We start from the raw sequence: 121,896 nt of genomic DNA, 5'->3' as shown, positions 1-121,896 counted from the left end.
AGACGACCCACATGCTGATGCTTCGACGCAGATGGCGTAATTCTTCATTCCACACATGACCATTCCTGCGTTATAGGGAATTAGAAAGAGAATAGAGAAATAATTCATAGATATAATAAAGAATGACTTATGAGGTCAGGAAATTCCGTTTTCATGCGCAAATGTTCTTAGAATCTCGCTTCCGTGGTAGGTGATTACCCTCTTCCACCCTCAGCGCCCCGACATCTGTTTTACTCCTTGCCTACTATTAAAAACCATGGTTACGCCAGTAATTTTAATATGATAACAAAAGTATCCATCAGCTAAAACAAAAAAAATTATGGGCAAGTTTACTTCATCATTAGTTCCCGGCCTATAAAATGTCATGCATTGTAACTATAATTGAAATCTCGCTATAATGAGCTGTACTGGCTTGAATAATTTGTATATAGAGAATTAAGAAATAATAGAATTGCAGTGTTATTTTTTTTAGTATAATCATACAACCTCTAATGTCAAGCCCTCGTATTCATTAAAAACCTTTTAACAGGTACCTGCCATGTGATATTCCAAAATACAAACCTAAAAATACAAGATTTGATATCTTTATGATTTTGGCGAAGCTTTACTTCAAGTGATTTAAAATAATGATAATACTACTGATGATAGAATGTTGACCTTTTGGGCAGAAACAACCTGAACTGGAGGCTCGGTTGCACGACATCTCGTGTGGAATGAAACATGATGGAGAACCACATCCTGGGCCGTCATCTAAATATTCCAAGTTACCGGGGCAAATTAAAGCTTCGGACCTCCCATCACGATCTATAATAGTGAAACAACAAAACATAATGACCAACGATGATAAAACAACAGTATTCTACGGTTTAGGCTTGAGACATGAAATGGCGCAGCCCCTTGGTGACCCGGCCGATCCAACCCATATTATTGATATGGCGCCTTTTCTTTTCGGTTACAAAGCGCTACACACACTACTTTTTTGTGATGAGCGTTAGAAGACAGGGACAAGATCGATGCGTACTTCGTATAATAGACAGTGATGGGTGCAGTCTCAGACCGGTAAGAGACCAAGACAGAGACACGTGTGTCCAGAGACGGAGGCATGTCTTAACAATGACAGATAGAAGTAAATGGGAGAGATATACTCTCGTCAAAATCACTTTCCACATTATGTCGCCGATATCTATGTCTCCGATACACGAGACATTTCAGGGAGATCTCATCATCAGGCATGTCAGGAATGAGTTGAGGGACTCGTCATCTCATCTGCAGGATTGGGCTCTGGGACTCGTTATCTCATCTTCAGGAATGAATTCAGGGACTCGTCACCTCATCTTCAGGAATGAGTCAGGGACTCGTCATCTCATTCTTCAGGAATGTGTTCGGGGACTCGTCACCTCATCGTCAGGAATCAGTTCAGGGACTCGTCATCTCATCTGCAGGAATTAGTTCAGAAACTCGTCATCTCATCTGCAGGAATGAGTTCAGGGACTCGTCATCTCATCTGCAGGAATGTGTTCGGGGACTCGTCATCTCATTTGCAAGAATGAGATCAGGGACTCGTCATCTCATTATTAGGATAGGGTTCAGGGACTCGTCATCTCATCTTCAGGAATGTGTTCTGGGACTCGTCATCTCATCTTCAGAAATCAGTTCAGGGACTCGTCACCTCATCTGCAGTAATGAGTTTAGGGACTCGTCATCTCATCTTCAAGAATGAGTTCAGGGACTCGTCATCTCATCTTCAAGAATGAGTTCAGGGACTCGTCATCTCATCTTTGGGAATGATTTCAGGAACTCGTCATCTCATCTTCAAGAATAAGTTCTGGGACTCGTCATCTCATCTTCAGGAATCAGTTCAGGGACTCGTCAACTCTTCTTCAGGAATGATTTCGGGGACTCGTCATCTCATCTTCGGGAATGAGTTCAGGGACTCATCACCTCATCTTCAGAATGGGTTCAGGGACACGTCATCTCATCTTCAGGAATGAGTTCAGGGACTCGTCATCTAATCTTCAGGAACAAGTTCAGGGACTCGTCATCTCTTTTTCAGGAATGGGTTCAGGGACTTGTCACCTCATCCTCAGGAATTGTTCCAGGATCTCGTCTCATCATCGTCATCATCATCATCATCATCATCATCATCATCGTCATCATCATCATCATCATCATCATCATCATCATCACCATCATCATCATCACCATCATCATCATCATTATCACCTCTATCATCACCATTTCCATCTTTAATCACCATTGTCGGGTTCTATACACATCAGGAGCACATGCCATCGTTACACCTCTACTACAACTGCTAAACTATCCACCACACAGTCATCCAATTATTCACTTAACCATTCAGATAAAACGTAATATTCATAAAACATAATATTTACACTGAAATACATAAACAAGTTTAAAGTGATGAATCATATAACCGGAGAAAGTATGATTTTGATAATTGAAATAAAGGACATTAAGAAAGTACGATTTGTTGTTACACAAAGACAGCAAACACGCTAGTATTTTGAATTAAATGGAATAAAAAAAATCCATTGTCATAGATACCATCAACCCGTATCACTTTGGCCTCTATCGAAAAATACCAGAATGTTATTCATTACCCCGGGAAGCTCCACCGGAACGAATGTGCAGAAGCGAAAAGAAAACCACTCCGGTGAGCAGGAGGAACAAACTTAATTTCATCTTCAGATCAAGTCCTCTCAAACGATGATTTGGAGAAGTCAGTAACATTAATACAAACACATAAGAAAAATTAACGATTTTTATAACAACCGTCCGAGGAACTCGCCACCGATGCACCAATTTTGTTTTGATTTATGAATTTTTATATCTCATTGTTATCCGTTTGGGCAATAGCATGAGTGCATGTGCATATTAGAATGGACACGTTTCGTACAGGTGACATTTATAATGTTTGTCTAAACACTTATGGCAGTCCGTCTATATGGCTCATAATATTATCGTTAAAATACAAATATACAAAGAGAGAGAGAGAGAGAGAGAGGGAGAGAGAATGGAATACCGACGAATGTATAACAAGATGATTGATTCCCCATTGATATTGAAAATAAAAGAAAAAAAATAATATGCTTCAATATTACATTTTACTTTAAACCGTATATGGGTGCGCCGTTGTTGTTGGGTTTTTTTTAGCAAGAACTTTGATAACTTGCAGTTGAAGTTATCCAAGTTATCGTTGCAAAAAACATTGGCCGGACATATAATATTGGTACACTGCAAAAACTCTGGTGTTAATTTAACACCAGCCCGGAATCTATACATGTCCACACCAGAGAAGTGTTAAACAACACCAGTTTCGTTTTGGTCTAACACCAGATAAGTGTTTATACAACACCAATTAGTATTAAAATTCCAAACTGGTGTTGTTTCAATACTTCTCTGGTGTGGACATATATAGATTCCGGGCTGGTGTTAAATCAACACCGGAGTTTTTGCAGTGTAGGAATAAATGCCTACTTAATTATTTTAACGGACTAAATGCACGAGTGTATACAAGAATGATGAGATGCTTGGCAGATTGGACCAGCATGACATGAGATTTTTATTCAGAGGAGAGCTATCTGTGGCTTATATCCGGGGGGGGGGGAGGTCGGCCCCCAATCTGAAACCATACACTGCAAAAACACCGGTGCTGATTTAACACCAGTCTGTTATCTATATCGTTCACACCAGAAAGGTGTTAAAACAACACCAGTTAAGAATCTAACCGATATTGGTTTAACACTATCTGGTGTTGCTGAAATGCCAACTTGGTGTTAGCCTAACGCCAAACCGGTGTTGTTTCAACACCTCTTTGGTGTGGACCGATATAGATACTGGTGTTAAATTAACACCGGCGTTTTGCAGTGTACCCCTAAGAATTAACTTAAGTTCCTATTGAGGGGCTATAAGTATACTAGATGGCCCACTGCAAATGAGGGTGTTCGGAACTAAAAAGTTGTCTGAGGAGCTTAGGAACGGGGTAGAACGGGATTGTCAATAAAAGGGGTGAAATTTTTATTCTTGGTTACTGCTGAGAAGGCGTGAAAAGGGGGCGGTAAAGGGATACTACGTGCTAAAAATGATTATATTTAGCATGTTCAAATAAATAGAGTTAAATTTCATCAAAATCTGATATCAAATAACGAATTTATTGAATTGTAATGCTTACCAAAAATTTTGTAAAAACAATGCACGTTTTCATGAATTTTCATTAGGTGGGCCGATGATGTCTTGTCCCCGCTTACCCTTTTCTTATGTTATTACATGAATTCATAATTAATTCATGTTTTTCGTTGTTATGTATGGTTATGTCTCCCTAATAATAGAGAAGTTGCAGCAATCATTAAAATATCCAACAATCCAATCTTTTTTTGTTATTGAAATCCTGGGGTCAGAATAATATTGCATCATAAATTTGCTCAATGAATATTCATAAAGACCAGCATACATAACTATTTGTAAATTATGCAAATATTCAAAATGTCATAAATTTGCTATTCCTTGTCCGGTTTTGATCAAATTTTCAGTGTTTGTTTGATTTTTCTTTATCTTTTTAAATCTTATTATTTTCAGCCTGGAGTATACCCCTTTAAGCAGGGGTAATGACCCCCCCCCCATTAAAAAACCGTTTACATGAATGTAAAAATTATATAATCTCATTAAGATTTTTGCACGGTCAGCCCCCCCCCCCCCTTGAAACGATTCCGCGGCCCCATTACTGATTGTGAGTACCCCGCCGGGTGGGGGGGGGGGGGTGGCAATGAGGCCAACTTCCATCGAACTGTCATGCAGGGCCCTGGGAATATTTTTGGGGTGCATGGGGGTGCTAAAATTTGACGAGCAAAAAAAGAAGGTTTTGACTTCAAATTAAAGGCCGTTTTAGTCCCAAGAAATTTCATATCAACAAAAAAAAAAAGGCTTGTTGGTTATTTTCTATACATTTCTCCAAATTACCTTTATCCCAGGGGGTCCTGCCTATGGAAAATATGACACGCAGCACCCCCTGGGAAAATTTTGGGGGTGCACCCCGCTTCCCATTGCCATGCCGTCATGGACCTTATTTTAAAACAAACAAAAAATGACCCCACTATCTTCTTCAAGAGAGCATTGGGCCCCCATACATGGAATATGATCGAGTCAGGCATGTATGTGCTTGCATTAATAATGTGACATTTTGCCAAATAATAATTTTTATTAGCTACCTGGCAAGTATATTTCTGTTTTATATAAACACGAAAATTGTGTGTATCTCCGGGGTGTATCTATCTGCAGCCAGACCCAACGCCATGCCAAATGCTTTCTTTTGCATCGAGAAACTTGGTTGTTGATGACACCTTAATTCTTGATTATTGCAATATGAAATGTAGTTTGGTATAGTTGTAAGAGTTTTGTATATGAAGAGCTCAGTTGCAAAAGGGGTTAGGTCCTTTTTTCATCAAATTTGATTTTTGTTTTTGTTTCAATGTATAGATTTTTAGTATAGCTTTATAAGATGATACCAAAGAAAAGTTGAAATTCCCCGGCATTAAAAGTGAACAAAAATGGCAAAGAAAAATTACATTTTTTTCAAAAGGGGTTATTAGGTCCATTTCAGTTTGGTTGCAAAAGGGGTTAGGTCCACAAAGAATTGTTTTTGGAAAAGAATATTTAAAGAAATATGAAGACAGGTAAATTTCTTTTATACCCAATTTTATGTTCACATGATAGCTATGTGTATCATGAAAATTTAGTTTCGCATGAGAATATTGCAATATGGGAGAATAAAAAAGAATGATTTTTTTGGAGTGGACCTAATCCCTTATGCAACAAAACTCTTCTGAAGAGCGTCGTGGTCTAGTGGTTCTGACTCTCGCCTTTCAAACAGAGGGTCGTGGGTTCGAATCCTATAGCCATGGCGTGTTTTCCTTCAGCAAGAAATTTATCCACACTGTGCTGCACTCGACCCAGGTGAGGTATACCCGGCAGGATTAATTCCTTGCATGCACTGAGGGCCGGTGATGGTAGCTCGAGCTAAAGCCGGGGTAATAATAGCAGCGCTTTGTATCCTCTGGCAAAAAGCGCTTTATAAATCCAGCTATTATTATTATTATTATCATTTGTCAAAAGGGGTTAGGTCCATTTTTCCTAAATTTTATTGTTTTCTGTCTAAAAACCTACAGCTTTGTAGTCGCGATCTGATGATACCAAATAAAATTTGAAATTTACATTAACACGTGAATAAAAGTGGCAAAGAAAATCACATTTTTAATCAAAAGAGATTGGATTCATTTCAGTTTGCCTTGCAAAAGGATTAGGTCCACAATTATTTTAAAAAAATATATATAGAAAAAATTGAAGACAGGTAAATCAGGTAGAATTGGCAATTTTATGTTTATATGGCAGAGTAGTGCATCATGACAATCTAGTTTCTCATAAGAATATTGCAATATGGGAGAATAAAAAAGAACATGATTTTTCTCGGAATGGTCCAAAGTAACCCCTTTTGCAACCAAACTCTTCATAATTATGATCAATAAGTTTTTGTAAAAATTTGTTTTTGAAAACAGCGCCACCTGTCGTCTTGGGGGTTATTCAGGCGCGCTAGAATCAAAATTTGGCGCGCTCATATCTGTGTAGCAAAATAATGTATGCAGTCATCGCGACGGCTGCAGCAGCATAGCACGTCACACGAGCAACACATCGCCTTGTGCGCCAGGTCGGCAGGCGGCGCGGTGGCTGCTAGAGCGCTAGCTACATCGGCCCTGTACGTTCGTACGCTGATCGATCGGACGAAGTGTTGATGAATGGTATTTAATGACAATCTTTTGTGAGGTATTCTGTGGACAAATTAATAACATTCTCCGTCCTGCTTCCACACCAATATGGGACGAAGAGCCTAGCTCATTTTGAACTGTTTAGTGGGCCTACGGGTCGACTGCATTAATTTAATACAGATATCTCATTATCTGCAGCTGCGGCACGTGAATCGGGACGGCAGTCCGAGTGGAGTAGTGCCCCCGAGTACGCCGCCACGACTTTCGTGTGGGCTTCTGGCTGCCGGAGAAAGCAGTGCAAGTGGTCGAGTAGCTGATCTGGAGGCACCGGCACTGGAGCAGCAGAATTGACTATTTCAGCAGTAAGTTCACCAAGACAATAAACAACTAGTTAAAAAAAAAAAAAACAAGTTTACACATATATATCTGATATTCCGAGTGACAAAAGGTGGGATTTTATGGGGGGAAAATATAAAATTCATGCAACATCACGATCTTTAAAAACAATTATTTTCCTAAAACTAATAATATTCTTTAGTGGCAAGTTTCACTTTTCCATGCTTCTATCACTCAGTCTCAGTCTCAAAATTGGTGATTTAGAGCCAACAAACATGAAGTTCCTCACACGTATGAATAATTCGCTGCCGAGCTCGGACCGGACCCGGTACCTCCAGGCCCAGGGGTGTGAGAGTTCAGAATTTTATCTGATTTCATTTTTTTTTTTTTTTCCAGCTTAATTTCAGCTTATTTTTGGCCTTCCTCTGTACAAAAAGTATGGCCTGGGAGCTCTTTCTATTTCAGACTTTTTCAACACTCTTCAGCGTTTTTCAGATCTTTTTATTTGTGACCACTCACACCCATGTACCTCGCGCATAACGCATCCGCATGCGATGTTTTGAAATCGGCAGCGAATTATTTATTAATTATTAAATACACGCAGCTGCCTCCCTTATGGTAGCTACACATTATCTATTGCAGTGGGCGTACACGGACAATATTAATTGCAGTGTCAGTGCAAATTATACCAGCTGAAATGATTGAGGAATACATTGAGCATACCTCAAAAGAAAGAAAATGACTCGAAAATAAGTTTTTAAATTGGATCATCGCAGCTTCGCAAAGTCAGCCATTGTAATGACTGTAGGCTTAAATATGATAGATGGCGCTGTCTGTATCGAGGCCTATAGCGCTAGCTAGTGAGACGTGTTGTTTTTCCCGGGAAAAAAAAAGAATGTGATAAAAAGGTTGCGCTGTGCCCCGATTTACTGGAAAATTATCTTGTCTAAGTTCTTTCTGTGATTTGGGTGAGATATTTCATAAAAAATAATGTGATTGTAGGTAGACTATATTGGAATATGTATGTAATCAAAGTGAGTTCGCGTAGGGAATGAAATCTCATTTCCCCATATGCGAGATGAAAAAAAAAAAAAAAATCTCGGCAAGTGTGCGTCCGTATAATAGAGAGATCCTGAAAAGGGGAGGCCGGATAAGAGAAGCCGGACTGTATTGACCTAACCATTGTCATGTAACTTGTAAGGCATTTTCTCATAGAATTTCTGAAATTTAATATTCAAAGATCTTACTTCACCATTTATATCCACAACAAATCTATTTTTGTTTCCTTTCCTCCTCCATTGTATGTAGAATTTACAGATCTAGATCAAGATGGTATTGTCAGCTCCAGTAATGCGTTTCGGCCACAGTGAAGGGCAAACTGACGTGTGCTATGACGATACAGGCAAGAATATCCTAACGTGTGGGAGTGACGGAGATGTCCGTGTCTGGAAGGGATTAGATGACGACGATCCACAGAGCATCGATGTCGGAGAATCTGCTTCTACTTTGGCCCTTAATGTAAGTGTATGATGTGTATTTTTAGCTGGTCATAGTGTTCACGATCTTGTATTTGAACTACTCACAGTATGTGGGAACACATAATTTAAAGAATGCAGAGGGATGCGCCACTTAAAAATGTACAATTGGAATATGAAATGGTATTGCACATTGATGTTGAATGATTATCAGGCCTCAGATTTTGATGTTTGATAGCAAGGTCACTTACCAAAGGGCACATAATACAGCACAATTGGAAACAGGGCACAATAACTTTCCTCGGTCAATGTGAGGGACATCAAGTCTCCTAGGTCAATGTGAGGGACATCAAGTCTCCTAGGTCAATGTGAGGGACAACAAGTCTCCTAGGTCAATGTGAGGGACAGCAAGTCTCCTAGGTCAATGTCAGGGACATCAAGTCTCCTAGGCCAATGTAAGGGACATCAAGTCTCCTGGGTCAATGTGAGGGACAACAGGTCTCCTAGGTCAATGTGAGGGACATCAAGTCTCCTGGGTCAATGTGAGGGACTTCAAGTCTCCAGTAGGTCAATGTGAGGGACATCAAGTCTCCTAGGTCAATGTGAGGGACAACAAGTCTCCTAGATCAATGTGAGGGACAACAAGTCTCCTAGGTCAATGTGAGGGACATCAAGTCTCCTAGGTCAATGTGAGGGACATCAAGTCTCCTAGGTCAATGTGAGGGACTTCAAGTCTCCTGTAGGTCAATGTGAGGGACATCAAGTCTCCTAGGTCAATGTGAGGGACAACAAGTCTCCTAGATCAATGTGAGGGACAACAAGTCTCCTAGGTCAATGTGAGGGACATCAAGTCTCCTAGGCCAATGTGAGGGACATCAAGTCTCCTGGGTCAATGTGAGGGACATCAGGTCTCCTGTAGGTCAATGTGAGGGACATCAAGTCTCCTAGGTCAATGTGAGGGACATCAAATCTCCTAGGTCAATGTGAGGGACATCAAATCTCCTAGGTCAATGTGAGGGACATCAAGTCTCCTAGGTCAATATGAGGGACATCAAGTCTCCTGGGTCATTGTGAGGGACATCAAGTCTCCTAGGTCAATGTGAGGGACATCAAGTCTCCTAGGTCAATGTGAGGGACATCAAGTCTCCTAGGTCAATGTGAGGGACATCAAGTCCAGTCAATAGGGCATCCAAGGCCATACTTGTTGATGGACTGACTAATTTAAGCCCTTGATTTAATAATCATTTTCAGATCAATATTACTATTACTGTAGGCAATGGATGTGAGCTATAATTTATATGAAAAAAGGGTAAATATCTACAAGTCATAGAACCAGGGAAAGACTACACAGGGACTCGGGGCAATTTTGACCCCAAAATGTTTAAGAGCTCTGGGAAAAAAAAAAAAAAAAAAAAACCTAGGAAAATCCCCATTCATTGCACATGTTAAAGCCTATCCAATGTTTCAGATTTAGTAGCCCTCAAAATTAAATTGTTATTTTTTCCCCTGTAATGGAGGCATGTCAGAGACGAATTTGAAAGTATTTTGTTGTTTTTGTTTTGTATTTACTAGAAAGGAGTACTTTACAGTGCATCTGATTCAAACACAGTTCAAGCCTACACCTTTCCAGAGGGGCAATCAGACGGTATTATTGCACGGTTTACGGCTCCAGTCTCTCACATCTCCCTTTCTCAAGATGGACGCTTCCTTGTTGCTGGTGCTTGGTGAGTAATCTTTTGATTGTTTACTGCTCATGTGTTAAAGGAGAATGAAACCCTTGAAACCAGCTGAATCCATATCAAAGAGAAAAATAAAAGAAACATATTATTGAAAGTTTGAGGAAGATTGAATGAATAATAAGAAAGTTATGAGCATTTGAATATTGAGATCACTAATGCCCTGTAGATCTTCCTATTGGCAATGCGACCAAGATCTGTGATGTCACACACGTACAACTCCCTCATTACTTTAGTACTTATTTCACTTATATTCTCACTTTTATAGAGTCTATCACAAGGTGAGGTGTTCTCTTTATATGAGAGGACAAGTACAGAGGTTTCACAACATTATATCATTGATGAATCGTTTGTCATATGATTAGAATGAGCAAAAAGAGATGTTTTGGGGTATATTTTCAGTGTCCAAAAGGGGAGAGTTGTTCATCTGTGACATCATAGATCTTGGTCGCACTGCCAATGGGAGGATCTCCATAGCATTAGTGATCTCGACATTCAAATGCTCATAACTCTTCTATTGCTAGTCCTATTTTACTCAAACTTTTGTTGATCTTATTCTTTGATTTTTCTGCTTTCACAAAAGCTAACTTGCTCCAAGAGTTTCATTCTCCTTTAAAGACAAAGAAATTACAGAATACAAACAGGGCTTAACCCATTTGGTCTATTATTGTTTTCCTTCAGCATGAAAATATCCCACATTGTGCTGCACTCAACCCAGGTAATGTAAATAGGTACCCGGTAGGAAGAAATTCCTCAAATGCTTGAGCATCCAGGTAGCCGAGCTAAAGCCGGGGTAATAAATAATAGCAGGGCCAGCTGGGGGAAAAGTTTTCGGAACTGAAGTGGATACCCTGGGAAAATATACCATTATTATTATCAATTTGGTCTAATTACCATTTGGTCTACACTACCTTCTGTGTAGTACCCATTTAGGCTGATTTTCATTTGGTCTAATGCCCAGTTGGTGTAAGTTTCCAATTTGTCTACTAATTATTTTGCATTTTGTCATATGAATATATGATTCATGAACAGTTCATGTATCCATGTGGACTAACGGGTGTTAGACCGAGTGGATGTAATGCATTAAGTCCGAGTGGAAATTAGACTACATGTAAATGGTTAGTAGACATAGGATTAGATTATGATGGATGATACGAAACGGAAGGCAGACAAAGTGGTTTTAGATCAGTCAGCAATTTACCCAAACTGTGAACATTTTGAGAGTCACATGGATTCCACGTTAAGAAAAGGACTACAGAACCAAATAATAGTGCTGAGTCATGTCTGGCTTCCAATGGCGTCTTGCAGGAACGAAGGCGGTATTGTGATAGATGGATCATGGATGATGGACATTTGAATGCAATTAAAAAAAAAGTGAGCATTTGTGGATTTTCATGTTCCTGATATTTAAATAATGAAAAGATTTATTTCTGACCCAAAATCAAGACCTCACCCTCCTGTTAAAAATCGCTGATGTCGACGGTGTCTCTCGAAAAGAGAGCTGCCATCTTACTATTTGTCCCCACGGAAGGCGCTTTGCCCTCAACGTTGTAAGTCGCATCACAAACTCTCGCTGTGTCGAAAAAGCGTGCGTCAACTAATGGTAGCCACTGCTCATTGGCACTGAGGCCTACTAATCTTGAAAAGAGAAATGCAGAAATACCAATCTCACTTCCAAATTTTTTTTCATTGTAATGTTTGTCTTTGAATGTCAACATTGTGAGAAAGCAAAGCAATGCAAAAAAAAAATTGTTAGAAAGCAAAAAACACAATAGAATCCTGAACATGTATAGATAAAAATTATCTGGAAATGGTTTTGGAAATGTGAAATTGCTGAGAAATAATGAGCCGAATAAGCATGGAATTCCATCAAATGTTGGGTCTTAGTACACTGCCCCACACATGCTATTCTGGGTTGGGCATCTGAAGAGTTTTTGGTTTTCAGACATTAAGATGCATGTGATTTCACAAAGTTAAATTAATGTTAATATGCAAATCTAAATCTATGATAATATGGTGACAATTAAGCTTGATTTTAAAGATTTTCTCATGGAATAAATGTTTGCTGCAACTACATTTTTTTTTAATCTTTAGAATATTTTCTATTTTGTTGTTGTAGTGATTTCAATATCAAGGTGGTTGATCTCGGAGATTCAAGTCAGAAGGTATTAGAGGGACATACAGCTCCTATACTAAGTGTCGCTGCTGATCCACAACATCAATATGTGGTAAGTTATCATTTGATAGTTGGATATTGACCCTACATTGTTCAATTAATTATTGACTATATATTTCATTTAAATTCAATTGGGAACTACAACTATTCACAAAATGTTTATAAACTTTTCTGTTTTTTTTTTCTTTAATGTATATTATTTGTTATTCCTGTACATATTGCATATCTTTAAAATTTGCTATATGTATGAAATATGATATATTCAATATATAATATATGTTGCATATAACATATCATTTTAATGCTGAGATAAAAAATAAATTGTACTGAACTGAACTAAACCTATTTTAGTCCAGGCCTTTTCAAACCAAGGTTTCACTAGAGGGGGGAGGGGGGGGGGGGAGTTGAAGATCTCAGCTGTGAAATACCTGATCGCTGCAAAACTTTGCACTGTCGTCAAGTCATCTGTAAATGGTGCAGCTATGTAGTTTGTTTTATTTGAATTAAATGCAAGTGAGATAAATGTATTTCTTTTTATATTATTTCCCTAAAATTAGCTGTTTTGATGGCAAATTCATTTGACCACCCACCCCCCTTGCAGTAAACTAAGGGTCAAGAACCACTCGCAGCTTTGTTTGTGCACATCGGAAAGTATTGCACAGGGGCTGGGGGGCAGTTTCGGCACAAAAATTTTCAAAACAGCCCTGCATGGAAACTAAAAAAAGGAGCCCTGGAACTTCCCCATTCATTATATATTGAATTATTGCATTGCAAATATTTCAGTTTCATTATAGGGTGATAACTATGCACTTTTTTCCCTGATTTTGGCAGTTTTGATAGCCATTTCACTTCAAACTTGTATATTGCTCAGCCGTGCTCATGTTATAATGGCAGTGCCTCCACTGCCAATCAGATGGCAGTTTTTTGTTGTTGAATTTCTTGATATATAGACTTGCTTTTTATTGTCCACTTTTTACATAAAGCTTGTGAAATAATTACTTTTATGCCACTCATTGTCATATAACAATTTTTTTTTTCTTTGTTACAGGCCTCATCAAGTTGTGATGGAACTTTGAAAATATGGAATATAGAATCACAGGTAAGATTCTCTTAACCCTAAAAAGACTGGGGGGGGGGGGCTGATTCAGCCCCCCCCTCGACATGTTTCGTGATAAATCCGCCGCTTGAAATTTTTTGACCGCGTCACTCGCTGACTTTTTACTTTCAAGTCTCGCGCAACTTCTGAGAACAAAATTGTGACCCCCGAGTACGCGGTTCCGAAATTACGCAACATTTCGTAAGTGCATGCAGACCCAAAATTACTCAAAAACGTGAATTTGTGTACAAATCCAATGCAAATAGTGTTTTTAGCCAAAATTCATAAATGTATCATTATATTTCCTTTTACTGCTTAAAATCAATCAATTTTATCTTTTTAATGGTCAAAATAAAGTCCCCGACAATTTCCATTGAAAAAACAATAAAAAACAAAAAGTTGAAAAACAAAGAAATACATAAGAAATTTAGAAAACAATAGAATACATAAGAAAATAAATGTGATGTTGAAATTTTTTTTAAATAAATTTGATCAGATGCCTATCTAGAGTATGTGAAACAAAAATTAGCATTTTAGGGGCATTATTTTATTAATTAGAGCAAACTTATGATTTTACGCATAAATTAGCATAATTAATGAGCAATGAGATTTTTTGCAGAATTTGATATTGTTGTTTTGTAGATAATGCCATGGGTAAGGCGCGTGCCAATTTTCGTTGCGATCGCGCGGTCGACGGCCGAGATCAGTCTTCTTAGGCGTCGAAATAGCCCAGTCTATTTAGGGTTAAGCAAAATATTTATTTGCGTTAGAAAATTATTCCTCTCCTCAAACTTTATAGGGCTAGCTAAATGTATTTTAAGCTACAATATTTAATATGAAAACTTGTGAATGTGCACTGAGCAAAGTGAATTTTTCATGTGGATAGATAAGTCTAGATGGAGAAATAAAGATAGATAATAACTATTTTGAAATGTTAATTGAAATTCCTTATTTATATGTCCTTTAAGGCTATTTAGGGAAATCATTATTTGAAGATAAAATGACCCATCATCCGCCTCTTCCTTTATTGCTGCTAACTTGTTGGAAAACCATGTTTTTTGCCAAGTTTTTGGAAATGAAAAATGTTGTTTAGCCAGTCAAATTTGTTTGAACAAAAAGTACAAAAAAATTATTAAGATTAGTACCTCCCCTATCTCCTGAATTCTTCATGATCCTCTTAAAAATTTGAATATTCAATATTTTATTTTGTTATTTCTTAACCTGTAGAGTTGGGAGAAGTCCTCCGTTCTCATTCCAAAGTGCAGTGATGTCAGGTATGTTGTATATCCCAAGAAGGGCTTAAATTAATCCTTGGTCACTAAAGCCTATTAACTGACCTCAATGCCCCTTATATTGGCCTTGTATATATTTGTGCCCTTGTAAATGTTCCCTGTTAGTGCAAGTTATTGAGTTTTCATTACTAGATCGGTCTAGTTGTTTCAGCTTTTGTTTTGAGTGAAAATGAGTCTTCTCGTGTTCGCACCGATAACAAGAAGACAAGACAATGGGAAGAGAGATGGTGTGATGCCGTGATGTTCATTTTATTAAAGTTTGACAATGTTTCACTTTTAAATTTTATTCGTTTCTAAAACATTTTAGTTTTCTAACAATTTTTAAATATATTATAAAAAAGACAAATATCAGTAAGATTTTTGTTAGATGATTACATTTGTTTTGTTTGCTTGAAGCTTGAATTTTTTTCCTCTTTAATTCTTTCTTCATTTCTTTATTGCTTTCTTTCGTTCATTTTCTTTCTTTTCTACCTTTTTTTCTTCATCCTTTCTTCTATCCTTCCTGCTTGCTTTTTTTGTTCTATCTTATTTCAAATCTTTCCTAGCTTTCTTTCCTGATCCTTTCTGTTCATTTTTTGTTCTTCCCTTCTTTCCTTTTCTTACTTTCCTTTTATTTCCTTTCTTCTTTCTTTCCTTATTTTTTTTGTTCACTTCCTCTCCCCTTCTCTTTTCATTCTTTCTGTCATTCCCTCTTTCTTCTTTTCTTTCATTCTTTTCTTGCTTTCACTGTCTTTCGCTTCATTCTTTCCTTCCTTTTCTTTTCCTTTCCCTTATTCTTTCGTATCTTCCTTCCTGATTTTTTCTTTTTCCATTCCTTCTTTCTCCATCCTATCTTTTCTAAATTCCCTTTTCCATTCCTTCTATATTTATTTCTTATTATTTCCTAGCTTTCCTTCCTTTTTTCTGTGTTCATTTATTTTCTTAATTCTTTCCTTCTTTACATGTCCCTCATTGTTTTTTTTTTTTCTTTCTTTCTTTCTCTTACTTTCCTTCTTTTTTTTATTTTTTTATTTTTTCTTTCATTCTTTCATTTCTTAAAATTGTCTTTGCATCCTTTTCCCTTCCTCTCCCTTTTCCTTTTCTTTCTTTCTCTCCTATTATTCTCTTTCTTTTTTATTCTTTCCTTCCTCTCTTTCATCCTTTATTTCATTCTTTTTGCTATTCCCTTCCTTCCTTTCTCCCTCCCTTCCTGTTTTCTTCTTTCCTTTTCTCAAGGAATGAAAAAAATTATTTCCTTCATTCCTTCATTCATCCTTCATGTTTTTTCTTTTCCTTTTTTTCGTTCAAACATTCATTCATCATCCCTTCCTTTCTTTTTCTTTCCTTTTTTCTGTTTTATTTATTTCAAAGAATGAAGGAAACCTTTCTTCTTTCCTTTATTATTTCTTTCATCCTTCTTTTATTCTAACTTTCTTTCTTTTTTCCTTCATTTTCTTTAATTAATTTTTTCTTTCTTTCTTCTTTTATAATTATTTTCAGTGATTCCCTTTTTTTTTTGTGCCACGGTTCGGTCGTTTCGCTTCGTTATATTTTACAAAATACTTTTTTTAAAAATCAAAATACTGTTTTTTTCCTCTCAGAATACTGTTTTTGCTTTTTGGAGGTTGGCATCTCTGGGTTTCAAGCAATTCCACTGTGGGTGAAATGCTCTATCGTTATCAAGAACGGAACTCTAAACGGAATAATTTTCCTGGTATTGCATCACAATTTGCTCCACATTTTTGAAAGACTGCTGTGTGCATTAAGTCTTTTGTATAGCATTTTTTTACAGAGGACTGTACATTACTTGGTTGAGAGCTTTTCTCTTATGACCAAAAATGCTATTCTAATTTGTAAAGCAAAATTATTCCCTGCTAAAAACATTAAAGCATCCTGATTATTAATGGATCAAACTGAAATGAATCTCTGTCATATTTTGTGGTATGATGTGGCTTACCAGCTGTGGAACTGTTACCTGTCATCTTGCTTTCTTTTAATACTCATTGAAGCCAGGGTCCTGTCTTACAAAGAGTTACGATTGATCCGATCAATCTCAACTTTATGGAAATCCATCCATACCATAACTTTTTTCTGCAGGAAATTTGCAAAATGTCCTTTGCAAACAAAGAGAGGCACACAGAATTCTGAAGAAAACTGAATTTCTGAATACACCTATCTAGAAAATAGTTGGAACAGATGTTGACGTTGCTGGCTTTTCATAAATCTGGTTGATAGGATCAATTCCTCCTGCACAGTCATTGTCATACAGACGAATTAAATCTGCTCCGTATGCTCGTTGTTCCAATGTTAGAAATTAAAATGTTACCTTGTTGTTGTGCCATGTCATAGTTTTCATCATCGCTGATATCTCAGTTACAGTACTCATGAGTTTCGCTGGTGACAGAAACCAAGTTTGTGATTTCTAATTAAAGCATATAAAAGCATTTTGGGGTTTGCAATATATTTCTATTGTTTTCATTCTACATGTATTTCATTGATATTTGTGATTCCAAATTTCTTTTCAGTTTGTCCAAAACACTTTGTCGTATGGATTGGGAGCCTACTAGTGGAAAGGTATGTTTGATTGTTTATCGATTATCATGTGACATCTGAAATGTTATCAAAATTGAAGGTATATGCAAGAGATTATATTCTTTATTTCAGATTCCCTTACTTTAATTGTATTTCCCCCCTCCAGCACTCACATTCTTAACATTGTAAATTTGAATTTTGTGTGGAATGATCATAATATGATCTTGCATGCTATGATGTCATGTAATACCCATATTTAGAGCAAAAAAGAGGAAAGCTTAATTGAAGAAGTATTTGTTTGGAAGTGCATTTATGGCAAAGTCCAACCAAGCAGCAAGTTAAATTGAATGATTACAGAAAATCAAACAAGTTGGAAAGTTATTACATTTGAAAGTTGATGTAATTGCAGAAAAAAATAACTTGTACACAACACAAAAGTCAATGACACCATACTACACTCACTGGTGACTGAAACATAAGTTAGAATAATGGCGATTTCTCAAGGAGCAGTCAAGCCTGGAGAGAAAATTACATTTTTTCTTTATATATTTTTTAATAAATTACAATAAAACTACTGAATCATCAGCTCCTTCATTTGCAAACTACCTGTGCTCTCAATGTTTGCATGCAGCAGTTTTATTAAAAACTTGAAAATGTCATAACTTTCTAATGTCACATTCAGTTTCAATTATTTTTATTTGCAGTTATATTTTTAACTTTACTTTGATGATGCAAGAATTTGTCCTGTGACATTCTGCCCATTTCTCTGAAAGTATAGATTTAGTTTTAAGGTTGTGATAGAGTTTTTGTTTCAGAATTTTACGAGGATTAGGGTTAGGATATGTTTTATGTTTGGCTTGTTGTATAGATTTTCCACTCGTCATCATTTTCATGTAAATAAAATTAAGTAATCAGATCATACCATTTAGCATAACTTTACAGATTAATATATTGAGACACTTGAAACATTGTGTTCTTAGTGTCATTAAACCTCAATCAATCGGTCCATTGTTGCAGAAACTCTGTCCAAAAGAGATAATTGTCTTCTTTTTTTTTCTTTTTGCAGTATTTAGCTGTCCCTTTGGAGAAGAAGATTGAGGTTTATGAAAGGTCTTCATGGGATGTCGCATTTACTTTGGAACCTGAAGATGCAGGTGGATATGTGTCGGTTGTGTCATGGTCCACCTGTGGACAGTACCTTGCCTCAGCTAACACTGATGGTACGATGTGTTTCTGGGACATCAAGACAAAGAAATGTGTTGAAAGGTGAGTGATATATACATAAGTTGTTTGCAAATTCACGATATGAAGCATCTTTCAAGTGATCATTATTCAATTACTTAGACCTGATTAGGCCAAGCTATCTTAAGTATATGACGGGGGAAGTAGTGGGATGGTCCACTTGAGATATTGTGTATCAACACAGCTCGGCCGTCAGATGGTAAAAAGGTCTATCTCGAAAATCGCTGTTCTGAGAGAAATGACTTTAAAGTTTAGAGGTTTGAGCTTTTTTATGAGGCAGATATAATGCATTTTTAGCAATGGGAAAAGAAGAAGCACAATAAACACTAATAACTGAAGAATTTTAAGCTTATTTGGGGTTTTAATTATGAAATAAATGAGATTTTTGTGTAGATAGACAGTTAACCACAACACATGTATACACTCATACTACACATCATAAGATAGTAGAATGGTCTATCTTCTATATAGACCATTTTACCATCTTACCCCAATGCACAACATACTTCAGCGATATTCGAGATAGACCGTTTTGCCATCTGATGGCCGTCTGACGTGGCGGTAAATTGGTCTAACTCGAAGATAGACCATTTTACCATCTGACAGCGATGATTCAAAAATCTCAATTAAGAAAGTTAAAAGGTTTATGTAAAAGGTAGCTCGTTTTACCTCCAAACGATATTACCGACAATGGGCTAACTCAGAGATAGACCATTTTACCATCTCGATAGCACCATTGGAAAGAGCGCCCTCACATTACAAGGAAAGTGAATTTACCTCAAAAAGGTCAAATTTTCGAGTTAGACCGTTTTATCATCTGACAGCCGAGCTCCCTATCAAAACACAAAACTGCCTCCTAAAGTAATGAAAAAGAAACGATATCCTAAATTTCGTCATTCATGCCAATCTTGGCGGGATGTCATGTGGATGTCATGTGACTTATCCAGCCAATCAGAGACATGTACCCTGCAAGGTACTGTGCATACAGCAATTCGACAGAGTATATATATAAGGCCTGCTTTTACAAACTTTGCTCATTCTCCTGAAAGATGACAAGAACACACTTGTTGAAACGTCAAGTTTGGGAGGTCCTTTTCAGGACCAACTCTTGCCCAAGAAAGATGCATGGTGCACTGTGAAACCTACTACACTTTTTTTCTTCGCCATGGAAACCTTTAGACGTTACATCCTAACTTTCATTATTATCACTTTGCATTTATTTTAAACATTGTTTATTCATTCTTTTATTAAATAGAAACTACATTATATTTTGGGGACATTTCTGAGTAGCATACCTGCCAGGAATAACTCAATTGAAATTTAATTCAAGCACTTCCGAACAGTACTTTGCTATTGAATTGGCAACAGAATGTTTGTCGCTGAATGCGTATTTAGCTCACGGATCTGTTCTGAGTTTGGCGAAAAGGTGCAAGTCCACCTGTCAACAGAATACAAATTACCTGCTTTATTCATAGTTTACTCATCCTAAAATTTAAACAAATTTACCCCAGTTTGATGCAGTTTTAAAGATAATTTTAATATCTTTATTTTGTATCTTCACTGCTTTTTTAACACAATTGCAAGAAAAAGAGGTTCGTCTCACAGCCTAATTTGTTTTCTTTTGAGCATCCTCTCCATGTAATGTAAGCACTTTGAAAGCAGAACTATTCTTTGTTATTTTATATTGTGAAACGCATTGGGCATATTAATATGGAAAGTCCTATATAAATGCTAAAATGTGTGTACGTAATATGTATTTATGATTTTTTTCTTTTTGAAAATGCAATCTATGTTAATTTCACGACATTTTTGCTGAAAACTGCAATAGTCTCATCTTATTATGATCGAAATTGAAATCTCGGTTGTTGTTTTTTTGTTGTGTGTGATAGGTCAAGACACAAGAAGGGGCTTGCAGTATGCGGTCTGGCTTGGAACCCAAAGGTCAAATATGAATTGGCTTTCACTGATGTTATGGGAATGGTTGGAGTCTTTGAAGACATAAACTTTTCACAAGGCAGACCAAGCAATAAGGTAATGCTTTTAATGGTAATATTCAATTCAATTCAAAGTCTTCTTTATTCGCATAAAAATGCACATACAAATATTAAAAAATATATTTTCCAATTTACAAAACAAACATATTCAATATATAAAAATATAACTTTAAAACATTCAATCAACAACAAAAAAAGCCAATCAGTTCCTTCAATTCACTTTCAGTTAAACAAGATACATTCCTTTCATCCCTCATTGTAATGAGTTCCCTATTTTGCTCAACCTTGCGATCCACATTAGCTAAGTTGATATTGATAATAATCATACCATTTTTAAGGTGCTCTATACTGGTGTTTCAAAGTGCGCAGATGGACTGGCTTACTAGTGATTTATAACATCAAAGAGAGAATAAAGAGGCGGAAAAGGGGCATGCGGCAAAATACTGATGGCTAAAAAAGCAAGTTGAAACCTGTGATTTGATTTTAGAAATGGAAAATTTAATCTGAAAGGTAAACTACCGGTAAATGTATTCATGTACATGATTTTTTAAATATAAAATTATGGAATTCACCAAATGCAATAAAACAGAATCTTTTAGACAAGTGTTTTTAGATGTTGAATATTTCATCAGAATTTCAGAGTATGTTCATTTCATGTCACGATAGAGGTGCAACTCACACACAAGGACTGTGAAATGTGCAAATTGTGAGCTATAATATTACTATTGGTGAGAGAGAATGATGTTATATTATTACAGGAATCAGAGATGGATGACTTAGTAGCTGATCTCTTTGATGATGCGGCTGATGAAGATCTGTTGGAGGCTGTCGACCAGGCACAAGCAGCCAATGGCGACATTTCTAAAGATGAACTAGATGCCTTGGTTGACGAGGATGATGAGGATGATAAGGTCCATGAAGAGATTAGACGAGCAAAGCAAAGGTTGGCTATGCTCACGGGTGATGCACCATCTTTAGGTAAGTTTAAATTCAATTTTTTATTCATTCAATTTGGATTTGATAGGCCCAAGTCGAAATGGGCGGTCCACCCGTGCCCGCCCGAGGCCTTCGGTCACCTGTGCAATTTCTTTTAGCTGGACTGTAAAATAAAGTAAAGCAGAAGAAATTCATTGTCACCAAAGACTGAGAATATCAACCAGTTTAAGGCCTTTATTTCCTTACCTAGATGTATATATCAAAACTTTCACATGATACTACACTTGATACTACATTTTCAAACCTTATATCAACATTGAGTAGAGCTATGAAGATAATAGTACTGAGCAGGATTTCTCAAATATATTGCTTGAATTTATAGGCCAGGAACTTTATATCATCCCAGTTGCATGGGCGCATCCATTTTGTTCTGTTTGTATTGTTTGCGACTTTATGTTAATCCACAGCAATTCTGGACAGAAAAGAGATCGAAATGATACCCCCATACGTAATGCGTTATATAAAAAAATCAGTGGTATCCATGAACAGGTTGAGAAGAAGAAGGAAGACAAGAAGAACAAGATGATGAAGAGGAAGAGGAAAGAGAGAATTTGTGATCAGAAAAGAGTTGAGTGATGTTGTTAATCTCTCCTTGACATTGTCATTGACAGATGGTGCTTCGACGGTCGGAGATGCAGAGAGTGTCTCGGGTATGACTGACATAGCACCACCACCAGTTCTCAGCGCCCCCGTCCCTGCTCAAATCACTCCGATGCAGAAACCATTCATTCCAGCATCCACACCTGTCCACCTTTCAAGTCGATTCATGGTGAGATTTTCAACCAGTCGAAGCGATTGATTTGGATGCTGATTTCTATGATTTACTGCATTGATTATTGTGTATATGATCAATCTTAAACACCGGCACAACTATCAATCGCTAAGCTTTGTCTAATGGGACCCTGCTACTTGTTTGTTTTCTTGAAAATTGAAGGGATGCAAATTTTATTTATTTTGTTGTTGTTCAAACTTACAGAAATAAAATTTTTGTTGAATTATTATTTTGTGTTGTTCACACTTATAGAAATGGAATTCTGTTGGATTTTTTTATTTTTCAAAATTACAGAGATAGAATTCTTAAGGACTTTTTTCTAAACTTATAGAAATTGAAAATTTTCACAATTATATTTTTGTCATGGTTCAAATTACAGAATTTAATCTGTTGGCATTGTTTATTCATTTTTTGTTTAAACTTACAGAATTTAATTCTGTTGGAATGATTTTGTTGTTGTGCGAACTCACAGAAATGGAATTGCTTATTTTTATTTTTTTGTTCAAACTAACAAAAATGGATGATTTCTTATAGAACTTTAAATTTATTGTTGTTCAAACTTACAGAAATGGAATTCTGTTGGAATCGTCCGTTGCTATGACACCGATGATGAAAGCTCTATTGACGTAGAGTTCCATGATACGGCTGTCCATCACTCTCTCCACTTCGACAACCAAAATAACTACACCATGGCTGATCTTTCCACTGAAGCTGTCCTGCTTGCTTCTGAGAGCAATTTAGAAAATCCAAGGTAGCCTTTCCTTTATGCCTATGCCAGGAATGTCACTTTTCAGATTTAAGTCTGAATTTAGACTTATTCGTCATATTTTTGACCATATAAAATACATTTTTCATGTATGAAACGGGCCGAGGAGGGGGGGGGGGGCAAAAAATGCGTACAAAAACCCCAAAATGACCATCTGATTGTGATTTTTTTGCATGGTCAGCCCCCCACCACACTTTCAAAACCGTTCCGCAGCCCCTTCGGAAAGGGATCATAGTACACAAAATTCCATTAAAAAATGTCAATCAAAACACCCCTCACACTCCCTCTCCTGCTTGCCTCCCCCCCTGAGAGTTTGAGGGACATGCCCTTTATATACAGACTAATATGCACTGTTGTAATTATTTTTTTTTACTGAAAATTATATATAATGCATCTCGTCACATTAACATAGGCTTTGATTAAGTATTTAGAAAATGTTTTCAATATTAAAGTTCTTGATTGATTTGTATTTTTCAATTATCATGATTCAGTCTGTTGATGTGTCACCACTTTGTTTCATGGGATAACCAGAAAGAATGGTCAACATCATTGCCAAAAGGAGAAAATGTCAAGGTGGGTGTATCATTTCTTTGAGCTGACATTGTAATGGGTTGATATAAGAGGCTACCACGGCATTTGCTCTTACGGCAATTGCTCTTATGACAATTGCTCATACGGCATTTGCTCTTATGACCATTGCTCTTACGACAATCGCTTTCATGATGAATGCTCTTACGACATTTGCTCTTACGACAATTGCCCTTATGCCTTTGCTCTTAAGACATTTGCCCTTACGCCTTTGATCTTACGACATTTGCCCTTACGCCTTTGCTCTTACGACAATTGCTCACCCGCTGATTTCTATGAAGATATACGATGATGGTTAGACTTTTGTGCTTTATTCATAATTAATTATAATTAATTAATTCATAATTAATTATAATACTACTACTAATAATAATGATTATAAATGTATAACCCAGGGTAGCCACTTCAGTTCCGAAAGCTGTTCTCCCAGCGGGCCCTGCTATTATTATTACCCCGGCTAAGCTAGGCTACCGATTCAGGTGCACACAGCTAGGCCTATATGTAAATACATATAAAAAATATATAGGCCTATATATGAATTATAAACAAAGTTCCAATATTTTTCATCTTCTTGCTTGATATAACTTGTATTTTTGTTGTTATTAGGTTTTAGGACTTGGAGAAGGATGGGTGGGTGTCGGAACCGATAAGCGTCTGGTGAGGTTGTATAGTACCAGTGGTAATCAACATGGCGTCTTCTCTGTACCGGGACCTATTATCTCTATGGCTGGATATGGAAAGAAGTTATTGGTTGCTTATCATGCAGGAGTCGGTAAGTGAATAAAATACTATCTTACATCACACAGGAGAAAACATGAAATATCATGGTGTAACTAACATAGGAAAATATGGAATGTTATGTTATAACCAGAAAGAGAAGACGTGGAATATCATGTTATTATCCACAAGAGAAGATATGGAATATCATGTTATAATCCAAAATGGAAGACATGGAATATCATGTTATAACCAACAATGGAAAATATGGATTATCTTATTATAACTAGAAAGAGAGGACATGGAATATCTAATATTATTACCCACAAGAGAAGATATGAAACATATTATAATCCAAAATGGAAGACGTGGAATATCATGTTATAACTAACAAAGGAAAATATGGATTATCTTATAACTAGAAAGAGAGGACATGGAATATCTAAGAGTATTACCCACAAGAGAAGATATGGAACATCATATGATACTCCAAAATGGAAGACATGGAGTATCATGTTATAACTAACAAAGGAAAATATGGATTATCTTATAACCAGAAAGAGAAGACATGGAATATCTAATATTATGACCCACAAGAGAAGATATGGAACATATTATAATCCAAAATGGAAGACGTGGAATATCATGTTATAACCAACAAAAGAAAATACGGATTATCTTATAACCAGAAAGAGAAGACATGGAATATCTAATATTATGACCCACAAGAGAAGATATGGAACATCATATGATAATCCAAAATGGAAGACATGGAATATCATGTTATAACTAACAAAGGAAAATATGGATTATCTTATAACCAGAAAGAGAAGACATGGAATATCTAATATTATGACCCACAAGAGAAGATATGAAACATCATATGATAATCCAAAATGGAAGACATGGAGTATCATGTTATAACTAACAGGAAAATATGGAATGTCATGTTGCAACCAGAAAGAGAAGATGTGGAATATCATGTTATAACCAACTAATGAAAATATGGATTATCTTATAACCAGAAAGAGAAGACATGGAATATCATGTTATAACCAACAAAAGAAAATATGGATTATCTTATTATAACTAGAAAGAGAAGACATGGAATATCTAATATTATTACCCACAAGAGAAGATATGGAACATCATATTATGATCCAAAATGGAAGACATGGAATATCATGTTATAACCAACAATGGAAAAAAAGGGATTATCTTATTATAACTAGAAAGAGAAGACATGGAATATCTAATATTATTACCCACAAGAGAAGATATGGAACATCATATGATAATCCAAAATGGAAGACATGGAGTATCATGTTATAACTAACAGGAAAATATGGAATGTCATGTTGCAACCAGAAAGAGAAGATGTGGAATATCATGTTATAACCAACTAATGAAAATATGGATTATCTTATAACCAGAAAGAGAAGACATGGAATATCATGTTATAACCAACAAAAGAAAATATGGATTATCTTATTATAACTAGAAAGAGAAGACATGGAATATCTAATATTATTACCCACAAGAGAAGATATGGAACATCATATTATGATCCAAAATGGAAGACATGGAATATCATGTTATAACCAACAATGGAAAAAAAGGGATTATCTTATTATAACTAGAAAGAGAAGACATGGAATATCTAATATTATTACCCACAAGAGAAGATATGGAACATCATATGATAATCCAAAATGGAAGACATGGAGTATCATGTTATAACCAACAAAAGAAAATATGGATTATCTTATTATAACCAGAAAGAGAAGACATGGAATATCTAATATTATGACCCACAAGAGAAGATATGGAACATATTATAATCCAAAATGGAAGACGTGGAATATCATGCTATAACCAACAAAGGAAAATATGGAATATCTTACTTTAACCAGAAAGAGAGGACATGGAATATCTTATTATAACCCACAAGAGAAGATATGAAACATATTATAATCCAAAATGGAAGACGTGGTTATAACCAACAAAGGAAAATATGGAATATCTTATTATAACCTGAAAGAGAAGACATGGAATATCTAATATTATGACCCACAAGAGAAGATATGAAACATATTATAATCCAAAATGGAAGATGTGGAATATCATATTATAACCAACAAAAGAAAATATGGATGATCTTATTATAACCAGAAAGAGAAGACATGGAATATCTAATATTATAACCCACAAGAGAAGATATGAAACATATTATAATCCAAAATGGAAGACGTGGTTATAACCAACAAAGGAAAATATGGAATATCTTATTATAACCAGAAAGAGAGGACATGGAATATCTTATTATAACCCACAAGAGTAGATATGGAATATCATGTAATAACCAACAAAGAAAGACATGGAATATTATGTAACCCACTGATGACTTTCAATATCATCTTACAACCCACAGGGTTAGTTAAATAAGAACACTGTTTTTCTCAAGATCACAAAAGATCTTTTCACCCATCTACCTCAAACTTGGCAACTTACTCAGGTCCGGGGAGGGCAAAAACTTTGATTTTGTTTGTGTGACGTCCAGGGTGTACTTCATGGTAATCTTCTGCTAATGTGTTTTTGACGTTTCTGTAATATGCTTCTTTTTTTTTTCTTGATATCAAGGTGTTCCTGGTGATCAGTGCATCGGAGTAAAGCTGTTGACTGTGTTTAAAAAGACTCCTGATCTAGAGTTTGATGGGCGGTTACCGATGAGTCCCAAGACTATTTTATCATGGATTGGGTAAGGAACTGTACATTGGTTTATTTCCAATTCGTCTAATGCGAATTCGTCCAATTGCCAACTCGTCTACTATCATTTGGTCTACCATCAGTTCGTCCACTATCCACATGGTCTAATCGCCAATTCGTCCACTCACCATTTTGTCTAATAACCAGTTGGCCAAATAGCCATTTAGTCCATATACCATTTGGTCTAATAGAACTGAAGTGTTAATTGTGCAAAATGAATGAAAATAAAATGGATATTAGACCAACTGGTTATGAGATGAAATGGTGATTAGACGAAGTGATGATTAGACCAAATGGTTGTTAGACGAAATGTTGATGGACGGAATGGCATCAGACTAAATGAAAGTAGACCAAGTGGTGAGTGGACGAGTTGGCAGTAGACGAATTGGCAATTTACCCTTTACATTGTGTCTGCCCCTGCTGGAGGTGTCTACCAGAGGCATTGCTGGTATTCCTAAAGCCATAGTTTAGCTAAACCTGGGTTAACTTAAACCACACTTTCACGGAATGCTAGTTGTCAACTTATTCATCAATTTAAAATCATTCTTATCCTACTGCAAAAAAATGTCAAAGAATTAATTGAGTCGTGAAATGGGAAGAAGAGGAAAATACAAACATTATTATGAATTTTAGTCATTAACTGGATACATTATAAGTGCCACGAATATGGAAGACATATCAGGAAGCCCGGCATTCAAGGGGAGAGTAGTTTAAAAAAAGCCTGTTCGTAGTTCCACTCGGCGCATGATCAGAGAAAGGTTCTTGGTACTAAAGTGACATGGTGGTTTTAACATTTAATGAGATAAGCACCAACATTGATGTCTTGATTATTCATATATTCTTTTGAATCGTGTTTTTCATTTACATCCACAAAAAACAACAATGCGTCCACAAAGGACTGATATTTCACAGTTTGCCAAGTACATGGTACGACTTCTCTAATGTGCATTCAAAGTAGAAATGCAACAATTACCTACATAGAGTGTTCATTGATTTGCTATTCTAGTCACCTGGTCTATTCAATTTGTTCATCCTGCGATGTAAAGCATGCTTATGTTATATCTTGCTATGAAAGCTGCCTATCACAATGAAAGAAATGAAAGGTCGTTTGACCAAAATTGTCCATGAAGTAACTCCGAACTGGTCTATTCTAGTTTAAACTAGGGTTAACCCTAAAAAGACTGGGGGGGGGCTGATTCAGCCCCCCCCCTCGACATTTTTCGCGATAAATCTGTAACGCAAAAAGCTGGCACCGCGCCGTTCCATGACTTTTTTCTTTCAAGTCTTGCGCAACTTTTGAGACCAAATTTGCGACGCCCGGGTACGTGGTTCGGAAATTACGCAACATTTTGTAAGTGCATGTCGACCTGAAATTGCTCAAAAACATGAATTTGTGTACAAATCCAATGCAAATTGTGTTTTTAGCCAAAATTCATAAATGTATCATTATTTTCAATTTTACTAATCAAACTCAATTAATTTCATCTTGTTTATGGTCAGAATAAAGTAGCGGACACTTTCCAATGAAAAAACAATAAAAAACAAAAAGTCGAAAAACAAAGAAATACATAAGAAATTTTAAAAACAATAAAATACATAAGAAAAGAATTGTGATATTGAATTTTTTTTTAAGTACATGTGATCAGAATCCTTCAAAGAGTCTGTGAATGAAAAATTAGCAGTTTAGAGGCCTTATTTAGTTAATTAGAGCAAATCTTTGATTTTACGCATGAATTAGCATAATTAATGAATTACGAGATTTTTCGGAAAATTTGATCCTACAGTCTTGGAGATTGTGCCATGGGTAATGCACGTGCCAATTTTCGTCGCGATCGCGCAGTCGACGGTCGAGATCATAGGGGGGGGCTGAATCAGCCCCCCCCCAGTCTTCTTAGGCATCAAAATAGCCCAGTCTATTTAGGGTTAAACCTAGGTTTATTTATCAGAACACCACCCATTGGCCCGTATTCTGAAGTCAGGTTTAACTTAGACCACTGTCTAACTCTGCTAAAATTATGGAAAGCCAAAGGTGTCAAAATTTTTATTAAGTAGTATGTTTCTTATGTTTACTGTGCTCTTTCCTGATTCATTGATGGTGAAGACAATCATTTATTTATACTTCCTACACAATTATGAATGATTTAAGAGCCAAACAAGCTGAAATATTATATCTCTACTGTTAGTGACTTATGTAACAATTGGCTATCCATACTTCAACCACAACTTTAAACCTAAGTTTAAGTTAAACCCGACTTCAGAATACGGGCCTGGGTCAAATGTCTACACTGTTTTTGTTTTTCCTTCAAACTTGGCTCTTGTATGCATGTGAGAGTCGCAATAAAATGACTGATTAGATTTGAGGCTAATAAGGTCAAAGGTCAGTTAGGTCATTACTTAGCGTGCAGGGTCATTGCATACACAATAATGACCTGTTCTTTCAATAACTGAAGAGCTGTACAGAATATAATCCACGTCCAGGACGATTTTTATTGATTGGGCAAACCCTTTTGCATCTATCTAGGCCCACGCGTGCACATAACCAACACACATGACACACTCAACTGATTCACTTACCCCCAGTGATTCACCTAACCCGCTGATTCACTTTCCCCGAAAAAAAATGTTTTGTGTGACTATTTATTGCGTATGTGTTAGTGTATTATGTGTTTGGTAGTTGTATACGTACAAAATAAAAACAGATTACTGCATTAAATGCATATATGGGAATGATGATGTGGTTAGATTTTTGTGACACCAGGTCAAAGGTCACCGAGGTCATCATATGCAAGAAACTGGCTTGTTCTAGCAATGACCATAAAATGTGCATGGATTTCTAATAATTCCGTGACTGCTTTTCATGAGACATTTACCAGAATCTGTCTGTATTCCTTCCGTTTCTCATGAAAGGTTTCAATTCAAGCCATATAATTATTGGCAGGCTTTTTTTTTACCGTCTTTTGATACTGTACTGAATTATAAATAAACTGAAATTTAGATATGACAAGTTGACTGTTCGTTTTTTTTTGTGCAATGAAAATGTAATCTTAGGATTCATTCAATATAATTTGGGCTTTTTGTTTCTCAAGGTTTAAGGCATTGTAGAATAAACTGCGATATTGATTAGGTTGATGAATTTATATGCTTCGATTCCTAGTTTCACCGCTGAAGGGACTGCAGCCACGGCTGATTCAGGAGGGGTTGTTCAACTCTTTAATCGTAAGCTGATCTCGTGGACCCCGGTAGCACACACCAAAAATCATGTAAGCTTCCTGATACATTCCTTAATCAGATTAGATGTTTATTCTTTCAAAGTGTTAGTGTTGTTCTTAAACCTAACAAATGTCAGGTTATATTGACCCATCTGAAAGATGAAGAATTTTTATGCCTCTTTTACTCTGAATATCCCTAGATAGATATAACACAAAAGTACCGTAAGTTCTCATAAATCAACAGGAGATTTTTACAGTTTGAAGCAAGATAATATGATAGAAATATTCCTACACTTATTGACTAAGTTTTTAGTCAAATTGATCTATCAAGTCAATCATTAAGGAGCTCATATTAGGTTTTAAAATAGTCACTTTTCAAAGATATGTTTTATTCCATAAAAAAGCATATTTGAGCATTTCTTGCCATGCTCCTCCATGATTCTTAGATTACCTCTTGTTTTTCAACGGAATTTGACCACAGTTTTCGGTAAGTAAAACCTAAGGTTTTTGTTTAAATTAATCTAGATGGATTTCGCATTTCAAAACTTTGGAGAGCTGCATGAGCATCCAGATATTTCTCTAAGGGTGTGTTATTAACTCACACAAAAAACACAAGATTCAGGATTAAGGCAACTCTGTCTTAACACTTGAGAATTCATCAAATTTAACAAAAGGAATTTCTAGCAATGACCATTATGATTTTCAAAGTCAACAAAGTTGCATTTAATGTACTGCATGCATGATGCAATGTATCAATAACTTTCTTGTTTTCTTGTCATTGATTTGGCAGACGAAGGGTCATTCTGACAGCTATTGGATTGTGGGAGTTCATGAGAAACAGCAGCAGATCCGATGTATTTCATGTAAAGGAACTCCGTTTCCTCCAACTCTACCTCGTCCAACGGTGTCTATCCTCCCGCTTCAGCTTCCACTCTGTGAGCTGAATACAGAGAAAGGTCAAATGGAGGTCAGTTCATATTCTTCCTCACCTAATTGAATTTAAATGCCAGTTGTAGAAACGATCAATTAAAATAACAGTGAGTGTGAACAGAATCCAATAAAATGACCACCCAAGTGCATTGTATGTGTAAATGGAAAATATTTGCCAAATGATTGAGGTAGAAACTCTGTAATTATTATTATCATTGTTTTTTTTTTTTTGGCGTCACCTGTGCCTGGGAGGCAAAAAGCGAACTGAATCACTATGACTGCAAGTCTGATTGGGGAGTGCTGGTGGACCACTACATCGGGGTTCCCCTACTCTTATACGAATAGTGCAGTGGGTTCTTAACGTGCAAAGGTGGTGACTCTCCTCTACACGTGGCCTCCATTTAACGTCCAATCCAAGGGACGGAGTGTTTTCCACTGTGCCATAGCCTGCTTAGAAATGGACATAATAAGCATGACATGCCAGCCGCATGTGGGGTCATTTTTCAAGCAGTAGCAATGCAGTCCCACGTGTGTTCATTGGTGTTGGTGATTCTCAGTGTTATCAGTTTTCAGCTTAGATTTCATGATTTCACAGAGTTAAGTTTATGTAACTGGACATGATCTAGATCTGTGATGATATGGTGACCTAGACCTTTATTTGAAGATTTCCTCATGAAATCATTATGTGGTGCATCTGCATGTACTTAGCTAATGATTATTACGAAGTGAAAGATTACGGTTCCATAATGCAAATATAAAATGACCATAAGTGCTTATAAAAACTTTTTTTTTACATGTTATCTTCTTGTAGTGTTAAAACCTCCACCTCTTTCCTCATTTTGTCCATTCTGTTCCTCCTAGCCTATTACCCTCTTTAATCCAAGTTGCATTTTTCTACTTGTCGACATGCAGTATATTTTTATTGATATTTTTTCATTAGTTTGCCCAGTAACTTGAAATATTGTCTTTTTAATATGCAAAAGGAACAAATTTAACAAGATGCTTCTTCAATTTGACCTGTGCATTCTTAACACATATTTTGTTTTATACTCTGTATATTCACTTCGATGTTGGTTAAATGAAATTAACTTGAACATATGCTCCCCCTTTCCTCCACTAACATCTATCTTCAGATCTAATATCTTTTACTATTGTACTGTGCATTTCTAAATACTAATTTTGGAAAATATTCATGGACTTTCCCCATGACAATAATTTCTCTTTTTCTTTCAGGAAGCTTACTGGAGACTGAATTTGTTGAGCCAGGATCTTGACGATGAAAGGATCAAAGCTAAGATGGAGAGAGAACAACAAGATAATATCATGAAGTTATTCGCTGTAAGTTTGCCATTTTCTGCTCCATCAGTTGGATTTCAGACCAATATATGTCTCTATGGACCATAGACAGATTAATACCATATTTTTGTATTGTATGAAGTGGAAAGGTGAATATTTTGGGAAGAGTTTGTATTCTTCCAAATATGGTCCATGAACGACAAATCCGGTTAACACAAAACTTAGTACTTGACAATCAAATGCAGCTACGGAATTCAAATTCATCTTGATTTTCAACCAATTAGGAGTATATGTTTGTTAAATTTACCATTGATTTTTTTACTTGTATTCAAAAGCAATTCTTTGTCCAACAGGAGAATGCCTGCCAGAAAATTAATAATAATTGCAATGTTAAGCGCTTAGAAACAGAATAAAATAACCGCTATATTTATGTAACTTATCATTATTCTTATCATCATCATCATCATAATTATCTTCATCATCATCGTCATCATCATTACCATCATCATCACCATCAGTAGTAGTAGTATTTAAAAATGTCTACAGAGGTCAAAGGTCAATTGAAATCTTAACATTGCAAATTGTTATTAGCCTTGTAAATACCAGATCTAGATTGGAGCTATGAATTTGCCATCCCACTTTTCTTTGTACATAGCTTGCATGCCGTTCCGAGAGAGAGTTTCGCGCTTATGAAGTTTGTGGCTTGATGACGTCACATCAAAGTGTCAGCTTGGCTATCAAGTATGCCAGTAGATCACGCCGTATGGCTTTAGCACAAAAACTCAGCGAGATGGCCAGCCGATTGATGGATGAGGAAGAAGAAGAGGAAGAGGAAGAGGAAGAAGAATTCATTCAACATACCAGAGTGTAAGCAAAACAAAAAAATGGGGTAAACTTGGGAGCATTTTACATGACTATAAAGACAACTTTTGTAAATGCACCTTTCATGTCTACTCGATTTCTTGTATTTTATTTGTTTTGTTTGTTTTCATTCATGTCTTGCTATTATAGCAGTCTGAAGCAAATTTCTTTTTATGTTACAAAGACAAAATAAAATCTAGAGACTAGTGAAAACTTTGAATTATCAAATCATTGACATCATTAATTGAAAGTGTTTAAAGACTTCAAAACAATATGAAGCATGATGCTCTTAATGAAACAGGTAATAAATAGATTTTCTGATTAAAACAATATATAAAACTGTGTACATAAGCAAAGTAACTTTCTGCCGATTCAACAATAACATTTAATACTAAATCATCTTTAAAGATTGATATCATTTGTAGATGGTGAATGTGTTTGATATCCTTTGCACTATGCAGTCATCCAAGAAATCAGGTGAGATCTGGTCACCAGTCTAATGAGATGAATGGTGATGGGAGTGATGAAGAAACAGAGATCAGAGAAGACGAGGAAGAAATGGAAAATGTCCCCACATTGAATCTTAATTCCAAACATGGTGAGTGATATATATATTTTTTTTATATACATTTTACGCTTGGCTGTTTGATTTGTTTGTATATTACTATATAGTGATATCGACTTCAATTATTCATTCTTATCATTAAGAGATTGTGTTAACAATTTAATAATTTTATATAACTTTTGATATTTATTTTTTACCAAGAATGGAATGTAACTGATTATAGTGATTCCAATATAAGTAGGTCACTGGGGAAAGATAAATTATGACTGTTTTTTCTGTAGATTTACTTCATTACTAATAATTTATCAGAGTTTCTTTGTGGTACAACTGTAACCTCAGTCAAACTTGATTGTTTTTTTCATTCACAAATTATTAAACTTTTGCCCTCAACATAAGAAAAAATTTCAGAGGGCGATACAAGCTTCCGGATGTCCATGTCCAGATTATCCACCATTACGTCACTAGGGTCAAATTGGGTCACTTCACTGAGTCAGTAGCCGGAAATTTCAAGGCAACTCTTTGAAACTTTTCATGTCGAGAGCAAAAGTTTTATAATTTCTTTTCAACCAACAGAGATAGCTTTCATGATTTATTTGATTTGATTTTGATTTTTAATTTTTCATTCATTCTTTAGTTTTTTTCTTCCTCTTGGGGGGATGGTATCTTTCTTTCATTCTTTCATAGATAAAATTCCATCTCTGCTGCCTTCAAGTCAAGGAAGGAGGAATCCTTTCAAGAAGAACCAGGACAGATCAGGATCTAATCCTAGAGGGACCAACGTCTTTGATGAAATGAAGAAGAAGTCACCCGACACGAAGAGTCAATTTAAGCCAGGTTATATAACATCAATGGTGTAATGATATATGATTAGTAAATATAGCAATATATTAGAGGAGTGTACACATGGGGGGTCACTTGGTTCAAGATGGTATATGTTTATGATCTCTTAGATGTCATTTGCAAGGAGTTCCCAAGCATACAATTTGATACTATGTGTTTGTTTCATGATACTCGTCTGCAAGTTGTGCGCTTATTGAGACGTCACTTCTCCCCCGTTAATCCTGGCAGATTGGTCAACATTAGATTGACCACCCACTCTACTCTATTTGGTGCATCCATCCTCCTCCCTCAACTCATCCACCATTTGCCTTTTCCATGTCTTCTTTGGTCACCCCCTTCCCCTCTGACCATCCTCCTTCAACCCAACCCTAGTCTCATCCACCATTTGCTACTTCCATGTCTGCTTCGGTCGCCCCCTTCCCCTCTTACCATCCTCCTTCATCCCAACCCCCTACTCTCGACTGCTTGCTACTTCCATGTCTGCTTCGGTCGCCCCCTTCCCCTTTGACCATCCTCTTCCTTCATCCCAACCCTCCTACTCTCCTCCACTGCTTGCTACTTCCATGTCTGCTTCGGTCGCCCCCATCCCCTTTAACCATCCTTCTCCTCCAACTCAACCCTCCTACTTTACTCCACCGCTTGCTACTTCCATGTCTGCTTCGGTCGCCCCCTTATCCTCTGACCATCCTCCTTCAACCCAACCCTCCTACTTTACTCCACCGCTTGCTACTTCCATGTCTTCTTTGGTCACCCCCTTCCCCTCTTACCATCCTCCTTCATCCCGACCCCCTACTCTCGACTGCTTGCTACTTCCATGTCTGCTTCGGTCGCCCCCTTCCCCTTTGACCATCCTCTTCCTTCATCCCAACCCTCCTACTCTCCTCCACTGCTTGCTACTTCCATGTCTGCTTCGGTCGCCCCCATCCCCTTTAACCATCCTTCTCCTCCAACTCAACCCTCCTACTTTACTCCACCGCTTGCTACTTCCATGTCTGCTTCGGTCGCCCCCTTCCCCTCTGACCATCCTCCTTCAACCCAACCCTCCTACTTTACTCCACCGCTTGCTACTTCCATGTCTTCTTTGGTCACCCCCTTCCCCTCTTACCATCCTCCTTCATCCCAACCCCCTACTCTCGACTGCTTGCTACTTCCATGTCTGCTTCGGTCGCCCCCTTCCCCTTTGACCATCCTCTTCCTTCATCCCAACCCTCCTACTCTCCTCCACTGCTTGCTACTTCCATGTCTGCTTCGGTCGCCCCCATCCCCTTTAACCATCCTTCTCCTCCAACTCAACCCTCCTACTTTACTCCACCGCTTGCTACTTCCATGTCTGCTTCGGTCGCCCCCTTCCCCTCTGACCATCCTCCTTCAACCCAACCCTCCTACTTTACTTCACCGCTTGCTACTTCCATGTCTGCTTCGGTCGCCCCCTTCCCCTTTGACCATCCTCTTCCTTCAACCCAACCCTCCTACTCTCCTCCACTGCTTGCTACTTCCATGTCTGCTTCGGTCGCCCCCTTCCCCTCTGACCAGCCATCTTGAACTCAAGCACCCTTCTCTGAACATGATCAACATGGATCAACCCTCCTCAACACATGTCAATAAGCCAGTTTCATAGTTCCACTCTGCGCATGATCAGATGATGTTGCGCATGATCAGAGGAAGGTCATTTGTACTAAAGTGACATGGTGGTTTAAAATTTAATGAGATAAGCACCAACTTCATTCTTTTTAATTGTGTTTTCATTTACATCTCTTAAAAAATACAACAATGCGTCCACGAACGACTGGTATTTCAGAGTTTGCCAAGTACATCGTACAACATGCTATAATATGCATTCAAAGTAGAAATGCAACAAATACCTTCATAGATTGTTCATTGATGTGCTATTCTAGTCACCTGGTCTATTCGATTTCTTCATCCCGCTATGTAAGGCATGCATACGTAATATCTTGCTTTGAAATCTGCCTATCTTAATGAAAGAAATGAAAGGTCATTTGACCAAAATTGTCCATGAAGTAACTACGAACTGGTCTATACCGACATACTCTGTTCGCCTTTTCCATCTGATCCACTGTCAACATCTGCATAGAAACCTTGGTCTTCTTCCAGTCCATCAGCTTCACACTACACATTGGTCTCACCACATCAAGGAAGTACCTACTTTCATGCCTATTCTATTTCGTATCTCAAATTGCAGGAAAGATGTCACAGAAGGTCGCAGCAAGCAATGGGGATTCAACGAAAGCAAGAACTCAGGCAACGTTGTTTACTTCCAAGGCAAAACAACCATCAGATACAGCAGGCACTGCATCTAAAAACAAAAAGTAGGTAGATTGACATTCTGTTTAGGATTCAAGATTTTAATTGCAACACTGTTTTATGGCATGGTATGATAGAAGTTCATATAAACTGCGATTGGATAAATGTTTTCTTTCTACATTCTTGTTCGATTATTGGAGTTCAAGTAGTAGTGATGATAAGGACAGATCTTCAAACTGTGAACCATGTTAACTGTGCATTGTGATACAGCATTAATGTTCTTTGGAGATGGAACTTTCAACAACAAAAATTCTTACAGCAGGCGTTCAACTGGTCCTACTTTTACCTACTTTGTTGTGAAAATGTTAATTCTCTTATTTTTACCCATAATAATCCTTATTTTCATACTCTATCCTACTAAAAATATGTGATAGATTTCATAATTTGTTTGGAGTTGAGTAGTCTTTACAGGTTATTGCTGAGATTACTTTACCTACCATCACCACCTGTTTGCAAGGTTGAATTGTATTTATTTTTGTTACGATTAACCTGATGAAAAGTATTACTCATGTCTTTCTATATATGGTATTCTGTAAGTATGTGCTTCAGGTCCCTGTCTTACAAAGAGATGCGATAGATCCGATCAACCACAACTATGGAAAGCCAGCAACACCAACATCTAAAATGCATGTTTGATATGATGTATATTCATACATTTATCTTTTTCTTTAAAGATTTGATATTCTTGATTGCTTCTCTTTGTGCGATAAGTACATTGTGCAAATTTCCTGTCGAAGAATCATCATTTCCATATAGTTGAGGTTGATAGGATCAATCGTAACTCTTTGTAAGAAATGGCCCAGGGCCCCATCTCACAAAGAGTTATGATCGATCCAATCAACCTCAACTCTATGGAAATCCAACAATGTCATAATTTCTTTCTCCAGGAAATGTACACAGTGTCCTTTGTAAGCAAAGAGTATCACACTGAATTTTCAAGAAAACGATGAATGTATGACTTACGCCATGTCTAGAAAATATTTTGAACAAACATGCATTCTAGATTTTGACGTTGCTGGCTTTCCATAGTTGTTGTTGATCGGATAAATCGTGAATTTTTGTGAGATGGGGCCCAGATCTACAAACCGTGGTGAATTTTTATAAGAAACATATATAAACATAAATTTTTTAATAGAGACAGAAGTCATGATATACATTTGATGAAAAAAGGGCCTATGTTGCAATATATATCTTAGACCAAATTCCATCAATGTATTGCACTGTTTGTCTGGTTTTCCTTCCCATTTCCTTTCGAGGCCTTTATCAATTTCAAGCTCTAAGCATAAGATGGAGGTCTCCATTATTCCAAAATGTATTATATCGACATATGTATATATATTTTTTTTCTGCTATTTGTTTTAATGATTTTAAAAAAATTGAGAAATTTATCAGGTATAGATATATTTCAAGTAGATTGTTAGAATGTACATGTATGTATGCAACTATGCATATGTTATTCATTATGTCATTTGCTTCATAGTATGTATGCTGAGAAAAAAAAATGATTACACTTGTATATACTTTTGTTATTGGAATGTGGAAATAGATAAATCAAATGTATCACATAAAACCCAACATATTATCTTTGAAAACTTATATTATTTTCTATTTTTTTTTAAATTTTGTCCTTTATCCTATGTCCAGGAAGCCATCAGCTTTCAATTTCTGGCTGTCCAAAAATCGTGACTTGTTAGAAGAGGAAAATCCTGAACTGAGTGCGAGCGAGATCATCAAATTGGCAATGCAGAAATGGAAAGACATGTCAAGTGATGAAAAGAAGGTGATAATTTTTGATATCTCACCTTCGTAGCAGAAGCGAGACATGGGCATAGGTTTGCCAATGGTGGCTTCTCTGGGTGTGGACACATGATGTCATGCTATTCAAAGAAGGGGGGGGGGGGGGTGAAATGATATTGTTTGGCCCTACCTTCCGAACAGTGGGTTTGCTGCTTTAATTTACACAAATGGTAGCATCAATGTTGAAACCTCATGTAAAGCTTTTTAATGTCATCCTGATTTTGTGTGTATAAGACTCACTTTTTGACAGTTTGACAAATAAGGGTACCAATTATTACTGTGAGGGATTCCTTTAGATATCTTTGTTTATTCACTCTCCTTGAAATTGATACATTAGTCATTTAAACTTTATAGATTATGATTATTTCTTCAATTTCTTCTAAATTATAGCCAAATTGCTGACAGGCAATGACTGTGGATGCCCTGTTAATTGGCCTTGGTCCCCCTCTCATTTTTCTGGGAAATTTGACAATTGTGCCTTTAATATACTTTTTCATTTGAGCTGTAATATACCAATATGTATTGTCCAGTGGGTCTTTCACAAATAGTCATGCTTAAAGGCCAACGTGCACATTGATTGATTGAATTTAGCTTTCTTCATTTTGAGGAAATTGACAAAGTAAGTCAGAAATGAAAAAGGGAACTATTGGAAATCACATGATATGTAATCTTATTGATTAATATGCAGTAGACGCGTCCTCTTAGCATGATTTGACCGTTGTGATGTATTTTATACCACACAAAACTATGAATTTAAGTGAGACTCTAAGTCACACTTAAAATCTTTGTGAAGCACCCCCCCCCCCATTTCTTATGTACAAGGCTACACTCCAAACCCAAATGATAATCTCCAAATCTGTGTTCATAATCTTTTTTTTTCATTTAGGAAATGGAAGAAAAGGCAGCAGAATCGGTCACAAAACAAAATGACCATGCAGACATGCAACCTGAGAAGAAGCAGTCGGAAAAGAAGAGAAAGCGGACCGGTGACGAAGCAGAGAAAGGAGAAGAGAAGAGAATCAAGCCTGGGAGACCTGAGAAAGATTTGAAGAAACTGACTGGAGCTACCAATGCGAAGCTGGCTGCTTTTGCATTCAGTAAATGATGCGTTCAACAAAATATACTCAACTGATGCCAATCTAGCTTTTTTGCATCCAATAAGCAATGCAATCAATAGCAGATGCATTCAAAGAAACACCCCCAAACTGATGCCAATCTAGCTTCTTTTGCGATCAGTAAGCGATGCATTTAAAGAAACACCCCTGATGTCATTATAGCTTCTTTTGCAGTCAGTAAGTGATGCATTCAAAGAAATACACTCTAACTTATGTCAATTTAGCTTCTTTTGCAATCAATAAGCGATGCATTCAAATAAAACCCGAACTGATGCCAATCTAGCTTCTTTTGCAATCAATAAGTGATGCATTCAACGAAACACCCCTAACTGATGTCTATCTAGTTTCTTTTGCAATCAATAAGTGATGCATTCAAAGAAACACCCCTAACTGATGCCAATCTAGTTTCTTTTGCATTCAATTAGTGATGCATTCAAGGAAACACCCCTAACTGATGTCTATCTAGTTTCTTTTGCAATCAATGAGCAATGCATTCAGAGAAACACACTCTAACTGATGTCAATTTAGCTTCTTTTGCAATCAATAAGTGATGCGTTCAAAGAAACACCCATAACTAATGCCAATCAAACTTCTTTTGCAATAAATATGTGATGCATTCTAAGAAACACCCCTAACTGATGCCAATTAATCTAACTTCTTTTACATACAATAAGCAATGCATTCAAAGCAGCACCCCCAAACAAGTCAATTTAGCTTCTTTTATGATCAACATGTGATGCATGTAAAAAAAAAAAAAAAACACCCCTTACTATGACCAATCTAGCTTCTTCTGCATTCAAAGAAATGCCATCATTTGATAGTCACATTTCAACTTAGTCACACAGATGTCCAAGAGATTTGACATAGGCAAAGTCTCCTGTATTTAAATTGTCTTAAGAGGTGTTGCAATAAACTTGTAAATGATTGTGAGTCTATTTTAGGTCCTAAAATCGATTTAAATTCATACATTTCATTGCAAATTTGCAACTGATTGATGGCCTGCTCCTTGTATCAACAAAAATAGAGTGTGATTGTTTTCGTTGCAATTTATCTATTTTTTTGTAAATTTACATCTGAAATTTGCTATTGATTGCAAATATTTTCTTGCAACACCCCCCGTAGACATGGATAGATAAGCACATTATTTCATACGCTCATCAGGGCTCCTTTTCTCAACATCTTTATGGCCCATTGATAATAATGATAATAATAACAGAATATTTACCCAGGGTAGCCACTTTAGTTCTGAAAACTGTTCTTCCAGCGGGCACCGTTTTATTGCCATTGTAAATCAGAAGCCGATTCTCCTCAATGTGTGGAAACTTTAATATGGATATGTATCGATTCATAGACATCACCTTTTCCCCAGGATATCACATTTGTTCATCAGTTAAATAATTTCATTGTTGGGTGAAATTATATTTATTTTCATCATGTATTGATTAATAGAAATCAGATTTTCCCCTCGGCTATCGCGTTTGTTCATCAGTTGTATGACAATTAGATTGTTAGGAGAAATTATATTTATGTCCATTGTGTAACCTGTCTTTGTAACTTTATATAATGCAAGTTTAATGGCTCTCCCATTTCTGATGTTATATAATAAATACATAATTAGAAGCAAGTTTGTGTGGAGTGAGGAGTCGAGGTTTGCCTATTTTGTGAGTTTTTGTATGGAAGGTGTAATATTTGTAGTGTGACATGACTATGAGGTTTGTCAGTGTTATAAGTATTTGAATGAAAAATGTCCTATTTGTAGTGTGACGTGGACTATGACTTGTGTCAATGTTGTAAAATTTTGAATGGAAGGTGTCATATTTGTAGTGTGACATAACTATGAGGTGTGTCTATGTTGTATTTGAATGAAAAATGTAATTATTGTAGTGTGACATGGACCGAGGTGTGTCTGTATTGTAGGTTTGAATGGAGGATGTAATATTTGTAGTGTGACATGGACTGTGAGGTTTGTCTATGTTGTAAAGTGTTTGAATGGAAAATGTAATATTTGTAGTGTGACATGACCATGAGGTGTGCCAATGTTGTAAGTTTTTGAATGGAAGATGTCATATTTGTAGTGTGACATGGACCATGAGGTGTGTCAATGTTTTTAGTTTTTGAATGGAAGATGTCATATTTGAAGTGTGACATGGACCATGAGGTGTGCCAATGTTGTAAGTTTTTGAATGGAAGATGTCATATTTGTAGTGTGACATGGACCATGAGGTGTGTCAATGTTTTTAGTTTTTGAATGGAAGATGTCATATTTGAAGTGTGACATGGACCATGAGGTGTGCCAATGTTGTAAGTTTTTGAATGGAAGATGTCATATTTGTAGTGTGACATGGACCATGAGGTGTGTCAATGTTTTTAGTTTTTGAATGGAAGATGTCATATTGTAGTGTGTCATGTACCATGAGGTGTGTCAATGTTGTAAGTTTTTTTAATGGAAGATGTCATATTGTAGTGTTACATGGATTATGAGGTGTGTCTGTAAGATGTAATATGACAGGAGGGCCATTCAGAAGAACAATCCTTTTCATTCCTCCCCTTTTCTTCACGTTTCTTAATTTCTCAGTTTCAATCTTTCTTTTTGGTGTCTCCCCCCCCCACCCTCTCTCTCTCTCTCTGAAATTGATTTGACTGGATTTTTTTTATTTTTTTTTTTCAAAATGACAGGATAAATGTACATATTTCATGTATATGGGTAAAGATTAATGGGAGTCTGGATATTTTTTCTAGTTTGATTGGTATTTCTTTTTGATATCTGGACATGACAAGAACATCCAGTTAGCTGGGATAAACTTTGAAAAGAACAAACGGTATACATGTTATTGAGGTCATTACTTTGCATATTAGCAATAATACAAGGGTCCTGGGGCCCGTTTCATAAAGAGTTACAGCTATGGTAACTTTGCTATTGCGGTATTCTACCATGGTAACCTTGATTCTGATTGGCGGCTGAGCCCTGTTGCCATGGTAGTAGCCATAGATCTTAGTCTTTGTGAATTGGGCCACTGCGCTCTAATACACAAGTCTGGACTTTGACAGGAAACAGAAATGATCGAATAAAAAAATCAAAGGCATATATTGCAATTTATTAGAGTACATCATATCAATCAAAGGAAATTTACATCTATACTTTTGCATAAGTACACCACTTTGTATCAAGCCTATAAAGTATTTACATTTTTTTTCTATTATACAAAACATCCAAGATACCTCTAGCTAGTACATGTACATAATAATTTCATTGCTAAGAATGTTTCAAGGAAGCATGCAATCAATAACTTTACAAATGCATGCCCCAGTAGCAATCATTGGTGTTTACATTAATGGAAGATTGCAATTAATTTACTCGCCTGGTAACAAAGGTTAGCAAAACATGATTAATGAGGTTTGATTTGTGGGTATTTATATCCTATTCTATTCTCTCTCAATTGCCATCTAATAATAATGATAATAAAAATCAGTTATCAAATTTTCCAATCAAAATGCTCTTATTTTCTGGCATGAACACCACTTTTGTATTCATGTTATGAAGGGAAACTGCCTTCTCCATGATAATTTCAAAACATGGAATAATGATGGTCTTTACTAAAACAAAACCTACAGAAACAGATTCAACAAGTTTCTGTATCTCCATTAGAAGAATCTACCTTTTTGTAGCAAATTTTCTAACCTGATTGTCTTGGTAAATAACAAATTTTTGTACATTTTAATACTACATACTATTAGTACATAGTACTATGAACAAACATAATTATATAATAGTCACACACAGTCAAATGGGAAGGCGATAAATATTCTCCCTTTTGTTCCTATGTTTTCAGAGAGGCAGCATGATTTTTGTCCTTTTTAGAAAATTTATCCTATTGATATAAAAATGTCTATTAATACAAAAATCTTTCTTTGAATGAAAGTGGTGATAAAAAGGTGAGTCTGTTATAAAACAAAAATACCACAAAAAATAAAGTTCAAATGCAGTCAAAAATGTCAATATAGTCACAATGTTTTCTAAGGTATAAAAGAAGAATGCCCTGATAACACTCATGTTGCTGTACTCTTTTTTTTTTTTCCACTTACAGTACTGCGTGGATTCATTTAAAAATCAAACATCGATAATAAAAGAGCAGTTGGGGACACTAACGAATGTAGAACATTAATTGACGCCTGCGTAATACAAAACTACATTTACCAATCAATAGAGATTGGGAATAAACGGGTTAATAGTGCACATTTAGTAATTAATAAGTATTGAATTTGGACTGGTTTATATGATTTAGTGGTCATTAGGTATTGTAGCTTGTACATGTATACATAGAAATCCTTACACAATTGGGTTTTACTTGCTTGTATAGCAATAATTACACAAATGGATTAAAATGGTTTAGACAGCATTGAAGTACAAAGAGAAATAATGGTAACATTCCAAAAATAGCACTTGATCATCAGAACATCTATAAGTGCTTTCAGATATATCATAGATTTATAACATATAAATACTACTGATAACTTTGCCTAATCATATATCATAGTTCCTCAATCCTTTTAAGATAGTTCGGTGAATGGTGGCAGTGATCATTGCTTGAAGCCGACTCCAAATTCACGATACATGCAAGCTTTTCTATATAATGAGAAGTAATATACATGTAGTATATAAAGTACACGACAGGTAGTACTATATTGGTCTCGACAGAAAACCCTTTAAGTTAAAAGAATTTCAGACGGTTAACATTCTGGCATTTTAGATACATTTAATAAACAATCCTGGCTAAATATCTACCAGAGGTCATAAAACTAGATGCAACATGTCATTAACCGCTTTTCTGATGCCCGATAACAAGTTCAACATTGGAATATATACTACATACTCTATTTTTTTTTCATGTCAAATCCATATCATTCCATCATTAGTCATGTTACTTGTGCAGCTTATTTTCAAAAGGCAAAAAAAATGAATGACTTTTTAAAATTATTTGCATGTATTCTAAGGAGACATATTTCAAAGAATGTTATGTAAATTATATTTAAATTAATGCAATTTATGTATTAAATTTTCAAGAGAAATCTTTTTCGATCAGTCATTTCCTCTTTTTTATTTGTATTGTAATTATTATGTATTTTGATATCTATCATTTGTAAACACTGTGATATAGTTAACTATAAAGAGCATACTAAATGCTAATTATTATTATTATTATCATTACAATTATTAATGGCAAACAGATAAAACATTCTTAATAGGTGGAATTTAAAGTGTTTAGGAGATCATTCAAGGTTCCATATTTCACTAATTATTCAATTATTATCTATTTATAACCGACTATTCATGAGATTTATTACTACACACGTTCTCTTTCAAAGGAAAACTCCACAATGCGCTGCTTGCATAAAAAGTTTGCAACTGTCTGCCAAGCAAAAGATGACATTTGCTCCGGCAACAACAGCTCCGCTATATATTCCACACACAAATCCAATGACAAAATACAGTCTAGAACAATCACTTAATGACTCACAAATTCACTTTTCAGGAAAAATTTACCAAGATATAACTACAAAGACCACATAGTGGAAGTACTCAATATATATATGAATCAAGAATATGGTAGAAATTATTACTTTTGCTATATTTCATGTGTTAAGCAAACTGAAATATAATTGATATATATCACATGGCAAGTACACATATTTGGAATTCTTGAACATTTCATTTCACTAAATACAGTATAATAAAATGAATATATTTATAATTATATACAAATAAAGATAGTGCTAATTCACTGATAAAAACTTTGAATTTTGGCAGTTTCAAAAAGTGATTCATCCAACACCTTTACATAAAATAATACATTTTGACCTTTCTTGGGGCCCTGTTACATAAAACTTGAGGATTGATTTGAGGGCTGATTTGTGATTGATCAAACACAATAATCAATGCAACCAATCATAGAAATCAGCTTTACAATCAATCACCAAGCTTCATGTTTCAGGGTCCAGACAGCAACATTAAATAAATGTAGATCATGTAGAAGGTAAAATCACTAAGATCTCTTTACCTTCAAGCCTCTTTTAAGTTTTGGTGAAGCCCCTAAATTACATGTCACCATTCAAATTCATTACTACATTTATACAAATAGATGTCCCAAAACTTTAGTGGATATATTTTCACATTTTAAAGGAACATTTATTTTGAGCAGATGCCTGATGAAAATACAATATTTGTGTGTTTATTTAAATATACAATACCAATTCTCAAATATAGAATTGGCTGAAAATTGCTTTATACAATATTGTATAAAGCTTACTTATATAAGACAATCACTAAATTTGTAAGAAAAGCCTTTATAGGAACTATTTTATAGAAAACTATGACAGTACTGAGAGAGTGTGTGCTCGGTATAAAAAATGAAAATTAATATTTTCACAAAGAAGCAATGGCTTAAAAGATTCAACCGTCCCCATACTTTTGTAAGATTGGAATGTAAGGTGATTCTCAGGTAAAATTTGAATCAGGCAACTTGTCAAAAGTCTGGGCTACATCTTTAAACATGAATGCTGCTTTAAAGGTACGGTAAAAGACAGTACCATAGTTACAGCAAACAATTATTTCATGAGAAAGTCTTTTAAATCAAGGTTAATTGTCAACATATTATCATACATCTAGATCTGGTACATTGATGTAAAACTTATCTTTTGTAAAATCATGAAAACTCGGCTCAAAATCGATATTTCTGATGTTCACTAACACAGAAAAGCATATGTGGGACAGTGTATTCATATTGCTTCGAAAAATACCCGACATTTGACAGAATTTTGTCTGTGCTTATTTTGCTAATTTCTTAGCAATTACACATTTTCTACCAGAGCTATTTGGCACATATTTTTTATTTATACATGCAAATAATTTGGTGGTAATTTCATTGGATTCTGTTCGAACTCATTTTGAGATAGTTACCACAACAGGGCCCCATTTTACAAAGAGTTGCGATTGATCCAATCAATCGCAACTATGGAAAGCCAGCAAAGTCAACATGAAATGCATGTTTGTTACAAAAAATTATAGATATGAATGTATATCCATAAATTCATTGATTTCTTGACAATTTGGTGTGTTTCCTTTGTTTACAAAGGACATTTTGACAATTCCTGTAAAGAAATTATGACACTGATGGATTTCCATAGAGTTACGATTGGTAACTCTTTGTAAGACGGGGACCTGGTATTTATCTTTGAGGGCGCTATGCATCTTTTCATTCAGCTTTTCTGCATTCCCCATTACTTTGTCTACGGCGAAATAAAATGTGAAAGTTGGTAATGAAAAGACACTTGCAGGATTCCTGCAGAAAACATGCAACTCAGACTTTTCACAAGGTGCCTCAGTGACCCTTTACCAAAACTTTCCATGGGCATGACTTAATTCACAGAGTTTGAGAGAAGCATAAATTCGCAATTGTAATCGGATATTAATCGTTGAAGAATTTGATCCTCTCACATGTCTCATGTACATACACAAGAGAAAAAACATATAATTCAAACTTGACTCTAAAGTCCAAATTTTACAAGGATAGAATAGGAAGTGAATGATGGAATCCACAATTTCAATCATCCGTAATCATTTTCTATGACTGCTAAATTGGTATCAATGAAATATATTGAAAGTCCATACGTCTTACTGTTCAACTTAACTCTTTGAGCAACCTTATCAAGAAAAAATAAATGTAAATATATCATTGCAGGATGTTAAAATTTCATGTTGAATAATATTGGGGTCAGCTCAGAACAGGTTGCATTTTAGAAATGAATATGGCGATGGTGTTCACCTCATCATCTGAAAACAATCTCACAATTACTGAAAAGAACCCTTTCGTGGCAAAAGAAGGTTGCTACTAATTATGTCATAATTCTGAAATTAAGCCTTAGTCCCAGCTGTCCACATAATATTTACACTTTGAGATACAAGGCGTAACATCCCAATGGCAACATGTGTTTCATGAATCAACTTTTATTATTATTTTTTATTACTATTATAGTAATATTATTAGAATTTAGGCATGAATGAGAGGGATAATATATATGGTATGCGCAGGATCAACTCATTACAGGACACTTCCAGTAATGGATATAACAGTATCTACTAGTTTGTCCTGTTCCATCATTCCCACTGCATTCACAGCTAAAAGATATCGGGTTAGAGCCTGTTGTTCTCAATAGTGCTCTGGCTCCATTCAACGTTGAACACGAAATGCCTGTTAAGATCTCCGTCTGCAAACAAATGAAATGATATATATTTCAGTACGTTAGGAGACAAAATGTTAGTTCATATGAAATAGGTTGTGCAGATTTTAATTGGTGATTGGTGAAAACACCATTACATGACCAAAGCTGCAAGGAATTGCATTTGTTTTTATTTTGACATCACCTCAGCGATATATACACTGACGTGACTTACTCACTTGGTAATTTTTTCATGTATTTTCCAATCTATTTCAATATTCAAGTCTTGTTATTAAGGTTGCTCCAGTAGTAACTGATATACTGCAGTCCTTTAATTCCCTACAGCATAAATTAACTTTAATTAAATTAAATTCAAATTTTACAAATACAGAAAATAAACGACCGAAAGACAGACATTTTCAAACAAATGAGAAGAAAACATAAACAAAACATATGGCTTACCACTCCATCTGAGGAGACTGCATTAGTGGTTGTTGTTGTTTGTGTTATTGGAGATCCTTTATTCAATGTTCCATAAGAACATTGTGCAAGATCCGACATGCCAGATGCCCCGTCACTGCCATTGAAGCCCCGGGGACCTTGCATTTTACTTATCGTCTCTAACTCTTGGTAGATACTCTCATTGTACTCCATGAACTGTGTCATAAATGACTGCTGTACGACACTGATATCGCTGTTCAATATTGTGATCTGCCAACGGAAATCGAACAATATCAACATTAAGGACTAAAAAAAACATTTTTAGTTTTACCCATCAAATGGGCAGATGATAAGATAATAGTGATTATCAGTGGCAGCAATTTTATGTTGCCATAGTTACGTACGCTATATTATTCATGAGTCCACTGTTTCGAATTAATGAGTGCACTCTTCAAACAGTGGACTCATGAATAAAATGGCGTGGATAACCATGGCGACAGGCGTCAATATTGCGCACTGTGACAAAAGCGCGCATCAGCATTGGATATTTTTTAATATACTTTAATAATTTAATTATACTGAAAATCTACATAAACGATGGACTCAACGGATAGTTTTAAAAACCACCTGTGTGAATTCGGGCCTATAGGTCACCACCCCACTCTGTTTTGAGATGTCATAGAATAGGTCAATGTGTGAGTGAGCAGACTGAGGGAGCTGGAAAATTTCATGAAAATATCATGGGGAAAGTCTATTCTATGCTTAAAAGAGTCCTGATTATTGATTTATAGAAGAAATTGGTCTAAATTTGGCCTTTTGACATAAAATAAAATTTTTCTTTACTAAAATGCCAAATTCAAAAGGATGAAAGGAAGAGATTGAGAGGGGGAGGCATGTCCCCCTGATAAGGGGGGGGGGGGTGCCTTATCATGCTCTATCTATGTCAACTTAATTAAAATAAATTTATTGCGGCAATTACCACCATATTAATCATTCTGGGCCTCGGATGTTCCTCCTTCTCTTGAACAATAATATTCAGTAATCATAAGTGACAATAAAATTAAAATTGAATGAGTCTTCCAATAACTGCTGCTGCATATTTCCCCCAAAGTCGATATAGCAAATAAGAAAATCTAATTTCAAGCCTACCACATATAAAGATAACAGTACACTTGGCAATTTGTAGAAAATGACTATATAAACTGACCTCATCATCTTGTTCTTGATTAACCCCTTTAATACTGACAATGTCCAGGCTATGTGTTTGAAGGCTACCTCTCAGAGATTTCACCTGCAAAAAATAATTGATAAATACAATGTTATTTTTTCTAATAATGCATGGCCATACACAGAAAATTCAAACAGGGGGGGGGGGCAGGATGCGTATTTAGAAAATACTCAAAAGCAAATGAGTGAAGGGACTGAGCTTGTGATTGGGGCTCTTATGCATTTTGTAAAGTGAAACTGAAGGATTTTCAGACAAAAATGTAAGATTTCAAAATTTCTAGGGGGGCAACTACCCCCTGCACCCCCCCCCCCCCCCCCCCGGCTGCATACAGCCATGTAATAATGTATGGTCCACTCACAAAATCTGTAAGTCTGAGCAATTTAGTTACAATTATTTTATCAAGACAGCTCAGGTATGTTTGTCAAAACAATCATTTTCAAATGATTACTGATATGTTTAAAATATGTTGAAACAGAGAACATGATAAGGCTTCGAGCTGATATATATATGTCAATGCTCAGGCCAAATAGCAATAAGAACTAATGTAATATTTCAATTATAATGGAATGATTAATAGTATCAAAGTCTATGAATTAGCATAAATAAGTTCAAATTACGGTGAGATTGATACCTTTGAGAGTGATCGACTATACAATTTTGTAGATTGCAAAAGAACTAATATCGGGGGGGGGGGGGGGGGATTGGGGTATATACCCAACCCTTGTTTTGAGATCAGGGGTCCGTTTCATAAAGCTGTTTGTACATTAAGAGCGACTTTAAGAACAACTGGTGAACCTTTCTTAAGCGCTAAACCATCGCCAAAGAACATTTTGGTGTATGTCATTTACCACAAAAAAGAATGACCAGTCGTTCTTAAAGTCGCTCTTAAACTAGGAACAGCTCTACGAAACACCCACCGGTTTAATTAACCCAGGTCCATGTATAGAGGATAAATTTGACATCCAGAAGAATTTTTTTTTTTTCTGGTAAAAAATTTCTTCTGGTGTCATGTACATGTGCGATTCTTGTCAGCGCATGAGGGCGCTCTTGCGTAATAAAAGAAGTCTCAAGGTAATTTTATGAATTATTGTCTCTATTTCCATTTTTTTTAATTTTATATTGTTGATGGAGTTGTTGTGATAGTCATATCAGGAAGGGTATTTTCTTAAGCTTCCCCCATCCCCTCCCTGATATGACACTGGCATTACATTCTTACCTGTCCATCCAGATTATGTGTTTGATTCTCTAGTACTGTAATCTAGGAGAAAGAAAAATCAATAAACATGCATTAGAATTCAGAATTACCTTCACATGAGTGTTTTCCTTGCTAAATATACCTTACCTACAAAAAAGGGGAGGGGCATTACATCTCTCCGTCTTCCAATATATGCATCTGAGTCAGGTTGATGCAATGGCAGGTATAACCCAGCTGGATACAATATCATTTCAAGGTCCATATTGTCTGTGCAAAGTTGTGGGCCAGTCCAAAATATTGTAATATTTAGAAGCAAGATTAACCCCTGAGTTGGCAATTGGGGCAATTGGAAAGCAAAGGCTCCACAGTCTAAGTCACAGAATTGACAATAGTTGTTGTCAAATGAAGGTTGAAATCATTATCAATATTGAATTTAGGGGTAACATTTTAACTATCAACCACATTGAATGTAACTACCGGTAATGTTTTAATAACTTCAGCTGTTTTGAACACTGAATAATGTTTACCTATCCCAGTGGTGATACAAAACTGGCTTCTGCAACAATTGCTCTGGGCTTATTTTTGTCTGCACCAGGTTCATCTACTTCTATTCAGTCTCATCCCATATGGCCTTGTCCTGCTTCTACTACAACCAGTTCATCTACTAACCATTTGGTCTAATTGCCATTTAGACCATATACCATTTTGACTCATTTCCAGAATAGGCTATATAATACCAATTTCATCTAATATGCGTTTGGTCTAACACCAATTAGTCTACAGGGTTAGATCAACTGCTTATTTACCACATTTTCATTCGACAAAGTAAAATAATAGGTACATGAAGTGGAAACTGAACCAAGTGGGCATTAGACTAAATAAGAAATCGACAGAGAGAGTAGGAGACCAAGTGCAGTGTTGATCGAACAGCAGTTAATACCAAACTGAGAGTAACCCAGGGGGTGTTTCACAAAGATTGAAGTATGGCTTAGAGTCGCACTTGAGTACATGATATGTAGCACACAATCTTATTGATCAATAAGCAGCAGTGCGCGTCCTCTTGGCATGATCTGACCAATGCCATCATGCCTTTATAACGCACGCAACTAGGCATCTAGGTGCAACTCTACATCATACTTGAACTTTGTGAAACACCCGCCTGGGTTAAGCCCATGTTGTATAGACTATCTAAGAGGTAGACCAACTACTTGTAGACCAAATGAAGATAAAATGGCACTTACCCTATTTAAAAATGCAACCTGGGTTGAGATCGTGCTGGATGACTGGTCAAGTGCTGTTTGTGCTTTGGTGTTTACTCCAACAAGTTCTCTATCCAACTCCAACAGAGATTCATTTACCCTCATCAACTGATAAATACATGTAGAGAAAAAAAAAGAATGGATTTTAACATTTCTTTTAAAAAGTGTGTGGTATAAGCAATTAATGTTCGTAGACTGAAGAGGTACGGTAGTGCAATTGACAAGTCTCTAGTCTAGAGTTTAACCACATTGTACCAGGTCCTAATCCATGCCGTAGCGGTAATGTCATTTGGTAAGGTATCATTTCTCATTTGCCACTCTCGACCCTGGAAAGGTAAATGGGTATCTGGCAAAGAATTCATTCCATAAATTGCTGTGCCCTGTAGGAGGCTTCTAGGCTAAAGCCAGGGTAAAAATGTCCAAAGTATTTTGGAAGTGCAGGGAGGTGGTAGAAAATAATGTGGTATGACCCATATAATAACAGAATATCATTATTTTGATGATCATCAATAACTTTATAATTTCCATTACGGTAATACCTGATTAAGAGAAAAATGATGAATACACCCTTTTCTTTTCAACTTCATGATATATGCATTTTCTTGTATACTCCTGTTAAACAGTATCATGCCAAGCCCAGAGTAAACATAAATCTTTATATTTCTAGCTACAATTTACACTGATAATATCACTTACCATAAACGTATTTTGTGCCACTCTAATTTCCAAAGATGCATTCTCATTTCCAGGGTTTATAATGGCCATTTCGAGTCTCTCAATCTGCAATTATATAGAAAAAATCATATTCCATATCATAATATAAATATCAAAAGTCATGATTATTATGTATTCTACTTGATCTTTAGATATGATCAGGCCTTCAATCTTTAATTATCATTGCAAATGTTTCTATGGATCAAACATTTAAATGAAATTATGAAATGCAATGCTACAAATATGGAATCATACGTAAAAACTGCACTAGTGTTATTTTCAATCAATCGTAAAATTTAGGAGCGCTCATCATTTGTCATGCAAAAAAAAAGTTTTGCCTTCCTTCAATCATCTAATGTTTGAGGAACAGGAAATTATGCTTGTGAATAATATGAGATGATTTATCCTGACTGCTCAAACTTGAGCATAACACGATGGCTCAACATGGCATAATGTCAAATGGTGGCTGGGAAGCTACCATTAAAAGAACGTATCATCAGTATCAATTCATGAATTCACACACAAACCCACAACCACACACAAACCCACACCCACATCCCTTTAATAGCCAAACCCAACAGGGCCTACTTGTACCCCCAGTATCATGTTATCAATTAACACACAACCCACACCCACATCCCTTAGCCCCACTATCATCACACACACACACAAAAAAAAATCTCTCATCCAATCCCAATAGGGACCTATCATCAGTATTGTGTTATCAATTAACACACAAACCCACACCCACATCACTAAGGCTACCCCAGTATTATGTTATCAATTCACACACAACCCACACCCACATCTCCTATCTAATCCCAACAGAGACGCATCATCTGTATCATGTTATCAATTCACACACAAACCCACACCCACATCCCTTAGCCGGGCCCCCAACACAGGGCTACCACGAGTGTCATATTATCAATTCACACACAACCCACACCCACATCCCTTAGTCAACAACATACCATCTGCATTATTTTCATCAAAACCCACACCCACATCTCTTCACTATCAAATCCCTACATGTGCCTTTCAGGTGCATCTTTTAATTCTTACAAACTCCCACACCCACATCATCCTACTTCCAAATCTCAACAGGCCATCCACATGCATTTTGTTAATCCATAAAAAAAAACACACCCACATTCCTCATTAACCCTGCCAGGGAGATGAACACACACACCCACACACACCCTAACCAGACCAACAGACGAACCTTCAGACCTACCTTTTGCATCATACTGTTGATGAGATTATTCTGATCGTCCACTTGCTGTCTGAGTTGTGCAATAATATCGCTGCTAGATTCATTCTGAGTCCGAGCAGCTGTCTCACCTGCTGTGAATAAAAAAAATTCCAGTGAATACCCAAATGGATTTTATCTTGGGAAAAAAATGTTTGAAAAAGATGATTACAGCATACGTTATAAAATTGTATTTTAAGTTTAAGAAGCTAGTTATTATGTACATGAATTCCAACTTCATAAACACTTATTGTTTATAATATTGTTAAAATATTGTTAAATTGTTTATATTTTTGTGATATAGAATATTCAAGACCCCCACCCCAAGGCCATTTGTTACAGTATCTGAATTCTATTAAAATTGAAGATTGAAAGCGACCTTAAAATCTATGCCCTATACGTAGATTAAAACAGATTCCAATACTGTATGCAGCGTATGTTAACATGTACACCACATTATTTGCTTTATAATAGAGAAACTCATCAATACAAACCTTTTGAAGTTATTGTGCCAAGTAAAAGCAGCACGAAGAAGACGATGAGTGCGATAATAACAGCTATCAATAAGAATATTGTACAAGGATGCCGGAGCACTGAACCGATACAACTACCAGGACTCTTATGTTTGACAGGGTCGGACTGACTTGGGTATGTTCTACTGTCATTGTCTTCATCCCTATAGCTGTCATACAAGGGGTTGGTTTTCTTCCTGCATAAAACAAATAATGACTTATCAATACATCAATATCATTATTCCCCAAGGAGTGGAGATTGTGCATACACTGTAATGTGGGTAAGCCAAACCACAGTGAAAAGGTATACATGAAGTGATTAGAGACATAGCTCTGATGTGGTAAGCATTATGTAATTACGGTAAGCAAAATATTATTATATATTCTATAATATGTTCTCTGTAGTATTGGATACTTCAGGCATTATTTCAAATAAACACAAGCATCATCTCTATATATATCTTGCAAAGCAATAAATAGATATTGCCATGCCCCCGGATGAAAAGGAAAAGGTTACAGACTTATCATGTCACTCAAAACATACAAGCTTGAATCAAATATACATTATTAGTGTGGGTACAGTAGTAATTCGTTACAATACAAAGGTACATGTAGGTTGTGACTGTAGTATGAATGCATGGTACAAAATCCTGAACTTTGATCAAGTACATGTATACACATTTTACTGGTATATAAATTATGCCCATTGTATGAAGAGAATTCATGCTCAGTTCCACATTTGCTCTTTTCTCTCTTACTTTGTCATTTGTAAATTGTAATAATGGTGTTTATTCTTTCATTAGACCTGAACATGCCATGACATGTTCTTAACCTATCAATCCCTAGAATGGGGGGGGGGGGGTATTATGGCCCCTCAACATTTTTCGGGGTGAATATGTACTGTAATGTGACCTGGTTGGCGACACACCATTGCATGTCTATTTGGTTTCAAAGTCTCGCACAACACTTGAGGCCAACTTTGCAACGTCCGGGTACTGGGTTACAATATTAAGCAACATTATGGAGGTGCATGTCAGCCCAAAAATTGCTCTACAACATGATTTAATGTTGAATTCCAATTATGCAAATGATTTTTTCTAGATTTGTAACATTTTTACTTTTTACTGTTTAAAATCATTTAATTTCATATTATTTATTGAAATAATGTCACAAACAATTTATCTTGAAATACAATTAAAAACAAGAAGTAAAAAAAGAAATACAAAATAAAATTTAAAAACAATAAAATGTATAAAAATCAAGACATTTTGATATAAAGATACCTATTTTTATGTTTGTTTGATCTGAATCGCACTAGAATCTAAACAATATGATATCATATCGCTGATATGATATCAGCCATTCCATTGTATTATCAATCTAACTTCCTGTCAGTCGGCATGTTTGCCTTAGAGGAGTTATCTATCTGTTTAATAACTGGTGCATGACTATCCAAATATACCATCAGTAAATGGAAATACCGTAACAGTGCATGCATGCATTACTCAATTCAATATATCAATATATTCTAATTATTCTATTTATGAAAGCAAACAATCCTTATGACTGAAAAGTCTTGACAAAATTTATATTTCAATCATGTGTCTTAACAACTAAACCTAACCTATTTGGCCAATGTTACACTCTCATAATACTGATTAAATTTTCATACAGACATCAAGTTGGTATGAATTTCATTGAAAATGAAATCATCCTCCTTCTCTTATTATTAATCTTTTTCCAAGATATGTGTCAATTTTGTCAATGAAGCCTGTCTTTAGTTCTGGTAAGTGCCCCTAATTTGCTACTATTCCAAACTATTCCAAGTTGAAACTGATGGGATATTCATCAAAAGGTACTCTTTATTCACTTTCTGGAATTTAAGCAATAATCGAAGAGAATGAGGTAGCGCACCCTTTTCCCCCTAGAAGCTCGAATTAAGCGTTGCGCAAACCACCATCATCACGAGTCCTATGGGAGACTTCTGTCTGTGTAGGTGGAGAACTGAGAAAATTCAGAAAACGTCAAAAGACGCCTCCAAAACAGCAGATTCTCAGTCTAATGGTAATACATACCGTGGTTTCCTTTCAATCGATTCTGTGAGTTGAGCTAGTGAGTTTGTAGTACTTGATTGTTGGAAGAGAATAGCTTGATCTGCTTCTGTGTGTGAAGTCGGAAGACTGTTGGGTGAACCGTATACCGAAGGCTTGCTATTTTGCCTCTGCAGGGACGACCGATTGACTTCTTCGTAGAAGTGGTGACCGTGGTGATGAGACCTTCCATTGTAGGCAGGTGGATTCTTATACGAAGGTGAAGCTGTAATACAAAATAAAAAGGAAAAAAAAGATAAACCATAGACAGAGAAAAACCTTTTCTTAAGAATAAGATGAAGTGAATTCTGTTTACTTGATGAAGTTCAATACGGTTAGCAATTGGTCCATTTCTCTTGTATTTTTCTTACAACATTGGTGAATAAGCTTGATTGTTTGTATAATTGACCACTGAACACTCAACTTTGACGGGCGAGTAGGCCCTATACGATCTTCCGTTACGATACTAGACATTGAATACTTAACTGGATTCAAAGGCAAAAAATGACAATAAATAGTGAATCCCTATAGTCCATGCAGCCACTTTGGGCAATTACAGATCAAGTATATGCTTATCTTAAAAGAGTGATCATTATGCATAATTCAATTGCCTCAATTTGGTCACAGTGTGACAAGAATGTAAATGTGAAACATGGTCCATTGGATAAGAATCATGTATGTTAATGATTCAAGGATATTAGCTATGTTTTTTTCTTCTCTTTCTATATTTGGCAGATACAGGGTAATTATATAGTCTGAATTGGTGATCCACATTTGGTGGTATACATGTATCAGATCGTAGGTAGGAAGAATGGATAGTGGATACTGCAAATTCAATGCAACATACAGATACACCTTTCAAGGACACGCACTATTCCTTTTATAAATATAAAATGGAAGTCTAATAGCTATAGGAAATTGGCATGAAAGAAACTCATGAAAAATAACAAATGGTGTCATGTAGACTTCCTTATAATGTGGCAAACTATGTGCTGTTCAACTCATCATTGTGACAGTGCAAGCTGTATTCTGGTTTTATCATTGGTAATTTCACATGTCCAACAGCAAAAAAAATGGATGAATAAATAAAAAAATAGGCATTACACGCAAGGGCCACAGTACCAGGCAGGTGCACCCCTGATAAATAGAAAAATAATAACATGCAATACTCATATCATTTTACTTCAATTTGGAAGAAGTATAATTGTCTTTTTTCATAGTTTCTTAGCACAAAGGCCTGCTTAAAAGAGGATGTATTCCTATACCCATAATGACCATACAACACTCATTATAACATCCTCTATTCTGCTACTGGGAAATGATTCACTTTTATGAGGTTAACACACTTCTCTCTATTTTTTTTTTTGGGGGGGGGGCTGGGGCATTTAACTTTTTAACCAAAAAAAGTCTGTGTTTCATTTGGGTAGATATTTATGTATTATGATCAGAGTTAATTACCACACATTTCACAACTCAAAAAAACTATCCTTGTTTTCACAAAGTGTCTGAAGATGAAAGTGCACTGCAGCCAAAAGAAGTAAGTTTTTAAGTCAATAGCCTTCAGATTTTCAGGACTTTCAACCACTTTATAAGGTGAATGAATTAAATATTATGACAGAAATTATACCAAACATTTTTCTACATTTTTTAATTTCATTTGCATGATTTTTAAAATGAGCTTCAAACACAATCGTCACTTTGTGAAAACACAAAATTTGAAAGCTTCAACGTGACGTATTCCCATAAAGCCACAGTTCGCAGCGGCCAACGTGTTAACGTACGGGATTTATACTACTTGTTATTGCTACCACATCACTGCATGTACATGTATACACAAACCAACATTTGCTCTTCAAAGCAGTGCATGTAAAATTTCTTCTCTGTATTTTCTTGATGAATTTATTGCTATTGTTGTGTACATTTTATTGATCTAGATTAGGCTAAATTTGGTCTAAAACTTTGTGAAGTATTTATATTTAATAGGAAGAGATGTCCCAAAATGCACCAAAAAAAAAATAACTGTACAACAGTTTTTCTCACTACCATTACCTAACTTTGCGAAAAGAGTTAAGAAATTTGAAAATATATTTTCTTGTTGTAGATATTCATATAAAAAAAAAACCCACAAACAAACTAGTATAGATATACCAGTAATCTGTTTGAAGCATGACACTTGCCATATGTTGGTGAGGGAAAAAAAATGTTTATGTTAAGTACAAGGTACACTGCAGTACCAACTAACATCTAAATCTGATGGTACTGCTCAAGGAAAAGTCAGATTTTTTATCAGTTTTGAATTTTGGACATCTGTCACTGTCATCATAAGACCTGCCCAAGTTCAGGATATGATCTCTGTGTATGTAGCTTTCTGACATCCAATCACTTAATTTGTATGATAATTATTCGAAATGATTTTTGGAGAAAAAATACCATAAACATCCAAACTAAAATTTTACAGAGTCAACAGCTGAAAAAAGATTCAAGGGCCACTACACATTCTGTAAGATTGGAAAGTTTGTAGATGTTGATACTCTTTTCTAATTCAAATTAATGAGCCATTACCAGAGACTAAATAGGCTTACATGTAAATCAATTATCCATTATCGACCTGTTGTATTTAAGTTGTATTTACTGATTATCTCTGTATTCGTATGTATAATTAAAAGTCAAGTTCACCTCAGAAAAATGTTGATTTGAATGAATAGAGAAAAACAAACTAGCATAATGCTGAAAATTTCATCAAAATCTGATGTGAAATAATAAAGTTATGACATTTCAAAGTTTCGCTTATTTTTCACAAAACAGTTATATGCCCAACTCAGTATATATGCAAATGAGACAGTCGATGATGCACTTCACTCACTGTTTCTTTTGTTTTTTATTGTTTTACTTTGAATTATATAATATTTCATTTTTTACAGATATTACATTAAGGACCAACTTGACTGAAACATATAGTATTAAACAATGCTAATTCCACATGTTCAGGGAGGAATTAATAATTGTTGTTTCACTTGACAATGAGAAAATAAGAATATTTCATATAATAAAATACAAAAGATATAGTGAGTGGATGACATCATCAGTCTCCTCATTTGCATACTGATCAGAATGTGCATATAACTGTTTTGTGATATTAAGCAAAAATTAAAATATTTTTCTCATTTTACATCCAATTTTGATGAAATTTTCAGTGTTGTGCTTGATGGATTTCTCGCTTTCTATTCAAATCCACTTTTTGTTGGGGTGGGCTTGTCCTTTAATGTATGTAATGTTTTCACTTTCAGTTTCCTCGTTGTTCTTTTACTTCAAATATCTTGTGCATTCTTTCTTACTTAGCGCTTTGAAACGTCCATATAAGGCGCTTTATAACTGTTGTATATTATTCTTATATATTAGACAGACATGTGCAGTAATTAAGTACTGTATCAGTTAGCTCCCCCCCCCTTTTTTTCTCTCTCTCTCCCTTACACACACAAGCTCACACATCTTCCTTCCTTCCTTTCAAACTCTCTGTTTCTGATTAAAAAAAACATGTACTTTAAATATAAAAGTACGTAGAGACCAAATTCCACAATCTAAGATTGAATATTATTCCTATTCACAATTGAATAGGTGTCAAATTATGATGAATCTCAGTAACATAATGCAATTGTTTTTGTGGTCTTTTGTCATATGACTAAACTCAATACATTTTGTTTTTTTGGTAAAAGTAAATTGTGAGATACGATTTTGTGTCTTTGGTCATGATATTGTTGTTGACCTGTAGACCTTAGGATCTTCCTGCCAGGAAACAGATTGCTTCAGAGTGATCTTCCTTTTGGTGCTTTCAGACCGACTTGGAAAACCAAAAACCTGGTATTCTCTGATCTACAGGTAACCCAATCTTAAAATAACTGTTATTCTGGGCAGTGTGAAAGTGAACTGACTCATAATATTCTCAAAAGAAAACCCTTACCAAATAGTAGGTACTTGTTAATGAGAACTTGCAAACCAAAGGTTGCAGGTATTCTCACAGCGTGAAGGCAAATTACAAGAACTTTCCCATTCAGTGCATTGCAGTGCGGGTGCTGTAGGGCACTTTGGTTGTTTTGCTGAGCGAGTGATTTTGATTCGCCAGGCTCTGCTACTTTAGCCTTTAGCCAGGGCACTCGGTGTTGTTCTTTTCCTCAACGCATCCTAAATGGACCTGCACAAAAACAGCTCGGTACGGCGATCACTACTTAAAACGCACACTGCCTTAACCAGTTCAGCAGCAAGCAGTGAGAGAGTACTTGCCTAAAGGCTACTGCCACTGGGAATGTAATGCGCAAGCTCAACAATAATGCTGAATATAATTATCTCTGTTTTGTGGCTTCAACAAGTTCTCATAGTATTTATGGGTATTTTGATGACCGAGTCAGTGTGAAAGCCCCTTTGGTTCCATTATCATAATCGCTATGTAAGCTGCTTCATTTGGTATTCCTCCGGATGTAGTATACAATGAATAATTCCTTCCTGAAGCACTGCTGGGAATGCCAAAAATCTTCCTCTCAAGGTAGCTAGATTTTTTAAATTTAAAATGAAAGGACCCTCTCTAATTCAAGAAATCAAATTGACGGATGGGAAATGCCAGAAAATATAAATAAGAAATTTTGTTCCTATGAGCTCACAGCAGTCAAAAACCCTGTTCATATTACTCCCAAACTGCAATATGATACTAACTTCTGTAATAATGCTTCTATTTTATTTCTTTACAATCATTGCAAAACAGAGAAACATGTGATATAGGCAGACTACAGTGGGCACGAAGGTCAGTCTAGCCCTGCTTTCCCCTAGCCCGTTTTGTATATAAAAAAAGGTGAATACTAGTCTATGAGGGGAAAAATAAGACCAAGAAGGACAGAGCTAGCATACATTAAGGTAGCAAACACTGGTATACAGATCAGCGGTAAAGAGAGAGAGAGAGAGAGAGAAGGAAAGGATAAATGGTGAAATATGATATCAATTTCTGAATATGTCAAAATACATCACAAAATTATATAAAAGTTCCCTTTTTTTGCTCACTCATTTTGCTCCCTCACAGTTTATCAGAAAATTTCTCCACATATATGCCCTGTCTGGCCCCTCAACATATTTGCATCATTATAATTATGCTGCTGGTAGCAAAGCACTATCTAAGCTAATCATACCGTACATGTACATCCTCTGCAAATTAAAATAGTAAACACATGATGCATTAAATACATCTATGTGGTTTTCAAATGTGTCAAGCATGTGCATGCAGTTTATGTTTTGAAATGCAATATATTATACAATACAAGCATCTCTTCTTCTTTTCATACAGAAAATTATGAATAGCTTTGTCAATGAAAAGCTACATGTATCCTGATTAGTCTGAAAGACAAGCTGGCCTTGAAATTTGCCTGTAATCAAACCAGCTTCTAAAACACAAATATTTTGCCAAATCATGTGATACAACAGTTTGGTTAGCCACCAGAGACAGAATTAGTTAATGAGTAACTACAATCCATTGTAATGATTTACACACTTCTTTTCCTTGGATAGTAGCCAGATCACATCCTTGACCATGAATACATAATATTCTGTTTGTATTCAGGAGTAACTAAACAGTTCAAATGCCCTGGCTTGAAGGTTTATTTGTCTAGTTCACCTTAAACTGGTCATTTGAAAAATAGCAAACTGCTTAAGCGATGTCACTGACCTACCTAACATGTAGGTTATCTTTGTTCTTCACACAATAACTGTATGTATGGTATCCTATCTGCACATATTTGCGAAGGATCTTGCAAGGGTATATAGATAATATAGTCATACTGTAGACATTGCTGCTTACTTGGAATACCCTCATTTTCTGTATCTTATAAGTAAAATTGTAGATCCCTTTACTTTATGAATGCATTATTGATATTGCTTTTCATCAGCTTTGTCCTATTCCTTAGGGAAATGCAAAGTGTATGGAAGGGGTCTGGCCACTAAAAATACATCCCTATGTTACTTATGATTTTAAATCACAGGCTTATTAACTTGTTTGACCTGGTAGTACATATATATAAACTGTAAAACTAACCAAGGGCCCAGGTTTATCACAAGGGCTGCAGAACAAGTGAAGGAGGGGCTGACAAAACAACAAATCAGATGATCGCTTTGACATTTTGGTTATTAAAACAGTTTTGGATAAAAACGGAGGGCTAGCAGCTAGGCCATGGGAACGATTTTTGAAGAGAGGATGCTGATTTGGAGGGAAAAAAAAGGTTCTTGCTCCAAAATGAAGGTGATTTTAGTATAATTTCTACTTTTTAGCATCTCAACCTGATTTCCAGGGGGGGGGGGTGCTGCCTATGGTGTATAACACATACATAACCCCCGCTTCCCAGGGCCCTATGGGCTAAAGCCTCCCACCACCCCTTCACCCAGGGCAACATGAAATGAAAGGTGAATCATTAAACACAAAACTGGATGCTTACTTGCTTGCCCTGTTGATAAGTTAGTTTCCTCTGTTCTTTGTCTTGGAGCTGGAGCGGGAGGGACTGCCGGTGGATCCTGCGGGAGCTGGGTGAATTTCAGTTGATTCCTCATCTCTATAGAATCAGCATCGAACGCAACGGGTGAAAGTTCATACGGATTCTCATCAGGCATCTGCTTGATATTCAGGTTTGCTGGTTTCGCTAATGACATGGTGACAGTTGGTCAGGCATCAGACACACGGCAAAAATGGAGCTGCACAGAAGAGTGAGACACACATGCATATATGTTATTATGTTTCATTCTAAAAGAAGTTGATCAATTTACATTTACCAGAGCTATATCCCAGACATGACGAATCACTCCCCCAAAATGAGAGACTTGCACTCTTACACAGTAAAAATGCAGTTTAACATTCTATACAATGTTGTTTACTTGTGAACCTAACTTTGTTTAACAGCTTAAAAAGTCATGTTTATTTATTGAGAATTACACATTTAAAATCAAATTTTGTTGTTTAAGATTACATACACCTGTTTAAACAACTACATGTACTGTAAGGTTCATATAGTAAAAGTGTGTTTAACTGTAGAGATTTGTAAATTATAATCTACAACTGAAAAAACAAATCGCGGAAATAGTTGTGTGTACACGTAAGGTAAAAACATCAAGCGCATTCGTTTGGATGAAAATCTAGTTGCCTGTGAATTTTATACTTGCTTTTGATTGCAAACCTTTTTTCTGCAATGGGCCACAGATCTAGAGGTATAATGGATGTGTACAGATTTTACATTTCCCTGAGTGGCACAAGCATCTTGGCTTGTTTATCACTCTTTAAATTTAAACACGGGAGTTTACATTGATACTGGATAATTATGGTCCTAAAGAGAACTCCCTAAAGATATGATATCTCACTGGACACTGGAGGGGGAATTTGGAAGGGATTCGGTCCTTAATACAGCTAATTACTACATAAACTATGATCATGATAAAAATCTCTGATCTTCTTCATTTGCATCATGGTAGCTTCTTTAGGTAGGAAAGTCCAAAATCATGATGCAAATTGATGCCAATGATATCATGATTCACATGCTATTAAATTACCTAGTAAAAGTATTTTGTCATTGTCTGTAGTGTACGACTATCATTGGTTATACATGTAATTAACAGTGAATTCAATAATTGAAAACAATAACACCAATATCATCTCTATGAATTTTCATTATTATTGAGTAGTACATCTAAATCTATTTATTTTCAATCTTTGAATTTAATTCTTTGAATTCCTAGGAGTAAAATCAGCCACTTTGAATATTCATGTGATCAAATGGAGGTCAAGAAGAATATGTTTGGCTAAGTGATTCCTAAATTTTATTGTTTATTACAATAAAGTGTCCCCATATCCCATAAATTTTGTTATTTTAATTTCAGGACTGTTTTTTTTATCTTGTCATTGAACTAGATATCATTGTCATTGGCCAGTTGGCATATATTTGGTGGGAGGGGACTCCCGGGCTTGCAGGCTCTGGCGCACACCAACCACCCACCCCCCCCAAAAAAAAAAAATAATAATACTAATGAATAAATAAATAGATAAATAAATATATAATTAAATAAATAATCCATGACAAAATAAGGTGAAGTATGATTCTATTACTGGAATGTCAAGTGTCATAAGGAAAAATCATCATACTCACTAAATAATGCATAAATATACATGTAATCTATCATCATGTTCACAATTTGCTTGCACATGGCGAGTAGCTATGGCCGTACTACTACCAGTGTACCACTAAAATTGCCAGTATGCTATGCAGTACTACTCACACACTACTACTAGTACGAGGTTAGTATTATTATGATGCAGTACATGCTCATCATGATCATGATCATAGTAAATTAGCAAAACTACGTCACTGATCAATTGCTACTATATAATTACTATACAATATACAATTTTTAAATAAACTTTAAAAAAGATTCAATCATATCAGGAATATCTTTCACATAATCTAAATACTAAATTCTACTACTCTGCACTTATGCATGCATGCGCATGTACAGTAATAAAATGCACACATTCGCTCAATGACAAATGACATGCATGCATGACTAGAATTTTCTGTACTTACCGCATCTTCCCTGAATCATAGTATTCAAACGAACGAGAAAAGAGGTAAGGTTGTCAAGTACTTTATAGCACAGAAAACCCAACAATATCCTGGTTTTCAATACATTTACTATATTCGCCTGACTGGTTAATAATAATAAACAAAACGGAGTTGGGTGTGTGCCACTGTACTTTACTTGTGCATGCATGCGAGTTTGGCGGAATATAATTATACCTGTAGTATAGTCACTCAGTGAGTGAGTATAACATAAACATAAAGTCACGTGACTGGATGAGGTTTTGCGTCACTACCAGTATCATCCTATCATCGTCAATGGCGTAACCCCCCCCCGTCCCCAGGTAGGCGATCATTCCTCCCCCCCCCCGGCCATCGCCACCCGCATGTTGATTCCTAGTTTTTCGGGAAAGGAAGGGTTTGATATTATTTTAGGGGGCCTATAAGCAATACCGGGTTTTTTTTTTTTTTTTTTTTTTTTTTTGGGGGGGGGGGGATAATCCCGAACATTCATTGAGATCTTCCTGAAATTCTGGGGTAATTTAATTCTGCTAACTTTTGAATTTAAATCCCTCACGAATAGGCCTATATACCTCCGGGTACAATAAGCAAAACAAAAAAATACGAGGGGGTACAGCATGGCATATTGTGATAAAGTCTCATTAAAGTCTCGAGCGAGCAAGTAAATATTGTCACCTTTTTTATATGAAAATCTATTGATTTTAATTGACACAACAGCTAGGCCTATTCAGAAAACTATACATTATTTCTTTTATCGTTTCATCCCCCCTCCCTATGCAGTGAGGGCATAATCAGAAGAGAAAAAAAACATTATGTTATGGTAGGAAACAAACTACATGTAGCCTACTTCAGTACTGAATAGTAGTAGCATCGATAAATACTTAGCTTATTCAAATCCCAATTAAAATCCAAGATCGATTTGTTGATTCGAATAAATTTAGAACATTAGAAAAAATAAATAAAATAAAATAATAAGCATACACTAAAAAAATCATTGAAATCACTGACATGCAAGCAGATGCGTAGACAGGAATACCGTCGTTTCTACATGGGGATTTATTTAACAATTTCTGACATTTTACTATCATCTCCATGAGTGGAACCATGGACCTATCCATGGTGGAACCAACGCAGTTCAGCGGAACAATCAAAATACAGAGACTGAAGCTTTTAGTTTAGCAGATGCGTCGCTTGACTATATAATAATAGTGCATTTTTCATTGGGATGTAGGGCCTATTTTGCCCCCCTAAAAAAATGATAAATAAATATGAAAATAAGTGGGGCCGACAATCATACTACATGCTTCATTTCATTCTCACTTTTACTATCATGCTAAAACCCCGGGCTAAAACTTTAAGTCTGATATTGCTCATGTTGCTGTTCCTATATGCAACTTGATTTCAAATCCGAAAGACTGTTTTAGCCACTTGCTGGTATGGAGGTTGCTGATTTAATGGGTGATTTCAAGTCCGGTGTTGGCGTTGGTGTTGGAAGCACAATTTGGATTGCTTCCCCCTATAGCTCCAAAACCTATTCTGAGAGTTTGTAAAACCATGGACCTGCGTAGTAGGTCCAGGGCCCGGGGGGGCCACTTACATTGACGAGTGCATGGATACCATGCGCGACCAAAAAAACACGTAAAAAGGATGTCTTTTTCACGATAGGGCACGTTACTTACGTAACGTGATAAGGGTGTCAAAATCACAAAAATAATGAAAAAAGGGTATCTATTTCGCTAGGAAAATTACGTGTTTAGGGTCGAATATGCAGGGATGATAAAACAAAATTAAAATGTTTTATAAAGGATGCCCCAACACTTCGTGTTTAGAGTCCGATTTGCGCGAGGTGTAGAAGGTGGGGTCGTACTAAACCAAATAAATTAAAGACGAAGACCGAAGGACCCGTAACAATAAAACATTCCTGTACTTGTTTAGGGGTTCATTTCAGGAAATATTTGCCAAGAGTATCGTTTTATTTCCAATACTTGTTAAGGGTAGGGTTTTAGACGCCAATACTTGTTAAGGGGTGCATTTTTAGAATATGGAAATTACGTGTTTAGGGTGCTTTTCGAGACCCCATGGTCGCGCATGGTATCCACTCGTGAATGGAAGTGGCCCCCCCGGGGTCCAGGGTAAAACTGAACCAGATCACATTATTGACATCTCAGCAACTAGTGAGTGACTTTTCAGGACCATCTTCATTATATGTTCAGTGTTATACTCGTGTAAAAATTGACCTAACACCAATACCAAAAGGTCAACACTGAACTTGGAATCACCCCATTGTTTGGGATCGTACAAGTTTACCGTGTTTTTTTTTTTTTTTTTTTAATTAATGGCCATCACGCTTCATGATGGTATCAAGTTGTTATACGAGCATTAGGCTTATACACACTTAAAATGTTGGGCAACATACTGTCCACTGTGTTGGGTAATGTATGTTGGTAAATATATATATAGACAAGTATATATATATTCTGGGCAATTATTATCCAATGGAGCAAATTTATTACCCAATTATTATTTTTTATTACCCAATTTGAACTGATTTTAACAAAAAGTTGTGTGAAAAGTATGTTGCCCAGTGAGGGTAAAAAATTGGGCCCTTTTTTGCCCAACCTTTTTTAAGAGTGTACGCAACAATAGTACATTTAATACTAATAAAATTATGATATATAATGCACCAAAATCCACTCTGCGCCGTGCACAATGAAAGAAAGAAGAACATAGATAGCAAGAAATACAAGACAGAATAAAGGATCTCAAGTACAATTATCTTGCGCTTATCTTCATCATCTTGAGGCAGCACTTATACTGGAAGAAATAACAATTTAATTTTTAGAAAGTATCAAAGAAGCAGGCATGTCTTCAGGTAATTTATCAACAGAATGCTGTCTTGTATACCAAGGAAATGAAAGCTGGCTAGCTTGTACAATTTTCTATTCAGGGATTTGAAGAATTGGACCGCTAAACGAAAAAAAAAATTGAAAATAATTTTATTCATGAACTAGTGTGAGATAACAGAACCATCAACCACGTGGAAGTCAAGAAATAATTTGATGCGATTCTTTATGACTTGAAACCATGCAGGGGCGGGTCCAGCTTTTTTTCAAGGCCGGGGGTGACCAGAATGACCATCACCCGCAAGCCGCGAAGCGGCGAGCCGTTTTTTTTTATTTGTTATTTTGAACCCCCATAAATGTGAAGTCCACCCAGAGAAATGTTGATTTGAATAAATAGAGAAAAATCAAATTAGCATAATGCTAAAGATTTCGTCAAAATCGGATGTAAAACAAGGAAGTTATGACATTTAAGTTTCACTTATTTTTCACAAAACAGTGATATGCACAATAATCAGTGACATGCAAATGAGACAGTTGATGATGTCCTTCACTCACTATTTCTTTTCTTTTATTGTTGAATCTTGTATACAATATATAATTTTGTACAGATTTGACAATAAGGACCAACTTGACTGAACCATATAGTATTAAACAATATTACTAATTCCACATTTTCAGAAAGGTATTAATCGTTGTTTTACTTGACAATGAGGAGAAAATTAGAATGTTCTATATTTCATATAACATATTACAAAAGAAGTAGTGAGTTGATGACATCATCAGTCACCTCATTTGCATACCGACCAGGATGTGCATATACTGAGTAACAGTTTTGTGAAATTCAGGAAAGATTTAAAATTTCATAACTTTCTTATTTTGCATCCGATTTTACCGTTTTAATGACATTTTCAATGTTATACTTGTCGGATTTTTCGCTTTTTTATTCAAATCAACTTTTTGTTGGGGTGGACTTGTCCTTTCAACCTGAGGGACGTAGATTCGATTCCCAACGATGGCGTGTTTTCCTTCAGCAAGAAATTTACCTACATTGTGCTGCACTCAACCCAGGTGATGAGGTGAAGGGTATGAAGAAATTCCTCGAATAATGCTTCAGCGCCTGTATGGCGGCTGGGCTACAGCCGGGTAATAATAAATAGACTATATATGGTAGCTGCGCTATATAAAATAATAGTCCATATCATTATCATTATTATTATCATCATCACCATCATCATCACCATCATCATCATCATCATTATAATTATTATTATCATTATTATTATTATCTGACAAGCGAGCAAAACAGGCATTAAGGCACATTTATACATTTCTTGTTGCACTGATTTGTTTGTCTTTTAAAATCATAGTATTTATATCCAAGCGAGTGCGGCAATCTAGTGAAAGCTAGATAGCAGTCTCTATGTATATAAGCATGGTAAATACCCCAGTTCCATTTTTCAGTTGCCCGCGGCCCCCTTTTTAATACAGGACAACTTTTTGATTAAACAGTATTTCTTTTTTTAAAGAAAACATTAAGAATCACAATATTTACAATAGATTGGCATATGATAACAAAATTAAAAACAAAAAACATAAATAGAATACCAATATTAATATATTTTACATGATGTTCTGCCTTAAGTGAGTACAATTTTACATCATAATCTTAATTTACTTTAGCGACATAAACGTATCTAGAGTCCCTCCATTTAGTGGGACTCAAAAAGTGGGCCTACCATATAGGCCTACATCATGTAGAGAGGCATATACATTGGCGGCGGAAGCCAATATATATATATATATATATATATATAGGCCTATGCATTGTACCAATATTAATTGTTCTATTATAAATATTGCCGATCATTGTTTTGTACGGCCCTGAATGATTCATATTCAAGATTCCCACAGACTAAGGAGACAAAATCCTAAAGATATTGGCCTATATGGCGCCAAGCCAGTATACGTTTTGAACGAAGACAAACACAATACGCGAGGCCTATATTAACAATTGCACTAGCAACAGTTATATATAGTATACTCCGCTAAATAACGTTAATAAACATTATATAATCTACCAGAACATACTCACTGCTTCCAAACTCAGCTTCAAAACTTTTAGAGAAAGCAATTGGCCTCTTACTTGGAAATAATTCAGGACAAGAGTGCAGAAAATGAAGTAGTTTTAACGCTGTCAAAAAAGCGACGTAACTGTATATAACTATGCACCGACATGAACAAAATTTAGCCACACAGCAAATGAAAACAACAAAACTATACACAATAGCAAGTGAAACAGAAAGCTATTGATGTTCACTGAACCTTAAACCCACACTGATTTAACTTTAAAGCGAGATTTACTGTTAACCGATGACCCCAAATGATCGTGACAAGCAAAGTAGTATAATTAAATAGTGTCAACAGATTGTAAAACGATTTGTAGGAAGCATAATTATATCATAGGCCTACATGTAGATCGGTGGACTATGTCCCGTTCGCACTATATACAAAAACAAAAATATAACTGCAGATCAGGCTATAGCTTAACCATTTTAACATGATATTAAACTTCCCCATTTTATAATTGTGATAATTCAAAACAAGAAACGGGCAAGAAACACTTAACAAAAAGAATCATCGTTATTTTAACACAAAATAATCAATAAGATTATGATTAATAAATGACGCATAAACATTTCGCAATACTTGAATCCTGCCTGTTCTCATTTTGATGCAAACCCAAATAGTTGGCGCGTTAATTCGTGAGTAAAATATTGTTTTAAGAAATGGAGCCTAAAATTCAATCAACGGAAGCAGGGAACACTGAGGGGCGCACTTGCCCCCATTCCCCTCTTTTGATCAAAATTTTAACACAAACCGTATCGTATTTAATAAGGCCCCCAGATGTGTCCCATTTTGGAAGTGAGGGAGTTTTTTTTCTGCGTGTCATCTTTGGCGGTGGTTGTGGGGGGGGGGGGGTAGGTAGCATGTTCAGGAGTGATAACACTTTTTTCTGTTCTTGATGTTCTCTATTTGCTTGTCAAAAATCACAGTTTGATTTTAGCTTGTTATGATTTATTGAAATAATAAGACAGGAACAACCTCGCTGTATTGGGTATATGAAATGTACATAAATACGATATTATTTATAAATTTTTATAAACTACTTTGACCATCAGAAAAAAAAACCGCTTTGAAACTTTTCTTGATGAATTACAAACAATGGATTATTTCGGTTATAAATTACTAAGATACATATACTGAATTAGCTTTCAAACCTGGCCTTAATGGCCCGAATTCTCGAAGGGTGGCTAACTTAGCCCACTGGGCTAACTATCCCCCGTGGGCTAACTTAGCTCACCGAGCATTTCACAAAGCGTGGGCTAGTTAGCACCCCCGGCTAAGTTAGCCGACCGGGCTAAATATTTAGCACGGTGGGCTAAATGACGTCAAATGACGCGATTTAGCCCATGGGCTCAGTTAGCCACCTTTCGAGAATTCGGGCCATTGTCTTCAAGAGTATAATTATGTGTTTTCCGCATTGGCGGCGGAAGGCAAAAAATTTAGGGGGGTCCACCTGAAATTTTGAGAAAAAAGAAAAGGTTAGCAACCTAAATTTTAGGGGGACCACAAAAATTTTAGGGGGGGTTCACCTGAGTTTAAGGGGGGCGCAGGAAACAAAATTGACTAGCAAAAAAAAAAAATGTTTTCAACAAAAAAATCAGGGGAGGGGACCGTCCCCCACCTCAATTTTTGGGGGGACAGGTCCCCCCACGTCCCCCCCCCCCCGCTTCCACCGCCTATGGTTTTGCGCTGCGAACGGGTTGGTTGGTATTTAATGGCCGGGGCACGGGGCTGATATGCTCACTTCCATTAGATAATTACAATAATTCAGCCTTTTATTGAAGGACAAGTCCACGCCAACAAAAAGTTGATTTGAATAAAGAGAGAAAAATCCAACAAGCCTAACACTGAAAATTTCATCAATTTGATCGGATGTAAAATAAGAAAGTTATGACATACCGTGCTATTTAAGTTTTGCTTAATTGTATATGCTCATCCTAGTCAGTATATACGCACATTGGGGAACTGATGACATCATCCACTCACCCTCACATGCACCTAAACATATTTCTTTCTTCACAGATGCATATAGTAATTTCCATCACTAAATAGAATGTTTATGGGGTAAAAATAATATGATTTGAACAAATAAAGTATAATCTAACAAACAAATCAAAACAATGAAAATTTCATCAAATCTAACAAGGGCTAACAGAGTTATGACATTTTTAGATTTTGCGTTATTTTGGTATTAACAGTTCCATGCATGTTTTCATAAATATGTAAGGAGCAAGCTGATGATGTCATATCCCCATTTTTTTGTATTATATGAAAGTATATATTCAGATTTTTATCTCCAACCAAAGAATAAAAAAATAGATTGGCTCATGTACAAAAAAATCACTGCTGCAACCTATTACAAGGGATTCCTTGCATACACTCAATAATAAAACTATGAAATAATTATGATTTAATGTAATAACATAAGAAAAGGGAAAGTGGTACACTCATCCAGCCCGCCTAGCGTATTATATGACGGCTGTTTCCACAAAATATTGCCTAACTTTGAAATTAAATTCCTGTGTTATTTTTATCAGATTCTGATGAAATTTTCGGCGTTTTGCTCTATGAAATTTTACGATATTTATTTAGATATGATCATTTCAGCCCGGATAATTTAAGAATGATAAGAAGTGTGGACTTTGTCAGCACTTTATTATGCCAATATTAAAATGAGCTCATGTGCGTAAGTGGACTTACGTAAATACATGAAAAATTCACGACCAAGAAAAAAAAAGGAAAGAGAGAAGGGTAAAATATGATATTATTTTCTGATTATTAAGTCAAAATCTATCACAAAATTTGATTTTTTTTAAATGTCGAAACTTTTGCTCGCTCGCACCTTTTGTCCTTTTATATATTTTCCCCGATACGCCAAATCTAGCCCCTTCAAAATTTTGGGCTCAATACGCCACTGCTAAATGCGGAATATTCCAAGGACTTAATCACGATAAAGATCTAAATTTTTGAATAATAATGCGAACGTGAAGCGCAAAGCTGAACTTTTTATCAAATGACTTTAAAGGGAATATTTTGGGAGCTTTTGTTGAAATTCATGAAGAGGAAGTTGAACTAAGGAAACAAATATTGGCGGTGCGAACTGAGTTTTTTTCATATTCAGAACTGAAAAATAGATAAGCATTTGAAAATATCATAAATAGGATCAGTACTATAAATAATGCAAGCGCTAAGCATACGTTAAAACGTATAATGAAAACGATGCATACCTCAAAATAATCGGAAAGCTTGAATTTGGCATTCCTTATTTTCGGCTCAATCTGGGGGCCCCGAAGTTAAGATCAATATAGCGTCCCAAAGTTTAAGATAAACTTGGCACCCCCTTAGTTTAAGTACCATTTTGGCGTCCTGAGTTTAAAATCGAATTGGTGCCCCTTACCTAAAGATAATTTTGGGTCCCATCATTATTTTAGGTCAATTTGGCGCCCCCTTATTTTCGGGTCAATAATTGAGCTAGCCTCCTCAAGGTTAAGATTAAGACCATTATGCCCCCCCCCCAAAAAAAAATAATAAATCAAGATCACACTGCCCCTATCTAATTATTCCCCCTCACTCTTTTTCGTTTCTTTCATATTTCTTCTTCTTTCGCTCTTTTTTTCTTCTTGCTCTCCCCCCCTTTATATTGCTTTCCCTTCACTTTCTTCTCCTTTCATCCCTTACGGGGGGGGGGGGGGGAGTGGCCAAGAACGCAATGTCCTTCTCTCATTGTTAGTAGTCAACACGTTGCTTCATTTATCAGAGTAGAAAGTGCAAAACTTACATAAAACATTAATTTGAATTTGAATTTGAATAATTCTTTTAACTATATGTAATTCTCAATTTTGTCAGGGAGACACTTCAGAATAGTAACTTCACACAAAAAAGATATACAAGAATAACAAATCTACAATAGATGAAACAAAATTAAATTCTAAAATGCATTTTTATTAAGCAAATAAATACATATACAATTAGCATTGAATGATTAAAACAACTTTTAGACAATTTGGACACTCTTTAACTCAAATTATAAGGTAAGCTACAATATGGTGTAATGGAGTTTGGACAGACATGCTTCCGTCAATTTTTCTAATTTCAATTGGCAGGCTAGGTAATGGGAAGGTGTGCTATGGTAGTAATTAAACGCTAATCAATATTCGATTTTATGAACAAAAACAATGGTGTAATGTAATTAGGAAATGGTATTCAATGTAAACAAGATCGTAAATATATACATATCTGCCTTGATGGCTTGCATTATCATCAATTCTGAAGAAAGTGACCAGAGAGTAGAGAGGGCGCACTGAGCATGTAGCACGAAATTTTAGGAGCTTAGAAAATACACAACAAAATCCATCTGCATCTTCTTCAAATAACGCTTTTTCACAACAGAATCATGAGCAAAGTATCTAATAACACCAAATCTACTAATGCTAAGGCATATTCCTTGCGGATCGAATAAGCCTTCTTCCGACGATGAAACCAACGAACAAAGTGGCCGTCGTGAGTATGCAACAGAGGAGTCCATTGATAAGCTACGTAACGGCTTTGACGGGTCAATGAATAAAATCATGGAGAAATTGAATATTATGAATGACGGAATTTCTAACTTGAGAGCAGAAATAGGAGCTGTGCGAAAAACTACCACGGATCTACAAAAATTTGCAGAGGATACGACGGCGCGAATCGCGCATTTGGAGAATGTGGTCCCTATAATGGATGAGAACGCCCATGAGTCGGAGACCAAGCTAACAGATGCAATTACTATAGTCTTGAAATACATGAGCGGAAACTCAACTTGCTGTTCTACGGAATCAAATCAACACCAGGAGCGCCCAAGACATCAAAGAATGCTTTACATGATATTCGCGTCGCCATTTCTACGCTAGGATTCTCTCCAGAGAAGGTGAATGTATTTTGTGAACGCGCATCAGCTCCCACGCAGGCCCTACCCAGGAAGCGGCCAAGAACGCCAACGCCGGACCCGATAATTGCTAGGTTTGGATGACCGCGACGAAGTCCTACAAGCTTTCGAGAGCAAGGTTCGCGACAAAAATTCTCGTCCGGCCTGGATTCACTATCCGCACGGATCTCCCCCCACATCTCAAGGCCAAGCGATTTCAACTTGAGAAATTTGCTTATATGCACTACGCAAAGACAAGGGTAATCTACCAGAGTTCGCCTCATCGGTACAAAGCTTCAACTAGAAACACGGGACAAGGGTAAAGCCGGAGCTCCGTGGGACATATACACAGAGTAAACTCCGTGAAACTGGTGAGAAATCTATGCCTTCAATCACTATATTGTATTTTACTCACCACTATGCCGTGTGTGTTCATCTACAAATGTATAAACTATAAGTTAAAGTACAAAAATATTTCCTGATCGATGGCACTTGTCTTTGCTTTATAATAACAACTGGTGAGAAGTCAACGCTTTCTCTCCGATTAACGTATCTACTTTCATATTCCGTATGACACTTTATGTATAAAACATTACTTACAGAACATAGACTATACCATGATGGCATTTTCTTTGCTCTGTAATATGACTCTTTGCCAAATTAGTTATTATGAATCCCTACTTCACATATCTCTGAGTCATAAGTTGGCCTAAATCAGTGCTTTTGCGTTATTTTCAATATCAGTGCATTTGGTGCTCTTGAATACCTTTTGTCATCAATCTTAGTCTCTCATAAGCTAATCAAGTGATAACTTTCAAACACTAGGCCTATATTTTGATGAGTCTTTTCATAACATAGGATGTTATGTAAACTGAATATCTGAACTCAAAAGATGTATACTGGCCATTTAGGATAACGCATAGATTCAACAAAAATGTTTGAACCATGGTATGCATGATATGTGTGGTAATTACAAACCTCATTAGCATTGCATTTATTCGGTGGATTCTTGACTTGTCAACTATATGGGATCGTCAAAGGTCATGGCTTTCTAATTGCAGGAGTTGAATCTGTCTTTTCCAATTAATACACTTTTGCTTTGTTTTTCAATAACCCAATGCATAATATCTTTAATAGGGTAACACCATGGACCTAGGTCCATGAGAAAACTCTTCCTTCATTTTAGAGAAAACCCTTTAAATAAGCAAAGATATAAATCAAACTAAGCGAAACAAGCTCCTAGTTGACATACTTTATATAGGCATCTTTAAACAATTATATTAAATATACCTTAGACTCAGGAGTAGTAATGGTCTCGTTTATGTTTACAGCTTGTTATTACATGAAATTTGCTAATAAGGTAGATTTACGCACTAATCAATGTAACGGCATATGAAAATGTACATTTTCTACTTCTTAGCCCACCACATACCGTACGTGACAACCCCGCCAGTGACCATGCCTTTTTTGGATGTTGGTCACTAACTTATGATAATTATGTATCACTCTTGTATTTTGGAACTTTTGATACTTCAACATTTTGCTGGGTAAACCTACATCCTTTATACACTAGACCTTTGCTTTTTAAAATTATTATGCATCACCAACTAGACTTTAGTTGTCAATAATATTTGTTTTCATTTGAGCATGTGAAATGGTATATCAAATTGAGATTCTTTCATTTAAATGCTAAAAGCTACACCACATCTCACTGGCTTTGCTTATATGACTATCATAATTATTCAACATTCTATGAAGCTTGCCTTAAACCAATCTATTTTATACAAATGAGTGAGAACTCAATTTCTTCCAATTGATTCACTTCAGTAGGCGTACCTTTTTAGCATAGGCCTTGAACTTGATCCCAATATTGACCCCCCCCCTTTGGCCATGTTACTGACGTTGGCGTCCGAATATTCCTTTCATTGAACATGTTGAATACTTGTCCTAATGCAATTTACTAACTTTATCATCTCTGTAGTCTGTTGCTAGTAAAGGCATTCTAGTAATTCATCATATCAATATCTGTCAGGCTGTCACTTGCCTATTTGCAATTTTGATATATTTTTATTCTAACCTTTACTCAGTAAGATCCGATAATGCACAGTATTATATTAAAAATAATAAAAAATAAGACAAGTGCACAGAGAGCGTGGGCTCTGCCCTATATTATGATACCTTTATAATAATACGCATATTTACTTAGTCTTGTATTAATGACTCTATATGATAATCAAGAAAAGATAGAACAAGTACCATATAAGGTCATTGCCTATATGCTCTCTTTACTGTCTTTCAATAAGTTTTTTTTTTAAACTAAGATCTTTTTTTATTGATTGATACGTCAGCTCCATCCTGTCCATGGGCATTTACATTGAATAATACCTGGTATTGAGATCAATCCTTGACATGACTCTTCTGTATCTTGATAATTACCTCTGATTTTTTTTTTAAAGAGGAAAAGAGATCACCACCATTACAGTATTTATCACACCTATATGAAAAAAGGATGAACAATTTTCTTTAGTGCTAAGACTGTACATCTCAGGTAGAACTCCATGTTATACACATATCTGAACATAAAAACTACTTGTACAGCTATGGCCGTTGCTCTATGGTGATTATTTCTCATGATTGTTGACCTGTAAGATTTATATTGTATTATATATAGTAAAATGACCTTTTAATTAACAATTCTGAGGAATATATAGCTAAAAAAAAAAGTATAACTTAAGCCATTGTTTGATTAAGTCAATTAAGTAATCACGGTGATTAGTAATTGTACCCATGGTTCTGCCTCTTTGTACAGTGTTTATTTATTTTTTGCTGATAATAATCATAACAACATCATCTAAGTAAACCTTGGACACTTGGAGTATCCTTTCCATTCTGGCGAGTGATGAACATTGGCCTCTATTTGTTATTATGTCAGGATTGAGATTGAGGGTGTCTCGAATCATGATGTTGGATTTGATCTCAGATAGTGAGATATTGTATGTACAATGTGTGCCCTGTCTTTTAGATGTAAGAAATTTTGTTACATCACTCTGAATGAAAATGTTTACATTATTATTAAAAGGCCTATATGCATTCCCATGTTCAAGATTTTATTGGGCATGCGCATCCCTTATCATGGTTTCTATAGGTTCATTTTTTGTAAATACATATCAATCCACTTTAATAATGATATTTAATTGACTGTACTGACTGATATTTAATGCCCATGTATTCTAATATTGTTTTTGAGCAATATTCAGGCCTAATGAGTTTTTGAATGATTTACATAATTATGTATATATATATATATATATATATATATATATATATATAAAGGCTTATGTAAACACACCTGACTAAACGGAGTTTGATGATTTTTTTTTTCTGCTCAGATGTGCAACTTTGATCTATGAAACAAAACTATTGTAAGCAAATTGATGTACCTATAGCTTGAAAACAAAAAGAATAAGATAAAACAAGAATCTGCTTAAGGGTCATTTTACTGTTAGACGAAGTTTCTTTATCACAATTTTAAAGAATATGAAGTATTTAATTTTATATTGCAACATTGCACTGTCAAGATTTTTGGAAATTACAGAATATAGATGCACATATCAGTTATGTAAAAAAAGATATGGATGGAAAGGTAACTGCATGTATTTGCGTTTTATACTTGTCTCATTGTCTTTCTATATAAAAAAAAAAATCATCAAACTATGGTGTATGCAGGTAGTCTCGTCTTTTGATTCAATCTATTTTTATAGTTTTCATTGTCTAAAGTTTATCTTGTCCAACTATTTTTAATTTCTCAAGAAGAACTCATGTCTTTATTTATGACAAGACCACGAAAAATGTATTTTAAAAAAATCAGATTTATGGTATTTATTTTTACTCACAAAATGTGTATAAGGAAAGAGATATGATAGCATTCATAGCAATTTATTTTGAATAATTCATGTCGTAATGCATATTACTTTTTGATGCAGACGCATCCACTTAATCATTTTTTCCCCTTATAATTGGCTCCTTATAGTGGTTATTAGTGGTTATACGATGAATTTTTCTACCGATTTTATATCCATGATGTTTATAATTTCGTACCAAATTAGCTTAATTATAAGGGCAAATTCTTCTTCTTCACATATTTCCTTTTCTACTAACTTTATTCTCTTCCTCCAACCTTCTTGTGGGCATGACTTTACCGTGTATACCAAACGACGTGCAATTAACGTTCAATATGTATTTATTTTGTTCGCACTCATTCAATTTGCAACAACAATTTGCATAGGTTTTGTTATCTTTCCCAAAGCCAAAGCTACAATACACATAGTATGTAACCTAATATATATTAATGACATTTGTCAAATTAGGTATCAGTCTGGATTGAAATTCCTACATGATAAAGCGACAAATTTTTACTTTGATGACGAGTGAACCTATACAAGAATTCAGTGACCTAAATCGCATATAAATTATTGTTACATGTGTAAGCAAATGTGTCGGAACCATGACTGGAACGAATATTTTTCTTGTTGTAAACACTGTCTTGAACACTTATTTCCTTTCAACCAGTTGAATGATAACGAGCTCGATGATGTAATATAGGCTGATGAACCCTTAGAAGACAATTTTGATAGAATTTCTCATTTACGTTTTGATCCTTTTTTAGCACATGAAAGCATTGTCCCAAATGACGATGTTGACCCAGACTTCCAATTCTATACTGAGAGTTCAAATGACTCTCGGTACTATTGTTATGAAGAATTTAATACAAACTTTGAAAATATTGGTGTCCCGAGCAGCGGTAAATTTTCAAGCATTTACTTTAATGTTAGAAGTCTTTTAAATTCTTTTGATGACATTTCAAGCTGTCTTAACTCTTTGAAATTTACATTTGATATAATAAAAGGGTATTTTTGACGGGCGACTTAAATATAGATATTTTAAAACACAACTCAAATCCTCAAAGTAAGAACTTTGTGAACTGTCTTTTCAGTAATTTTTTTCTCCCTTTAATTCACAGGCCCACAGGAATTACTAAGACAAGTGCCACCCTTTTAGATAATTTTTTTGACAAATCAATTTGACTTAGATAGTAAAGGTGGAGTGATATACTCTGAAGTGTCAGATCACTTACCAATATTTCATATAACTTACATGAATGTTAGTAAAATTAAATCGACAAATCATAACGTACTCCGTAGGACTTTTACAACACAAAATATTGCGAAATTTTAAAACGAAATCGAAAATTCAAATTGGGATGAAATTTTTAATATGCAGGATGCTAATGAATCATATTATATATTCATAACCAAATTTACTACATTGTATAATAACAATTTTCCATTAAAAAGAACACCTAGTAAGAAAATTAAACTGAAATGCTGGATGACCGATGGTTTGCTTCAATCTATTCGACATAAAAACAATCTATATAAAAAATATATTCATAAACCAACAGTTAGAAACGAACTTAAATACAAAGATTCTCTTAAACTAGTTAACTGTTTGAAACGGCAGGCTAAAAAACATTATTATAAATCTAAATTTGAAGAATATAAAATAATATAAATCGTATATACATGGCAAATGATCAAATCAATATTAAATAAAAGAAAAAAAATCAACCTCCAACACCATAGTTTGTGACGAAGGTCGGTCGTCAGACCCGTTCCAAATAGCAAATGCTTTTAATAATTTTTTCGTTGAAATCGGTCCAAAGCTAGCTAATATCACTCCTCAAAATACAGATTTCAGAACTTATCTATCTGAACCAAATTCAAAATCTTTGTTTTTAAATCCGGTAAGCCAACGTGAAATATGTAACATTGTCATGCGTTTCGATAACAATAAAGCCCCAGGTCTTGATGAATGCTCACCTAAGATTGTTAAACTTGTAATCGAACTAATTAGCGAACCTTTATGTCATATATTCAATCTATCGTTAACCTCTGGGGTATTTCCTGAAAAAATGAAAATTGCGCGAGTTTCTCCAATTTTTAAAGCTGGTGACAAAACGCAGATCGGTAATTATAGACCCATATCAGTGCTCTCTATATTTTCTAAAATATTGGAAAAGATTATTTATAAAAGGGCCTATAATTTTCTTGAAAATAACAAGTGTCTTTTTGAATCTCAATACGGATTTCGTAGTGACCACTCAACAGAACTAGCTCTTCTCGAATTAACAAATACCATAATTGACTCCTTTGAGCACGACTCATTCGCAATAGGGATATTTATTGACTTGTCAAAGGCGTTTGACACAATTAATCATAATATACTTTTATCAAAACTAACTATGGTATTCGTGGAACTGCCCTCGACCTTTTTTCTAGTTACCTCTCAAATCGTAAACAATGCACCGTTTATAACTCCGTTCAGTCTGAATTTAAGACAATTAAATGTGGAGTACCACAAGGGTCATTGCTTGGCCCACTTTTGTTTATTCTATTTATTAATGACATTTATCGTTCGTCAAATCTCCTTTCCTTTATCATGTACGCCGACGATACCAATATTGTTTATTCTGATAGAAATCTTCATCACTTGTGTGAAACTGTAAATACTGAACAAACAAATGTTTGTAAATGGTTTTGTGCAAACAAGCTTACCATTAACTATAACGTGGAAGCGCCGTGGTGTAGCGGTTCTGACTCTCGCCTTGTAATCAGAGGGTCGTGTGTTCGAATCCCACCATGGCCTAGCGTCCTTTGGCAAGGCGTCAATCCACAATTTGCCACTCTCCACCCAGGTGTTAAATGGGTACCCGGTAGGATGCGAAAGCCTAGTATGCCTAGCAATTGAGTCTTAGAACTCTTGTTGGAATGCTCCCCAGGGAGTGGAGAAGGTGCATACATTGTATGCGGGCATGCAAGGATCCGATGACCGGGGTAATGATATATCTGTAAAGCGCTTAGAGACGTCGTTCCGATGTGTTAAGCGCTATATAAATGCGGAATATTATTATTATTATTATAAAAAATGCAATTACATTATATTCCGTAACTCCACAAGGCGTATTGATTATGGTGAAACTTAACAACCAAATTATTCCCAGAGTTGAAAATACAAGGTTTCTTGGCGTTATTATTGAAAGTAATTTAACATGGATACATCACATAAATGAAATTGAGAACAAAGTTGCAAAAAATATTGGAATAATACATCGCCTAAGTTTTTACTTGCCTAAAACTGTATTGCGTACATTATATTGCTCTTTAATCCTGCCATATTTTTATTACTGCAATTTGGTCTGGGCGAACACATACCAAACCCATCTTAAGAAATTATGTTCCCTTCAAAATAAAATTGTGCGTATTATTTCTCCAGATTACAATATACCACTAGCAAATACTAGAAATTTGTATCATTCCCTAAAATTGTTGAATTTAGACGACATCAATAAACTTCAACAATGTCAGTTTCTCTACAGGTGTTTAAATTCTTAAATTCCACACAAATTTCGTGATTTGTTTACGCATGTTTCCAACATACATAATTTTGATACCCGCTCAAATAATCAAATATTCATTCCCAAACATAGAAAAATAATCTTTAAACACAACATTCGTTATACTGGCCCCAAAATATGGAACGAAATACCAGATTACATAAAACAATCTCTATCGTCAACTAGCTTTAAGTATAAAATGAAAAAACTTCTTCTGTCATTTTATATATGAATATTTTCCAACTTACGTTTCCTTTTGACTTTAAGTTAACATGAACCATGGACAATTGTTGTTCCAGCATTTATATTTTGCCCCCACTGATACATTTGTTGAGCATTCTATTTTATACAGTAATTCATGCCCGTCTCCCTCTCTCGTTCCCTTTCCTTCTCTTCTTTTCTCTGCCCTTTCTTTTGTATTGTATTTTGTATTGTATTTCTGTCTATAGGCGTATCCCGTCACAAGCCTCGGCTTTTAGGGTATACGCCTTCTTCTTTATACCAAACATATACATATTTATATTCCTCATAACAATTTGATTTTTGTATGAACTAATGTTTATGAAAAATGTTTTGAAATGGAAGAAAATAAACGTTTATTTGAATTGAATTGAATAGACAAGCAAACTTACTTGAGCCCCCCCCCGGCCCCATTGGATTTTATGCGAGTAGTTGTCGTCTGTATATCAATTCTCCAATGAACCAGTTCTGTTCTCAACACTGTGTATATTATGCCGGAATATTATGTTGACTGTCAGACAAATATCAACCAAACTATAGTTTCCAACATTGTGTCAATGTTAACTGTCAACAACTCTCCAATAATCTAGTTTCCAATGTTGTCAACGTTGTGTCATTGTCGGTTGTTCAACAACTCTCCATCGAACTAGTTTCCAACATTGTCAACATTGTGCCATTGTCGGCTGTTCAGTAACTATCTAATCAAACATGTTTCCAACGTTGTGCCATTATCGACTGTCCAACAAATCTCCAATAAACTAGTTTCCAACGTTGTCAACGTTGTGCCATTGTCCGTTGTTCAACAACTCTCCATCTAACTAGTTTCCAGCTTTGTCAACGTTGTGTCATTGTCGACTATCCAACTCATCTCCAACCTACCATTTTCCAACATTGTGCCATTGTCGACCGTCCAACAAATCTCCAACACACTAGTTTCCAACGTTGTGCCATCGTCAACTATCCAACAAATCTCCATCAAACCAGTTTCCAACTTTGTCAACGTTGTGCCATTGTCGGTTGATCAACAACTTTCCATCGAACAAGTTTCCAACCTTGCCAACGTTGTGTCATCGTCGACTATCCAACTGATCTCCAACCTACCAGTTTCCAACGTTGTGCCAGTGTAAATTATTGTCCAACAAATCTCCAACACACTAGTTTCCAACGTTGTGTCATCGTCGACTATCCAACAAATCTCCATCAAACCAGTTTCCAATTTTGTCAACGTTGTGCCATTGTCGTTTGATCAACAACTTTCCATCGAACTAGTTTCCAACCTTGCCAACGTTGTGTCATCATCGACTCTCCAACCGATCTCCAACCTACCATTTTCCAACGTTGTGCCATTGTCGACCGTCCAACAAATCTCCAACAAACAAGTTTTCAACTTTGTCAACGTTGTGCCATTATCGGTTGTTCAACAACTTTCCATCGAACTAATTCCAACGTTACCAACGTTGTGCCTTTGCTGACTGTTCAACAACTATCCAATCAAACGTGTTTCCAACGTTGTGACATTGTCGACTGTCCAACAACTCTCCAACTAATAAGTTTCCAACGTTGCCAACGTCGTGTCATTGTTGATTGTCCATCATCTTTCCATCAAACTAGTTTCCAACGTCGATTCAACGTAAATCCATCAAGTTTTTCCAACGTCCAACGACTTTCAAGTTTCTAACGTAGAGCCAACGTTGGCTTGTTACCTGGGCCCGTGGTCGCGCCTGGTATCCACTCGTCAATGGAAGTGGTCCCCCGAAAATTTTAATCTAATCACCCATTTCGGGGGAAAGTAAAACATAATGCCCATTACATTGTGTGCTAGAGGCATATCGTTTGAGAAGCAAGGAAAGGGGGGGAAACGCAAAGTCTGATGGGTTTCAGAGGGATATTGCATATGCTGTGTACATATCAGCGCATGCGAAATCGTTTAGCTGGAGAGGTGATCTGACGCATGAAATCAATTTCCAGTGATCCACCGATAATCCACATTGCAACATCGATATTCGATGGACTGTAATGATTTATATCTAGGTCTGAATTCAGTAAGTTTTTCCTCACTCAATATGTACTCGATTTGTTTGAAAAACCACTTTCTCATTCATGTCATCTCATAATCTGCATTTTGCATGTCTCCAGCCAGTTGGGGTCATGGTAGTCATGATAGTAGCCTACAGCCACGCCGCGAGCTCAGGCAGGCATATTGCTATGATGACCATGCAGTCGTACATGCAAGAAGCGGGATGTCAACAATTTGGAATGACATGCTGGTATCGCATGAAAGAATTTTGCACACGAAAAGCAGATCTATAGGGCCTGTAACACAAAGCGTAGCAATGATTGTAGAACCGTTTTCTACGTTCGATTCTATTTATGTAATGTATACAATCAATCTTGAAAATCGAGCCTATGGTTAATCTTTAACTTTTGTGTTACTGGACCCTATAATGTCGCGTTCCAGAGGTTTGCGAAAACTCGCAACGCCCACCTCAGGTAGAACCGGCCGGCCGGTTTACTGGACTGTACACTTTTGAATGTTTTTATATCGGTTGCAATGAGACGGTGCACTCCATTGCCATTTATCAGTTCCTTGATTAAAGAGATGATCCGGGCTGAAAATATTTATATCTAGATAAATAAAGTAAAATTCACAAAGCAAAATGCTGAAAATTTCATCAAAATCGGATAACAAATAAAGTTATTGAATTTTTAAGTTTATTAATATTTTTTGTGAAAACAGTTCAGTTTCAGTTTTATTTTTTCTCATTTCCAATAAAACAGTAGACAAAATCCATCATAAATACAGTTATAACAATTGAAATGTAATAAAGAAACATGTAACACAATGTATATATATATATATTCATCTAAATTATATACATTTGAAACTTAATATGGATCTTTCAATATTTGTGGCTGCACATCGTTATGAATATTCATTAGGTGGGCTGATGATGTCACATCCCCACTTTCCCTTTTCCTATGTTATGAAATCATAACTGTTTCATTTTTTTTTATACATGTGTAAATGATGTGTCTCCATTATGATGAAACAATCAGTTGTCAATCCAATTGTTTTAGTTCTTGGTAGATAAAATAGAATACAAAAGAACAAGTTGGGATATGACATCATCAGCCCACCTATAGTGAATATTCATGAAGACATACCTAGAACCGTTTGACCGGAATAATGCAAATCTTTAAAATTCAATAACTTCGTTATTTGTTTTCCGATTTTGATCAAATTTTCAACGTTTTGCTTTGTGAATTTTACTCTATTTATTGAAATATAAATATCTCCAGCCTGGACCATCCTTTTAAACTCCTTATCATGCTCACGCTTTCCATACATTACCCGCTTCACTAGACAGGGCATCAAGACATTCGAATTTAAAGCCGCCTCACAGGGGCCGTGGAAGCGGCCCCCCCCCCACTTTTTTCCAAAACCGTGTACAAAAACGTAAAAATTACCATAGGATTGTGATTTTTTGCATGGTCAGCCCCCCTCCCACTTTGAAAACCGTTCTGCGGCCTCTGCCTCACACCTGACCGAATGTAGACGGACGAAGGGTGACGAATGGGAAAAATGAACGAAATGCACGCGAATTCAACGAATTCAAATAAAATTTCCATCAAATCATGCGATCAGCAACTATTGTCAAATTTTATTAACGAACGGTAAGCGAAGGATAAATATGACATGCGAAGGATATCGATTTTTCGGTTCACCTCTGCTTGCAATTAGAAACGAAGACGATCGAGGGAATATATCGGGCGTTCTTGTAAGTTGTATCATCGTGTTGCTTCGTTAAGGGTTCTTTCAAGATCGGTCCACTTTCAAATTGGCAAAAGCGCGAAGAGGGACTATGCGCGACAATAACACACGAACGATAAACGAACGATTACCGCAGTCTAATTAAGATATGCGAATTCATACAGAAGACCAACGATATTTCGATTCGTCGGGAAATTTTAAAACGTTCAAAATTTCCGCGCGAATTTGAATAATTGCAGCTGTTAGTACAGAAGATGTACGAACCCAAACACGAAGGGTAAATATCTCAGTTACCATTGAAAACGATAATAAAAAATGCCTTTCGCCAGCCATCGCGAGGCATACTTCAGGCAATTCGGTTAGGTGTGAGGGGGCCTTTAAAAACAATTCTCACGGATACGACAACCATAGCCTTCATAAATTTTCATTGAAACCAAGTATGTTAAACGTGTTGAATTCTATAGCATCCATTGTCATTGACAAATTACTTCTGCCGATTAGTGCAACTGTGTCATTATGTGAGTGCAATCATTATTACATGAGTACGTGCAACATGGCACATTGTACAAGCCATTATGTAATGATTGTCACCCTTTGGCCTTTTCGCAAACCGTCCCAATACGTTTTATTTACCAGACGACATTACATGTACCAAATTTGGAAAAACGCGTGACTATTATTAGGGGGGGGCTGGTCTAGTGGCTCTGACTCTCGTCCTTCAAACAGAGGGTCGTGGGTTGGAATCATACAGCCATGGCGTGTTTTCCTTCAGCAAGAAATTTATCCACACTGTGCTGCACTCGACCCAGGTGAGGTGAACATGGTGAATGGGCTACCATTGCATGCATTGACTGCCGGTGATGGTAGCTCGAGCTAAACCGGGGTAATAATATAGCATTGATTTTTACTTCTTAAGACGGATCGTGATAACGATGACCAAGCAAATTACTGTATAGATTTATTTAGTCTATATTTTGATCGATGTTTGGTATTGTGGCACTATTAAGCCTGTGATTAAAGGGTTCATTTAGTTATACATAAACAGGGCGGAGATACTCATAAATTTGAGTGTTCATTGAATTTCTGTTATGAAAATTCATTACCTATATTTGGTTGTAGAATTCCAATCCTCCAATGACCAAAACCAGTTTCATCATCATCATCGTCATCATCATCAGCAGCAGCAGCATCATCATCGTCACCATCAGCATCATCATCATAAGCAGCAGCAGCAGCATCACCATCATCATCATCATCATCATCATCATCATCATCACCATCATCAGCATCATCATCACCTCCAACAGCATTATCTACTCTACATTAATACTTTATTTAAAAAAGAAATCATCTCATCACCTTTACCACCAACATCATACAAATCTGATGGAGAAAATTTACATGCAAATCAATAATACTTATAATCTCATTTTGGGGGTAATATAAAATGTTCCTCTTTAATCGTGACATGGATATTTTTTATATTTTCAATGTAAACATTACCCAGTACATCATTTTATAGTACTACTCAACTGAAGAATTTACTTCTAAATTTAAAGACATGGAAACAATTTCAGTTTGCTACTCATAAATGTTTGAAGTTTTAACCCCCCAAAAAATTGAATCACTGGAATCAATCATTACTTCTTACTCTAAGTAATTTCAGATTTTCCATTATTGGTGTCACAGAAACATGGCTTCACAATACTTCACCTTACATATTCAATTTGCAAAACTACAATTTTATTAGGCGAAATCGTGAATGTTGGCAAATCAACTTTATAGACCAAATCAAAATTTTGCAAAATTTCTTCCCACACCCACTAATTCTCTGTTATTCTTTAAACCAAGAAATGTTCAGGAAATAATTGAAATAACAAAACATCTCAAATCAAGCAAATCTCAAGGGCATGATAGAATAATCACTTTTTTGTTAAACACATTATAGTATTGCCTCTCCTTTTTTTAAAAAGATGTTTACTCCTTTGAGTAATATATCGATCACCATCGGCAAATGTCCTGATTCCCTAAAAATTACATTTTCTGAATGAAAACCAATATAGATTCAGGAATGGACATTCAACGGACCAGGCTTTAATACATATATCATGTCAATATGATAAAATTACAAATGCAATGGCTTGTAAAGAACATTATTTTAGTATTCATGGACCTAAGAAAAAACAATCAAAAAAATACGGAGTTCCACAAGGATCAATCTTGGGCCCCTTGCTTTTTTGAATATATATTAATGATTGACTACTGTAAAGCCTTAGTTATCATTTGCATTATTTGCTGATGACAGAAACATAATTTGTTCACATAATAGCTTATAAACTTTAGTATGTACAATTAATCGTGAATTGCCAAAACTGTCTTTGTGGTTTAAGTGTAATAAGCTTTCACTTAATATATATAAAACAAACTTTATGTATGTTGAACATACAAATTCACATATTACTGAATTTCCTTACAATATAAGCACAGACAATATACCTTTAAAAAGAAAAAAAGATACAATCTAAATTGGAACGAACACATACGTTGTATAACTTCGAAATGTAGTATTTCAAGAAACGTCGGTGTACTTTACAAAATGAAAAACATTATTCCACATAATACTACCCTCGTCACGCTGTACAATTTATTAACATTACCTTATATATCATAGTGCAATGTAGTTTGGGCAACCTGTGCAAAAACTAAAATTAATACAACATACTTATTAAGGGGAAAAACCATTAGAATTTGTACTAATTCGCAATATCTATCACTTACAAAACCAATTTTTCCATACGAAACTAAAGACACTAAACTCTAACAGTATTTGGCATAAAATTCCCTTCAAAGCTTACTGCTGATGTTCAGGTAAATAACATGCTTCTTCACCCTACACGTAACTCTTCAAATTTTCATTCAATCGATCCCAAATTGCTTATTGCACATAAATCCATAAGACACCACGGTCCCGATTTTTTTACCTCTCTACCGGAGTCTATAATGATGGTTTTCTCTTTATTAATTTAAAGGGATGGTCCAGGCTGGAGATATTACTATCTCAATAAATATAGTAAAATTCACAAAGCAAACTGCTGAAAATTTGGAGAAAATCGGATAATAAATAACAAAGTTATTGAATTTTAAAGATTTACATTATTCCGGTGAAACATTATTTTCTAGGCATGTCTTTATCAATATTCATTAGGTAGGCTGATAATGTCATATCCCCACTTGTTCTTTTCTAATTTCTATGAAATTAGGTGTATTAAAAATTTGTGAACCAAGAACTAAAACAATTGGATTGACAACTGATTAAGTGCATTAGTTATTTATTGCCACAACTTATTTCATCATAACAGTGACACATCATTTACACATGTATGAAAAGTGAAACATTTATGATTTCATGTAATAACATAAAAAAAGAAAGTGGGGATGTGACATCAGCCCACCAAATGAATATTAATGACGATATGCATATAACTGTTTTCACAGAATATTTATAAACTTTAGAATTCAATAACTTCTTTATTTGTTATCCGATTTTGATGAAATTTTCAGCAATTTGCTCTTTGAATTTTACTCGTTTTATTAAGATATAAATATTTTTAGCCCGGACACTCCCTTCAAGGCAAACGTTAAATCCATGTTATCATCAGAATATTTGAAGTAAATTTTCTGTGTCAGAATTTCAGTTAATCATTAAATCACTCTTCCTTTGATTGAATCATCACCAAATACTCCACCATGAACATCATCACCATCACTATCTCTATGGCATTCATCTTCATCATTGTCACCACCATCTTCATCCTTATCATCTCCATCTTCATTAAATTTATGAACAAATATTACCATTCTGCTTTATAACTGGCGGATCCAGGGGGGGGGGTCAAAGCCGGCTCGTGTTCCCCCTTTTTAGAGGCACAAATGAAATTTGTAATGTAAAAATGCTGTTAAAACAGAAGACATTTTTTTTTTCGAAATGTCATTATTTTAGGTTGAAAACCCTTTTTTTTTCTTGGCAAATATTCCTCGGGAAAATGTGCCCCCCCCCTTTGCAAAATCCTGGATCCGCCCCTGATAATCTATACGTAATATATACAAAGATAAATAAAGTATTGACATTTAAAATAATGAAAGTATAACATAATGTAATATAATATGTAATATAATATAATGTAATATAATGAAACATAGGTTTTATCTACTTATCGAACATAGATCAGAAATTAATTTAATATACATTATGCGTAAAAAAAACATTGACACCTCACAAGTCCCAAATTTAAGGAAAAATATGTCATTAACGCATAATCATTATATACGGCTGATAAGAGTATCTTTTCCCAAATAATTTGATATTATATTCATGAGGTATATCTGCACGCGTGGATGACCAAGAGGTATTCTTTACAGTGATGTAAATTTTTACTTGCGCCAAAGTAACGCAAGACTGCAATGAATGAATCCAGATGCCAATGACGTCATAATCCTACAAGGGTAACATTAAAATCCATTTCAAAACACCTTTTTAATAATTTACATTATGATTGTTTGATAAACACATTTTTGTATCAATTCTCAGGTAAATTTCATTGAAAATGGCTTAGTAAATATGTTTACCAAATCGTGAAGGAAAGAGTTGTACAGTTCCTAATATCTGAAGGTAACCTGTTCCACTCCTTGATACAGGTTGTTATGAAAGAATTTAAGGATACATTAGTTCTTACATAAGGTCGGTGGATAAAGTTATGTTGACGTGTATTGTGAATGTGTATCTGAGAGTTAAGGGGAAATAAGTCTATTAGTTGGCAAATTTGGGGGCAAAAATGAAGATCAAACATCAAAATCAGACAATTAAATGCAACTAACACGTCAAAAGGGAACAATTTTTGCTGAAGGGATAAAGGTTTACTAGGGTGTCTGAAAGTCGAATTGGTGATGAGCCTTATGATTTTCTGTTGTAAAACTTTTAGTTTGTCAATTCAATTCAACTCAATTCAATTCAATTTATTTTTCTCAGTATAATAACAATACAAATAGTACAAACATGAAATAAATCAGACATGGACATAAATGAAGTATTATATTGAAAGGGTAGAAGCCAAAAAGAAGTTAACCTTATGTACGGCCGACCCAAATAAAATAATACATTATTTGAACAATTAAAGTAGAAAAGGGGAAAGAATTACCTAACTAACCCAAACAAACAATCAGAATAATAATTTCGTAAAAAATGAATAAGTTGTGATGATTTTATATTTACAATTTCTCCTAAAAACATTAAGAGAGCAACTATCCTTAAGATCCTTTGATAAAGTATTCCAAATTAATGGTTCCCTATAAAAAAAAAAAAAGAGTTTTGAAGTAATTTTGTTCTTACTTTAGGTATATGAAAATCATTATTGCCCCTGGTTGTATACGCATACATTCGTAATTCCGAAACTTCGTTATTTCGGAGGTTCGGATATTCCGAAGCTTCGTTATTCCGAAGGTTCGTATTTCCGAAGGTTCGTTAGTCCGAAAACGAAGTGAGGTTCGTAATTCCGAAGGTTCGTTAGTCCGAAAACTAAATGATTAACTAACCTTATTTCATTTTCGGACTAACAAACCTTCGGAACATCGAACCTTAATTCGTTATCGGATTATCGAACCTTCGGAATAACGCCACAAATGTTCGGATTAATGAACCCTTTTACGTTTTCGGATTAACGAACATCGAGGTATAGGCAATTTGCGTGTTTCGGAATTACAAACTTCCGGAATAAAGAATTACGAAGTTTAACCGGTTGTATAAATATGTACATTACGATTTAAAACAAAATAATTACATATTGACTTAGGCAAAAGATATTTATAACACTTGTACCGTACATGAAAATTGCAGTCTCATAATTGTAAAAGTCCTAACATTTCAAAATCCTCTGAGACTTAAAAATTGGTTCTGTATGAGCATAAAAAGACGAATGATTAACAATTCTTATTGCACGTTTTTGAAGTTTAGAAATTCTATCCAGGTGTGAAAAGAAGCATTACCCCAGGCAAGAATACTGTAACTTAAAAAAAGGTGCAACAAGTGCGTGATAAATATTTCGTAAAAAACAGTAATTGGAAAATTGCGTAATCTGTGCAAAATGCTTATGATTTGGGAAATTCTATTACAAATCAAATCAATATGAGGAACCCATATCAATTTATGATCAATTATAATACCAACAAATTTGACTTGCGATGCCTTTGCTACACTAAAATTTGCTAATTGCACCTGCAGATTGTCAATGTATATTTTTTTCATTTGTAAAAACCATATACTGTGTTTTAGAAATATTTATAGATAATTTGTTGATGGTCAACCAAAACGTAACCTTTTTAAATTCATTATCAAATTGCATTTGCAGAACATCAATATTATCATGTGACATAAAAATATTTGTATCGTCGGCAAATAAAATATATTTCAATTTCGAAGATACATTGCACTTATCATTTATATACAAAGTAAATAAAAGGGGCCCGAGGATAGAACCTTGGGGTACTCCACACCTTAAGTCCTTATAGTTTGATTGTTGACTATTTAAAGTTACAAATTGTTGTCTATGACTTAAATAATTGTTTAAAAGATTCCAAATGTTTCCCCTTATTCCATGTTTGAATAATTTTTTCATGAGTATTCTGTGATCAAGTGTGTTAAACGCTTTCTGTAAATCCAAAAATAAGCCAATTGATACACCTTTTATTTCAATAACTCTAGTAATACTTTGAATAAAATCAAGTAATGCTGAAGATGTGGAATATCCACCCGAAATCCATGTTGGTTCGGACTAATAATATTGCACTCATTGATAAAATTCAGTAATCTAACATATATACATTTCTCAAAAATCTTTGAAAAGACAGGTAAGATATAAATTGGGCGATAGTTTGTAAGTATTTCACGACAACCACCTTTAAAAATGGGAATAACCCGACCAATTTCATTTATGTCGGAAAAATCCCTGACTCAAGGCAAGCATTAAATATTGCACATAAAGGTTGACACAAAAAAATAAATATTTTTTTTACCACTCTCATATCAATACCATCATGGCCCACATTTGACTTGTTTTTTTTTTTTTTTTACAAATTCAATAATTTCTCCTATGGTTATTGGATTACAATTCATTGACTTGTCATTACCCTTAATATGAGTGGTGACATCTTGACTAGATGAGTTTGTAAAACTATTATTTAACTTGAATCCAATATTTACAAAATAGTTATTCAAAATGTCAGGGAACAAGTATGAATATGTAACTTCTGAAGTTACAGATTTAAACTTTTTCCCTGATATTTTGAATAATCTCCGTCAACAATAACTTTGCGTATATAAACGCCTTTATGTTCTTTACCCATAGCTCTATTGATCACATTCCATGTTTTCTTCATATTGCCTTTGGCACAGTCAAACTGATCTTTGTAATATTCAATTTTACGAGATTTAATTTTATTGGTTAGAAGATTCCGCATTTTTTGTATACCTTTATCCGATAATTTGAAGGATTTTTAAAATAAAGTTTATATAAATATATTGTCAATGTAAGTCATAAAAGTATTACCCCATGCAACATTGCAGTAAGTCAGATAGGGAAGCATAATGCTGGTGTATAAGATTCTTAGAATAGACCCAGGTAAAACACACCTTAACCTACATATAACACCTACACCTCGAGAAACCTTTGTACACACTGATTCTAAATGGGGTTTCCAAGTCAAATGCTCATCAATAATTACTTCTAGAAATTGAATATGCTCACTACGAGCAACATTGTGGCCCCCAACATCAAGAATATTGACATCGTCTGGAATAATTTTGCCTCGTGATCGAAAAATAATACATTTAGTTTTCTTAACATTTAGCAAAAGTTTATTACAACAGAACCATGCAAGTAACTTTTTAATTTCTACATTTGCAACTGAAATAAGAGTAGCAACGTTTCTATTAGACAATAGTAAACTTGTGTCATCATCAAACAGAGAATACAAAAACACATTTGATGAGTTAATGATATCATTGACATAGATTAAAAATAACAAAGGACCAAGTACCGAACCCTGGGCACACCATAGTGAATATTACCAGATTGCGATTTAACACCATCAACCATGACATATTGTGTACGATCTTGTAAATAGCTTTGGAACCAAGCCAGTGCTACTCCGCGTACTCCATAGTGACCAAGTTTACTTAAAAGGATGACATGGTCAATCGTGTCAAATGCCTTGGACAAATCAAGGAAAATTCCAAGGCAAAAATTACCATCATCAAATGATTTTATAATAGTCTTTAATAAATTGAAAACACCCATGCTAGTAGAGAAGTGTTTTCGGAAACCATGTTGCTGAGGGATCAGAATGTTTCTTGCCAACAAAAACCCGTTCAATCGCTTGTAAACAATCTTCCCCAAGAGCTTAGAAAATATTGGCAAAAGAGCTATAGGTCTGTAATTAACAATATTCTCCATGTCATCTTTTTGAAAACAGGAAGAACCTTAGCCACCTTTAACTTCGATGGGACTATCCCATGTGACAAAGGATTATTAAAAATAACACATAATGGTTCAACAAAATAATGAATACATTCCTTAACAACCCTAGGGGCAATATCATCAGAACCGCTTGACTTTGATGACTTAAGTGATGAAACAAAATTAATGATTTCAGTGACAGAAGTTGGTCTAAGAAACAGAGAAGTATTATCAATGTTTGGCTTTAAATACTCATGAAAAGACTGTGGTACTGTCGGTATTTCTCTACTTATTTTCGCAGGCAATCCAATGAAATATTTGTTAAAACATTCAGCCTTATGCTTACTAGACAATAAATATGAGCCTTCATGGAACATCTCTGATGGGATCAAATGCTTCTTACCCCTGCCCAATAATACATCAATAATCGCATAATACATTTTCCATATAATTGAAGGGGAAAAATATATAATATAGACACAAAGAGAAATAAAGTATTAAAATTTAACGTAATGAAAGTATTGCATAATGCAATATAATGAAACATATATATGTTTTATCTACATACCGAAAATAGATCATAAATTATTTTGATATACATGTATATATACGGGTCTTTCCATGAAGTTGGGGCACAAAACGTGACATTTCAGCATAACTCAGTACTAATTATACTATACATTTATTGTTTGTAGGCTTTACATTTGTATTATAAAACCATATATTTTACTGGGACTTTGGGGGTCATTTAGCTTAATTTTTCATTAAGTTATTTAGCAAAACAGTGTATAACGCCGTGTAGCATCGGGATATTTACATTTGGTCCTACAAGTCAAATTACGGCAAGTAGTTTGACCTACACTTGATAATATAGTCAGGTAGCTAATACCTCTTATTTCTACTTTCAAAGGAATTTAATAATAGTCACTATGCAACTCGGTGTCTACCAAATGTGATATTTGCTGGACACCGAGTAGCATAGTGACAATTTTAAAACTAATACTGGGCCATTACTTTTTCTTCCTGTTCATGCTGAAGGCGACGAACGCTGACTCCATAGGCTCTAGACACGTCTGGTTGATGACCATACAGAGCAAGACAGAAGGGTTTTGCTGCTTCCATCAGATCTATGGGAGTGGTCAATACCTCTCCAAGAATAGTAGCCAAACCTATAGAAAATCCCCGACAAGTAGTGTGTTTAGTGCACTTATCTTTCCTTTGCCGTATGGATGATTTCGTGTCGCATCCACTGAGGACAAGAACACCAAGCAACTGCAAACATTTTGGTCCCAGGTCAACACAGGTTGCATTAATATCCAGCACTATACTATCCCACTGCTCAATTTGTACCTTGCACTATAAGCCTCACCTGATATGAAGCAGGACAAAATCGTCTGTGTCATCGCTAAGCACACAAATCACCGTCTGACCATAGCTGTCTGCAAGACTTGGAAGATCATGGTGACATCTACCTCATGAGCAATCATACCATCGTCAAGTGTCTCCACTGTCGTATGATCCCTAGACTGAAGGTACTCAACACGCTTGCCAGACTCCGTTTGTTGTTCTTGTTCTTCATGATGACATCTCTCTTAGTGATGGAGAACTCGTAACTTCACCAGCCCCTCGCATTCTCTCATGATCATTGACAGTGGTGTCTTTGTACTTGTCGATAAGAACGCTCTTCTTGATGATGATTTCGTGTCGCATCCACTGAGGACAAGAACACCAAGCAACTGCAAACATTTTGGTCCCAGGTCAACACAGGTTGCATTAATATCCAGCACTATACTATCCCACTGCTCAATTTGTACCTTGCACTATAAGCCTCACCTGATATGAAGCAGGACAAAATCTTCATCGCTAAGCACACAAATCACCGTCTGACCATAGCTGTCTGCAAGACTTGGAAGATCATGGTGACATCTATCTCATGAGCAATCATACCATCGTCAAGTGTCTCCACTGTCGTATGATCCCTAGACTGAAGGTACTCAACACGCTTGCCAGACTCCGTTTGTTGTTCTTGTTCTTCATGATGACATCTCTCTTAGTGATGGAGAACTCGTAACTTCACCAGCCCCTCGCATTCTCTCATGATCATTGACAGTGGTGTCTTTGTACTTGTCGATAAGAACGCTCTTCTTTCTACCATCTGTATATTGACTCAAACGTCATTGGATGGATGTGATCAGATCTAAGGGAGTGCCAACATGGGAAAATGATCGAAAGTGTCGAGATGGACAATGTCAAGGAAGAGGTTTTTGAGTGAAGACGAGGAAGTGGGTGTCCCTGAATACCTTGATGACGAGTGGGAATCAAGTTAACTTTTCGAACTTGTTCGAGAAAATTTCTACACACCACATAAACCCCTCTTATAAAATTTAAGATATTACATGTATTATATAGTAGTCAGGGATAAGTTATTCAAAAGCTCAAGTTTTCAAGATGATATCTGGTGGCCATCTTGAATTAGACCTGAAGATGATCCTTTGTTCTAAAATTAAGAATATAAATGGGTTCTACACACCACAAAATTCTCCCAAAAGTATTTCCCATTATTCTGGGGCAAGGGATCAAAAGTTAATATCTCAAGATGGCATCGACCTTGCGGCCATCTTGGATTTAATCCGAAGATGACCTGATATTGCAAAATAGATAACAAATACGGATTCGGCACACCTGAAAACCCTTAAAAGATATATTATTCATCATGCTGAGGCAATCGGTTTAAATTTAATTTTTCAAGATGGCGTCTGGCGGCCATCCTAAATTTGGCCTGAAGATCACCTTATATGGCAAAAATGATAATAGAAATGGATACTACAAATCCTTAGAGGCCCTTAAAAGTGGTATTCTTCATCACTCTGTGGCAAGGGGTTCAAAAGTTCAGTTTTTAATTTGTATATTTGGTGGCCATTTTGGATTTATGCAAATTAGCAAAGTTGCCCAAAGTTGCCGTTTGGGCAACCAAGCTGAATTTATTCTAGGAAACACAAATCAAGAAAAAAACTTCACCGGAAAGAAAATTTCTAGGTGCGGAAAATAACTTCTATTTGCCACTTTGATCATCATAATAGATCATCTCATATCTTTCATTGAGATCAGCTAACAATAGCCAATATGATATGCCGGTACTCATTATTTCAAGCGTTATATCTGGTCATTACACCTTATGTTTTCGGTTTTACACGAGTCATTTTAACTTCAACCCCTTTTTTATTTTTGCTTCCGTTCTTTTTTGTTTTCATTCATTGCTCTTTTGATGGCCTTTTTCCACTCTTTGCACGCATCCCAAACACCCCTTTCCTTGGCAATGTCACGGGCAAGAATCATTCCATATACTTCTTCGTCAATGTCACTCTTGGTAAGTTGAGAAAACTCCTCAAATGTTAGCAACGGTGTTGACTTGAAGAGATCTTTCTTATCAGGTTCATAGGCACAGTAAACCATATAGTGGTCACTTATAGCACTATGTATTACTCCCGATGAGACAGCAAGTATATCTGAGAGGACAAAATCGATCAACGATTCTGTCCTCTCATAATATGTGGGCTGACCTCTCTTCTTCTTGCATTGAACCCGTGTAGGATGTTTAATCATTTGTGACAAATGGTGGCTGTTTTCAATTTCATCGAGCGTTTGTAGTTTCTTCCCTTTCACAGATTTCATGGATTTGCACGACGAAAGAGTTTTTCTATCGCAGTTTAAATCACCTAGTATCACATAGTTTGTTTTACAGCAACAATCTGTAGACTTGCAACTATCTGTTGCCTTCAAACTATTCAAACTGCTTTGCAGTTTTTTCAAGAGGGAAACCTGACCCCTCGTTCCTGGTGGCACGTACACAGTAATGATTCTCAGAATATTCTTCTTCAAGCACATGTTGATTTGGTCTGAACCTTGCCCTACATCATTACTCCCGCCAAGCTGGATATCGATGCAGCATGCCTCTAATCCTTCCTCCATCTTGGTGTCACACTCTCTGACCAATCTTGAAAGACTGTCTTTCACATATATCAAAACACCACCGCGTGGCCTACCGGTAAACTTAGGAGCCCCATCCTTCCTTGACATAATTGTGTATCCAGGAACGTTGAAACTTTCGTTTGCGTCGTTTTCACCAAACCAGGTTTCGCTCAGGGTCATCACATCAAATATTGCCCGACAAAGCAGAAGGAGTTTCAGCTCATCGAGCTTGTTACGGAGGGAATTGCAGTTTAGGTGACCTATTTTTATACCTTTTACATGTTTTAGCTGTGAAAAGATGTCCTGCTCGGGCTGGACCGGGTCACGTAACACGGGTGACATGGCTTCGACTTCTATCTGTATTTGGTTGTAGGAATCCTTCGGGGGCTTCACCTCCTCCTTGACCTCCACAGTGTCCGAAGGCGCAGCACTCCCCTAAAAAAATCAAATGTCAAGGAATCAATTTATAATGAATGGGGGATACCATTTTTTCGAGATAGGACGGAACTATTTAAGAGGCATTAGAAGAAAGATCAACAGTAACATTAAGTACAAATTGTGTCTCTTTTATAAATCTTTAAGCGGCCAACGAATCACCGATTTTAAGAAATTATTGATTGTCCTTGCGGCGGGATTGAAAGAATGGTATTGACTATCGATGAGACTTCCTTCATGTGATATCGTCATCATCAACACCAACACTACCACCATCATCATCATAATCATCACTATCATCATCAATCAAAATCATCATCATGATCACAAGCATCGTTATCATCCTAATCATTAAACATTATGAATATCATGATCATCATCACGATCATAACAATTTATTATTAGTACCGGTATCATCATTATCATCACCACCATTACGATCACCATCATCGTTAAAACTATTACCTTTTGAATGATAACCAAAGATTCCTTGGCCATGTGTTTTCTCAAGGTCAGCGACAGTGTTTCCCTTCACAAGGTCATGGATAAAACTCGATTCCAGTCTTTGCTAGCTCAGCATTATGTTGAGGATAATGAGCTATCACCTCACTAACGAGTTGATCTATCGTTCAAGATAGATCCAAGCCTCCTTTAATAATGCAAGTTCCTAAATGAATAAGAAAAGGTGAAAAGAGTAATTACATTGAACTAAAGAGAATGAATGAAAAAATGTATTCCAAAGCCACTGATTATTTTAATGATTTGCTTAAAAGCTATAATCAGGAAAAGTCAATATACCGGGCCTTTAGGGGTGCATTGAAACCTACATTTCGTCTTGCCTGTGCAATGTCAGAGTACATAATTTGACGTTGCGCAGGAAATTGCTACCCCAGAGGTTTCCACTTACTAGTATTAGGGCCAATATCGCACTCATGTATGATTCGAGCAATATTCCCAAACTCGTGGAATATTTATGGTATCGTACTCTGAGCCATGGAGAGCATTCACCAACAATTTTGTCCGACAAGTTGTCAGATCTGACAACTTCCCTTGATTTTGATTCGCTGAGAGGCACTGTTATAATGGTAAGTGTCTGATAAATGCATAGGACTTGTCAGATAAAACATCCAAAAGTCCTTTCATGAAACGCTTCCCAGATATGATTATTATTAACCCAAATATACAAAGGACCTGTCATCTGGCAGTGGCGTGATGAGCCACAAAATTTGAGGGGGCGAGACATTGCGTATTGGACTAAGTTTATAAAGAGTAGTGAGCGAGCGAATTCATTCATTATGAGGAAGAGTTGTCACTTTAAAAAAAATTAACGAAATTTCATCGGTTCATGACATTCTAATAAAGAAATATTGTGTTTTGTTACTCGGAACGGGTGAACAATAATTTCAAGGCGATACCGCCTATACAAATTTCCCTTGGAAGAAGGAGCATATGATAAATCAATAACATGGTCATACGCATCAGGGGCAGAGTTGTTGTCCCGCCCCCCCCCCCCCCCCAAAAAAAAAAAGGAAAAGAAAAAAAAAGAAAACCTACCCTTTTTACTGTAGATTTTCTCAGAACTCACTAAAAGTGTTCACTAAATCATGAAATTTCACACAGGATTTGTTTTTCAAATTCCCTCCCCCAGGAAAAAAAAGTGTATTCTTTTAAAAATCACCGGGCATGCCCATGTTTTATATTTGTTTTATATTACCTAAATAAAGGGAGCCCCTGAGCAGTGGCAGTACAAGCATGACAAGGATTTTAAAAGTGATGAGTGGCAAAAGAAAAGATTGGGACAGAGGGGGAAGAAGATTTATTTTGCATGTTTCACAAAATAGAGTGTAAAGCGCGAGATTTAGTGACTAGGGCGCTGGATCCACCTTTGGGGTCCCTGCTGGAGTCCAGGGGCAGCGCACGCATGTACGTGCTTCGCGCGCTGAATTTTTAATATATTGATGGTACATTCTAAGTAACAGTGAGAAAATACAATTTCTTTGTTAAAATGTCATGAAAAACAATGAAATGTAATCAAATTTGTATTTCAAATTATCTGCAAAAGACCTTGAGAATGTGCTATTTTTCAGCCCGATCACTTCACTCTCTACATGTAGGCCTATAGCGCTATGCGCAGGTGGATGGTGGTATGCGTATATTTGCGTTTCACTAGTCCATACAATACCCTTTTTTAGTCAGCCCCCTCCTGATAATGAATTCGATACTGACCACACCATAGTCTTCTAATGCGAGCGCCAAGCGCTTGCTGATTTTATTAGAATTACACCTAAACACATGAATCACTTGTAGTCATTGTAATCATGAACATGATACGTATCTAACTAATCAAATATTGCAAGCACGAAGGGCGTGCTGAAAATTTTTGAAATTCAGAACTGAAGAGGGGCATTTTACGGCTTGTTTGTAGAAATTCGCCCAGACCATGTATTTCACTAACCAAATGATGCGAGCGCGAGCTGAAAATTTTTGACATCCAGACCAGAAAAGTGAACATTTTCAGGACTGACTTTAGAAATTCATGAAAGGCAGACATAGCTCACAAATCCACTAAAGTGAACGTAAATACGGACTGGATATGTTTTATATTCAAACCTAAAAAATGGGCAATCACTTTAGGAAGTCATGAAAAATAAGCATATGTCACTACATGAAACAATCATATGAATAACTAGTGCGAGGAAATATATTTGGTGTATATTGACTTGAAAACGAGATATCTTAATACAACAGGATTATAATCACATCAAACAGACAATGCGACCACCGGAAATGATGAACACTTAGGCCCTATTATGTTTCATAATGTTATGAACAAAATATTTCTTATTATCACATAATATGATATAATATAATATACAATAATTTCTTTTCCCCCAATACGTTTCTCTTTCTTTCTCCCTCTTTTTCTCCTTTTCACCCATTTTGCCCCCCCCCCCAATAATTCCGGATGTGCAAAAATAAAATAAGATTGTAGTGTTCAACAAGCGAGATTGAGATACACAACTCGTTCTATATTTAAAATTGTGCTCAAAATGTTCGCTTTTCATATTAATATAAAAAATTTCAGCTCGCGCTTCGCGCTCGCATCATTTCTGTAGCAAAACCCATACTTTTCATTATTAAATAGGTGAATAGAATGTCCCTTTTTCAATTCTAAATCTCAAAAGAACTCCCGCTTCGATTTGCAATAATCTTTGTTGGATATATATCTTGTTCTTCAAAAAAACGTCCATTAAACTGTCATTTTTTCAGATCGAAATATCAAAAAAAAATTGTTCTTTTAGATACCAATCTAAATCATTGGTACCAAAAATGCTTAGAATATCAAGCTTTCAGGTCAGAATATAAAGAAATTTCAGCTTGCTCTCGGCACTCGCATTATCTGTGTATTGAGATATGTATCCTCCTCATGAGTTACTATACAAACAGTCCTAAACAGGTACGCTTTTCCTGTTTTAAGGTCAGTATACTAAAAATTTCAGCTCGCGCTTCGCGCTCGCATTGATTTGTTGGTGAGATACATGTCTGTATCCATGAGTCATATATACATATGTATATATATATATATATATGTGTGTGTGTGTGTGTGTGTGTGTTTTGTACGATCGAGCGCCTTTGGAACGTTGATTCATGATTTTGCCCCCCCCCCCTCCCCATCTGAAAAATGGATCGACGCCCCTGACTGAGATCATGAATGATTTTGAAAACCATGGAGTTTATATGTTTTTGTCGACGACATTCCAAAGATTCCAAGTTTAATATTTGGTGAAAGGTCAAGTCCACCCCAGAAAAAAGTTGATTTGAATAAATAGAGAAAAATCAAACATGAATAACGCTGAAAACTTCATCAAAATCAGATGTAAAATAAGAAAATTATGACATTTTAAAGTTTCGCTTCATTTCTCAAGAGTTATATGCACATCCTGTTCGGTATGCAAATGAGGGGACCGATGACATCACCCACTCACTATTTCTTTTGTATTTTATGATATGAAATATGAAATATTTTGATTTTCTTGTCATTGTCATATGAAACAAAGTTTCATTCCTCCCTGAACAAGTGGAATTCATTTTTTTTAAACATTTTGTGGTTCAAGCAAGGGGGTCCTAATGGTCAAATTCATAAAAAATGAAATATTGTATAATTCAAACAATAAAAAACAAAAGAAATAGTGAGTGAGTGACACCATCAACTCCTTCATTTGCAAATCACTACGGTTTTATGGTTAAAATAATATGTTTGGACTGGTTACATTGATAGGCATTTGTTAAGTTTGCCTTAAAATTTTTAGATTTTTAGATTTTAGATTTAGATTTATTGATTTATTTCATTTCTTTTCTTTCCATTTTTTCACATACAAGTCAAAAATACATAAATACAAATACATAAATACAATTACAAAAATGAACATAAGTAACGACCTTATACATTTGCAAAGATTTGGTAATTATACGAACAAAATACGATACTTATATATCCTCATTTTATAAAACTTAACATTCTTAAAAGCTTGAGTATTCTTGTGTATGTTAAAAAAAAAAAAGGGGTGAAATGAAAAGAGAGACCAGCTGAGAAGCTAGGCTTGTTGGACGCTGATCTCTCGAATTCGTAAATAATGTAAATAACGTAATATAATGTAAACTTGGTAAATGATCATTCGAAATAAGGGAACATAAATAGTAGGAAAATCGCTGAACATATGGAAGATAAATGCATGGTCATGGTCATGGATGATATAACAAAAAACAAACAAACAAAACAAAACAAAACAAACAGAACAATGGACGGGGGACAAGAAAAACGATAAGGAAAAGACAAATAAGAAAGAGCGAGTAGGGGAAAGGGGTCGGGGGGAGGTGGGATCTGTATGATTATCAAGTAATTGAGGTTTGTTGTGAGTAGGGGGCAAGTAGTGATTTTTTAACCTTAAATTTAAATGTACCTATACTTAAGCTCTCTCTCGTATTTAGGGGAAGGGAATTCCAAAATTTGGGGGCAGTAAATATAAAAGTGTTTTGTGTAAATGCTGTACGAGTCCTTGGCAGATGATACAAATTGATTTGTCTAGTTGGGTAACGGTGAATTTCATTATTTACTCGAAATATGTTGTTAAAAATGGAGGGTAACCCTTGGTTGTTATACTGATACATAAGAATCGCAAGATTCAATCGATAAATATCGTAAATTTTTAGAGTATTGTTTGATTGGAAAAGACCGTCTGTATGATGTCTAAAATCAACCTGATTTATGATCCGCATAGCTTTTTTTTGTAAGAGTAATACTTTATTTAACATATATGTTGCACTATTTCCCCAGGCGAGTATTCCGTAATTCAAGTGGGGTAAAACTAATGTTGAATATAAAGATTTCAGAATGTTAGGGGGGAATACCCATTTGAGCTTATTTATTACACCAACATTTCTAGATATTACCTTACATATATTATTAATGTGATATTTCCATGAAAGTTTGTCATCAATGAATGTTCCTAAAAATTTTGTTGTAGTTGCCTGTTTTATTTGTATGTTATCCATTAGAATTGGATAAGGTAGTTCATTAAATGTGTTGCTAAATAGCATGAAATTAGTTTTCTCTAGATTTAGGGATAATTTGTTGGCCTTAACCCATGTTGACACAAAGTTTAATTCGGAGTTGACTATCTGATAAAGAGTTTCTATGTTTGAGTGTGAAAGAAAAAGATTGGTATCATCTGCATACATAATAAATGAAAATAAGTCCGAGGATCTGTTAAAGTCGTTGATATAAAGTATGAAAAGCAGCGGGCCAAGTATGGAACCCTGAGGGACACCACAATTAATATTTCTCAATTGTGACGCATGATTTTCAATGCTAACATATTGTTGGCGTTCGTGTAAATAATTACGGAACCAGTCTAACACAATACCTCTAATACCATAATGTGACAGTTTATATAAAAGAATTTGGTGATCTATTGTGTCGAACGCTTTAGAAAAATCTAAAAACATTCCTATCGTATGGGAGCCTTTGTCAAAAGAGTTAGCTACTTTGTTGATTAGGGACAAGATAGCATGAGATGTATTATGATGTTTTCTAAAACCAAACTGACAACAAGTTAGAATTTCGTTATTATTCAAAAAGTCAATTGTACGTGAAAAAACTATCTTTTCTAATATTTTTGAAAAAGTTGATAATAATGATATGGGTCTGTAGTTTGATATTAAAAGAGGATCACCTTTTTTAAAAATCGGTATTATCTTGGCTAATTTCATTCTATTTGGAAAAACACCAGTTCTCAAAGACAAATTACAAATATAAGTAAAAGGTTCAATAATACAAGAAATAATATTTTTCGTTATGGCATTATCAAAACCGTCATGTCCACAACTCTGTTTGCTATGTAAATTATTAACTATATCAAGAATTTCACTTTCATCCACCGGGGCAAAAAACATAGAATTTGGGTTAGGATTAGGTAAATATTCATGAAAACTTTTGTTACTGTCTGGTATCTTACTGGCTAAATTTGGGCCAATCTCTACAAAAAAGTTATTAAAGTGATCGGAAATTTCTTGTACATTATCAATAATTCTATTATCGATTTTTATCTTAGATACAGCATTTTTCTTTTCATGTTTATTCAATACTTCATTTATAATTTTCCATGTATTTCTTGCATCTCTTTTACATTTCGTGAACTGGCAAGAAAAATAAATCCAAAAGGGTCTTCAAAAAGGGCATCTGAAACAAATCATATCACTCAATAATGGTCAGAGTTCTACAATCATCTATCTGTAAGAAATAATGATGGTGTCTAAATTGTGGTATGAAGGGTCGAATGATACATTCGGACAAGTAACAAGGATGCTTAGTGTTCCATTTTGTAAAAGAATCCATGGTGGATTCTAAAATTCCATCAAAATGGATGCTGTTGCCAGCTCATGAAACAATATGGTAACTTATCCCCGTGCATTTAAGTGTAGGCACGAAGATTATTTCTCACAGGTGGATTTTGTATGAACTATGTTCACTTTTAAGTAACAGCAGTCACTTTAGAACCCATTTTTTTTAACCAACTAGGATTTTAAGGCAAAATGGATAATTGCATATCATGGTAACCATTCCTAAAGTATTTTTTTACCCTTGAAGCCCTAGTGTAGACACCAAAATAATATTCCCAAGTAACAACAGTCATTCAAGATCCCCATTTTAAAGCCATCTCCGACTTTGGGACATACCTGACACCTGACTGTCCTATCAACGTAAACCAATGTATTACTTGACCCTTTAGACTCTAGTGCAGACACCAAATTCATACCTCCAAGGTGTATTTAAAATAACTATGTATACTTTTAAGTTACAACAGTCATTTTACACCCCATTTTTAAAAAGACATCTTGGATTTTTTAACATACAGACTATTACTGACTGGTCTTGTAACTTACCCTAGTGTATTACTTGACCCTCTAGACCATGGCTTAGACACCAAACTCATATTCTTTAGAAAGATATTGAACAAAATATGTCCTTTTATAAGTAACATCAATTTTTTTTTTACTCAATTTTTAAAAGCCATCTTGGAATTTTGGACATCTAGACCACTGACTGTCACTGTAACTTGTCCTATAATTTGACCCTTGAAACCATAGTTTAGACACCGAAATCATATCTCACAGGCAGATATAAAATGAGCTATGTCACTATTAAGTATCTGCAGCCATTTTACAATCAATTTTTTGAAGCCATATTGGATTTTTGGTGATATCAGACCATGAGCACTGACTGTCCTTAAAATTTGTCCTAATGTATTATTTTGACCCTTGAAACCAATGGTTTAGACACCAAAATCGCATCTCCCAGGCCGATATGAATTAAGCTATGCCCGCTTTAAGTAACAGCAGTCAATTTAGAATCAATTTTTGAAAGCCATCTTCGATTTTTGCTCATACCAGACCACTGACTGTCCTAGTAACTTATCCTAATGTATTATTTGACCCTTGAAACCAGTGGTTTAGACATCAAAATCACATCTCCCAGGCCAAAATTAAATGAGCTATGTCCGCATTGAGTATTAGCAGCCATTTCAGAATCAATTTTTGGAATCCATCGCGGATTTTTGCACATAACAGACCACTGACTTTCCTTGTAACTTATCCCAATGTATTATTTGACCCATTTAACCATGTTATAGACACAAAAATCATATTTCTGGATATTGAGCAAACTATGTCAGTTTTATTAAGTAGCAACAGCAATTTTAGACTACATTTTTGAAAGCCATCTCGGATTTTTGAACATACTAGACCACTCAATCTCCTTGTCCCTTGTCCCAATGTCTTCAAACCATTGAAAAAAAATGTCTAGACATCAACGTGATTATGTCCCAGGAGGATATGAAATGAATTATGTCCATTTTGGGCGCCATCTTGGATTTGCCAGTGTCACAAGCAATTCTATTTATTTTTTAACTAAAGCCAAATTCTAAAATTTGTTTATTTAACATAGAAAATGTTAAAAGGAAAAATTGATAAATGTTGTAATCCTGAAAAATGTGCTTAAATAAAGAAAATCTAAATTTAAAAAGTAATGATAAATTACTCATTTTGGCCTTGTGATGGCAGTGTTATCGATTGAGTTGTGTAATATCAACCTATGTGTTTAATTATTTTGAATAGGAAGGGCTATAATGTATTCAGCTTGTAGGTTCCAGGTTCTAGTAACAGTTGGAATAAACACTTAACATTCCAAGACCCGCCCGAGGTCCATTGATTGTACAGTGCACCTAATTGCTGTGCACAGAGAGTAGGATCACTTAACTTTCATTTTGTTACTCTTTGAGAGAGGTTGTTTTCTGAGGAGCAAGGAAGAAATGACCCTCAGTTTTATTTTGGAGTTTTCCTACCGACAATGGTGGTGAGTCTATTTTATATTTTATCAGTATATTTCAGCTTTAAAAAAAGAGAAATATTAAATTCTGCAATCTAAAAGGTTATTTTGGTCTGAATTTTTGATACAAATTTTGTTGCAATAATGAAAAGCTTGTTTTCTGTAACTTTAATAATAGGCATAATTGTACGTTGTGAGTTTTTAACAATTTCCGGCTTTAAATAATTATCACAAATATATTGCCGTGATCGAATGGTTGTATTTCAGTATTTTTCAGGAGTGAATTTATGTCAATTTTTCTAGGATGCTGATGAATTAATACTATCTATATATTCTGTTGATGCTTATGTTATATATAAGAAGAATTGTAAGAGCAATTATGTTCATTTATTTAGTTATTTCCTCTTTAAGGATATCCATAGCCAAGAATGATAAAGAACATTCGAGAACGTGTTTGTAAAAAGCTTTTGTTCTGCAGGTCTCTTGCCTATTTAAAGGCCAAGGAGTTTTATTTTTGAATAGGGAAAAGCAAACAATAGGATTCCAGTGTTAGTGGAAATGAACAACAGGATTAGCTGTGTATTGATTTCAATGAGGTCATTCAAGAGTCTTCTGGAATTTGACTGCTCCTGAAAGGAAAATGTTTTTTAAAGACAATACTAGAACCTTCCATAATAGTGAATACTATATAGAAGCCTCTAGAATAGTGAATACTAGAATGATCTAGAATAGTTGAAATGTGCATACATAAGCTGCAGTTTCTACAAGGACTTCATCATATCATATTCAGAAGCGGATCTAGAGGGGGGGTTGGGGGGGTTGCAACCCCCCCCAAAAAAAAACCGGGGACCATTTTTTTAAATCTTATCTTTTTTTTTAAACTTGTAATGCAAGAAAACGCCATTTTCACACACAGATTTTCAAAAATTTTCCCTACTGTGGGAGGGGGGACACCCCCCTCCCACACCCTCCCCCCTCGCTCGCTCCGCTCGCTTGGACTCGGTCGCTACGCTCCCTCGCATACCACCCCAACCCCCCCTTTATAAAAAGCTGGATCCGCCCCTGATATTAGATCACTTGATCATATCAGATCACTTCATCACATCAGATCAGAACTCAGAGTTTCACGCCAGACTTTATGTCAGAGCCGAGTTTATTTCCACCTGGAATATCTATCTTCTGTGGAATTATTTGCCCGCCATCAATGAACTGTTTGCACTTATTTTGAGAGAGGAATTCTCAGTTCTCATCGAGATCATCAACATCATCAACCTGTTCAATGAACGCTTTGGATTGCTGAAATTGACTGTTAATCATCGTCAACATCGTCTTTACGGACATTTCAACTCGTTACAGTGACTCTTGTTATTCATCGGGCTTCAACATCAGTTTCATCATCGTCATCATTGTGAATTTTCGCCAGCCAACTGGGATTTTATCATTTGGATCATAAATTTGGAATAACACTAGAACTGATTTCAAGAGACGTAAAACCCTTATCATTTCTTGATTTGTTTGTATATATGGTTAATTATTTCCTGGAATAAAATAAAAAAGAAATTCAATTTTTTTACTTGTTATTTGTTGCAGTATCGTAACAAATAATATTGGGGACTTGTCCGGGAAACGAAAGCCAATTTGAAATCGAACCCCAATTTGAGACGAAAGTCAATATGAAACAAATCCAAATTTGAATTCGAAACATTTTGGAAATTTTTGGAAAGTTCTAGAATATACTGTACTGTGTTATTACTTGCTTGTATTTATGTGTATTCACTATGGCTACATTTGATGTTGAAGAATTTCTTGCAATGACAGAATTGTCATATGATCATTTGAAGTCACTGAAGAAAGATGATTTGATAACAGTTTGTGATCATTTGGGTGTATCTCTAGCCCCAGGTTTAAAGAAGGCAGAGATAATTGACTTGTTAGCTAGTCACATGAAGCTTACAGAGGAGTCTGAAACTTCAATCAATATGTCAGAGGATGCTCAGATCCAACTGGCAAAAATTGAATTGGAAAAGGAAAGAATCAAAGAAAACCTTGAAAAGGAAAGAATCAGAGAAAACATTGACATGGAGAAAATGAGATTGGAGTACAAGTTGAAATTGAAAGAAATGGAGTTAGCTCATGCAAATACTAATACTAACTCTGTTAAAGATAAATCTCCCAAAGGCTTTGATGTGGCGAAAAACAGTCGCCTTGTGCCAAAATTTGATGAAGAGGGAGTTGATAATATTTTGTGTCATTTGAAAAAGTGGCCAAGAGACTGAATTGGCCTGAGGAATACTGGACTCTTCTCCTCCAAAACGTTTTTATTGGAAAGGCTGCAAAAGTCTATCACTCTCTGAAATGCAATCATGTGACTATGCTACAGTGAAAGTATCAATTCTCAATGCATATGAGTTAGTACCAGAAGCGTACAGACATAAGTTTAGGAACATGCGAAGACAATCAGGCCAGACGTATGTTGAATTTTCTAGGAAACAAGAGATGATGTTCGATAAGTGGTATAGATCACAGAAAGTTGACAAAGATTTTGTTCACCTTAGGGAAGTTGTCCTCCTAGATAAATTCAAAAAGAGTCTTCCTTTTGGCATTAAATCTCACTTAGATGACCATAGAGTTACTGAAGTCAGTAAAGCAGCCATAGAAGCTGATGAATTTGAGGTCGCACATAAGGGTAGTGGAGATAGGCCTCCTTTCAAGAATTATTGGAAAAAGAAAGGTAAAGGGTCATTTGAATCCCACAATAAACCTGGTGAGGGAAAATATGCTAGCAAGGACAAAGACACTAACAAGAATCAGGCTAGTTGGGGCACAGAAACAACCAAAAGGTCTGAGAGTCGTAGTTCCAAAGTTTGTACTCATTGTCATAAATCGGGAAATTTGAAAGAATCATGTTGGTTTTGTCAAGCAAACAAGTGTTCCCTCGATGGAGTTTGTCCCATCAGAGCCCAATCGAGATGTTGAGAGTGTTTCTCTAGTATTTGCTGATAAAGTCAAACAGGTTGATGAAACCTTTAGAAGCTTTTTGTATGATGGTGAGGTATCCCCTTGTTCGACTGGCCGGTGCTGCTGGTAGGTCAGTGGTGATCCTTAGGGATACAGGGGCTGCACAGTCCCTGATGGTGCCAGGGGATTTGGCTCTTCCTCCGGAGAGTTCAGAGAATGCCAAAGGCTTAATTCAAGGTATTGGCCCAAACTTCATGTCGGTTCCTTTGCATAAGGTCGACTTAAAGTGTGACCTAGTTAGTGGTCCTGTGACTGTTGGTGTCGTTCCAGAATTACCCATGGAAGGTGTTAATTTCTTGTTAGGTAACGACTTGGCTGGAGATAGATTTGTTGCATCTCCAGTGGTTTCGGAGAAACCCGTTGAGGAAGCTGAAACTGAATTGTTGCAGGAAGATTTTCCAGGGATTTTCTCGGATTGTGTTGTTACTAGGTCTCAGACTCGTAGAGCTGAAAAGGACGATGTGGAATCTACTGATGTAGTAGAGATGACTGATGTCTGGTTAGCTGAAACCTTTTTCAAGGATTTGAATGGGGATAGTGTTGAAGGCTCTGTTGCTAACAATGATAGTTTGTTTAGTAAATCCTCCCTTGTACAGGCACAACAGGCATACCCAGAATTGAAAAGCTTGTCACAGAAAGCATGTTCTGCATGAGGCTGAGGCTGATAAGGTTCCTGAGTGCTTTTATGTCAAAGATGACATTTTGATGAGGAAGTGGAGACCTCCCCGCAGACGTAACAGCTGATGATAATTGGTGTATAATTCACCAGGTAGTATTTCCTCCTTGTTACCGCACGGATATTCTGAAAATGGCTCACGAGTTACCTATGGCAGCGCTAGTATATTGTTTTCGCATTTTAATGACGATTCGATGTTGCAATTGCAAAGTGTAAGCGCGCCACATTGTGTTGGTCTCTTGGCCATGGTTATTAAATAAGGAGCTTTCTATTTGCACGTCGACTAGTGAACTGCGACGAAAGTACGTCATAATAGTCTGCTTTGTGTTGATGGTATACAAAGTCAGTCGAGCACATGATTGGAAGACACTGAGCATGTGCAAGCCATTCCTGACACGTCAACTTCATGATGACGAACGTGGATTTCGCTCAGATCACGCTCGTTCGAAACGTAGTAAACAAGCAATTTCATACTTGCCCATTGATTGAAGCCCCGTGGTGATATACTCCAGTGGTTCTGTATACCGTAAACACAAAGCAGACTATTATGACGTACTTTCGTCGCAGTTCACCAGTCCACGTGCAAATAGAAAGCTCCTTATTTAAAGACAGTTACACGTAACCTCAAAGTTGTCTAGTTTATTTAATTACTTCTTTTACATTAAGTTGTGCCTTATTAACCCATGGCGTGGTGGCAGCTGGATTGTATCCACCCATCGAGTATAAATAAACCTTCCCAAGTTAATTTAACCCTATAAATTGGGGCTATATAATATAAATTTGTGTAGTCCCACATATACCATGGCCAGGGCCGCGTTGACCGCCGCGGCAGCCGTTCACGATGCGTCGAGCTGGCGTTCGGCTAGCAGGTCGTCGCAACCAGGGTTGCGCCAGTTTCCTGCCACCAGGCAGGATATTATATATTTATATATTATATATCATATAATTAGATATTGAATAAACCTTGTTTTTGTGCCCGTACAATTGATAATCCGCGGATTAATATTGAATTGAAGAGCGGATCACAGCTCAATTTAATCACTGAATCTGTAGCGGATGATATTGGTGTTGAGATTCTAGTTGATGATTTTGGTTTTGATGATTATTTTGTTGATGGAATTTCATTACCTAGTCTGATTGATCAGACCCACATTGTGGGTGTGACTCAGTTCACATTATCGTATGATGATTGTGAGCTTTGGTTTGATGGTGTGGTAGTCCATGATGACTACCTGCGTGGTTCTCGCAGTATTGTTGCTGGGGCTATTCATGGTGCAGAACGATATTTTGGTTCGCCCCTCCAAGCGGTTGATCAGGTTTGGAGACGGTACTACTTTCTGCTATGGTTTGACATCTCGAGCAGCTCTGCCATGTTTTCATGATGTTGATCTCGCTGGCATACATTCAATTAAAAATCACATTCTCATTGATCGGGAGCATGAGATGAATGGGAGTGAAATGGATGATGGTCATGAGATTGATAATCATGTTACATTAGGGACCACAGTCACACCAGTAAACACTAACATACACAAAGGAGATGATGGATATGAGACAAGTGATAGCGAGTTGAATGAATATCAATGTGATGATTGTAAATCTTGTAATGAAGATCGAAGAGATGAGACTAGTAATGGTAAGGTGCTTGAAATTGACAAATGTGAATTGAAACCATACAATGTAGATGGATACAAGAGTAGTGATGGTGGGTCATGACTCTAACATAATTGATGTAAAACAATGTAATGAGGAAAATGGATATGAAGCCTATGTTGGTGTGGTTATGGAAATGATGTGCCTATTGATCACATAACGGGTGCAAATGAAACAAAGAAAAATGACGTAGTAATATCGGTGAAGTAACTGGTTATGACATCAAGGCCAGTGAGCCTTCATTGTTCCATGAGTGTAGAGTTGCAGACACTCATGAAAGCAGTTCATGTTCTCATCCAGTTTCGCGTTTGCGTGATTTCAGAACGTCTGCACTTCATTACATTGATTGTTGGCATGGCAATGTTGCCTTTACTACTCCGAATAGATCGAGTTGCTCTCCACTTTCTGCTGATGACTTTCAGTCTTTGGTACTTTGGGATTGTTGCCGATTCAATGTGATCTACAGTTTCACAGAGTCCCTTAATTTGGATCTTAGTCGGAACTATGGTTCTCACTCCTTGTTTGATGTGACAGTTATGTCTAACTTGACTTTGCCGGATGTGACAGTTTCCCCTACCTTGACTTTGTCTGATATTACAGTTACGCCTATACCTTGACTTTGCCTGATGTGACAACTTTGCCTAACATGTTGCCTGATATGCTACTGGATCGCTGCATTGCTAGCAACCGTGGAGGTACCGTGCTGCCTCTTGATCAAAGGTTTGACACTCCCGGAAGTGTTGATAGCGCGTCCGTTACACCATCGGCCTATTCGTTGCTGACCTTCGACGCGAGTAACCGCTACAGGGATACCACCGGCAAAACCGCTAAGTCTTCGTGCCCGACTAGCTTCAGCAGCAGTAGCTCCACTGTGCATGTTGTCCGATGTCCGGCGCGAGTACCATGTGTCGTGGATGGGTAGGTCTTGCAGATCTTTCAATCGTCCATCCTGCCAGCGTCAGCTACTACTGACTGTCAGTACTCGACTAGCATCTCAGTCAGTATTATAGCCATGTTCGTTCCATTTGGACCGATGTCACGTGCCATACTCGCCCTCCAGGTCAGCCCCATGCTATTCCAGAGCATGCATGGTCCTGCTGATCTGTCTGTCCCTGAAGGTTGTGCTCGTCCGCCAGATCAGCCACATGCTAGTCCAGGGCATGGTCCTAGCTGCTGGTCTGTCTGTCCTGGTCCCTGGAGGTTGTCGTCGCACTCGTCCGCCAGACCGGCCCCATGCTAACCCAGGGCATGGTCCTGCTGGTCTGTCTCTCCCAGTGGAAGAGCTTCGCGGTTTAGGACTCCATCACCTAACTATCGATGGTACAGAGACATTTGTTACCTAAGCCCAGTTCCGCTCTGCTAGTTTTCTCAAGAATTTACAGGGTCGTACCTCTATGTGTCGGATAGTGACCATTACAGATGTGAACAATATGTTTTTATTTTGATTGGACTCCCAATTTTCCCATGTGATCATGTGGAATAGACTAACAGGAGTTTCATCACTTGATTCGGATTTGACTTTTGTGTTATCAACTGATGCCTAATTGATTTTATTTACCAATTACCATGATGATTTGTTTTATGTTTATTTGCAGGTATATTTCGCTTCGATCAACATGCTTTAAAGTGCTTTCTGTATATTATTGATAGTGATTTTGATTATGATTTTATGTCGAAATGTTTCATTATATTCCTTTGCAGGAATTTTTATGTTGCAGGATTGCATTTTGATGTGTGATTTTAGTTGATCACAATAAACCGCTTTATGATGTTAGTCATTGATTTGTGTGGCGTATTTTGGGTGAGTGATTTTGCCAGTTATAAGTGTCGTTGATTTTATGGATGTATTTAAAAAAAAATGTTTTTATGATGCCATACTGGTGATGAATAATGATCTATATGCCCTTGTTTTCAATCATTGTATATTCATGTGTATTTTGCACTATGCCTAGTAATAATAATGAGTGTGTCAATTTTATGTAGTTAAACAGTCATAAGTTTTGGGTACGTTATTGTATTTTGTTTTCGATCCATTTTCCTTTTTGGAAGTTTTTCTGCTTTTATTGAGATGGTATGGAACTACTCATGATTCGGTACTTTTTGTGCCGTCCTTTTTATGATACACAGATATTTTATATTTAGGATGAGGCTGTCGAACTGTGTATTTAATTTATCTGTTATGTGGATACGTTGCACTGATAGATTGTATTTATTTCATTATTTGAACCATTTGCCCATATGCATCCTTTTTGTGCAGATTTATGGTTGTTTAATTTGTGTCGAAAATAGTTTTTTAGTGCACAGCATTAATTGAGCCTAGTGTTTCGGAGTAGATTAGGGTCGATTTTTTGCTCGTAATAATTTGATGCCTAGATAGGGATAATGATTTATTGTTTACCCCTTTTGAAGGCCCAGAAATGTCTTTTCCCCATTTTTGATGAAAAGAGATGGGAAGTGGTGATGCCAGTTGATGTTATTTGAATTGTGACCTTTGTTGTGTTAAAATGTTAGTTTAATAATATTCAACTTATTATGATACATTGGTGTCTAGGTTTCTCAGAGTCTTACACCAGCGAAGATCTACCCTTTTTATTTAATAGTGAGCTAATTAAGAATCATAATATATTTGTTATACAGATTATATCGTAAAAGAGGAGGAAAGGAAAAGGCAGTCACGCCAGTATGTAGTTTTCGTGATGATTCGATGTTGCAATTGCAAAGTGTAAGCGCGCCACCTTGTGTTGGTCTCTTGGCCATGGTTATCAAAGACAGTTACACGTACGTAACCTCAAAGTTGTCTAGTTTATTTACTTCTTTTATATTAAGTTGTGCCTTATTAACCCATGGCGATACCGGGGCGTTACATTCATTGTTAAACTTTTCATGGAAATGAATAGCATTTGGAGCGAAATGATATAGTTGTAATAAACAACTTTAAACGGGAATGATTATTGTGCAGTGCAATTACTTATGTGTACTTTGACTACATCATAGCTCTCTTCACTTTAAAAAAGGATGCTTGGGGTATGTGAGGTTGTTTGCTAGTATGTGATTTGGGATGATAGGTGACCAAATCTTTCGGTAAATAAAAACCGAGGTTTGATCCTTGCAGCCAGGTACGCTGGAGGGCTTATAATTCACTCTAGCCTGTATCAACATTTTTTTACCCCCTCGACCATGGAATATGAATCGAATTAGGACTCTAGGGTGGATAATGAGTAAGTTGTATCTATTTACAGGTTGCACGGGTCTAATCACAAGTGGCAGGTCATACATATTCATTCGAGACAACCCATTGCTCAATTTTTAAATTTGATCTTGCTGATTGACAAAAATGAATGAATACATTAAAGTGCCAAAAATGATAAATGGAATGTCTTTTTGGTACAATGAGATGTGTATGGTTGTGTTATTAATCTATTTACTATTTTCACTTTTAGGTGCAAGATGGTAGATTTAGACTTGTATTGGTGAACTAACAATAGCATATTAACCATGCCAAAACGCAAAAGTAGAAAATGTGGTGACGAATCAGTATCAGGGAAAGGCCTCCTGTAAATTGCATTTTACCACTTGCAACAATCCACTTATATCATGTGAAAATGTAAGCTTTATGGTTCTTAGGGAGGACTTAGCCAACTTTGACAGACAGGCAGTCAATCTTGGAACTCATTGGCAGGCTCATGTGCTAGATTCGGGAGATCTTTTTTAGCTAAAACTTTGTGCCAATGTGATCTTGAAAGATATATTCCTGATCCAGAAGTTGTAAACTTTGAACTGGAAAAGCATTTTTGCTTGCTGCAAAATTCAGATTTTTATTCTCTTTGAGAATAGAAAATATCCGGAATTTTCTTGGTTGCCATCTGGGCAACCATGATGGCAGTTTTGGTTGCCAATGTCACCCGGGCAACCGCTAATTTCGAGCCCTGCTTTGGAGTGGGGATGGTGGATGGAATTTCCCTCACGTGTGATCTGTTTCTTCTCAAGATTCCTCCGTTTGGCTTTGATACTTCGTAAGACCTGGGTTCCTCACAGACTTTGGATACTTTAGCTGGTATCCAAGTGTGGTCTCTTGGATGTAGAACTCCCACTGGCTGTCCTACATGCAGAGGTGGTAGATCAGAACTTGCATGTCGATAATGCACTTCCTTCATCTTGTCTTGCCTATTCAAGAGAAAATCAGTGGTAGCAGAATCTCTCGAGAAATAGTATCTTGGCAATGTGGCTCTGATGGGTCTACCAAATAACATTTCTGCTGGTGATCTCAAGTTACTTTCGACTGGTGTTGCTCCCAGGTTCATCATTGCTAGTTGACTGTCTTGGTCAGTCTGATAACATTTTGTCAACAGATTCTTGACTGTACGAACCATCCTCTGAGCTAATCCGTTTGATCTTGGATAGTGTGGAGAAGAAGTAATGTGCTTGATATTCCACTTCTGCTGCCTTGCTTGATGTTTCTCGCATGTTTCACACTGCTTTATCAACTGGGCGATGTCCTTATTGATGTTTGGCAAGAACACTGTCTCACGAGCAAGTTGTCTGGTACTTTCGATTCCCATGTGTCCTAGGTGAAGCTGTCTAAGGATATCATTCCTCAGGCACTTCGGTACGATGACTTGACTTCCCTTGAAGAGAACTCCATGTGATAATCCGATGTTATCTCTGTACGACCAATACTGCCTCATGGATTTCGGTAACTCTTGGATTGTTTCAGGCCAACCCTGAGTAATTACCTGCCATAATGATCTGAGAGTTGGATCATTAGCCGTTTCTCTCTGAAGTTCTGTCCTCTTGTGTTGTCCGAAGAGTAATAAGTCGATCGCATAGTATGCGAATCTTTGACCTCAGAGCAGATGGATTTAACTCTGACATCTAGCGGTACATCGCATGCTTCCTTGGGATTAGAAAGTCGACTCAACGTATCGGAAAGAATCATGTCTTTTCCAGGTCGGTAATTGACTTGACACCTATTTCCTTGGACTTTGATAAGAGATTGCTGTAGATGTGGTGGTGCACTTCGAAGAGGATTTTTCCATATAATTTCCAGTGGTCTGTGATTGGTTATGACTGTGAATTCCTTCCCGAACAGATATGTATGGAAGCGTTTGATACCAAACACTAGGACTAAGATTTCCCTCTCTATGTTTGAGTAGTTGGAATGTGCAGTGGAAAGACTTTGGATGCAAACGCAACAGGTTACCTTCCTGAAGTAGGCATGCTCCTAGATCTTTTATTGATGCATCTACCTCGACAGTTGTCTCTTTCTCTGGGTTATAGAATTTTATACATGCACCTGATGATACTGCGCATTTCATGCTGTTCAAGGAATGTTCATGATCATCGTCCCAGATGAACGGTACTTCATTGTGAAGAAGTTATCGAAGTGGTGCTGACTTCTCCGAGAAATTAGGAATGTATGCTGCTAGGTATTTGAACAATATTAGGCATTTCTGAACATCCTCTTTGTCCTTGGGTAATAGTACTTGGGTAATGTGTTGGCTTCTACCTTGCTAGGATCTGGGTAGATATATGATCTAGTGCACTTGGAGCCAAAGAAGTTGAAAGCTTCTTTCGTGATTGTGCACTTGGAGCTGTTGAACACTAAGCCTTCTTGCTTTGCTGTCTCCTTGAACAAGTACAGATTCTTGTCGTGTTCCTCCTCCGTTCTCCCTACAATAGCTATGTCATCTGCAATGCATGTGCAGCCTGGCACATTCTGGACAATCCTATCCATGTGCTGCTGGAAGATGTCTTGGCTATTGCATAACCAAATGGTAATCTTTGGACCTTCCAGATGGTGTTCGGAATGTGGTGAGGTCTTGGCATTCCTCAGTCAGGTGAAGTGACCAGTAACCAGCCTTTTTGTGTCTAACTTGGAGAAGTACGGTCCTTCAAAGGTAAGTTGGACCTCCTCTAAGGTTGATACCTTGTGTGGGCATCTCTTCAAGGCGTTGTTAACCTCCTTGGGTCAAGACAAATTCTGATAGAACCGTCTTTCTTCACAACAATGGTCATGCACCAATCGGCGTGGTAGTCGATTTTCCTGGTGACTTCTTGCTGCTCCATCTTGTCCAGTTCAGCCTTGATCTTGTCCTTCAAGTGTGCTGCACTTGCGTGGTGCGTCTATGGTAGGTTTAGCGATGTCCTTGACATGAAGCATCGCTTTTCCTTTGAAACCACCAATAGCATCGAATTGCTCTGGAAATGCTTGTTTGAGATCCTTATCACTTGTAATAGATGTTTGTTTGGGGTTAGGTGTAGGTGTGTCATAATTGTGCATAGAGTGAATTGTGATAATTCCAAGGTCAGTGCAACCTTACAACCCTAGGGTAGCTGAAACCTTGACATCTGCTACATAAAATGTCTGTTTTAACCATTTTTAGACTGTAACATTTTATGTCTAGTGTACCTTTACATTTAATTGGAATCTCACCATAACCTACAAGTTTTACTGGTGTTTATTTCACTAATGATTCCCACTTTGAACTTTATATTGCCTTGGCGGCACGTACCGTGATAGTGTTAGTACTTGCACTTGAGTCAACTCTTAGGTAGAGCTTATGTTGACCGACTCTGTGGGCATATTATGTCAATGTTAGCAAATGCTACTGTACCTTCTGAATTTACAACTGTGGTTGGCCCATTTGTGTGTATTGTGTCAAATTATGCAAAGTTGGATGGACTGCCTTTAGACTGATGATTATCATGATCTGTGATAGTATCGTGTGCTGTGTCCACTTCACTGATCGGTTAGTTCTTTCGACCTTTTGATTTTGATCGTGATTTCTTTTGTTTTGGTTATTGATCGTCAGATACCATGTCAGATCTTTGGTCATCTGAACTATGATATGGTTTTCGACTATGATCACTTTTTGATTGACGACAGAATTTCGCCCAATGACCTTTCACTGTGGAGAGCCAATTCCATTAATATTGACCCCCAAATTGTTCATAATTGTCTGAGAATGATAATTGAGTTTTTTTCTTCATTATGAAAGAAAAAGGAACAGAGTAGTAAACATAACAGATATAAGATATAAACAGAATTTTTAAATTTTGGCTCTTCATAGATTTAGAAAAGAGTTAGACCGTGTTCGAAAATAAACCTGATTTTGGAATACAGGCCATGGATTAAAAATACAAATAAGGTGCATGTGGGGTAGCTTTGACATGTTTCTTTGAGTTGTGTATTGATGTGTCAGAACTTCATCTCTATTACCTGCAATGCTAGTGTATCTTATAACTGCTTACGAGAAACTTTATTAAATAAATTTCTTTATGATGTAACAGGAACGCCTTTTTTGTATTTACATCCTACTGAATCATATACATTTCTATTATCATGCACATACTGTACACGGTGTGTTAGTCATGCCAACACAATCGATGCTAGAGGCTGATCAAAGCTATTGTATTATTTGTATGACATACCATAATAACTTTGCAATCGTTTTCATGGGTGTGACTGCCACACTTATATTTTCCTTATATCTGAAGCAAATGAAGATACTTGTGGTGGCATGAAGCCTGTCGATATTCTCGTTGATACCTCCTCTTTCATATCGAATGTTGAGATTGTGCATTTATTACGGCTATTCATAATAAATCTGATCAATAACAGTGCATGTGCAATTTTTTTTACCGAAAACATACACATTTTGTCCAAAAGTCTTAATTCTTTCAAAAACTATATCAACCGACTTTAAATTGAAGAATAAAGGGATTGTA

At 36.0% G+C, this 121,896-nt stretch overlaps 3 protein-coding genes across 7 annotated transcripts; 1 reads left to right on the top strand and 2 right to left on the bottom strand.

The window, feature by feature from the left end:
* Positions 1 to 6,643: 6,643 nt before the first annotated feature.
* Positions 6,644 to 41,797, top strand: LOC129264396 (WD repeat and HMG-box DNA-binding protein 1-like). The gene is made up of 25 exons (XM_064102741.1): positions 6,644 to 6,812; positions 6,978 to 7,141; positions 8,424 to 8,633; positions 10,163 to 10,314; positions 12,446 to 12,554; positions 13,551 to 13,601; positions 14,826 to 14,872; positions 17,395 to 17,443; positions 18,468 to 18,667; positions 20,533 to 20,674; positions 21,396 to 21,615; positions 22,245 to 22,402; positions 22,972 to 23,156; positions 23,663 to 23,744; positions 24,366 to 24,531; positions 27,117 to 27,234; positions 30,397 to 30,502; positions 31,242 to 31,418; positions 32,615 to 32,719; positions 33,333 to 33,544; positions 34,000 to 34,136; positions 34,788 to 34,937; positions 37,144 to 37,270; positions 38,910 to 39,045; positions 39,949 to 41,797. Exons 3-25 carry the CDS (start codon positions 8,445 to 8,447, stop codon positions 40,165 to 40,167), a joined length of 3,237 nt encoding a protein of 1,078 aa, XP_063958811.1. The 5' UTR covers positions 6,644 to 6,812; positions 6,978 to 7,141; positions 8,424 to 8,444; the 3' UTR covers positions 40,168 to 41,797.
* A 4,458-nt stretch (positions 41,798 to 46,255) lies between these two features.
* LOC129264386 (uncharacterized) lies at positions 46,256 to 70,798 on the bottom strand. 5 transcript variants are annotated; one of them, XM_054902257.2, is made up of 11 exons: positions 70,630 to 70,798; positions 63,550 to 63,802; positions 57,068 to 57,308; positions 54,975 to 55,189; positions 54,466 to 54,575; positions 53,211 to 53,294; positions 52,497 to 52,622; positions 51,277 to 51,318; positions 50,040 to 50,123; positions 48,854 to 49,102; positions 46,256 to 48,439 (listed from the first exon to the last, which is right to left on the bottom strand). In XM_054902257.2, the coding sequence occupies exons 2-11, from the start codon at positions 63,758 to 63,760 to the stop codon at positions 48,266 to 48,268; spliced, it is 1,536 nt and encodes a 511-aa protein (XP_054758232.2). In that variant the 5' UTR covers positions 63,761 to 63,802; positions 70,630 to 70,798; the 3' UTR covers positions 46,256 to 48,265. The 5 variants fall into 5 exon arrangements, with proteins under 5 accessions (XP_054758232.2, XP_054758233.2, XP_054758231.2 ...); XM_054902258.2 differs by having other exon boundaries at positions 70,681 to 70,758; XM_054902256.2 differs by lacking the exon at positions 70,630 to 70,798 and adding an exon at positions 65,680 to 65,916.
* A 27,954-nt stretch (positions 70,799 to 98,752) lies between these two features.
* Positions 98,753 to 100,435, bottom strand: LOC129265719 (uncharacterized). Its single transcript, XM_064101514.1, has 2 exons — positions 100,403 to 100,435; positions 98,753 to 99,937 (listed from the first exon to the last, which is right to left on the bottom strand). Exons 1-2 carry the CDS (start codon positions 100,433 to 100,435, stop codon positions 98,753 to 98,755), a joined length of 1,218 nt encoding a protein of 405 aa, XP_063957584.1.
* Positions 100,436 to 121,896: the final 21,461 nt, after the last annotated feature.

Source organism: Lytechinus pictus, chromosome 7 (genome assembly GCF_037042905.1).
Source record: "Lytechinus pictus isolate F3 Inbred chromosome 7, Lp3.0, whole genome shotgun sequence".
Classification (NCBI taxonomy): domain Eukaryota; kingdom Metazoa; phylum Echinodermata; class Echinoidea; order Temnopleuroida; family Toxopneustidae; genus Lytechinus; species Lytechinus pictus.
The sequence above is the reverse complement of the archived record's forward strand: the minus strand, read 5'-3'. Positions and strand labels throughout refer to the sequence as shown.

Bases quoted from the DNA above. Each gene is read 5' to 3' on its own strand.
- LOC129264396 (XM_064102741.1), top strand. From the start codon at position 8,445: ATGGTATTGTCAGCTCCAGTAATGCGTTTCGGCCACAGTGAAGGGCAA. The intron at 12,555-13,550 runs GTAAGTTATCAT...TCTTTGTTACAG, and splicing joins ATCCACAACATCAATATGTG to GCCTCATCAAGTTGTGATGG. The intron at 14,873-17,394 runs GTATGTTGTATA...ATTTCTTTTCAG, and splicing joins CCAAAGTGCAGTGATGTCAG to TTTGTCCAAAACACTTTGTC.
- LOC129264386 (XM_054902257.2), bottom strand. From the start codon at position 63,760: ATGTCATTAGCGAAACCAGCAAACCTGAATATCAAGCAGATGCCTGAT. The intron at 57,309-63,549 runs GTAAGCATCCAG...TTTGTATTACAG, and splicing joins CTTATCAACAGGGCAAGCAA to CTTCACCTTCGTATAAGAAT. The intron at 50,124-51,276 runs GTAAGAATGTAA...TATTTTTTGCAG, and splicing joins CACATAATCTGGATGGACAG to GTGAAATCTCTGAGAGGTAG.
- LOC129265719 (XM_064101514.1), bottom strand. From the start codon at position 100,435: ATGGCCAAGGAATCTTTGGTTATCATTCAAAAG. The intron at 99,938-100,402 runs GTAATAGTTTTA...TGATTTTTTTAG, and splicing joins CTTTGGTTATCATTCAAAAG to GGGAGTGCTGCGCCTTCGGA.